Here is a 144,179-nt window from a genome sequence, read left to right on the forward strand (position 1 = left end):
AGACTATTTTTAGTTAAAGCAGCCAAACAAACAAAGAATCACGGTGTTTGTACAAGCAAAGGAATTTGCTTGTATTCTCTCATTTGTAAGTCGCTTTGAATGAAAGCATCTGCTAAATGAATAAATATAAATGTAAATGTAAATGAATCAACCTTGAAAATGTCGGTACTTAAACAAGTCACTGTCTCCACTTAGCGTTTAATTGAGGAAGTGCAGGGCCCTGTAACTGCAACTGCGAGACTACTGACTGCAGAGCCACTGGATCAGTGGGAGGGCGAGCTGGCATTTGACCTGGCACTTTTCAAACTACTGGGGTGGTGACCCAGCACTTCAGGTAATAACAGACAGGTCTGATTTGGTTAAAAAAACAATCAAAACTTCCAGTTCAGCTGTGGGGTGGGACATTCCTCCTAATGGGGATCTCTTATGAGTGATAAAGGCATGAATGCCAACATAGCAATTTTGTTTAGCGATGTTTAGCAACTCTTCAGACTACCCTGGCAAATTATTTCCCCCCCAAAAGCCCTTAGCAACAAATTTAGCTACTTTTGAACTGAACAACTTTTGAAAAGTGACTCAAACGCTAAAATGCACACATTTTCTCTTTAAATGAAGCAAAAACCATTTTCTCTGTCACACACTCGGTCACAACACACGGTCTGTCTGCCTGTCTGCAAAAGTGCATTAGTGACACCAGCAGTAGTAACATCTCAGCTAGCTCAATAGCCAGGCACAGAGGCAGCAGCAGCAATCATTGTTGCCTGACTGCCGCTGCAACAGCATGTGTTCAATGAGACAAACTTAATTTTTTTGGTCAAATCTTTTAAACACATTCAGTTCAGACTACAATTGTTTGGTTGGGAAGTCACAATAAATTTAGAATTTCATCCACAAAGTAGCATTAACATCCTGAAAAGGGCCAAAGCCTTCAGTAACATTACTACATGCTAGCACACTCACCTCAGATGAACATGATGCTAGTCTTGAAAAAGGTTTTCAACATTTCAAGAAAAATGTATTTCTCTGGTGTTTTGTTTGCTAAACTTACTTGATATGTTTAAATAGTTCAACAACCACAGTTAAAACTCAATGAATATAGTTGGTCATGAATGTTTGATCTTGAACAGAACTTACAACTTCAGTAAACACGTCTCAATCAAAAGTGTACAGTCAGAAGTATGGAAAAGAGTGGGAGTCTGTAGCTGAATTTAAATGCTGGCTGAAGCCAGTAATTGAGGATGAGTCAGGCATACTGTGCGTACTGCAAATCAGATATGCTTGCAAAAATGTATGACATCAACAAACTGTGCTTGTGCTACAGCAAAGCATATAAATAAATAAAAAATGTAGAACTCCGCAAGCCAGTCTACATTATCACAGTTGGGTAAAAAAGTGGATAACTGCAAAAGCACAGAAGTTACTATGGCGATGAGCACTGTTCACTACTCGGATAGAAACTTGGCTTGAGAGGCCATCTCTTCGACCTCGAACAGGAACTTGGCTTGAGAGGTCGCCTCTTCAACCTCGGACAGGAACTTGGCTTAAGAGGTTGTCTCGTCGACCTCAGACAGGAACTTGGCTTGAGAGGTCTTCTCTTCGACCTCAAACAGAAACATGGCTTGGGAGGACACCTCGTTGACCTCTAGCAGGAACCTGACTTTAGGCTGGAGCTCTGGGGATGAGACCACCTCATGGGTCTCACGTTGGAGCTCTGGGGAGGAGGTCACCATGTTGACCTCTGGTTGGAGATTGGCAGGTGAGACCGCTTCTCGGGTCTCATGCTGGAGCTCTGGGGATGAGACCGCCTTGTGGGTCACCCAGTTTACCTGCTCATAATAGGTGGTGAACGGCAAGGCAGGTGTTTCTGTGAGGCAGGCCTCCTCCAAAAGATCCTCCAGGGTGGCCCCGGATTCTGGACTGCCGAACACCATTTCGAATAGTCCCACAGTCTGAGTTACATTTTCAAGTCTCCTGGATTCCATGGCTACTAGATGCTGTGCCCACTGGCAGGCTGGGCCAAAAACCCGGGACAACATGAACCTTAGCCATTGCTTCTTGCCGGGCTTTGGGTCTGCTAGGCTTGAAAAATAGAGCTGAGAGTCAACAAGAAAATATACAGGGTAGGCAAAAATCCCATCATACAGATCTTGGAGATCTAGGAAAGCCCACTGAGGAAACTGGATCGAGTCCAAAGCTGAGATGGTTCGCTTGGTTTCCTTAGCTTGACGTCTCCTCCATCTTCCTACTGCATCCATGGTATGGTGAGGTAGGACTGATGCAAATACAGATAAGAGGTTATTTAGAGAGAGACAGGCAGACAAATCCAATACATGAGACAATAGCATGGTCAAGAAACAGGCAATGGGTCAGGCGATTGACAAACAGGCATAAACTGAGCAAGGTTAGAATGGAGAACGAGAAATGAGAAGCAAGATCAAAGAACATGAAATAAAACAAGGAACAGGATACAAACGTTTTGGACAGTGATAACACTCAATACTTCGTGAAGTGCAAAGAGACACGAGGGGTGTAAATGACAAACGTAATCATGGGTGAAACACAAGACAGCTGAGAACAAAGTGACACCTGACACCTATGGGAAACAACCAATGACAATACAGGGGCAGAGACAGGACATAAACCGTAACAAAAGCATGTGTCGAAAGTAAACAAAGTCAATGTCACTGAAGACCCAAAAGCGTGTGTTCGCTAAGAGCTTGCGCATCAGGCTCGTGCTTCGGGTTTCCGAGGAGAAATCGTGACAATACACAATAAGGATAAAGGTTCAATATTTCTTATTTTACAAATTTTACAAACTTATCTTTAAAATACAGTCTCCTAAAAAAAGGATGTTTCTTTTTTTTACTGAGTATATATTCATTAGTCCTCAGTGACCATTTTATCTTGGTCAGGGTCACAGTGGATCTGGAGCCTATCCCAGGAACACTGGATGTGATTCAGGAATATACCCTCGATGGGACGTCAGCCCAGTGCAGGGCAACATGCACACACATTCACACCTAAGGGCAATTTAATGTATCCAATCTACCCGCCAGAATGTTTTCGGGAGATGGGAGGAAACCAGAGGACCCCCCCCCCAAAAAAAAAAAAAAAAAAAAACCCCAGCAAAATTACAAAAACAACAAACCAATATGAACTTGAGGAGAACATGCAGTAACTCCACACAGACAGTAACCTGAGCTCAGGATCGAACAGGAGATGCTGGAGCTGTGAGGTGGCAACTGCTACCTTCTGCACCACTGTGCCACCCACTGACATGATTATTAATGCTAATTAATTTTATGCCTTAAATCTAAACCTAACTTAAATCTAACCTTAACCATAACCTTCACCTCAGTAACTAAATAGCTGTTTCATATAGTTCATGCAGACCACACACTGTGCACAGGGCAGCATATCTCTGCTGGGGCCTCAAAAATAATCAGTTCATTAATTAAAAAAATTAAATTATATATATATATATATATATATATATATATATATATATATATATATATACATACACACACACACACACACACACACACACACGCACACACACATATATATATATATATATAAATTTGTATGTTTAGTATGCATGTTTTCTTCATTTTTTTAAAACAATGTCCTCCATCAGTAATAAAAGAAAATGCCATTTAACTACCCCATTTTGTGACTAGCAGAAGCCCTGCCTCCTAGCTTCATAGGAGGTTCTGACATCATGTCCAGTGAACTTTTCTGATCTTTATGGAATGCATCAAACCGAAAACGTGAAGTAAATCTGACAGAATAGAAAAGTTTCTTGATTTAGGAAAGACCTCATTCTTTTAAAAGAGTTAGCTTGCTTATTCAATCAAACGAGATAAATAGCTTTCCAGAAAGGTCCACTGGATGTCTTGATGAGATCAATCATGAACCTGAGTGAAGTAGCAGAGGAACTGTACAAGTTCAGGAGTTGAATAAAGTTATATTCTGCAAATTGTTGGGTTCACATAAAAAGTTGCATCAGATCTACTTGCATCAGAACAGAAGTCTTTCTCTCTGTGGGTAAGAACACAGGAAGTGTAGTGGCTTTAACACAGACCACAGGTCGGTCAGTCCTTCATCAGTGTGACAGGATGGAGCTCCGTCCACTCTGTGTGATGATCTGTGAGTAAATGTTTTCTTTGTGTCTTCATTAGAGTGAGTGGTGGCTTAAAACAATATGTTCAGATGAAGTCTAATGTCCTGTGTGATGAGATTGATGTGTGATTAGGACATTGTTTATACTTTAGAAAGATCACTTAGTCGTATCTGTGTATATCCATATCAGTTATGTGAGTTAGTTTATATGAGTTGAGACCTTGTGAGAATTTTTTATTTTAAAAAGCTTTTATTTTGGTTACTGAGGTTGAGGTAAGGGTTAGATTTATGTGTAGAATATTATTAATTAGCTGTGGGACTTTGAGACAAACGCGTATGCGTGTGTGTGTGTGTGTGTGTGTGTGTGTGTGTGTGTGTGTGTGTGTGTGTGTAGAACTTACATGTACTGAATGGTACAGTCTGTGTCACTGTTTTTACGCTCTCTTAATATCTGGTCAGTGTGATGACTAATTATCCATACTTAAGTTTCATGCCAATTTGAATTCAGCTGTTTCCATGGCACAGACTAAAGGAGAATCGACATGTGATGGTATTAATTCTGCTGAATTCTGCAGGCATATAAGATTGTCTGAGTGTATAGACTGCTTTGTTTCTGCTAATGTTCTCACAGTGCTGCTGCTTAACAGATCCATGATGTGTCTCACAATAAAGGGGCTGCACCAATATATCCCATCCCTAGTCATTAACAATATGTGTTGTTAACTTTATAAGGTTTATTCAAATCTATTCATGTGATTTTTAACAATAAACACAATGCAAATAAATTGCTTTAAGCTTTTTGTTTATATTTGCTAGCCTTCACAGCAGCAGTTATTCATCTCATAATGATGAGTGAAAATAGACTGCTTCTGTCTGAGAGCTGCAGTTAGCTTTGTAAGGGTCCACTCACTGGTCCAACGACGCTATCCAGCGACGTGGTAGCAGGATTCCTGCGTGTTTCTGTCTTTTCGAGCGATGTGAATACATTTAGATGATTAAATTTCTATTTCCAAATCTGTTTGACTCTCTCTTAAATTAAATCTGACTCCAACTGTAAAAACCTCAATGTTGTATTTGTTTCCTAGTTATTTGTAGATCACAGATCTGTAAATACTTTCGATCTTTTACATTTAATTAATTCTAGTTTATTCTACACTCTAAATTGTGCTCATTCATTCGGATTCGATGTCGCTCAGTCTCGCGCTGGTCGTGTACGCGGGTGTCACGGTCACAAACTAGCCAGTCTTGGTCATTAGCCAGAGGTAATTGACTAATACTATTTACATGGCTGCCCATGCTTGCCCTTTTCTAAAAAGTATTTTGTTTAGTCCCCTTAGATAGTAACACTTAATTATAGTAACGTTATTTCTAGCCAGAGGTCATGACCACTAAAATTTACAGAGCTAGACCAATAATATCGGAGTTAAAATTAGCTTTATATAATTATGCCACAGTTTCCTATGTACACATTAACTAGAAAATATTACAATAATCAGAGGTTTAGACTTCACCCTATTTAGATTTGGTCGATCAACTTTACGTTGTCCTAAATGGAAATTTCCTATCGAGTCTGTACAATCTACGTACACTTAACTAAAGTCATTAGCCTGGACTCTAAAATCTCAGTTGGCGTGCCACAATGCTCCACCTACACCTGGATTTTAGCCTGTACTAACCTGGTCACAGATTTGTGGTAACACGGACTTAACATAATCTATTAGAGTAAATAATTTCAGAATATAATCAAGTCTATAATCAGCCTGATGTCGTTCGCCCCCGCATGCAGCACAACCGCTCCAATGCGCTCGTCCTTCTTCAGGATCCCGGATACCTGAGCAGCAACATCAAGGACACGAGCACCAGAAAAACAATGTGTGTGCACCTTACCCTTTGTTGAAGCGATGCAGACTTTTTGCACAGTGTAGTCCCCGATGAGCAGAGCGTTTGGTCTGGTCTGACGAGAGAGGCGAAGCAGTTCCTGGTTGGGATCTCGAACAACGGAGGTGGAGAGGTCCTCGCCCGGGTTAAGGCTCTCGCCTTTCGCAGCTGGTGCACCCAAGGTCCGTGGTGAATCGGCACCGGCGTGATGGAGACCTCGGCTGGAAAAGTCTTGGGTGCACGGTCCCTGCACAGAGAAACACATGGCGTAGAGGGGCTGGGAGTGGTAATACCACGCTGCGTGCTTACAAGATGTTTCCAGCGTGGTTCTTTGCTCCATCAGCTGGGCCTGCTTGTCGAGTAGACCGCGGATCTGTTTCTCCACATCCTCTAGTTCCAACAGCACCATGTGAAGCTCGAGCGAATCCTCATCTGCACTCAAAAGCGGAACGACAACAGACATATTTGCTTTTTAAACAAAACAGCGGTAAATGAGATAGATGTGAAATGTAAACACAGCTAGCGGTAAGGTGTGCTAGTGGGCTACAAGCTAGTCGCGGATGTTTGTAAGAACCGATAAAATTTTGCGACAGCGCAACGTTACGATTGTTTTATCTAAAGTAGTGTCAGTTATATTTGTGTAAAGTAATGTAAAAAAAACCCCAAAACAATATATATATATATATATATATATATATATATATATATATATATATATATATATATATATATATATAATTTTAAAGTATAGAAATTAGAAGAATAGCCTCAGCTCGAAGGACACTTCCTGCTTCCTGCAACATGACACTGAGCTGTGAGACAAGAAATATGTAGTGACGCCATTGCTTGACGAGGTAAAGGAACCAATGAACCGGTTCATTGAAACAAACCGTCCGAAAGAACCGGTTTGCGGAAATGAATCGGACTTTCTATCAGCCCCCGCGTGTAGGGTAGCGGCCCGCTTATAAAGCTGAAGCTCCGCCCATTCGGAATGAGCCATTATAAAGAATAAATATCAGGTAAGTATGAATACAACAACCTCACACATAAAGATATGTATACATCATCATAAACATATACATATAAACATATAATATGATCATAATGTGAACATACACACATATTAACCACCTTCCTCATGTTCATTTCAGTAAAAGTCCCCCTTTTCCCCCAGACACATAAACACTGGTGCAGAAATAGGACAGAAGTTTATCTCCTCCCTCTTGCTGTAGTCTCGGTGGACTGGACCCGGAAGACTTACATTAAAAATAGCCATTCATATCTAGTAATGAAGGTTGTGATTAATTGACATTATTACACAAAGAGTTTATTTGTTCTTCAGCAAATATGTGATTTTCAGTTTAAATGATTAACAGTTAAGATATGAAACATTATTGTGGTTTGGTTTCTATTCTAGTTGAGCTGTGTGAGAAATGAGGAAATGCTGTCATTCACATTCTCAGTAATGCCAAAATTAAAACAGCCACACATGCATGTTCTCACTCTAGTTTCTGTGGTAAACACTAACAGCACTCAGTGAGCTGAGCTAATAATAAAAGAAGAACATAATGTTAGATGTCACTGCAGCCTCTTATCTCATCTTATGACACATTACTTTGTGCTACCAATAAATGCATCTAAACACAAACATCGGCTACATCACTCTCCTCTCCTCTCCACCAATAGCTGGTGTGTACTGGGTGTTCTGGCGTATCCAAGTGCTACACACTGGTGGTGGTTGAGGAGATTTGCCCCCCCATAAAATGTAAAGTGCTTTGAGTGCCTAGAAAAGCCCTATATTGATCTAAGGAATTATTATTATTATTATTATTATTATTATTATTATTATTATTATTATTATTATTATTACTACTACTACTATCCAAAATAAAATGGATGAAAATACACACAGATTTATTGGAAAAATCTAAATCTTGGAATCCCTTTCACTAATCACATCTAGGTTGTACATTTAAGAACCCCATTTTGTGACTAGCAGAAGCCCTGCCTCCCAGCTTCATAGGAAGTTCTGACATCATGTCCAGTGAACTTTTCTGATCTTTATGGAATGCATCAAACCCAAAACGTGAAGTAAATCTGACAGAAAAGAAAAGTTTCTTGATTTAGAAAAGACCTCATTCTTTTAAAAGAGTTAGCTTGCCTACTCAATCAAACAAGATAGAAAGCTTTCCAGAAAGGTCCACTGGATGTCTTGTTGAGATCAATCATGAACCTGAGTGAAGTAGCAGAGGAACTGTACAAGTTCAGGAGTTGAATAAAGTTATGTTCTGCAAATTGTTCTTATAATTTCTGGGTTCACATGAAAAGAGCACATCAACTTTGGCCAGAAGGGAAGACTTTCTCTCTTTCTCTCTGTGTGTAAGAACACAGGAAGTGTAGTGGCTTTAACACAGACCACTGATCAGTCAGTCCTTCATCAGTGTGACAGGATGGAGCTCCGTCCAGTCCGTGTGATGATCTGTGAGTAAATGTTTTCTTTGTGTCTTCATTAGAGTGAGTGGCGGCTTAAAACAATATGTTCAGATGAAGTCTAATGTCCTGTGTGATGAGATTAATATGTGATTAGGACATTTTCGTATGATTCTCTGATATGATTGTTGGATCAGTGTACATCCATATCAGTTGTGTGCGTTAGTTCATTTGAGTTGAGCCCTTGTGAGAACTGTTTTATATTTGGTTACTGAGGATAAAGTAAGGGTTACATTTATATATTTATATTTTTATATCAGATAGTATTAATTAGTTGCATTAATAATTATATCAGTGGGAGGGTACAGTACAGTCCCCTCTGAAACTATTGGAACAGCAAGGCCTATTCATTTGTTTCTGCTGTACACCAAAGACATTTGGGTTTGCGATCAAAAGATGGATATGAGACAAGAGTTTAGGATTTCAGCTTTTATTTCCTAGTATCTACCAATTGGATAGTCTGAAAGATATGTACTATGTTCTACGTCGTTTAACACGTCTACATATAAATACCAGGAAACAGAAGCTGAAATTCTAACCTCTCTTCTCCTTTTCATCTTTTGATCTCAAACCCAAATGTCTTCAGTCTATAGCAATAACAATAACTTGGCCTGCTGTTCCAATGGTGTCGGAGGGGACTAAATATTTTTTGTTTTCAGCATAGTTTATGTGGATTGCTCTTCATTTGTGTGTCCTCACTGCAGCCTGTAGTGTAATGACATTAGATTAGATATACTACATATTGGATGTTCTAACATTAACACTAACCCCAACCCTAACCATAGATGGATAACAGTGACGTACTGTGTCTGCCGTTGGCGCATGCGTGTTACAACATGCAGTACCTAGTGGATAAAATCCAATGTGTCATTACACTACAGACTGCAGTGAGGACCTTTTGGTCCATTTTAGTGCATATGTGTAGAATCTAAAATCTACCATCTTCAGGATTTGTGTGTTATTTGGGGTTGTAGAGTGTCTGAGGTGACATGGAGTTTTTTCTGAGCATGAATCAGATTTTGGTTCATGATATTTTTGTGGGCTTTTATCATGGATGAACATTTTCGGTTTCTTATAAGGGATGAAAGGAAGAGTACATGATCATAGTGTTGTGTTGTTACTTTTAAATAAATAAATAAAAGATAGTGTTGATAATGTTGTTGTGTTCAAAAAGTTTATAATATGGTGGAATATTTAAGGCGATTATAGAGATATTTAGAAATGTAGTTGTTATGCTTGTAATTGTATGGGTTTGTATCAGCTATCTTTAACTTTATTTTCAGTATAGCTGTCAGCTTTGGTGGTGTAAGTGTGTTCTTTTACGCACACATATAATCCAATGTCCATGTGTTGTAGATGCATTTTGGGTTGTGTTCTCATTTATTGTCACAGTTGAAGTATTTTCAATATATACATGAATTAGAAGAGTTTACCTTAGCTATGTCTGTGAGCCTGTGCACGTGCGTGAGCGTGTGTGTGGTAAGAACTGTGGCTGTATCTGAAATGGCATACTGTGACAGGTCTACTGCATTAGATTCAGTACATACTGCATTAGACTCAGTACCTACTGCATTAGACTCAGTACCTACTGCATTAGATTCAGTACCTACTGCTTGGCCGTTGATACAGTAGAGTACTGATCAGTATAAGTGGTAAGCATTAATACAAACCGGACCTACTCCTCGGTGCCGGTTCTGAAAGCTCTTCCGTGCCAGTCCCGTTGCATTGTGGGATAGCACAGTGTCCAGTGGTATTATTTTTGGCGTACTACCATAGGCTGAATATCCCTACTACCCTACTACACAGTAGGAGAAAAGCAGTACACCAAAGTAGTAGCATGTCTGAATTCTCAGTATTCATAAAACAATAGGCGAGAAATACCTGGATGACCTTCTGATTCTGCAGTATGGATCCAGTGGACACTGTGGATACTGCACTATCCCATAATGTAACGGAATTGGCTACGTACTGTATCAACGAGCTGTAGGTACTGAATCTAATGCAGTACGTACTGTCATGGTATGAGAGAGGGCCGTTTCTAGGCAGAGGTGAAACGGTGGTCGCTTAGGGAGACACAAGCTTGGAGGTGCCGATGCGCGCCCCAACGCTCCCTTCCCCACCCGATTCAGCCACCCACGAGAAAGAGAGTACCTGGCCTGGGCATTCGGGGCTGTAGTCCAGAAGATTTTTTCTTTAGCCGCAAATAATTCAGTAGTGAATAATTCACCTAGTGAGCAGTTTGTCACTACGTGACTGAACATCAGTAGAAGACTGAAGTGTTGTAATTTTATCTTCAGTGAATGAAGTGTTGTATTTTATCTTCAGTGAATGGAGGTGAGACCAATCAGACAGGGTTTACAGGAAATACTTGTGTCTTATTGGCTGACAGCTCTCAACTCTGCCAAACGCCATCTCACACAGTCAATGTGAGGGAAAAATGGATATACACAGATTTTTATTTATTTATTTTTAAGCGGTAAAGAGGCTGAAACTGAAACACTAACATCCTCTGATGTGTAAATGTCTACATGAGTTCCAGTTTATGTGAACATGATATGAGCAGAGCACAAGGACATATAATGTACTCTGTATGGCTCTGTAGCAACTAAACCCATACAATGATAGCTTAGTTAGCTTAGCTTATTTAGTTTAGCTTGGCTAGCAACATCCAACTAGCCTAGTCTCATGTTAGATAGCCAAAAATTTTATTGATCTGGTAGTCCTGCAAACAGTGATAACACCGGAGGAAAGTTTTATGATAAATCCAACTTTTTATCTCATCATGTCATACATTGACAGGTAAATTACCACAGCACACAACCACAATCATGGGGAAGATGAAAGTAAAATTAGCATTTCATTTGGAAATCAAGGTCCCAGAGTCTGGAAGAGGAGTGGAGAGGCACAGAATCCAAGTTGCTTGAAGTCCAGTGTGAAGTTTCCACAGTCAGTGCTGACTTGGGGTGCCATGTCATCTACTGGTGTTGGTCCACTGTGTTTTCTCAAGTCGAGAGTCGATGCAGCGTCTACCAGCAGATTTTCGAGCACTTCATGCTTCCACCTGCTGACAAGCTTTATGGAGATGCTGATTTCCTTTTCCAGCAGGACTTGGCACCTGCCCACAGTGCCAAAACTACTCATACTCCTACTCATAATGGTGGTCACACTCTTGACCTCATATTAACATATGGGTTAAATATAGAAAATATTGTAATTTTTCCACAGTCTGAAGTTGTCTCAGACCATTATCTTATCTCGTTCATAATACGTATTGATCATAATATTTCCACCTCGCCTCGCTACTGCGTAAAACATACTTTCACATCAGCTACTGCACCGAGCTTCATAAATAACCTCGCAGAGACATCAGTTAGATTTGGATCACTGTCTGATCCAATAGAACTCGATCAGGCGACTGAATGCTTAGAGTCAACACCTCGCTACACGCTAGATAGAGTGGCTCCACTCAAAAGAAAAATAATTAGAGAGAAAAAACTACCACCCTGGTATAATGATCAAACGCGTACCTTAAAACAGACAACTCGACAATTAGAACGTGAATGGCGTCAAACCAAATTGGTAATATTTCAAACAGCATGGAAGGAGAGCCTCCTGAACTATAGAAAATCTCTTAGCGATGCTAGAAAAGTCTATCTCTCCACCCTAATAGGAGACAACAAAAACAATTCTAGATTTCTATTCAACACAGTAGCAAAATTAACTAGGAATAAAACCACTACAGAAAGAAGCACTCAATCATTACATAGCAGCAAAGATTTCATGAAATTTTTCATTGTTAAAGTTGAAAATATTAGATGTGAAATTCAGGCTGTTAAATTAAAATCAGACAGTATTATAACTAACCCTGTAGACGATAATATAGCAATATCAGATCAATGTTTAGAATGTTTTACTCCCCTTAGAGAGTCCGAACTAGCTTCAATAATCTCTTCAGCAAATTCATCAACTTGCATACTCGATCCTGTACCTACATGTTTCTTTAAACAGATTTGTCCTGGAGTAATTGCACCACTTTTAAATATAATCAATTCTTCCCTTAGCACTGGCTATGTACGTAAATCACTTAAATTATCAGTTATTAAACCCCTGACCCCTGTGTTGGACCAAACCTGTTCGCTGCTCTGGAACCACTGATCTACTGCTGGTGATTCCGTGGGGGTCGCATTCCAGGGGAACAGTGGGGGTTGGTAACCTAGTACGCACTGAAACGGTGTGAGGCCTGTGGCTGAGTGACGTAGTGAATTTTTGCATATTCGGCCCACGGGAGGAATATGCTCCAGTCCTCAGGGTTTGAGGCACAGAATGTCCTAAGGAACCGGCCTAAATCCTGGTTGACTCGTTCCACTTGGCCGTTAGCTTGTGGATGATAACCAGATGTGAGATTGACTATGATCCCCATTTTTTTCCCATAAAATTGGACCATACCCTGGATGTGAATTGAGGTCTCCGATCACTGACTATTTCCTCCGGGACGCCTAAGTACCTGAATATATGCTTAAATAGTAATTCGGTTGTCATGAATGCTGTGGGCAGGGCGTGTAGTGGAACTAGCCTTACTGACTTCGAAAATCGGTCCACCGTTACCAGAATGGTTGTGTTACCTTGGGACTCGGGTAGGTCTGTAACAAAGTCAATGAAGATAGGTGACCATGGACGTTCTGGTACGGGTAGAGGTTTGAGCTTGCCGGCTGGGAGTGTCCGTGGCACTTTACTCTGAGCACACGATGAACATGATGTCACTATTCTGTGTATCTCCCTCTCCATATTAGGCCACCAGTACTTTTCTCATAACAGATGGTAGGTGTGTTGTGCCCCTGAGTGAGCTGTGCCAACCGCCATATGGGCCCAGACGAAGAGTTCCTGTCGGTACCGTTCGGGCACAAATCGTGTTCCCGAAGGGCATTTTGCTGGAACCTGTGACTGGGGAATGTTCTCAAGTGTTTGATCCGGCTCCCACTCCAGGGCACTAATAATACATGAGGTTGGTAAGATGTAATCTTCGTTGTTCCTCACAACCTCAGTGTTGTCCAGACGAAACAGGGCGTCAGCCTTAGTGTTCTTGGATCCGGGTCAGTATGACAGGGTGAATGGAACCTGGTGAAAAATAGTGATCATCGGGCTTGACGGGGTGATAACCTCTTGGTGGTACGTAGATATTCTAGGTTCTTGTGATCGGTGAATATGACAAAAGGGTGTGTAGCCCCCTCCAGCCAGTGTCACCATTCTTCCAGGGCTAGCTTAATGGCCAAGAGTTCTCTATTGCCCAAATTGTAGTTTCGTTCTGCCGGAGACAGTTTTCGTGAAAAGAATGCCACAGGATGGAGTTTGGGCTTCTCTCCGAAACGCTGTGAGAGGACAGCTCCTACACCTGTCTCTGATGCATCGACCTCTACCACGAACGGTTTGAATGGGTCTGGGTGCTTAACAATGGGAGTGGTTGTGAAGGCCTTCTTGAGCTGATCTAGTGCTGTTTGGGCAGCTGGGTTCCATGGCAGGTGTTTGGGATTTCCTTTCAACAAGGACGTCAGTGGGTGTGCTATGAAGCTGAAATTTCGGATGAATCTTCTGTAGAAATTGGAGAAACCCAGGAATCTCTGTAGCTCCTTCACGGTTGCAGACGTGGGCCCTTCTACTACTGCTTTGACGTAAAGCTAGTGCTGGATTAATCTTTGCAGGACTTTACGGACATGGTGAACATTCTCCTCCTTCGAACTGGAATAGAACAATATATCATCGATGTACGTGATTACGTTACATCCCAGCATGTCACTTAGGACGTCGTTAATTAGGCACTGGAAAACTGAGGGCGGGCTGGGCTGAGATCTGACAAAAAAAAGGCTTGAAATATTTCACTTTATGTGTAATGAATCTAGGAAATATGAAAGTTCCACTTTTTGAATAAAATTTTGAAAAAAATGAACTTTTAGACAATATTAAAATTTTTTAGATGCACCTGTATCTACAATGGCTCCTACACACCGACCCCATAATTGTTGGTGTGCAACTACAATCCCTTAAATTACCAAAGGAGCCAGAATATGTATGTGTGTTTATACCTTCTTTAGAGACCAGTACTTAGTGTCTTCTAAAAACAGATTTTAAACACAGGTCTGTCCAGTAATCCTGTTTTAGTTTTGAGTTGTGCAGATCGTACTAGTCCTCATTTGTCAGGATATGTTTGAGTTATTTTGTCTAGTAGCCAAGAACCTCGTGGAGCTGCTGGATCCATGATGATCACAATATCACCAACAGCGAAGCTTCTGTGTGGTTTCATGCACTTCTGATATTCCTGGAGCAGTGGAAGGAATTCTCTGACCCACCTTTTCCAAAAAAAGATCAGACAAGTATTGGACTTGTCGCTGTTTACATCTGATGTACAGATCACCTTCTTTAAAAAGCCATGGTGGAAGAAGTGGTTTTGATCTCAGCTGTAAAATGTGATTGGGCGTAAGAGCTTCCAAGTTGTTTAAATCATCAGAAAGCTTTGTGATGGGGAGGTCATTAAGGATAGCTTCAGTTTCACAAAGGATGGTGTGAAAATTCTCATCATCCAACGATTGTTGTTGGAGAGTGGAGTACAGGACCTTCTTTACCAGATGAATGAGCCGCTCCCACATGCCACCGTGATGCGATGCAGCAGGGGGATTAAAGGTCCATTTGAGTCCCTCAGATAGAAACATGTATGCAGGATTTAGTCACGATCCAGTGTGTTCAAAGCTGTCTGGAGCTCTCTTTCTGCTCCAATGAAATTTGTGCCATTATCAAACTTTAATGCATGAGTCGTCAGCCATTGTTTGTTCTCCCATCTTGCCCTGTAGACGTTGACAGACAACGCATTCTGAAATTATTTTTGTACAGGCAGAGTTCATTTATAACACATTACCTTTTTCAAAGTGTTGACATGGTTTCGTCCAGCATGACCTAGTTTTTATGTGATAAGTGTTTTGGACACATGGTGTTCCTTTGACAAGATAACAGGACGTTTCATCTCTTCTGGCATTGCTGCTCTACTAAGTCCTCCACCAACTTTCAGCACACCATCTATCAACACTGGATGAAGGTTATGAATATCACTGCTCCTCTTTACTCCAGATCTTCCATTTCGCAAGGCAGCAATCTCTTCCTTGTACGTTTCTTACACTTGTTTCAGAACAAAGTGAAGACTGAATGAACCTTCTATGTTGTCTTAGCTTTAAGAGAACATCTTTGAACTTTAAAAGCCACGCAAGCTTTCAGTTTTACACTCGACAGTCATTCTCACAGACGTTTCTGTGAGAGACATTTTTCAAGACATTGCACAATCTTAGCCCGAATGTGTTCATTAACCTGTGTGTGTTCATTAGCCTATATGTGCTACTGAGATTGGGTTTTTCCTCATATATTACACATCGTTTAACACATTAGTCCTGTATGTGAGACACAGAGAAGGAAGTGTTATAATCCAGCTTCAGATTAGCAGATGTGGATCAGATTAAACATGAGACAGTAATGAGCAGCAGCGGACCTGAGTGAAAATAGCTTTTTCTAAACACCATTCATTATTGAAACAGGTCGATATATTGCATTTCTTATAGCTGAAGTAAAACTAAATATAGATTTTTTGCAATATATGACATTGTTCTCATGTGTCTTCTTAAAGAAAAGAATCAAGTCAGCGTTACATCATATTCTCTGTTCCTCTTCCCTTTTTAGTGCTTATTTCACTTATCCGAGTCGGACAAGCTCAAGGTGATCTATACATATTTTATTGCCTATGTTGTATACATGTTGAATTTGTATTAAGGTGGAAAAGATTGTTTTTACATTGACATTGTGTGTTTGCTTTTTGACTTTTCCATCAGTGTGTTACCACCTGTGCCACAGCCATAGACATAAATCATATGATTAAAGTGATAAAACTATTGTTTATGATGTAAAGAGGAAAACTTTAATATCATCATCATTTCATATCAACAGAAAAACCCAAACCGACTGTGAGAGTGAATCCTCAGAGCTCCGTCTACACTGGAGACAGAGTTACTCTGAGATGTAATCTGCTGTCTAATGGATGGACTTTTCTCTGGTACAAAGACCGAGTCCAAGTAGCTGAAGACACTGACACACTCCATGATACAGTCTCTAATGCAGGAGAAACAGTGTATCAGTGTAAAGCACGCAGAGGAAACTACGACTCAGAGCTCAGTGATCCAGTTACAGTTACAGTTAGAGGTACGTCATGGTTTCTACTCTTTCACTGCATGTTTTAAGTTATTTCTTGTTATATGTTAGATATTTATAAACGCATGCCATTAATGAGCAGTGAGAGCAAACGTTAAAGTAAAGTACCGCTGAGTGTGTGTTCATCAGGAAGAGAATCTCTGTTATAAGAGATACAGACTATCAGATATCAGTGTTATGTAGGGATAATAAATCTCATGGTAGGAGAAAGATGGAAATTATAATTACACAGCACTCATGTTAATCAGACTCATAATGGTGTTTATAACTGTAACTGAAACACAGACATTAGTGCTGAAACACTCACTACAAAATATTAAATTATGATCAATATAGAAAGAATGTACAGCGTGTGTCTGATACCAGAGGCCTTAAAGCTACACTGTAAATAAATCACCTGCTTTGTCTCTATAAGTGCTGACTAATCACTTTGGAAATCATACATAAGAGACCTGGAGCCCAGATCACATCAGGATCTCGAGTAATTGTAGGGATTTTTTTTCTTTTGCTTCACTCTGCTTCCTTACCAATGACCAAAACATGGAATTATACAGAATAAAATGTGATGGCAAATAAATGGATTAAAAAAACAACAACAATCATTTATATTAAAAATCTTAATCTCCTGTTCATTTTATTAAATAAATCTGAATAATACTTTACTATAAATACATCTAACACAATACCAAATGATTATAATCAGGATCTGTAGAAGACGCTGGATTTTTTGGTGCAAGTGGTTATAACTTGTCCAAAACATTTTTCAGAGTTCCATGTGTAATGTTACATTCTTCTCCAAAATCTTCTAAACTCTATACACTCATGAAAAACAATCAATCAAAAGCATACTAATTATTTCAGGACATATTTTATTATCTTTGTACAGCGCTCCCAAAACCTGTGGTGTCCATAAATCCTGATGAACAGGTGTACAGAGGAGAGACTGTCACTCTCAGATGTGACATACAGGATGAAGAGGACTCTGACTGGATCTACAGCTGGTATAAAGATGGTTCTGGTGTCAGTAGTGCACAGGAGTACAGAATCAGTAGTGCTGAAACATCTCATGCAGGCAAATACACCTGTAGAGGAAGAGAGAGAGGAGGCTCACACTCCTCACACACCAGTGATGCTGTTACACTGACTGTATCAGGTGAGTGTGATCATCTCTTCAGTACTCATTAACCTCAGGTTCACCTCAGCACTCAGTACTGGTGTAGATTAGAGCTGCACAATATGCATACAAAGTGTGATCTGCAGTAAAGATGTTGGACTTTGAGATGATGATGTGAAATGCAGTCGATGAAGACTAAAGATGTGATTTTTATTTATTTGCTGACTCAATGTGCTGCAAAATGCTGAACATGAAAATGTCCCAGGTTTATCCAATAATAAATAATATTAATGGCAATATGTCTCTTCTTTTGTTATTATTGCATTAAGTGTTAAATGAAATAATAAAATGCATTCTGCTGGTTCAAATATTTTCTGTTGAAGGATGTTTTAAATAACAGTCAAACATAATGCAGTACATTTTGTCTTTACACTTTTACTTGAATAAGAGAACAATGTACTTCACATTAAATCTACTTTTTACAGTAGAGTCTTTACAGTGTATCAGTAATAGTGTGTTTGTCTGTAGTAGTGATTAGTGTGTTAAACACTCTGAGAGCAGAACATGAACAGTTAACATCCTGAACTGTGTGTTTCATCTCCAACTGCAGAAAAACCTAAACCTGAACTCACACCAAGTCGTGAAGGAGCTGTACTGAAAGGAAACTACGTGACTCTGTCCTGTACACTGAAGCTGCAGTCTGCTGGATGGAAGTTTTACTGGATCAAACCCACACAGAGCACTGAGACTGAGACTGAAACACACCACTACATCTTCAGATCAGTTAGAGTCTCTGATGGGGGTCAGTACAGGTGCAGAGCTGGAAGAGGAAACCCAGTCTACTACACACACTACAGTGATGCACTCTGGGTAAATGTTACTGGTGAGTAAAACCAGGTTGCAAAACACTGCCTCTTCTTAACAGACTTTATATATTATTATATAAATATACACTGCATCATCACTAATCCCTTATGTATATAGCAGTTGTTGTATTAGAACTGTATATTATTGAAGTGTGTTTGCATTTGTGTTGTTAATAATAAAATTATGTTTCTGTAGAGAGTCCTAAAGCTGTGGTGACCATAAAGCCTGATAAACATGTGTTCAGAGGAGAGACTGTGACTCTCAGATGTGAAATACAGGGAGGAGGAGACACTGAGTGGAAATACAGCTGGTATAAGAATGATAAAACACTCTACCCCACAACACAGGAGTTCAGCTTCAGCTCAGTTATAAATGGTAACAGTGGTAAATACACCTGCATAGGGAGGAGAAGCAGTGACTCTCAGAGCTCAGAGATCAGTGATGCTGTTACACTCACTGTATCAGGTGAGTGTGTGTGTTTGTTTTATCCCGTTATTAATTATATGTTTAATTATATGTATATGGTTACTGATCAGAAGGTTAGGAGTACAAGCCCCAGCACTGCCAAGCTACCAATGTTGGGCCCTTTGGCAAGGCCCTTAAACCTCAATTGCTCAGTTGTATAAATGAGACAAATGTAAGTCGCTCTGGATAAGGGCATCTGCCAAATGCCATAAAATGTAAAAAAAAAAAAAAAAAAAAAAAAGATATATGTAAGAGGATTATCACTCTGTATGATTTTATTTTATTTTATTTTACATTTGTTGTCGATCAGATGCAGCAGAGGCAGTAGTGAGTGTGTCTCCACTGCGCTGGCTGACTGAAGGAGACTCAGTGACTCTAAGCTGTGAGGTTAAACACTCCTCTACAGGCTGGACGTTCAGCTGGTACACAGAGGTTCCCTCCAGAGACAGTCAGGGTTCCCTCAGGTACAGTACAGCGCTCCTCTCAGACAGCAGCAGAGGATCTGGAGGCTCCTACACTCTCAGTCCTGTTACTGTGAATCACACAGGAGTTTATATGTGCAGAGCAGAGAGAGGAGAACCAGTCTTTCACACACAGGACAGTAACCTACAGCCACTGTGCATCACTGGTGAGTAAATAAATCAACAACAATGTTGAGTTGGAGTGTAGCAAATGTAGGATGTCTGAATGAAAGATCAGATGGATAAATAATATTTATTAATTAGTATTTATTAATATTTATTAATATTAAGTGTTGTATATGTGCTAATGTGTTGTGTAATAACTGTTTAGATTTAAACTCCTTAGTGAGGAATGTGTAAAGCAGCTGAATAAGCACCTGATAGTAGATTTTTATTCGGATATCATTGTCTAAACAAAGCAAGTATTAATCCTGTGGCTATTTTTACACATGTTTACTAAACTTTATAGTGAAATTAACATCATGATAAAATCTAAATATATTTTAATTTTCAGAATAAGATCTGAATTATAATGTGTGTGTTTCAGGTAAATCATCTCCAGTGTCTCTGATCATCAATCCCAACAGACCTCAACACTTTACTGCTGACTCTCTCTCACTGAGCTGTGAGGACCAGAGTGACTCTACTGGATGGACAGTGAGAAGATACACACACAGTGAGACAGTGTCTGATTGTCCTTCAGTTTCAGGATCTACATGTAACATCAGCTCCCTCTCTACATCACACACTGGAGTTTACTGGTGTCAGTCTGAATCTGGAGGATGCAGTAATTCTGTCAACATCACAGTGCACAGTGAGTCTTCAATGTTCTCATCAGTAATGCATGTACAATATACAGGAATAAAGATAACACTTTAAGAATCTACTGAATTGTTGAAATTAAATTGATATATATATGTATATACATACAAATTGTGAAACAGAGGCATAGTCAAAAACAGGAAATGGATCAGGCGATCAGCAAACAGGCATATACTGGGCTAGGCAGGAATCCAAAACGAGGTCACAATAAACGAGGTCAAAACACAAAGCATGAAACGGGAACTGGGAAACGAGAGTAGGGAAACAAAAGCATGGAAACGAGAAAACTAAACATTGTTAAACTAAACTATCTAACTAACTATCAAGGTATCTTTGAATGTATCTAACTACGTAATACTCCGTGAAGTGTACTGTGAGGCGATGGGTATATATCCTGAACGTAATCAGCGTTAAGTGCTCAAACAACACCCTCGAACAACCAATGAGAAAACAGGGAGGAGACAGAACAGAAACAAAATAAACGCACGTGTCCATAGTAAACAATGTCAAAGTTATCAACATTCGAAAAGCATGCGCTCGCTGAGCACTCGCGCACTTGGCTTGTGTACGCGCTCGCCCTCCGGCACTCCAAGCATGCTACAGGCCGCAGTTCTGACTAAAGGGGAGATCGTGACATAACCCCCCCCCCCCCAAGGGTGCTCCTCCCGGGGCGCCAGAAAACACTCTTCTCCATTGGCGATCCTGGCCCCCTCGGCAAAATGTCCCCAGGTGAACCAGGAGACTGAGCGGCGTCCTCAGCGGAGCAAGAAAGCAAAGCCACATTCTTAGCGGAACAGGTAAGCATAGTGACGTCCTCAGCGGAACAGAAAAGCAGGGCGCCATCCTCAGTGGTACAAGAAAGCAGAGCGCCATCCTCAACGGAACAGAAAAGTAGAGTGCCGTCCTCAACGGAACAGGAAAAAAGAGCACCATCCTCTGTGGAACAGGAAAGCAGTGCGCTGTCCTCCGTGGAACAGGGAAGCAGAGCGCCGTCCTCAGTGGAGCAGAAAAGCAGGACTACGTCGTCAGCTGAGCAGGAAGGCGGAGCGTCGTCCTCCATCGACTTTGCAGGCTGAAATTGGTTGGCTGTGTTACAGACTTGGGTGTGAGCAGAGCTTGGTTGTCCGTGTCAACAGACTCGGTCGTGAGCAGAACTTGGTTGTCCATGTCAACAAACTCTGTCATGAGCAGAACTTGATCGTCCGTGTCAACAGACTCGCTCGAGAGCAGAACTTGCTCGTCCGTGTCAGCAGACTCGGACGTGAGTGGAACTTGGAGCCTGGTTGGTCATGACGTCAGCTTCGACCTGGGACAGGAACTTGATGTAAGCAGAGCTTGGCTTGGCCATCTCTTCGACCTGGGACAGTAACGTGTCTTGGGAGGCCGTCTCTTCGACCTGAGACAGGAACTTGGCATGAGCAGAGCTTGGGTTGGCCGTCTCTTCGACCTCAGGCATGAACATGACTTGGGAGGTCACCTCGTTGACCTCTAGCAGGAACTTGACTTTAAGCTTGAGCTCTGGAGCTGAGACCTCCTCATGGGTCCCAGGCTGAAACTCTGGGGCTAAGGTTGCCACGTTGACCTCTGGCTGGAGCTCAGCAGGTGAGACCTCCTCGTTGGTCACAAGATGGAGCTCTGAGGCTGTCACGTTGACCTCTGGCTGGAGCTCAGCACATGAGACCTCTGGCTGGAGCTCAGCAAGTGAGACCTCCTCGTAGGTCACAAGATGGAGCTCCGAGGTTGTCACGTTGACCTCTGGCTGGAGCTCAGCACATGAGACCTCTGGCTGGAGCTCAGCAGGTGAGACCTCCTCGTAGGTCACAAGCTGGAGCTTTGAGGTCGCCACATTGACCTCTGGCTGGAGCTCAGCAGGTGAGACCTCCTTGTGGGTCTCATGCTGGAGCTCTGAGGTCACCACGTTGACCTCTGGCTGGAGCTCAGCAGGTGAGACCTCCTTGTGGGTCTCATGCTGGAGCTCTGAGGTCACCACATTGACCTCTGGCTGGAATTCAGCAGGTGAGACCACCTCGTACTTGTCCAGCTGGAGCTCTGGGGTTGCCATGTGAGTCTGCTGATCATATGTCGTAAACAGCACGTCCGGTTCAACTCTGAGGCATGGCTCCCCCACAAGATCTTCAAAGATCGCCCAGGATTCTGGGCAGCCGTACACCCTCATGACCAGTCCCAGAAACAGATTGACACTTTCCAGTCCCCAGGATCCCATGGCTGCTAAATGCTGTGCCCACTGGTGTGCTGGACCACAAAACCGGGACAACAGGAACCATAGCCATTGCTTCTCACCGGGCTTGGGGTCCGTTAGGCTGAAAAAATATATCAGGCAGTCCCCAAGAAAATAATCAGGATTGCCTGACACACCATCAAACAGCTCCGGGAGATTGGTTCTAGTCCACTGTGGAAACGATCGAATTCACAGCTGGGATGGTTTGCTGAGTTTTCTTGGTGTGACGTCTCCTCCATGCTCCTGCTGCCTCCATTATGAAGCGGACTATCCTGTCACATCCCGAGACGTAAGGGAGTTGAGTACGGAGGCAAGTGCAGGTAAAGATGTTTTATTAAAGGAGGAAGGCATACAAATCCAAATCGTGCAACAGAGGCGTAGTCAAAAACAGGCAATGGGTCAGGCGATCAGCAAACAGGCATATAATGGGCTAGGCAGAAATCCAAAACAAGGTCACAATAAATGAGGTCAAAACACAAAGCATGAAACGGGAACTGGGAAACGAGAGGCGGGAAACAAAAGCATGGAAACGAGAAAACTAAACTTCCTTAAACTAAACTATCTAACTATCAAGGTATCTTTGAATGTATCTAACTACAAAATACTCCGCAAAGTGTACTGTGAGGCGAGGGGTATATATCCCGAACATAATCAGCATTAAGTGCTGACAGCTGAAAACAATGAAGAAACCCTCGAACAACAACCAATGAGAAAACAGGGAGGAAACAGAACAGAAACAAAACAAACACACCTGTCCATATTAAACAATGTCACAGTTATCAACATTTGAAGAGCGTGTGCTCGCTGAGCACTCGCGCACCTGGCTCGTACAACTGCGCGCCTTCCGACACTCCAAGCGCACTGCAGACTGCAGCTCTGAGTGAAGGGGAGATCGTGACAGGGTGACACAGATCTGATGTTTTTATTCAATCGACTTCAACAAAAGACCAACAGATGGAGTCAAAAAGAGAATATAAAGAGACTACATTTCCTGTCCTGCACTGCGGCCTACAAACATGGCCGCCATGGACTGCAATTCCCAGACACACTCACATTCATTCTAATCACACACCTCTATCATATTCACAGCACTCACAACCACAGTATAAAGAGACTGTTTGAACACGATGACTTTGCGAAGTATTGAGTGTTATCACCGTACCAAGAATTTGTAACTTGTTCCTCGGTTTGTTTTATGTTCTTTGTTCTTGTTTCTCGTTCTCGATTCTTGCCTAGATTATGCCTGTTTGCTGATCGCCTGACCCATTGCCTGTTTTTGAGCACACTATTGTCTCGTGATTTGGATTTGTCTGCCTGCCTCTCTTTATTAAAAACTCTTATCTGCACTTGCATCCATCCTAACTTTCATTACGTTAATGACGCGACAAAACAAGGCATATAGAACTTAGACTGCAGAAGGTAAAACTAAAAAAGCTTCTCACAATGTTTTAACAATAAGAATATAAACAGAAATAAGAATAACTCATGAAGACTAGTTTAGTTTCAGAATGTTAAGAATATTACGGTGAAAGCTGCTTTCACATCTGAATGTTACTGATAAAACTGGTGTGGCAATTCCAAGTGGAGGGAGACGTTTATCCTACCAACTACGCCAAAAATGCGGCATTCCCAAGCGGAGGGAAAACGTTCATCCCAAATTCAGTAAATCCAACTACGCCACCCTGGGGGAGAACCAGGGAATTACTCCCAAATAAAGGCACACAGAGTATCACCAATCCGGGCAAGGAACATGAGAATGAGACATGAGTATGAATATAGAAATTTATATTTTATTATGACAAGCATCATTTAAAACTTGACATGAAAATATAAAATCACTTTCACATGAAGCACAGTAATTATTTTAAAAACTAAGAACTTCTCCAGGCCCAGGCTTGGCAGGGACAAGGCAGGCCAGCTACAACTCGGGAGGTCATCCAAACCCACTGCAAGTCACACCAAAAAAATCACACACTACCTACACCATAAGGAAGTTGTTGTGTTGGCACACTGAGCACGCTGTGAAGCACACCACCGAATAAATGCAGCTAGCCTCCCCTGTCCCACCAAGACTCACTAGCTCCTGGAGAGAAAGAAGACACCAGTTAACCCAAAGTTACACAGACACTAAACGACAGGACACAGAAAGACAAATATTACAGACACTGTGATATGGTAGCTATAACACCCAGGCCCACTGACACCACCACAAGAAATGGAGGCAGTTGACAACACCCAAGCAGAGCCAGAATTATGGTAAACAGTACAAATAACAATTATGGCCACTATAGCATGGAGACAGTAAGGCTTAACATACACCCTCTCAGTAGTAAAGTGGTTAGATGGAACAACAAACCTGAAACAGGTCTGAGGCTAGGAAACACTAATTTTACCAATCTCAGACTACTCACTCTCTTACTATATGTGGTTATAATACAAACCAGACATACATCCAAAACTAAGGTAAACAAAATACATAAAACCATGAAGCAAAACAGTACATTAAGCAAAACAATTATTCGGGCAATAAAGCAAAACAGCAGCGGCGTCACATGTAGCGTCTTCAGCTAGGGGTTTGTCTTAGAGAAGACTTAGCTCAACTCCCCACTCTCACCTTAACACAAACATCAGAGTGTCATCCTAAATCTACCAAGTCCCAATGAGAAAAAGGGAGAGGTTCACTTACCATTAGATTGAACAAACACCAGACGTGAAGTTGTATGATTACTCACAGGTACCGCGGCTCGACATACATACACACACATATACACATACACATGTCACTCAGCCACTGGCTAAATGTTGCGATCACTTTATGCGATCTCCGGCGCCAATTTGCCTAAATGCATGCACCACCAGCACCGCTCTAAGACTATAAAAACAACAAATTAGGTATTCACCTCATTACGCCGTGACAAAGCCTGAACGAGCCTGAACATAACTGAACGGAAGCGGGAAGCGGGAATGCCAGGAGAGCGAGGGACTCGGAATCACCAAGACACCTATCTGCTTACCAAAATAAGGGTCCTTAAATAATCGGGTAGCTCTCATCCTATTGGTCTGCCGAACCTATATCCCAAGCAGAGCCAATAGGACAGCCAAATCACTTACCCTGCCACACTGGCATTTAAGCATATTTTCTCTTTCACACATGAAGACACTGTGAGCGCTGCACTGTGTACACTCTCTCTGATATCTACCACTGATTTACTGTAGCTCTCTGTGTTAAAATCATTACTGTATTTTACACACTTTCTGATTTCAGTGTCTTCTTTCTCTTTCCTACAGATGGTCATGTGATCCTGGTGAGTCCTGTCCATCCTGTGACTGAGGGACATCCTCTGATTTTACATTGTTTATCTCGCAACTCAAAGACCTCAGATTCTGGTGTTGATTTCTATAAAGATGGTTCAGTCCTGCAGAAGAAGACTACAGGAGAGATGACCATCAGTACTGTGTCAAAGTCAGATGAAGGTTTCTACCACTGTAAACACCCAGAGAGAGGAGAGTCACTGAAAACCTGGGTTTCAGTCAGAGGTGAGAAATCACTTTATTTAGTTTATTTAGTAAGTAAACCTGACAGGGTTATGGGAAAATAATCAATGATGAGGTGACGTGTTGCAGCCCAGTGTGAATCTGAGTTACTGTTACCACCCTGAAGTTGATTATTTTCCAGTAACAGCATTTTTTATTAATAATATTAGTTTTATCTTTAGACTATGTGGAGTGTTTAAGAATATTATCTTACACAATATTATAATGATTATTTTACTCCTTCTCAGGTCGGTCACATGCAGAAGCTCTAATGTCAGTGCTCAGACTGATCAGTAGTCTAGTGACGGTCTCTGTGTATCTGCAGCTGACCATCATTCTGGCAGTGAAGTGTTACAGAGCTCGAGGTAAGAACAATTTCAATCATGTTCATAATTCAGAAATAGTGCAGAAGGATATTGAATGATTTAGTAAACTCCATTACTCTGCCATGGAAATGTGTGTTATGTAATGAAGCTATTTTTGTATGATTTAGAAAGCAGGATGTTGATATGGCTTTAGGCAATCATTAAAAATGGGATGTTATAATTAAAAGAGAGTCATTGATCAACATTATTAATATAATTATTGTTTATTTTCAAACACAGCATTCTCTTAGTACATTCCTAAAAAATATTCATCCTCAGGAATTGTGCTTAGAATAATATCAAATGCCATTTGAGGACTTTTATTTCAGAAATACCTGTAATAAACTTTATATGAATTTTTTTATTTCTTTATTTGACAGTGCAGACTGAGGAAGACAACACACAGAACGCTGTTATAGAGGAGTGAACAATGGTCATCTATTAAAAACAAACATTTTGGGGTTGTGAAATAATATTGATTTGTCACTTTATTAATGATTTACTATACACTTTTGTTGTTCTGAAGTCTACACACCTCCTCATGTGTTCTAATAATATAAATATATATATATATATATATAGAGAGAGAGAGAGAGAGAGAGAGAGAGTACTGTGCAAAAGCCACATGCAAAGAAATGCTGCAGAGTAAATATGCCTTCAAAAAAATAATTAAATTAAATCTTTATCCATTTAAAAGAATACTATAAAGAGCAGTAAACAGTAATAAATTAAACAAAGGCAGTATTTGGTGTGACGGCCCTTTGCTTGAAAAAAAAAAAGTAGTCTCCGGTAGATTTAGTGTAGTTTTATAAGGAAATGAGCTGTAAGTTCTATTGAGCATCCAGCAGCCTTCAATGTGGTTATTTCTTCTGAAAAGTGGTGTCTTATGTAATATGCTGCTTTCTTTACTGACTTTCTATACTGACATTTTGCACAGTACTCTACCGGTCAAAAGTTTGGAGACACTTGACTGAAATGTTTCTCATGATCTTAAAAACCTTTTGATCTGAAGGTGTATGATTAAATGTTTGAAATCGGTGTTGTAGACAAAAATATAATCGTACCAACGAATTAATTTCTTTCATTAAAAAACTAACATTTTATTTACAAAAAAATGATTTTTAAACGGGCGACTTGGAGTGAAATATTCTGAAAAGCAGCCGATAAGAGTCCAGCGTAGGTGTGAACTCCTTTAATACTGTTTAAAAAGCTTCTCAGAGAAATTCCTCAAGAAATCAGGTGAGAAAATGCCCAGAATACATTTCTGGAAATTCTAGGCAAAAAGGACGTCTACTTTGAAGATGATAAAATATTTAATTATTTTGATTTATTTTGGATTTTTTTTTTTTATCACAACATAATTCCCATAGGTACATTTGTGTCACACCTGAGTTTTGATGACTTTATTATTATTCTAAAATGTGGGATAAAATAAATAAAAATAAATAAATTAGGGGTCTGTCTAAAATAATAAATGTGTCTAAACTTTTGACATATATATATATATATATATATATATATATATATATATATATATATATATATATATATACATATATATATATATATATATATATATATATATATATATATATATATATATATATATATTTGACATGTATAACCCATGATGAAAAATTACATTAAAATTTTTAAATGTAAAAATTAGAGATGAATTAGCTGCAATAATAATGTGAGTGGAAAGAAAAGAATAGTAAGCAAAGTAAGTAATTGTGGGCATGTGTCGTTGCTGTTTAAATGCTAATAATCATAATAATCATAATAATCATAGTAATAATAAATCTTTATTTATATAGCATCATATAAAAGTAGTTAAAAATGCTTTACAAAGTGACATTTATATAAAACAGTAAAAACAGATGTCAGTTAAAAGAAGAAATAAAAGCATTTAATAAAAGTAGAGTTTAAATAAAACATTAGCCAATTAATTAAAAAACTCAATCATACTCAATTTTCCTCTTTGACAAATAAGACACTTCTGAATGACATGTGAACTGTTTACAGAAGATACATTGGTGGCTCAGTGGCTAAGGTGTTGGACTACTGCTCAGAAGGTCATGAATTCAAACCAGATCACCAAATTACCACTGGTGGGCCCTTGAGCTAGGCCCTTATCCCTCAACTGCTCATATGAAAAAAATGTAAGCAGTTCTGGATAAGAATGTAAATGCTTCATTTGGTGCTGCTGAGAATTTCTAGCAGTAGAGCATCTCTTTGGCGAGTGTCCACTGTACACCATCAGTATCAGTGTCAGTTTAAAGGACACTGTCACCAAGCAAATAAATTATTTTATTGTGTCCATCTGTATCCACACAGATTTGTGTCTCCTACCATCAAATACAAATAATAAAATAGTATTTCAAATTTGTGTGAAAACATCCTGCCCATCTCTCTCTCTCCGCATGTCTCTTATGAGATAAATAAATGCTAGGACATGAGAATCTGTATTACGGCTTTATCCACCAAATGCCAAGTGCCCTGGAGCTAACCCATCTGTGGACGCAAAGCATGGTGGAAATGTTCATTTAGTCATTTCTTCAAGTTATTATTATTATTATTATTGTTATTGTTGTTGTTGTTGTTGTTGTTGTTTTAGGATAGGGTTTGTTTGGGTAGATGTTCATTGTACTGTGTGTTCTGTGTAGAATCTAAAATCTACTATCTTCCAGATCTGTGTGTTATTTGAAGTGACTGACTGTCTGAATAAAATTAAAAAATTATATTTCACTTTTTTAAAATATAGTATTTAATTAGGAGCTATGATTTCAAACTGATTTGTGATCTGTAATTATGATGATGTGTCTTGATGCCTCTGAGCATGGTTCAGATTTTGGTTTATTGTTCTTTTGTGGCCTTTAATCATTGATGAGTTTTCTCTGCTTCTTAGGAAGTTAAAGAACAAGATTATAAGATTTTATGTAAGTTTATATATATTTTTTAAATTTGTGTAGAGAAGTGTTACTGGTTCATATTTTTTAAATTAGATTATGTGGGTAGAATTGTACTAATGTTTTACAAGTGAATTCAAGTCCATATGTGTGAATGTGATCACGTGAAAATGAATGAATCCTGTGAGAAACAAAACCACATCCCCCACCTGTATAAAGTTTATCTTTGAAAATGAAAGATTGGGGGGGTGGGGGTGGCGTAAGAATAAACAGAAGAATAAGTGTTTAATGTAATTTATTGAATTCTTAGAGCAGGTACAGGCGTAGAATAAACCTCTATAATAAAAGTGTGTGTGTCCAGGATAATTCTCACACAGGTTCTGAAGATGAATGAATACGAATGAATATACTGCACCTCACGTTGCCTAGCTGTGTTATTAATGTATATAGCCAAAAGGTGTCGCTTCAAACGTGTCGATTCGTCTGGAAGATTCATTTCTGCCATTATCAGTTTTTAAGGGGTTTAAATTTAGGCTACTTTATGAGCTAAATGTTAAACTGCAACTCTGTGAAAATGTCACATAATTTTCTTACAAAGGAGTGATTAAAGAAAGCGGGCATTTTAATCGACCGCGGTAGAAACTGTAGTGTGAACATATACGGGGATTTACGGTAATCGCCAGGCTCCAAGTCAGAGCGCGTTGTTTATTTATTTTTTTATTCTTGCTTTTTTTTTTTCCTTCCAAAATTGTCACAGTAAACTGGTTTCATATTAAATAACAGTAAAGGACGGCTCTTACTCTTAATAAATCCTTTATTTAATCTAGTTATTATAAAATATAAAGCTAAGTTTAACGAATATTGTTTTGTATATTATATTTACATAAACAAAGATTGTTTTCGAGGAAAGGGGAAAAAATACAAAAGGAACATTCTATACTATGAAAAAGATGTAACGTAAAATAATTGATAAAGTGTGCATGTAAACTTTTGTCTAGATGTCAACAGACTCAAGACGAAGTGATGCTTTCGTGTTTACCATAAAACCCCGTATAGACTCGCAGTCAGGTTTCTACAGCCGTTAGAAGGCACAAATTAATTACTAACCTCAGTTTGTACACCGTGAAAAGAAAAAAAACATGCATGCAAATGACATACTAGTCTATTAATGTTTGCAAAAACGCTTTCATAGTGCTTTCATACTAATACGCATTTCAAAATAGTGCATATATCTATGTTGGAATACTATTTAGTAGTAAAATAGGATGCAACAACTTTGGCTTGTAGGAATGATTTGACAGCGCATGCGCACAGAGTTAGGGCGGTTCTGACAGCAGGGCTTCACGTTGGTTGTGTGGAAATCTCAGAGTCCGGATGGGACTATAAAACCTAAAACTCTTTATTACTAACGCTTTTGTTCAGGGAAGTGAAGCAGAAAGGCTTGGGTAAGTTTGGGTATCTATTTTTATTTTATTTTTGTTTAACTTCCTCAGTTGCTAGCTTTTCTTTTTCTTTTTTTCTTCTTCAATCCAGTGTTGACTCAAAAGTTAGAAACTATGGAGCCCGAGGAATGCCTTTATTTATTTGTTGCATGGACATCTTGCTGTTTTGACAATACGTCCTTTTAGTCAAGATAATAAGATGTCATTTTATCCACTTGTAGCAGCTGAGATGTTTTGCAGGACAGTCTGTCTAAAAAACAAACAAACAAACAACAACACATCTAGATTAGGTTTCTGTGCTCAGTTTGATGAACAGCCCCTTATTAGGTTTATCAGGGAATATTATTAAGGAAGTGGAAACATTTTGACCTGACACAAACCCTTAAAATAGCAGTCATATTTCTTATCTCTTCTGCACACTCCGCACTGCCTTTTAAGCAAGAACCCTCAGACATACCCGTGTTACACTAATGTGTCATTATTCACACAATCACCCTCAGTTACTGTGTTATAGTGTTACAATATGATCTTAGAGAACATCTAGTGATCATTTTGGACCACATTTCACTTGTTTGCTTCTCTCCACCTCAACAGGAAGTGTGGGCTTTTGTCAGGGTGTGTTGCTGCTTTTGGCACAGGCAGCTGCTCAGCTTTACTCTGTAGAGATGTAGATCAGTTATTAGAGCACACGTTAACAGTTTTTGGTACATTTCTCAGTATCAGCTGATGCCCAAGACTGAGCCCATACTGCTAAAGGATCCTGCAAGAGTTTGTTTTTAAGGCATGTGAAACATTACGGGCTTGATGCCAGCATCAGGGGCGTCCCCTTTAATGGCAGATTTATACACTGAGACCTTCACCCTGGAAAGTTTTTATTCTCTAGGACAGGGGTATTCAACTAAAATTTGTAAAGGTCCAGCTACATGAGATTTCTGGTTTACTAAGGTCTGAATAAACAACTAACATTGCTGAGTAGTGACACCATTGACAGTGTAATGCCTTAATGATTGTTGCTACACTGCAAAATAGTTTACAGTTTTTACAGCCCATGTTTTGTGTATTTATTGTTATGTAAACAATACACTCATCTCACACTGTTGTGTAGTGCACTTTATGTAGACTTGCGTACTGAGCTGTGTTGCACCGTGGTCCTGGAGAAATGAAAGTTTTTCTAACAAGATCTATACAAGTTATATAGAGGAATGACAATAAAAAACTACTTGACTTAATTTTAGATAGTTTTAAGGTAGTTATGTTTTGTTTTGCACTGGTGCTCTACGTTCCCACTTTTGACTAGAGCCATGGGCGCTGAACAGATGGGACACCTGAGACCCAAGATAAAAAAGAAATGTATACTTTTGTCCATTCGTCTTTACATGTTCAGTCAATATTTTTTTAATAAGTCATGTCATGAGTTTGCTGATTAAACAGAGAGGGCAAATAACAGAAAAATTCATTGGAAGTGTGCGTGCGTGTGTGTGTGTGAGATGACCTTTGGTCGACTGGCGTCCCATTCAGGGTGTATTCCCACCTCATTCCCAGTGTTCCTGGGATTCCTGATCCTCATAAGATTGATTGAAAGAATGAATATAATTGCTTATGATCCAACCTAAGACCTGGGATTGATGCCAATTCATAAACAGTTCACTCTTTTGTCTAAATAAAGAATCTGGTCTAGACTGTCAGCCACTATTACACTGGAAAAAAAACAGAAGTTCATTTGATCAGTGTGATTTCCTGGATTTTGTGTATGTTAGTATGAGAAGTGGTAAAGGTTTCGTCTTTTCATCTTTGGCTTACAAGTACACGCAAACCTGCTGCAACATAATCGCCTGAAGTCTCAGCTTCATAGAGTCCACACCCAGAAGTAAACTTTACTCACATATATGGAATCCAGGAAATACGATACGATCGTATTAATGCAGTGATCTGTACGTGTTGTGCATGTGAATTTGTTTTTATGTGGATGTGCACATGTGAATATGTGTAGTGTGGGTGTTTAATTTTGGATCACCAGTTGTTATAAGCTGAAAGCAGTTATGCAAGCCGAGACATGAGCTGGTGTACCGGTGTCTGTCTATTTTATAATTAGTCAGCATCTAATGTTGCATTGTTTATCATGTCTTATAATGCATGACTTTTTAAGTAGATTGTAAATTAAAGGCACAGCTGCCTGGATAGATCATAAACAAGCTATTATCAGGCCTATAGACTGCCTATTTTAGGGGATGACTGAATCATTTAGCCAGCTACACATGTTGCTTATTAGCCATGCATCTTTGATTAGTTCTTGCTTTTTCAGCTCTTGTATGAAAACCTGTACTGCTCTCCGTGTGTGTGCATGTTTGTTTGTTCGCGTTTGTGTGAATATATATCAGAGGTTGTGCAATGTGTATGAACTCGCTCTAATATGGGTGACTGCGGATTGAACGGGTTGCTCACTAATTGTAGGGTTGGTGGTTCGATTCCCAGCCCACATGACTCCACATGCCGAGGTGTCCTTGGGCAAGCCACTGAACCCCAAAGTTGATCCCAATGGCAAGCTAGTGCCTTGCTCTACTGTCTTTGGTGTGTGTGTGTGTGAGTGTGTGTGTGAGTGTGTGTGTGAGTGTGTGTGTGAGTGTGTGAATGGGTGAATGAGAAACAGTATAAAGGGCTTTGTAGAACCGCTAAGGTTAAAAAGCGCTATATAAGTGCAGACCATTTACCATAATAACTGTGCCATTACACAGTCCTCACAATATGGTGCAGAAAAAGCCTCTTAAGTTGTTGTTAATGCTTAGATTCTGGCCTGGGAGGATGATTGCATCTGTTTTTATAAGTGAAAATATCATACCTGAATGGATTATAGTGTAGAGTTGAGGTGCGAGGTGTCATTTGTGAACAAGTCAACACTTTTAAGTAAACTTTGATAGCCGACTTGCATATACGAGCCAACTGGGTTTTCCTGTTTTCCTGCAACGTAATGTTATTTTTTTTAATTCGAAGGCAAAGATTTCAAGTCACAATTTCAGCCACAGTTAACCAAACACGAACAGTCGCTAGTGAAAATATCACAAGCTTTGTCCAATATTGGAAAAAATAACTGATGAGCCATTTGGAAGTCAAAGGAGTTCTTAGTAGTGAGCTGAGTCAAATGATCTGACTCACTGAAGTCATTATAAAGGATTATAACATGTTGCTGTTTAGAGTGTTGCACGACAGCGATTGCTGCAATGAGAAGTTGTGGCTTGTGGTCTAAACCTGCTGTTCGTCTTTAGCCAATAAGAGTGAGTAACAAAGAAAAAATATCTGCAAGACCAGCTGAAAAAGAGAGAGAGAGAGTAGGAAAGTAAAGACTAAGGAGTACAAACATGCATGAATTGCATTCATGGAAAAAAGTACTCAGATCTCTGGTTGTTGGCACCTATTAGCTTCGGATGCAAATTCATTGTGCAAATACTCTTTGCAGTGTACTCCAAGCGCACACACACACACACACACACACACACACACACACACACACACACACACACACACACATGGCATCTATTCAGCTATCCATGTGAGAACACCACACCCTCCCAGCTGCTTTAGCTGCTTGGCATTGTCTATGAGAAGTCCCAGCTTAGCACAGCAGTTTGAACAGTGACTAATCAATCAGTATTTCAGGTCTTGGCAGTACAAACTGGGCCAAGGAATCAGGGAATGAATAACAAAAGAAAGAAAACAGGCTTTGCTTGAATTCCCAAAAAGCATTTTCCAAGACTGTTGAGTCCCTCCTTCAGCTCCCATGCAGAGCCTTTGTAAGACAACTGAACGGTATTGCCAACAACTTGACATTAAGAACTCGTTAACAATAACCTGTATTCACACACTTACTGCTGTGTTGTAGAACTGTATTTTTGCTTCTGGGTACAGTATGTGCATGTTGAGACAGGCTGTAGTGAAACTGCACAAAGTTTTGTTGCCTGAAACAGCTAGGAAAATGTGCTTTCCTTTAAACAAGCACTCAGATGGTCCTTGTATAAGCTAAGACAAATTGTATATATCGGCAGACATTATTATATATGACCTCAAGCAAGCTAAAACTCCGGTGTTCTGCCCGGTCTTTTTTTGTTCATCAGTTTTTCCATATCCAATGGAAGTCTTGCTGCTTTGGTTAAAAAAGGAAAAAGTTGATCTGTTATCTGTGAAAGCTAATTGCAAAGTAAAAAATTATTCAAATAGTAAAAATAGTGCAGACCAAAGGATCAGAACACATCATTGATGGTTTTGTGTAGTACTGGAACTTGTTGCATATAAAAATATACTGTAAATATTAAGTAAAAATAGTTTCTGAAAGTCAGTAGGGAGTTTTTTTCACTCACTGGTCAGTGGATGGGATTAAAAAGGCTGTGAAGTAAAGCATAATGGTGGTAGCATTGTGTTGAGATTTACTCTTGTCCTCTTGGTTGCTTCTCTGGCCAGTCCTCTATTAAACTGGTGTATGACTTTTGGACACAAAAATTGATGCAGTGCTGATCTGCAGGTGTTCAGAATTTGGGAAATTACAGTAACCATTCCTTGACTGATACCTTTCCAGGATTTATTTTGATTGCTCCTTCGAGATTTTGATGCTGTTTGGTTAGGTATGTTCTCTAACAAACTCTTGGGCTTTCTAGGAACTGGAGTCTTTCTATTTATGTGACCTAGATGTGATAGTTTAATTGCCGAAGGTGGACTCCAGTTCAACTAATCATGTGACTGGTTGACAACTGGTTGGACCAGATTGCCAGATGGCCTATTTTATGTAGATTCATGACCTATAAATCCTGTATTTCAGTTCCAGGTTTTAACACTATCACATGTGGAAAAGGTCAAGTGGGGTGAATACTTATGCAAGCCACTGTATTTATTAATACTAAAAATATCTAGCCACCACTCAATTTCTAAAAAAAATTTAAAAAATAAAATAATAATAGCCCAGACAAATCGTGTAATTTTCACGGGCAAGCCAAGCTAATGATCTAACATGTGAGGGTTTGAGGTGGCTCATATAGCAACAGTGACTAGCAGAGAGTTGGACCTGTTGGACCCTTAAGCAAGACTCTTGCCAGCTGTTCAGCTCTTGACTGTATTGTCTCACTGCTAAGTTTGTTTTGGATAAAAATGTCTTTTAACTTAATATATGTAAATGATATGCATGTAAATGACTGTACTAAGGCATTACACTTCAGTCTAGCGACCGAGTTTGAAAAATAGGTACACTAGTATTTTTGCAGTAATTTGAGGAACAGCAACACTCTCTTGTCTGATTATTTTGCATGGTGAAGGTGATTTTGTATCCAGTGTATAAGAAAACAAATCTATACAGATTGCACATGCTGTGTATATTTGTTCTCAGACCCTTTGGTTGACACTGAAGTGGCATTTGATTATTTAATTGGGTTTGGCTTAAACAGAGCTGAAGTTGAGGTCACTGACTAATCAGAAGCTTTTTTTTTTTCTCTTTTAAAACTTGGAATACATTTCAAATGTAATTTAGCATTTTCAGCCATATTGACATGCCGTTATTAAAATTTGATCATTTGACTATGTTGCAAGTCAAATCAGTGTTCAAGGAAATGTCACATTGATCAGATTTGACACCCTATCTAAACTTGGTTTCATGTTTTCTTGTCTGTTTTAGGACTTTCAGGACCAGCCTTCACCTTTTTCACCACATGAGCCAGCTTCCACCCTTTCCTTCACTCTTCAATCCCTAAAACAGTGACTGGGCCATCCGGATCCTCATTGGCTTAACCTTGCCCAGCCTACTGTGTTGTCAACTGTTAACTTAAATTTTTTGGACATCTCGGATCTGCGGCAGTCATGGAGCCCATTTACGCTACGGGAGTGGCGGCCAAGCTGCGCAGTCAGTGGGACCGAAATGAAGGCTTGGGCCAGAACTATAATGCTGTCAAGTTTTTGGGGCAGGACTACGAGATGCTTAGGGCGCAGTGCCTCCAGAGCAGGACCTTGTTTGAGGACTCGTACTTCCCTGCCACCGCCTCCTCGCTGGGCTTTAATGAGCTCGGACCCCGCTCCTCCAAAACGAGTGGTGTGCGCTGGATGAGGCCACCGGTAAGGGACTATATACTCATTCTGCTTAAACAAATTGAGTGAAAATAAAGATGCTAGCCAAACTCTTATATTGTTTTTATATACATTGTGAGAATAAAGCACCATAGCATATAGCCGAAAGGACTTGCTAACTTTTTTTTTGTTAAGGCAGCAGATGTGCTACATTAGAATTTTTTTTTAAAGAGAGAATAAAGACTATAGCTCTTCAGAGTCCTCCTTTCCTGAGGAATTCATATTGCCATTTCTTTCTTTTCGTCAGCACATTGGTGCTTCCACGTGCATAAATGAATGATTTCTTCACCCTGTAAGGGATTTCATTTCTTTATTCAACCGGTATTTGCCAGCATTTTTTTTTTCAAAACAAGAAGCCATCTTTGATTGCCCTGTATACTGTATATATTACACACATTTCCACCAATGTTATGGAACTGTTTAAGGAATTAACTGGTTCACAAACACTCTGGTGAAACGCACAAGTTTCAGATGATCTCTGCAATCATTTAAATACAGCAACACATCGAACATGGAAGCGGTTGAGATTGGAGTCATGTTCTGTTTTGTTTTGCTGCACAAATATGATGTTAACTCACCATCTGTGTAAAAACAGAAATATTCTTGTTAGCTAAACACAGTATCTCCAAATCACGTGTAAGAAAGTGAGTTTTTCTGTGATGCTTGGGTTTGGAAAACTTTGATTGTAAGCTCTACCGCTGTAGTTCCTGGTTTGCAGGAAAGTACATACACTGGAGCAGGAAGATAAAAGGTTCCTGGTACTGTGGTCCAAGACTGAAAAACAGTCCTGGTTTCTCTTAATTGGAGGAGCTTAAAATTTTTCAAAGTTACAGCAGATTTTGGCCAATCATCTAACATCTTCACAACGCATATTCAGCCAAAGCCCTCTTCGATTCATATGTGTTAAAAAAATGTAAAAAATGTCTCATTTACCAACAAACATTACTGTGATAGACAATTCAGTTTAGTTGCAATTTCGCTAATTCAAGTAGTTTCCTGCAAAAAAGCACAAATCACACAGGCCGCAGCAAAATGAAGCACTTTTGGCCACAACAATCAGCAAAATCCCGTATGGACTGATTTCTTAAGTCCTTGACAAAGAACTTTACAGCACCTTACTGCATGACAGCTGCCTCAGTTAGCAATCAGACCTGCCTTATTGTTATGGATGAGTGTGGGAAAGAAAGAAGGCAGAGTATGGGTGTAGGTTATGGTCCATGTCAAGCTCTAAGTGATTTGTGGGAAAGCAAAAGGAATCGGTGCTGCTCTGGTACTGATTTAGCTAAATGACTTGTGGGCTCATTCTGAGAGCAGAGCTGCCGCAGCAGGACTAAGAGTTGGCCAAGTGCCAATAATAGAGCCATTCAGAGTAGGTTTTGATTTTGCAGTACAATTCCAAGGAAATGTGTAAGGGGTATGTGAGGAAAGGCTGGCGAATGCTTCCAAACCTATAAGGAAGTCATAAAAGTACTTGGTGAGGTGAAGGTTTACTTACGCCACTCCTCAAAACAGAAATATGCTGACTCTCTCCCCCAGTAGTGATGTATGAAAGAGGTGGTGGGAAATGATTTGATTCTGAAGCTCCGATGAGATCAGGAGTGTATCCGAATTTGGAATGAACAGATATTGTGTTCAAAACAGATACAGACAAGACATGCACTATTGTTTTTTTTTTTTGAAGCTTTACAGTAAGTTTACATCTGGTTGAAAGTAGAGGTGAGCATCATGACTGGGATCCCATGGGGCACAAAAAACTGTGCAAGCGGGAGGTTTTTTACTTTCATGAAGTTATATGCGAGCGGTCAGGTATGAAGCTTGCAGGACTAAATAAAAACGTGTGCGCAGCATTTCCGCTTTCATTCATTCAGCTTTGGTTGTGGTGGTGTAAATAAGACCAATATATAACGCCAATGTAGATGAGGTTGATGAACTATAAGAGTAAATATAGAGAAAGAAAGAAGGGAAAACCTTCTGGGTTAGCTAACACCCCTTTGGGTTTAAAGCCAGATACAGATCGTGGCATTGCATTACACACCTAGATAACATGAACAATTTTGAGGAAATTATTTCAGCACTTTGGGTGTTTCTCATGAGCACCTCTTACGAAGCGTAAACCAACATTGATTATCTGTGTTTTTGCTGTGCTAGTGTTGGTGTTGCTCGACAATATGGCTGACCACAATGACTTTCTTTTCTTTTGTGTGCTCATTTGTTTCCTTTTGTGTCCCTCATTTGTTTCCTCTTGTGTCCTCATTTGTTAACATATAGAATTGTGTGTGTGTGTGTTTGTGTTTTACAGGAGATCTGCTCTCGTCCCCAGTTCATCACGCATGGAGCCACTCGCACAGATATCTGTCAGGGAGCACTGGGTGAGTCTTTTACAGTAGAGCAGCCAGACAGAATTATGTAAATCCTGTCAGGTGAATTTAAAAGAAATTAAGTGTCTTAGTAAGATTTTGGGCCACCACAATCCCAAACAGTTTCAATGCAACTTGGCACAGATTCAGCAAGTCTCTGGAACTGTACTGGAGCAATGACGAACTTTGTTCTTCCCAAAGATATTCCTTCACTTGGTGTTTTGATGATGGTGGTGAAAAACGTTATCTAACTCATCGCTCCAAAATCCCTTGTAGGTGTTCAGTGGGGTTGAAAGCTGATGCTTGTGAAGGCCGTAGCTTATAGCTTGCGTCACTTTCATCCTCATCATTAAAGGAACATTAACGGCACTCCTCGTACCTTGTTAAAAGGGACGGAAGGAGGATATGTTGATCAGTTCGAAGAACTTTGTATTGATTTGCTGTGACGCTTCCCTCTAAGGGAACAAGTGGACACAGACCATCAAAAATAAATAAATGCCCTCTACAACATAACTGAGCAAACATATTTTCCCTTAATTTGTCATCCTTGGAAAGAAGGCTGCCTTTTTTCCACAGTTTCCTTTATTATGTTGTGGAGCTACACTAAAGTGCCTACATCTACAGCAGTTTCATTACCGAAGAGGTTGGGTGTAATTAATGTTTCTGCATCTGGAGACCTGCCTCATCTTGTTTATAATCCTGGCACTTAATGTATTAACTGCAAGCCAAATCACCACCTCTGTTTCTTGGGTTACATCCCAGATTCTTGCTGGCTGAGCCCTTTTGATGAGCCTTGATATAATTACTGTCATATTTTGGTGGTGAATATTGATTGATAAATTTACACAGGACATCCTATTTTTGCACAGTCCAAAATGTCCAGTTGTTCTCTCTATATTTGGAAGCGTAGTAGTTCATCCCTTGTTAAGCGTAGTAGTTCATCCCTTGTTAAAGTGCTCAGACAGCATGGTATGTAAACAATAAAGGCAGAAGACACTTGGAAAAGTGAATTCATTAATTAGTAGATGGACAGGCACACTGTTGATCTGTTTCCGTGGACTACACCTGAATGATTATTCATATGAACTAAATACATTACATGCAGTGTAGACTTGCACCATCTGTAACAAAATCCTTAAAGTAAACATGAGTAAGTAATTTTCATTGTCTTGTGTTTACAAGTGCTCTTTTGGATCATGTTGGTCTGAAACAGCATAAAAAAGCATGACGGATCTTGTTAAACAGTGCACCTGGCCATAATTATAATAACTCTTCCAAGTAAGCACTTTGGTATCCCATTCTAGCTCTCTTCTGATAGAGCAGATTCAAAAATTAGGTGCATTGGAGTAGTGGGTATACAAAACCGGACGAGTACACACTCTTCCATTTTACCAACTCTGACTGAATTAATGTGTGTGTGTGTGTGTGTGTGTGTGTGTGTGTGTGTGTGTGTGTGTGTGTGGTGCAGGTGATTGTTGGCTGCTGGCTGCTATTGCATCTCTCACTCTTAATGATAATCTGCTGCACCGTGTGGTTCCACATGGACAGAGTTTCAGCGAGGGCTATGCTGGTATCTTTCACTTCCAGGTACACACACACACACACACACACACACACACACACAGATAGACTAAACTTTACTTAAGAGATGTTAAAGCCAATGATGTGGGTAGAATGGAACAGAATAAAATGAATCAGAAATGAATGGGATAAATTAGAATGTATTTGATAGGGGAGAATAAAATGGAATATAAATAGAAAGGAATTGAACCGAAACTGGCAGAATTAAATGGAATGGATAGAAATGAATGGACTAGAATAGATAATATGGAATGGAAGGGAATAGAAATATGGAATGGAAGGGAGCATAGAATGAGTGGAATGGGAGTGTATAAACAGGAGAACAGAAAAGAATGGAATACAGTGGAATTAAATGGAACGGAATGCATAGTGGAATAGAATAGGAAAGAATGGAACTTAATAAAAGTGAAATAGAATGCAAAGAAATAGAACTGAATAGACAACAGTGGAATTAAATGGAATGGATAGAAAGGAAGGGGGCAGAATAGAAAATATGGAATGGAATAGAAATGAATGGACTGGAAAATAGAATGGCTTGGGTTAGGAGAGAATAAAAAGGACTTTTAGAGGATAAATAGAGTAGATTAGAATGGAATGGAATTAAATTGAATAGAATGGAAAGTATTGGAATAGAACAGGGAAGAACAAAGCTAACTGGACTAGAATAGAATTGAACGAAATAGAATGGAATTGAGCAGAAACCAGGGGAATTAAATGGAATGGATAGAAAGGAATAGAATAGAGAATAGAACAGATGAAACATTGTGAAACGAGAGTAGAATAGAAAAGAATGGAGTGGAATGAAAATGAAATGGAATAGAATATAAACGATTGGAAATGGAATGAAAAGGAACAGAATAGAATACAAATGAAATAGAATGGAGTTGCAGGAAGTAGAATGGAGAGCAGAGAACACGATGCAATATAGTAAAATAGAAAAGAACGGTTAGAAAGTGGAATAGAATGGAATAGAATTATTCATTAGGTTAACAGGTTGGGAGTTTAAACCGCGCACTCGCACTGGACTGTGTGTCACTTGTAGCTGATTTTGGACAGAAGTATCAGAGTTTTGTGGCAGAAGAGCAGGTTTAACACGTGCACTGATGTGAGAATAATCATGTAAAATGTAATTAAAGTTATTCATCAATATGAACAAGTGTATAGACTTCACTCAGTACATATAGCACACAGCTCGAGCTTCACTCTTAACCCATTCAGTGCACTTCATGCAAACCAAGACGTTCTCAGAATGTATGTATTCTAGGGCATGGCTGTGTATTCGCTTATTTTGTGACGTCACAGAACATCATGTCCGATATGCCGGTTATTAGAAAATAATGTGAAGTTAGTTCCTTTTCGTTAAAGCTAAATAGTTGTTCTCAATTTTTTTTCTGTCTTGAAGTTAAATAAGATTTTAAGCTTGAGAAACTGCAAAGTTCACTGTCCTGAAGACCAAGCTACAGCTTTACCCTGACTGTTACACAGCACTGACACTGGAGACTCCTTCCAACAATGACAAGTAATCATCTCCTCACAGAAAACTTCACCATATCAACAATTACACATTTGTATTTGTATATAGAAACTGTAATGTATTAGATCGAGCACATTAATATAAGCCTTGCAGCTGCAACTAGTGTCAAAGCCTCTATTATAGAAAATTTATCAACACCTTCTGACCAATCACATTAGAGAATTCAGCATCACTGTGGTATAATGGTAAACAATTTACTGAGAGTATGGCGATGTTATTATCTCCTAGTGTGTGTATCGAGACTAAAAACACACAGAAGAAAATAGTTTCCTGCCCCTAATCCCTAATCCAGCCTGCCACCAAGCCACTTACAGCATTAGTATCTGCTCAGTGCAGTCTGACCTCCTCCAGTGTGCTGTTGGTTCATACTGGGTGTGACACCATCTTGTATTTCATAAGCCTGGTGCTGCTTTAGGAGGACAATGAATGACACAGCTTTGTTACGGTGAGATCTTAAAGTTGACAAGTAATAGGGTGGAGTGCTGCAGAATATATTTTTTTTCCTTCAGTGTCCGTATTAAATAACTTTATTTTTGTGGATGTTAATAAAAGTATAATTATTTGACACTGTATAATAAGCCATCATCAGAGGGCTCTCATAATTGGATACATTTTTCAATATTTATTTCAATATTAAGAAAAAAAGTTTAAACACTATCTGATATACGTTAACATTTATTCATTTTTTGTAATTTAAAGAAGTTGATATAATTTGAGTATTCTGGTAAAATGTACTTGTTGCCATATGGCAACAGCATGCGATAATGGAACTGTGGTATGTCATGAATTGAAACAGGCCTACAAAAAAGAAAAACTAGTCTAGGCTAATTTATATCCAGATAAGGAGGACATATCGATTTACCCCAAGTTGACGAGTTGAAATTGCAAGTTGCAACTTCGCCTCGAAGTGCAAATATTGTGAGGAACAAAGTGTCCGAGGTAAAGGTGTCATTTTAGACTTTCTGGCACCGAGAAAGACTTCAGGGTGGATCACTTCAGGACTGTTTGCGCTTTGCAGTTTCTCTGTAATGAGACCACAGTGCTTTTGTTTGGTTTTTTGTTGTTTTTTTGGGTTTTTTTTTTCTTTTCTTTTTTCTGTATTATTAACTTAAAGAGAGAAGCAAGTAGTGGACCGACTATGTGTAGCTGCCATATAACACAAGTCATAATAGGATCAAACTTGTTTCACGGACATTCCCCAAGATTAAATGTAATTACAAAATTTTAAAAAGTCATACCTATCGCACATCAATCAATAAATAAACAATTGTAATCTCTGACAAATTGCTGTAATCGCTGGTGAAAGCATGTCAATACATGCTTCGAGTGGAACAGCTCTGCTTCACATTGGGCGTCGTCACACTAGAACATCACGCCCTCGAGTGTTTTGTTCCTTACACACCACACACCTTTGTTAGTATCCAACATGGAGATTTTGTCATGGATTATGTTTCATGTAGCGCTAAAGTTATATACGTTTTAAACAGTGAAATTCTCTCCTCACTTCTGCTGCCTTCATCCATCCTGGTTTGCTTCCATGCTCTTGTGCTTTTCTCAAACTTCTGATGTCAAGAAACATTGCATATCAGATGATTGGGGAGGGGGCAAATTGACACACTCGCATACAAAAGTCTAATTTATTTGATTAGTAAATCATTTACGTTTATGGCATTTGGCAGATGGCCTTATCCAGAGGGATTTACAGAAGCGCTTTAAAGTCTCACTAGGCTCACTAGGTGTACTAGAGTACTATCAGTATAAAAACCCTGTTCGGAGGTAATATAGTATGAAAAACACACATGATGATAACAAAATTTATTGTTGTACACCAAAGGTCAGAGTTTAGACGCCGTTATAAACTCCCAGTGTAACATCATGGAATAAAACGACTATGCAATGCTTAGTAACATGCACTGGAGCAGAAAGGATTTAATGACTTGGCATGTGAGTGGGAAGAGTACAGCGAGGCGTGAGAGTCAGAATGAAGCTTTCCAGAGACACAGTGTAACTCTACACAGATGTCCTGCTGAGAGAGATCAGTACAGCTGCTCAGAGACGACATGATCGTAGGATTTCATTATGAGATCAGTATCGGATTATTTGTGTCTCCTGCTTCTCTTGCTGACAGTGAGATGCAGTCATTGTCTCAGAGCAAGCGAAATGTCCCTCACACACTTCACATAGTCCGCTAGCTTGAGCGTGCTCTAATGCCGGTTTAAATTCTGCTCTGAATTGTCTCCTGTTTGAGTGATCTGCCCCTCGGTGATGGTACTTGAAAAGTTAATTGACATTCCTAAGAGTGCTGGTTTGGTCAGAATGCAAATGTGGGTGTGTGTGTGTGTGTGTGTGTGTGTGTGTGTGTGTGTGTGTGTGTGCTTGCGCATGCAACTTCACAAATGACTGACATTCTGCCACCTGGTGGTGGTTGTCTCCTTATTTCTCTGTTTTGTCTCTCTCATACACTCTGTCTCTCTCTTTTCGTAGTTCTGGCAGTTTGGTGAGTGGGTTGATGTGGTGATTGACGACAGGCTGCCATTTAAAGACGGGAAGCTGCTGTTCGTGCACTCGGCGGAGGGCGGCGAGTTCTGGAGCGCTCTGGTGGAAAAGGCCTACGCCAAGTACGACAAGGAGCACACACACCAAAAAAAAAAAATAAATCGTAGACAGAGATACCAAACGTTTCCTAGACATACACTCCGAAACTGGCTAAGTGTGTTGACATTTACAGATTTTCAGGTTGAGTTGGGAATCATGTCCTGGAACATCAAAAAAAAAAAAGTAACCACGTTGTGAGTTTAGGCAATTGTGCAGCAGGTTTCTGTGGGACATGACGTTTTTATTCTCATGCATGTGGGAGCAGTTAGACACGATTATTACAGGACAACCAGGTTGAACATAAAGCCATTGTGACGGCTACTTACTAATGACCAGTTTCTTCTTCTTTTTCTTTTTTTTTTTTAAAGAAAAAAACTACATTGGCTTGTTCTTACAAGTTTTATTCATTCCTTATCCATAACAGGGTTTAAATGACTTGTTTTCATTGTTTTTTTGAAACCTGGGCCAAGTTCACGAGCAGAAAGCGGGAATTTAAAAACAGGCCCCCACACTGCTCTGGTTCAGGCAATGGGATCAGTTTAAAAACTCTGGAAAGAGTAGATTTAGGTCAGTTGAAAAAATTTGTGACTCTTTGTTTTATTGGAAGCAATCTGGGTCTAAATGGAAATGGATTGCTCGGTCTAAGTAGGTACTTGAAGCACATAGCATTTATAAACAGAGATTTACAGTGATACTATCACTTTCTTTTAGTTTTTATCTATAAGTTTAACTGTTTTCCCTCACACTGAGGTTAATAAAACGGAGCTGAAAGGTTTGCACTTCCTCAAAAACACTTTACACCCAAGACTCTCTCTTATACCTGTATAATAGGTTCCCGTTTTGAGTCTGGTTCCTCTTAAGTGTACTTTCAGGTATTCTTTCATCGTGGTCACCTCTGGTTTGCTCAGTGTAGCTTAAAGCTGCTTTGTGACCGTGTATCTTGTTAAAAGAGCTATACAAAGAAAATTGTTCCTTATTTAATTGTCATGCTTAGTATTGTATTTTGTCTGTGGCGCTAATAGTGATTAAGTGGTCTATATGGTGTGTGTGTGTGTGTGTATGTCAGGCTGAACGGCTGCTACGAGGCCTTGTCAGGCGGCAGTACGTCAGAAGGCTTTGAGGACTTCACGGGTGGTGTGACGGAGATGTACGAGCTGAGCAAACCTCCCGCTGATCTTTACACCATCATAAAGAGGGCCGTGGAGAGAGGATCTCTGCTGGGCTGCTCCATAGATGTCAGCATCACATACTTGCACACATTCTCCACCCATTTATATTTTAAAAAATATATATTTTCAGAACAGGACTGACAACTTAGGTCCTGGACGTGCAACACTCTGCACACTTCGGGGTTTTTTCTTTAATCTCCCATCAGACGTGATTCATTTTAAAAGAAACATGGGTCTTTTACCGGACCAAAATCATATAGATTTAAAGTCCAATACACATAAGAAGTACTGAATTGTCATTACTTTAAAATATATTTATCTTCCCTGATTTGATGAGTAGGTTCCTGTATTCAGTGACTAGTAACAAATCTCAGAACTCTGTAATCAGCTATTTCTGTCTTGTTTTATTTGTTGCCTGTAGATCAGCAATACTCGTGACATGGAGGCCGTCACCTTCAAGAAACTGGTTAAAGGCCACGCCTACTCTGTGACAGGAGTGGAAGAGGTGAGTTAGTGACAGCTGGTTGTGACATTAGACGTGAGGACTGAAATATTATCTATAAATAACTATGTTTGGGTTGCGCAATGCATTAACTCACAAGGTTTCGTCAATGGTATGATAAGAATGATAAAAAGACAGCTGCTTTTGGAAGTATTTCAAGTCTGTAACGCTCTACTGGGTTCATGCTGTCTTTTCTCGCAATTCCAACAGAAAGCTTTAACCCCATCGTTCAAACCAAAAAAAACCACTAAACTTAGAATGGTCATTTGTGCTTTTGTGTAATTCGATTAGATAATGTGTGTTAGTCTGTCTACATTTTGTTTCTCTTTCAAAGGCATTTTGGGGAAAAAAACGCAAACAGTTTGAGCCCATTGGATTTTAGCTGCATTGGCAGTGTTCAAACACTCACACACACTCAAACATGTCTGCCCGTACACTGTGCTAAACTAGTATAGATATATGACGTTAGTGCTGTTGGTCTGTATTTCTATACTGCTGTATACACAATAAAATGTGTGTGTTAGGTGAATTTCAGAGGAACCCCCACCAAGCTGGTTCGCATCAGAAACCCCTGGGGAGAGGTGGAGTGGACTGGAGCTTGGAGCGATAAGTAAGAAGGAGAAGTCTTTAAGCAGAACATAATTCAGAACACTGATGATGTGACGCTGCTCATACTGCTGTGCTGTTTTCAGTGCTAGAGAGTGGGACAGTGTGGACCCGTCCACCAGGAGCAAACTGAATAACCGCAGCGAGGACGGAGAGTTCTGGTAAGTGTGTGTGTGTTTGTGATGATTTATGAAGTTTTGCTTTATTACTAATTTCAGTGCATCATTACTGACCTCTGAGTTTCCCTCACTTTTCTCCTTCTCTCTCTCTGTTTCTGTTTTGTCTCTCACTTTCTCTCTATTTCTCTTTTCTGTCTGTCTGTCTATCTATCTGTCTATCTTCTCACTTTCCCTCTCCCTATTTCTGTCTTCATTTCTATTTCATGTCTCTCTCTTCTCTCACTCACCCTCTTTCTACTTCCTCTTCTCTCTCTATCCTCTTTCTCCATCTCTATGTTCTCTCTCTCTGTGTTTCTCTCTCTCTCTTTCTCTCTCTCTCTCTCTCTCTCTCTCTCTCTCTCTCTCTCGCTCTCTCTTTCTCAGGATGTCGTTCCAGGACTTCCTGCGAGAGTACAGTAGGTTGGAGATCTGTAACCTGACAGCGGATGCTCTGGAAGCCAGTCAGATAAAGAAGTGGAGCACATCACTCTACCAGGGCGAGTGGAGGAGAGGCAGCACGGCTGGAGGCTGCAGGAACTACCCAGGTGTGTGTTCGTGCTTGCGCGCGTGTTCGCTGCACAATAAGATAAAGTCACCACTGTCAAGTTTCTTGTCCGAGTCTTAATCCTTCTCCTTCGATTTACCCACAATCCTCAGCTACATTTTGGATCAACCCTCAGTTCAAGATCAACCTGAAGATCCCGGATTCGGCAGGAAAGAACGACTGCACCTTCCTGGTGGCTCTGATGCAGAAAGACCGCAGGAAACAGCGCAAAGAGGGCAAAGACATGGAGACCATCGGCTTCGCAGTGTACGAGGTGCGCGCTGTTTGAAAACCGTTCCATCAAATGAACCTGTTTAATATCACTTCAGTTTATTGTCTCTTACTATCTCATGTCCCTCTCTTTCAGGTTCCCAGTGAGGTATGATGGTGGCTGCTGAGGTTTTCTCATTTTTGACTTGAGTGTTAGCTTCTATATGAAAAGTTCCAACTATACTCTATGAAATAACTACACAAATAACTGTGTGTCTGGGTGAACATCAGGTATGTAAACACATTTACAGTTGTCAAGACAAAGGTTCATAGATATGTCCTCTATTTCTGGTAGTTTGTAGGTCAGCCAGCAGTTCACCTGAAGCGAGATTATTTCATCACACACGGCTCCAGCGCTCGCTCTGAGACCTTCATCAACCTGCGTGAGGTCAGCTCACGCCTCCGCCTTCCTGTTGGAGAGTACATCATTGTCCCGTCCACGTTTGAGCCACAGAAAGAAGCCAACTTTGTGCTGCGTGTCTTCTCTGAAAAACCCGCTGACTCTGTGTGAGTGATGGGGAAGAGGGAAGGAACGATAGAATTCGGATAGTGTTTAGGACCAATACATAATACAGTAGACTTTTAATGATCTTCACTGCTGTATTTTATTGTATTGTACTATTGTAAGAGTCAGTGCTTATTACTTCCAGCTGTAAAGTGTGCTTTTACTCAGGACAAATCAGTTAATGGTAGGAATTTAACAAAAATAAAAAGAATTCAATTCATTTGTTCATGTATAGAATCTAGTAGGCTAGAGGGTTAGAAAACAAGTCCTATCAAGTGAATCATCCAGATTATTATACAAATTTAAACCGTGAGCTGATGCACAGAGACAGCTTTTATTGTCCATGCACAGTAAAAGAATTTAAGTCAGTCATTGCCGTTTTTGTCATGTATATATGCGTTTAGAGTGATTACTGACCCCAACTTATTTCCTCCTGTTTTAGGGAATTGGATGACGAAGTCAAAGCTGATCTTCCCAAAGTGGTGAGTTGGGAAACATGCAGATGCCTAAATGTCAAACTTTCTTAACTCACATAAAGGATAATGTACAAACTGTATACTAATCTCTGCTTCTAAACAAAATTTCCTATTCCTAAAATACTCCATAAGTGGTACTCTTGTGTCCTCAAATCTGTTCTCAAGAATCTTACCAGGCATTAAAAAAAGTTTTTAAAAAAAGTTAAGAATTTTGTTGCTAACTAGCACTGTTTGTCTATGTACATCTTTCTTCTTTCTGTCAGAATTATTTGGATGAGAGCCAAATTGATGCTGGATTCAAGGGTCTGTTCAGACAGCTGGCAGGAGCGGTAAGAACCAGCACGTTGTGTGATAGGCAGGGGTTCTCAAATGTTTTGCAGCTCTTTATTCCATGGATTCCCTCAGTATAGATTTATTTTATGAACCTAATTCAACTATACAGAAATTATGCTCATTATATAAATGTGTACATCAATACTTTTGTTTAATATGGTATGTTAGCTACTGGAATCAATGCTAGTCCAACCTGGCATTAGCAAAACAGGCTAACTTAGTTAAAAATAGCCAGTTAATGTTAGTAAATTAGGAAAACTAACCACAATATGCTTTCTCAGAGGGAGTATATTCTTTCTAGAGAGGAAACTTGTAGTTCATACAAGTGTTTCCTTAATCCAGCATACAGTGGGGGGAAATAAGTATTGTAACGCGTCAACATTTTTTTCAGTGAATATATTTCCAATGTGGCTATTCACATGAAATTTTCACCAATTTTTCACAAGAAATCCAAACATTACAGTCCATAAATGAAGTTATGTGTAATAAAGAAGAATGTTGAGGTAGGGCCAGGAGCGCTTATCCATATTCAAATGTTCACGCATTGCTATCACACTACATTTGGAAAAAAAAAAAATAAAGATAAAAAGTATCATGAGTTCACATGCTTATTTCACTATATTTATTGTGTGTGTTCCGTAGGACATGGAGATCAGTGTTACAGAGCTCCAGACCATTCTGAACAGAATCATCAGCAAGCGTGAGTCTTTAAAACATGATCAGCGAATCTTTCTTTAAAACAGAATTCATTTCATACATATGTAAAACATTTAGGCTGAATATCTGATACTAATAAAGTTACTGTGTGTTGTGCATAAATGTAAACTCTCCTTCTTTCTCATAGATAAGGATCTGAAGACAGACGGCTTTACCCAGGAGGCGTGCCGCAGTATGATCAACCTCATGGACGTATCCTTACCTCAGCGCTTCTCACACGGAGCATTAATTCTTTCTTCCGTTTGTTTATTGTCATTTTTTTTCCATTTTCTTTTTGTTTATTCTGTCATTATTTCCATTTGTTTTGTTTTTCTTTCTTTCCTTCCTTCTTCCTTCTTTCTGTCTACATGCTATATAAATGTAAAATTTTGTTTGTTTGAGCCCATGATTTTTTATTAGTTGTTGGTGGTGGTGGTGATAGTAGTAGTATTAGTAGTAGTGACAGTAGTATTAGTAGTAGTAGTTGTTGTAGTAGTATTAGTAGTAGTGATGGTTGTAATAGTATTGACAGTAGTGTTAGTAGTAGTGACAGTAGTATTAGTAGTAGTGATGGTTGTAATGGTATTGACAGTAGTGTTAGTAGTAGTAGTAGTGACAGTAGTATTAGTAGTAGTGATGGTTGTAGTAGTAGTGACAGTAGTATTAGTAGTAGTGATGGTTGTAATAGTATTGACAGTAGTGTTAGTAGTAGTGACAGTAGTATTAGTAGTAGTGATGGTTGTAATGGTATTGACAGTAGTGTTAGTAGTAGTAGTAGTGACAGTAGTATTAGTAGTAGTGATGGTTGTAGTAGTAGTGACAGTAGTATTAGTAGTAGTGATGGTTGTAATAGTATTGACAGTAGTGTTAGTAGTAGTAGTATTAGTGACAGTAGTATTAGTAGTAGTGATGGTTGTAGTAGTAGTGACAGTAGTATTAGTAGTAGTGACAGTAGTATTAGTAGTAGTGATGGTTGTAATAGTATTGACAGTAGTGTTAGTAGTAGTAGTAGTAGTGACAGTAGTATTAGTAGTAGTGATGGTTGTAATGGTATTGACAGTAGTGTTAGTAGTAGTGACAGTAGTATTAGTAGTAGTGATGGTTGTAATAGTATTGACAGTAGTGTTAGTAGTAGTAGTATTAGTGACAGTAGTATTAGTAGTAGTGATGGTTGTAATAGTATTGACAGTAGTGTTAGTAGTAGTGACAGTAGTATTAGTAGTAGTGATGGTTGTAATGGTATTGACAGTAGTGTTAGTAGTAGTAGTGACAGTAGTATTAGTAGTAGTGATGGTTGTAGTAGTAGTGACAGTAGTAGTAGTAGTAGTATTAGTAGTAGTGATTGTGGTAGTATTAGTAGTAGTGACAGTAGTATTAGTAGTAGTAGTGACAGTAGTATTAGTAGTAGTGATGGTTGTAGTAGTAGTGACAGTAGTATTAGTAGTAGTGATGGTTGTAATAGTATTGACAGTAGTGTTAGTAGTAGTGACAGTAGTATTAGTAGTAGTGATGGTTGTAATAGTATTGACAGTAGTGTTAGTAGTAGTGACAGTAGTATTAGTAGTAGTGATGGTTGTAATGGTATTGACAGTAGTGTTAGTAGTAGTAGTAGTGACAGTAGTATTAGTAGTAGTGATGGTTGTAGTAGTAGTGACAGTAGTATTAGTAGTAGTGATGGTTGTAATAGTATTGACAGTAGTGTTAGTAGTAGTAGTATTAGTGACAGTAGTATTAGTAGTAGTGATGGTTGTAGTAGTAGTGACAGTAGTATTAGTAGTAGTGACAGTAGTATTAGTAGTAGTGATGGTTGTAATAGTATTGACAGTAGTGTTAGTAGTAGTAGTAGTAGTGACAGTAGTATTAGTAGTAGTGATGGTTGTAATGGTATTGACAGTAGTGTTAGTAGTAGTGACAGTAGTATTAGTAGTAGTGATGGTTGTAATAGTATTGACAGTAGTGTTAGTAGTAGTAGTATTAGTGACAGTAGTATTAGTAGTAGTGATGGTTGTAATAGTATTGACAGTAGTGTTAGTAGTAGTGACAGTAGTATTAGTAGTAGTGATGGTTGTAATAGTATTGACAGTAGTGTTAGTAGTAGTAGTGACAGTAGTATTAGTAGTAGTGATGGTTGTAGTAGTAGTGACAGTAGTGTTAGTAGTAGTGATGGTTGTAGTAGTAGTGACAGTAGTATTAGTAGTAGTGATGGTGGTAGTAGTAGTAGTGACAGTAGTATTAATAGTAGTGATGGTTGTAGTAGTAGTGACAGTAGTATTAGTAGTAGTGATGGTTGTAATAGTATTGACAGTAGTGTTAGTAGTAGTAGTATTAGTGACAGTAGTATTAGTAGTAGTGATGGTGGTAGTAGTAGTAGTGACAGTAGTATTAGTAGTAGTGATAGTTGTAATGGTATTGACAGTAGTGTTAGTAGTAGTAGTAGTGACAGTAGTATTAGTAGTAGTGATAGTTGTAATGGTATTGACAGTAGTGTTAGTAGTAGTAGTAGTGACAGTAGTATTAGTAGTAGTGATAGTTGTAATGGTATTGACAGTAGTGTTAGTAGTAGTAGTAGTGACAGTAGTATTAGTAGTAGTGATGGTTGTAATAGTATTGACAGTAGTGTTAGTATTAGTAGTAGTAGTAGTAGTAGTGACAGTAGTATTAGTAGTAGTGATGGTTGTAATAGTAGTGACAGTAGTATTAGTAGTAGTGATGGTTGTATTAGTATTGACAGTAGTGTTCGTAGTAGTAGTAGTGACAGTAGTATTAGTAGTAGTGATAGTAGTATTAGTAGTAGTGATGGTTGTATTAGTAGTGACAGTAGTATTAGTAGTAGTGATGGTTGTAAAAGTATTGACAGTAGTGTTATTAGTGGTAGTGATAGTAGTATTAGTAGTAGTAGTGATGATTGTAATAGTATTGACAGTAGTATTAGTAGTAGTGACAGTAGTATTAGTAGTAGTGATGGTTGTAATAGTATTGACAGTAGTGTTAGTATTAGTAGTAGTGACAGTAGTAGTGATAGTAGCATTAGTAGTAGTGATGGTTGTAATACTATTGACAGTAGTGTTAATATTTGTAGTAGTAGTAGTAGTGACAGTAGTATTTGTAGTAGTGATGGTTGTAATAGTAGTGACAGTAGTAGTAGTAGTAGTATTAGTAGTAGTGATTGTGGTAGTATTAGTAGTAGTGACAGTAGTATTAGTAGTAGTAGTGATAGTAGTATTAGTAGTAGTGATGGTTGTAATAGTAGTGACAGAAGTATTAGTAGTAGTAGTAGTAGTGATAGTAGTAGTAGTGATAGTGGTAGTAGTGACAGTAGTATTAGTAATAGTAGTGATAGTGGTAGTAGTGACAGTAGTAGTATTAGTAGTAGTGATTGTGGTAGTATTAGTAGTAGTGACAGTAGTATTAGTAGTAGTAGTAGTGATAGTAGTATTAGTAGTAGTGATGGTTGTAATAGTAGTGACAGAAGTATTAGTAGTAGTAGTAGTAGTAGTAGTGATAGTAGTAGTAGTGATAGTGGTAGTAGTGACAGTAGTATTAGTAATAGTAGTGATAGTGGTAGTAGTGACAGTAGTAGTATTAGTAGTAGTGATTGTGGTAGTATTAGTAGTAGTGACAGTAGTATTAGTAGTAGTAGTAGTGATAGTAGTATTAGTAGTAGTGATGGTTGTAATAGTAGTGACAGAAGTATTAGTAGTAGTAGTAGTAGTGATAGTAGTAGTAGTGATAGTGGTAGTAGTGACAGTAGTATTAGTAATAGTAGTGATAGTGGTAGTAGTGACAGTAGTAGTGGTAGTAGTAGTGATAGTAGTAGTGGTAGTAGTAGTAGTAGGCGGCAGCAGCTGCTGCTCAGTGGTTAAAACGTTGGCCTACTGCTCATAAGATAAGTGAGTTCATATCCCTGTACCGCCAAGCTGCCACTGCTGGGCCCCTGAGCAAGGCCCTTAACCCTCAACTGCTCAGTTGTATAAATGAGATAAAGTGTAAGTCTCTATGGATAAGGGTGTCTGCCAAATGCCATAAATGAAATGTAGCTGTAGTAGTAGCATTTGCTTATTTGAGTCTGTCCATTTATTGTCCATCCTCTCTTGAATGCCTCTCAGTCTGGATTCTGTTTCTTCACCGTCTGTCTGCACGGCATGTCCGTGTCTCCCTCCCCACATGTTATTCTCTGTAACAGACATGTTCAGGTAGATGGCAGTGGTAAGCTGGGTCTCACAGAGTTCCACGTGCTGTGGGAGAAAATCAAACACTATCTGGTGAGTCTGCTTAAATTCATCACCTACTTAAATATTTCTACAAAAGAGACAATTAAAATGTAATATGTTAGAACATGTAACATGCATGTTGCTAGTTAGCTCATTTGATCAATATAACATCTTCCAGAAATCTATTGATGCAAATAACAGTAAATAAATGTTATTTGGGCTACATGACAAACACTTTACTTCTTGTCCAGGCATTTGACTTGTGATTGGAATACAGGGGTTATTGAATTATACATTTAAGAATTGGTTTATCTCTTCTCCTTGCTCAGGAAGTGTTCAGGAAGTTTGATGTGGACAAGTCTGGCACAATGAGCTCATATGAGTTGCGTATGGCCCTCGAATCAGCAGGTGAGTCCATTCATTTATCAGGACATCTACCTGTACAGCAGTCCATCCAGGGCTGAGGCTAGGAATTGTGGCTCTCTAGAGAAAAGCACATGTTCCAGGACCTTGAATCAATGCAACACATAATACTTACTGTTTATTCGTACCTCTCTGTGGTCAGTTTCCTCTAGTGTGCATGTGTATCCAGGTTTACATTTTAAATATTGTTTCCCTTTTTTCTCACCAGGCATCAAGCTGAACAATCATATATTCCAGCTGATTATTCTGCGCTACGCAGAGCAGGACCTGACCGTCGACTTCGACAACTTCGTCTGCTGTCTAGTGCGTCTGGAGACCATGTTCAGTGAGTGATCAGTGCACACTCTCAAATGACACTCGATTCGATTTGATCCTTAAAACTCTGTATTCAGTGTGATTAGACTCTAGGATTGCAAAACCTAACATCACTGTAACTTTCTTATTCCGCTGTTTTGTTTCTGCAGAGACATTTTACACTTTAGACACCGATACTGATGGAATCATCTCCCTAGACTTCAACCAGGTTTGATCCTCAACTTTCTCCTAATCAGGAGATTAATACATTTCTCCTGACTGTAGTGTATTACGTAATGAATAAAACATAATGGATTTCCTATCACAGCACATCCTGAAGTGTTTAATTTCTCTTATACCGCAGCAATTTGTCAACATTAATTAAAGAAAAACATCATAATTTGTCTTTTACTACTTTTACGAAAATCTGATGTTGTTTTAAGTCATATTTATGCAGAAGTATAGAAAATTCAAGCACCACTGTATATGACTAATCAGTTTTCCCTTTTCTCTTTTTAGTGGCTATCACTGACTATGTTTGTGTAAACAGACGGACATCTGGATGCCTGGATGCTTGCACTGTGACCCACATGTCTCTGGTCCAGAAGTGCCTTCTACATATTGTTTATGATTATTGCTCAAGGTGATGGTATTCAATCAGTATTTTACTCCTGTCTCTCTCTTTTTAAAGGTGTACTGGTTTAAGGAGTGTTTAAAGGGTTTACGCTGTATTGAGTCATATAAAAAGCCACATCCTGTTCTTTGTGACATTTGCCCATATGCCAAAAACAACAGTAAGCCACAGTCTGAGAAGAACACAGTATATGTAAAGTCATCAGTCTCGGCCTGTGAAAATGCCTGACAGATAGTGTTTACATCCTCTCTGACCAGCCATGTGTCGGCAATCATACTTTTCGTGCGAACAGATGGGACTCTGAACCTTTCTGTGTTGTCAAATATGGCTGTTTTTACTTCCTGTGCCAAATGGATCACTTCTTCTCAATCCTAATCTATCAATCAATTCCAGTTCAGACTGCATCACGATGTATATGAGGAATCTTCAAGGATTTTACTGATGCTTGACTTTAAGGTTTCTGTAATTGACATTATTTAACATGAACAAACCAGGAACCTCAGCATTAATACACCATAAATAACTTCTGTTAACTAATAATCATACTATCACTGAGTAAAATGAATTCCACAGTGACCAACATAAACAGCACCTTAATGAACAAGTTTTGAGAACTGTGGCTGAAAAGCAAGGTCCAATATTTACACCTGGAGACCAGCTTTCAGGACATTTTCAACATTACATTTAGCTAATTTATCTGGATTTATTTTTAATTGGGGTCTGAATAAACATTACTCAATGCAAGTGTACTCAGTTAAGTTATTTTTTTAACATTACTTATGGTTTATTATTACTGATGTTAATGGTTGGTTCATGTTAACTAATGCAGTAAGTAAAGTAACTTAAGGGAGCGTTAATATCAAGTGATAATGTTTTTTATTGTCTGTGTGTGTATGTGCATGCTGTTGAAAACAGTCTGAATATATAACATTTGATTTATATAAATAAAATAATAGATGTCTGTGTAGTTTTAGGCTATGTAACGCAAAACCTGCATGAACTGTGATTCTTGGGAATCTGGACTATATGGGAACCTGGGTGCCATTAAGTCTTTTTTTGTTTGTTTGTTTGTTGTTTTGTTTTTGGCCAGGAATGTGTTTAAAAAAAAAAAAAAGAAAGAAAGAAAAAAAGACAAATCAGTAATCAATCCCATACCTGAAAACTGCTGAATAAAAATGCACTTGCTGGAGAAGCAAATACATTGCAATAGGCTGAAAGTGTATGTTATTGCAGTGTGTATGGTATGATTTCTGCAGGGAACAACAAACTAAGTACTTTTGATAAGAATGGCAGTTATTCCAGACAGTTCCAGCTGTCACTGATCGAATGTTCATGCAACACGCGTGTCTGTGAAAAGGTGAAATGACTGCATGCTTAAATGTGGATGCAGACATAAACATAAAGAAAATAAATGGATGAATGCATATTTCATTGCCAAAATTCATGATCTTATAAAAGCCATGCAGATATGCTGTTAATTCTGTTTTGTTAAAGCTGGTGCCTGTATTGTGTTGTCTGTGCTCTTGTCAAAAGGCAAAACCTGAATTTTATGTATTCAGAAATGTCTTTTTTCAATAAATACATTTTTAAAATACAATTGTTGTGTTGGTTTATGGTTAGCATGGAAATACAAGAGTTATGGATGGATGGATTGCTTGGATGGATGGGTTGGATTTGATGAATGATTGGAATGGTTGTTTAAGGAAAACCATCCTCTGATCCAACGACGGTATCCAACGGCATGGCAGAAGGCTTCTTACGTGTTACTGTCTTTCCTTTATGTGATCTATCAACATCTGAATTAACAAAATTACTAGAAACAATCATTTCAGGGTAGATCATAATAAATTCAAATGTAACAATTTATTAACCAGGTAATTCCAACAATAATTCTTAATCTAATTCAAAAGATAATAAGCAGTGATCAATAACATAAAAACATCAAATAAAACACAAACGAGAATTAGAAAGGTTTACCTGGCAATGAAACTACACACAACAATTGTGCAGAAGATCTGTCTACAGATTCCCTGAATCTTTGGCCAGATCTAAATACCCAGATACTCTGTAGGTCCACCAAATAGTGTTGTTTGTTATTATAATTGGAATCTGGGCCCACTACTCAGGGGGTCAGTTGGCATTTGTGATTGAATGGATCTTCGAAGTCTCTGGAGGGATGTACTTATTTACATACAGGCGGTGATTTATGTGAGGGACCTGGGGAAGGTATGCCTTCAACGGCATGCGCTATATATAATATTTTTTTTTACATTTCTAGATCTTAATTGTGGTTTGGACTGCTGCTGAGAGAATGAGACCATTTTTCCAGACACACTGAGAATGATAGTCAACTCCTTATTCACATTAAACATACTATCTAATGTATATAGACATTGGGTGAGTTCAAGGTGATCTCGACACAGAGAGAGAAGGTTGGGGTGGGGGAGAGAAGGAAGCAATGTAGAAGAACAGTAATGAGGCGTGATCCTCCAGTCTCCACTCAGTGTGATTTTATCTCGGATAAATAAGATACTAATTCTGGGGAAGAGAGTTCAAATGTTAATTTTTGTAAGAGTCCTTTGTCCTCAGAGAGCAGGTTTCTCCAGGTTCAGACATCTTGGCACCAACCTTACAGTTGTATGGATTTGATAGATGGATAGTTTGGATTTGACAGATGGATTGAATGGGTAAATAGTTTGGATTTGCTGTATTGGGATGAATGAATGGATGGATTGGATTTGATTGATGGATTTTATGGGTGAATAGTTTGGATTTGATGGATAGATTGATTTGATGGATTGAATTTTGTGGATGATCGGATTGGATGTATGTAAGTATGAATGGGGTGGACTGGATTTGGTGGATGGGTGGATCAGGATGGATAGATTCAATTTGATGGATGGCTGTATTGGAATAGATTGGAATGGATGGATTTGATGGATAGATAGATAGATGGATGGATAGATTAGATTTGATGGATGGACTAAGATGGATAGATTGGATTTGATGGATGGTTTAGGATAGATAGATTGTATTTGATGGATGGATTAGGATAGATGGATTGGATTTGATGGATGGATTAGGATAGATAGATTGTATTTGATGGATGGATTAGGATAGATAGATTGTACTTGATGGATGGATTAAAATGGATAGATTGGATTTGATGGATGGATTAGGATGGATAGATTGGATTTGATGGATGGATGGAAAGGCTTCATACTTGAGTGTGTGTGTGTGTGTGTGTGTGTGTGTGTGTGTGGCATCACTTATAGATATGTCAACAAGAGTAAATAAATAAAATACTAAACGAGTATGACTCTTATGACTCAGTGGCAACACCTGTACTCTCTACAAGTTTATTCATCATATGTAGCCCACCTCAGTATACTTACTTCAGTCTCTAGATGGCCTTTACTGATGACTGAATGGAAATGTACATGCTGGCAAATAATACATGTCGAGTGTATTTACATCCCTAATAAGCAAGTCAGAGGAAAAGGTGGTGAGGAAAACATTCTTGAGAAGACTTGAGGAAAAAACCTTGAGAGGAGCCAGATTCAAAAAGGAAACCAGTCCTCTTCCGGGTTACACCAGATACTAGGATTATAAATTACTCTTCTACAAGTAAATACTATGTATATCATTATGTTTACAGCAGACGTTTTTAGGTCTATTGAGTGATAGAATATGCAACTTAATGCTTATTAGATCACCATACCCATACAATTACTAAGGTGTTTTTTTAATTGTAGGTCTTTTATTTTGACATGTAACCTAATTTTTTGTCTCGCTTCTGTGCTCATGAGTTCAGCAGCAGATTGATGGAGTGAAAACAAGGCTACGGTAAAGCAGTGGGTAATATTGCCATAGTAACAGCATCGTCTCCGATTGGTGGATCTCCAATACTAAAAATACTGTAACTAGTTACAGAGGAAATAAGGTCGTCTTCCCCTTAAACGCACTCTTATTAGTGTGCTTGGGTTTACATCCGGGAATCTGTGTATTAGAAGAACAGAACATCCGATAAACTCGCGTTTAAATAATAATAATAATTCTTTTAAAAGGCAGCTCGTGGTCGTGAATATAAAAAAGCAACGTTATTTATTACAGCATGCAATCCCTCTCGCACGAGCTGCAGAATTTCTCTAGAGCGCGCCTCAAAAAACAGAACACGCGAATCACTACGGCTACCGGGAAGGTCCTTGTGGAAACGCGAAGCGGCGATGATGGTTATGTAGTAGAAGCAGCAGAGGAGAGCGCCACCTGCGGGTTTGTCCAAGATCTGAGTTTGGACCTTCAAGTGGGCGTCATTACACCCTTTCTCCTGCTCTGTGAGAGAGATACTGTTATTCAAACCACAGAAAACTTACTAATGGCTATATAACCTGAATTAAATGTAATGGTTTTGTTTATTGTTTAGTAAATGGGGTTACTGGTTTTCTTCACAGCCTCACAGGACGCCGCCAGTGACACTGAGACTTTGAGAAAATTCAAGGTTGTTACATATTTTATTTTATTGTATTTTATTTAGTCACTACAGGCATGAGAAACAATCCACCAAATGTGGAGCTGCGACAAGCTTTAGTCTCTATACACCTACAGAGAGCTGTGGGGATTAGTGACGCTTTAGACAAAAACATCCCCCAAATGTATTAATGTAAATGGGTTTTTTAAAAAACTCAGTAATTTCTGGAATAGAACAAAAATGACATGAAAATGGAACGTTGTAAATTAGATATTGTGCATTAATGTCCATCAATGGAGGATTCTTATTTACCTGAATTAGTTACTTTATTTCACGAATTCTGGTTGCAGGTAACTCATGTATTAAACGTTGCCTGTGGAGTGGAGAACGCCTTCCCTGAGCACTTTATCTATAAAACCGTTCCTATGATGGATCTGCCAGAGACAGAGCTCACCTCCTACCTCCCACAGTGCTTTGAGTTCATTGACGAGGCCAAAAAACAGGTGTGTGACTGGATTATTGTACTTCTCCTCGTGTTGTTTCAGTGGTATTTTTAATAATTTGTAAACATAAAAGAACTGAACACTTAGCTATAGGGATCAATCAATGAATATATTCGAGGTAACTCTCATCTTAACTATGGGGATTAGTGAATATTAAACATCCGAACACTTAAGTATGGGGATTAGTACATATAAAACAGCTAAACACAACTCTTAAGAATGGGGATTGATAAATATATAAAAAAGCTAAACACTTAGCCATTGGGATTATTAAATATTTTTAAAAAGCTAAACACTTAGCCATTGGGATTATTAAATATTTTTAAAAAGTTCAACACTTGGCCATTTGGAGTATTAAATATAAAAAAAGCTAAACATGTAACTATTGGGATTAATAAATATCCATCCGTTTATCTGCTGCTTATCCTGCAAGGGTTGCACGAAGCCTGGAGGGGACTCAGGTCACACCCTGGATGGGGTGCCAAACCATTGCAGGACACAATCACACAAACTATAGCCAATTTGGAAATGCCAATCAGCCTGCAACACATGTTTTGGGCCTGGGAGGAGGAAACCAAAGTACCTGGAGGAAACTCCCCTAAGCACAGGGTGGGAATTGAAAACCCAACCTCAGAGGTGTAAGGCAAACGTGCTAACCACTAAGCCACCGTGCCCCCTGATTAGTAAATATAAAAAAGCTAAACACTAAACTATTGGGATTAGTAAATATAAAAAAGGTAAACACGAAACTATTGGGATTAGTAACTATTAAAAAACTTAAATGCTTATTTTAGATAGTGATATTAGTAAATATTAAAAAAAGCTAAATTCTTATTTTAGCTATTGGGATTAATAAATCCAGAAGAGCTCATTGTTTGCCTCACTTATTGGGATTAGTATATACTAAAGATCTAAGCATGTATTAGCTGTGAGGATTGGTAAATATAGAAGATCAAAACATATTAACTATGAGGATTAATACATATAAAAGAGCAAAATGCTTTTTTGTGGGGATTAGTACATACAAATGAGCCAAATACTTGTCTAGGCTATGGGGATTAGTGCATATAAAGATCTAAACACATTAGCTGTAGGGATGAATATATATAACAGAGCTGAGCACTTACATTAGCTGTGGAGATTAGTACATATAAATGAGCAAAATACTTATCTTAGCCATGGAGATTAGTGAATATAAAATAGCTAAACACTTATCCGGAGAGTAGAGTTAGCTATGGGGATTGGCTATTGCTAAGGTTAGGATTTGTCTATGTTATAGCAGATGAGTGTTTCAGAGATTTAATAAAGTTCTGCAAGGCATAACCACATGTACTGTCTACACACACACACACACGGAGGATGATTTCTTTCTTCTCTCTGTTTCAGGATGGAGTTGTGTTGCTCCACTGTAATGCGGGCGTGTCCCGCTCTGCCTCTATTGCCATTGCTTATCTAATGGCGAAGGAGAAGATTCCGTTTGAGGACGCGTTTAACCGAGTCAGATCAGCTCGTCCTTCAATACGGCCAAATGCTGGCTTCCTCGTTCAGCTCACGGAGTATCACCCATGATTCATCACCAACACTTAGTACTGCAGCTCATCATGCACTGTGGACATTTCAAATTCAGCACTCCTATTTAAATGTCTGTAAACTGCAGCAAGCTGAAACTACATAGTAAAGACAACTGTGGATCTGCTTGTTTTTGATGTTACAATTTCAGATACAGATTTGACGTAAAATAACTCAACAACTTAATGCAAAGATTTACATTTTAGTCACTTTTGAAACCACATTAGTTGTAGAAGGCTTTATGTTCCAGCGTTCTTTACTTAACAAGGACACAAGACAACATTTACTGTGATGTGGGGAAAAATAAAACTGAGCTTTGCAAAAAAAAGAAGTGCTCACAATGATGGACACTGAGCTTTGAGCAAATTTGTGAACGAATTGGTTTTGAAACAAGGAAATGATGTGGACCTGATTGAAAAACCATAGACATTTTGAGAATGATAAAGTATTACATTAAACATTTAACACACTATGCTGAGGTTACTAAATTAAGAAAATCTTTACTTTTTAGGGGACTTTGTCTACTTTGTAGAACACGAGTAAATGTTTAAAAAGAAGTTTTCGCAGACAGTTGGAAGAAAAGGGGGGGATCCTTCTGCGAGATTGAAAGACTTCAGTCACAAAATACAACTTTCTACAAAAGATTCATGCAAGATAGAGCATTATGGGTAAGTGAAAGTGGTCACACATTGGAGAAAGGCCAAAAAAAAGTTACTTCTGCAATAAGGTGTCTATCTTTATTATAGAAATGCGGTCCTACCTGCTGCAACCAAGTAAATAGTGGTTTTAATGACTTATCCAGCCTGACCGTTAAAGGCTAGTTACATAAACCACATTTACATTGTTTCATGCCAGTTCTGTTTAATGCAAAAACACAATAAACATGACTGAAGCATATAATAATAAATATACAATGTTAGAAAAAGGGACACATGAACAATCTATACATCTACTGTACAGCATAGGGCTTTCATAAAGCAATCAACAGTGTACTTAAAATTTTAATAATTAGGACATATACATAATCATTAATGGTTTAAGATACATTTCTACATAGCTACAATGACAGGTTGTGTTTTCTAATCTAAAGGAATGTACATGACTAAAGGTGTTCACTAATAAATATGAATGATAACCGTGCACTTCGGGAGAATTAAGAAAGAAGAAAAAGGAAAACAGGAAATGCACCGAACATTGCACCTACAGTATAGAAACACACAAACATGCAGCACAGCACTAAACATAAGTATGATGGCTCAGTTTGGATGCGTTGAATGTATCACAGTGCTGAAAATGATTGTCTTCAAGCTCAGCTTTGCTTTTCAGTGGTCTCGGATTCAAGTTTTGTTTAGGAATAGTTATTGTGCCCAATGCGCGTGACCATGGTGGACACCATCCTCTCCAGCTGCTCTGCCCTCTGTTTGCCCGTCTCAAGAACTTCCTCATGGTTGGCTTTCTCCTCGCTGTCGTAATCCATCACAGCCCGATTGGTTATCAGAGACAGAGCGAAGACGCGCATTCCACAGTGACGTGCCACGATCACTTCGTGAACCGTGCTCATTCCTGAGAGGGGAGAAAGGAAGTTCATATATTGCAGGGTGGTCACTTCTGTACACCCCATTAATCTAGGATTTCTAAAGCAGGGCTAATTATAACATTTTATAACCTCTAACATTTATAACTAAAGAGCAGAGAAAGAAGTATTGGATTATAATCAAATCCTTTTGGGGAAGTTAATGTGAGTGTCCGGACTGATCAAAATATCAATATTCTCTCTTACAAGATGATATGGTAAGCTGAGAAATACGAGTTAATAACAAATGTGACACCCAAATGTTATTACATCGTAAAAATATAAGAGCCAATCATGTTACGATATGCAAACAGACACTAGTTTACCAGGGAGACTTGGTCTAGATCTTTCTAATTGGCATATTCCTAGGATCTGGATTTCCTAAAGGCTCAAAAGTAGGTGTTTCTGTGCTCTTTTCTGGAACAGTCTAGTCAAACACGAGATCATTTAAGGTTGAAACATGGCCTTCCACACAAATCTTAAGAGGCTTTGGATTAGGTCTTTATAGGATTTAAACTCTAATGTGTGTTTGATTCAACACAACTTGAAGTGGGAAAAGCTTCCAATGGTACTTCATCAGTTCTAGCAGGATACTCACCAACAGCATCAGCTCCCAGTTTGTGCAGCATGCGACACTCAGCGATGGTCTCGAACGAGGGTCCCCCGAGCACACAGTAGACCCCCTCCCTGAGGAAATCACCGTAACCCAACTCAATGCCCACGTCCATGGCCAGCTGCTGCAGCTCGCGGTCATACGCGTCAGACATGCAGGGAAAACGCACACCGAACCTGGAGAACACACACTCTCGTTATTACTAAACACCTTCCTTACATATCTACTTTAGAAATAAACTATGATCCCAAAGCCCAGTGTTGCCTGTGATCAGAAATATGCAAAGCCTCATAATGCATTTTTTCTTGTTTTGCTATTTATTTTATTAACACATGTTTTTTTTTCCTCCAATAAAAGTATAATGTTGTTGTTTAAAGGAGAAGCACAGGGCGGGCATATGAAAACTTTATGAAATATCTATACAAAAAAAAAAATTTAAAAAAGGGGAAAAAAAGATACAATTTACTCACATTGTAGCTGTTAATAATTTAATAATGAAATAAACTTTGCTGAAATGCTTCATTTTCAAGCACACACACCTTTCGTCATTAGGTCCCATCAGTGGGTTGTTGCCGGCGAATCCAGGCATGTTCAGATGGTCTTTGATGATCATGATGTCTCCCACCTTGAAGTCCTGATTGAGGCCTCCTGCAGCATTGGTCAGGATCACCGTCTCTACACCGAGCAGCTTAAATATCCGCATGGGCAGAGTGATCTAGTACGGCAAAACCTGCCAATTATTACACTGTGTAGACAGGAAGACTTCATACACACTGCTGTAGCCACGACTCAGAACAGTACCACAGCACAAACACATCTACACCTCAGAGTAAACTCTAAACTGTGGACAGGTCAAGTACTACTGAATTACACTCAAGAACTCCTTGAACAACCATAATGCACATTTAATTTGGCTTTGAGTAAACAATTAGTGTTTTCCATGATCTTCCGAAACAACTATTTGTCTGAAGGCACTACAATGGATTTCTTAAATCAAATGATTCTTCTATAGTGGTCATGAGAAGGTCAATAAATTTTAAATAAAACAAATGCTTTAACGTCACCCTGAACCTTATCTATTTTTATGATTAAATCCATTTTGGGCAGTTCTTTCAAGTTAGGAGATTGATCAGTATGTAATGCAACTGGGCATTTCCAATTTGTGTATTCATAAAATCTCAATTTTTTTTTCCCAATGACAATAAAAGTTTAGGGACTTGCATGTCATTTTCTGTTATCTAGAGCCATTTATGTGGTACAGCAATTGAGAAATGTAACAAAAAGCTTTGCATGCCATTACAGTGCTACTGTCCAAAGCAATTTACAAAAGAAATTCAACCGGTAGAAGTTAAGTGATATAAACATCCTTGAAGGCCTTACAGCGGTCATAGCCTGGAAGACAAAAGCCCTTGTTTGGTCAACTAAATGCAAATAAAAATAATTAAAATAAATAACAAAACACAAGTCAATTGGTGTTCTGCATAAAATTCCCATACAGTGTAGCCACACAGCCTGAGAAGATGGGATCTGATTAATTCTATTATGTGACTGACCTTTTATGGCTTAAAAAAAAAAAAAAAAAAAATTGGTATTATGGGATGTTTGTACCTTTTGGATGGGGTATCCCTCATAGAGATGGAAGCGGCCTTGCATGCAGACACATGGCCTCCCTTTCAGAGTCCCAAACACAAGCCGTCCAGCGTGTCCATGCACTGGTTAAAACAAGATAAGCGTCAGCACCGATGAATGATGTAGTCATGATTAAGGTGCGATTCAATCCTACAGGTTCAAAAACACACCATTTGTTCAAGAATGTCTTCTTTACATGAGGTCACTTATTAGAAGGCTTGCTTTTGTCAAATAATCTGCCAGGACACAAACACACACAACTTTCATACATCCCATAAACCAAGCACAATACAAACAACAGGAAGTTAGTTTGTATTTTCCCATGAGACAAGGCCATAAAAGCTGCATAAACAGCTGTTCAAGTGTAAAGTGTTAAGCAGAGTGCAGAACATCCGAGTGTGTAAACATGCACTCAAACTAACCTGTACTCTGGGGGAAGTTGGGAATGTCTCTGTAGTTGAAGACCACCTGATCTTTCAGCATGTCCGCCAATCCACCCAGACCTGAGCCACAAACGATGCCCACCAGTGGGCGCACGGCAGTCTGAGCCAGCAGCCAGTCAGCTGTAGCCCTGCAATCCTCATAGCTGTACCTGAACACACAACACATATGTGACTTAGTGTGACCAGAATGACTCAGAGTGCATGTGCACACAAACAAGTCTTTCTCTGCCACACACACACACCTCTCTCGCATTCCATGATTCACAACAGTCATGCATCCCAAGGACCAGAAAGATCATACAGAAACCTGACCACCGACATGCACTCTCACAGAAAATCTTAAATGCTAAAAGAGGATCACAGTCACATGCAGCCATTCTGACACCTGTTCCAAACTTTCTCAGTTATTCAGGGCGAGGATCTCCCCTTGCTGACCGACTAAAATAACTCCACTGTGGCCTTAATAGACATGAGGCAGAAGTACAGTAGCCTTTTTAAAGGGGTGATATAATACCCCCTGACATCTGGACTCTTTGCAGCTATCAGCTACTATGGACAGCAATCATATGAAGCAGCTTGTCAGTGATTTAAACGCATTAAAGCGTGTCAACCAGTCAAAAAGTGCAATCAAAGGTTTGAGTGTGTGCATGTGTGTGAGATTGTAATAAGTAACATGAGCTTGTGTCCACTGTGACTCTAATGATGCAAATGGAATAGGAAAGGAAACTGTAAGTACTGAGTTAAGGTGTGCATACATGTATGAATGTGTGTATTTGATACCCTTTGATGTACGGGTATCCCATCCAGAGCGTGCCCCAGCCTCTTACCCAGTGTTACCGGGATAGGCTCTGGATCCAGAATAACCCTGACCAGGATAATGCAGATACTGAAGATAATGATGAGGATTATTTGAGCACCATCATCTACCATCAAAGCTTGTTAGTAATGTATTGTTGTTACAAGCCTAACTAACTGATCATTTGAATTCTATAGATTTAATCTAGCTCAAAAACAAGCAGAAAAATAAACTTGGATCGAACATGCAAAATATATATAACGCAAAATATCTACATAAATTATAAAGTGGACATATGGCAAGCATGGGTGACACGTGGGCACGCGCGTGCGCGCACATCCCGTGGTTATAAGAACACAGACTGGATTACAGTGTGTATCCTCAGTAAATTAAAAATAATAAATATACATATAAAACATCAACGTGTCTCTGAACTGGTACAGGAGAATCCGAGAGTGGTTTCTTACCCGGTGTGACTCTCAGGAAACATGTCTGTAATTTGCGCCCTTTAAAAAAAAAACGGTGAAAGTAGAGGATTTGTAAAATAGGACAGTGACTCCGACTCCAAATGTAAACAAAACAGCCTTATATATAAATAACAAGACTACAAACTCAAAGCAAAATGTTAAACAGAAGTTCAAACACGAAATCAAACTTATAGTCAGCGTTTATCATTCTAATCAGGACACGTTTGCCGTTGGTTTATTTATAGAGACATCACAGACACCCCGCCCACACTATGACGACATTCACGCGCGACTGCCACACCTTCTGACGTCATTTAAATCCTGTGGCCTTACAGTATGTTTGTCACTACAAATGTTCAACTCATCCCAAGTCATAAACCCCACCTCGTTAAAAGACTAACTGTAACCTTTTCTGAAGACTTTCCTCGTGTACCCCACAAGCACACACAGCATTTTTATCTAAATGTAGTCATATAGGCCTACTACTGTATCAACAAATTCCAGCGGAGGGAAATAACAAAGCACACACACTTCACAAACACGTCATGTTTTTGTATTAAGTCTAGTGTGAAGTCTACTTCACTTGGGTGTTTCTTTCACCTAATACTCATAAATAATTTTACTCTCATTTCTACTCACTACATTTTCAAACATTACCACATTTCTCTTTAATTGTATATTCCGCGTAAGGTGATGTTTTAGCATCAGACAGATTAATGTTAACAAATGTGGCATAAAGAATTAGACCTCATACCTTTTACTGTAATCTATCTACTGCTATAGCTTGTATAGTCATGATCAGCTACCACTGGAGAGATTATTCAGGGATCAAACTGATGTTGGCCCAAGGTATATTTTGGGTGGCTAGGTAGGTCCTCCCTATAAAACTTTGTGCCAAAGTATGCCAGCATTGTCAATGGTGGACTTTCATGCCAAACTTCGCAACAATGGGCTAACATTCAAATATTTAAAGGATGCTGAAAGTCTGTTGGCCGTGGTCGCACAGTGTTAGGTCACTGTTGGCACCCAGTGATGACCCAACTCTGGTCCAGTGTCAGCCTGCTACATGGGTAGTAACAAAGCTGTTGTTATTTAGCCTACTTTTTTTTTTTTGTATGTTCCTTGGTGAAAGAGGCATTAATTTACCATCAGCAACTAAAATCAGTCTGTGATTTGAGGCAGGAGTACTTTTACTTTCATACTTTAAGTAAATGTAAGAGTTTATACATTTTTTCTATGTTAACTTGAATGAAGAAATCAAAGCTATACTTTAACTTTTACCAGAAGATTTATTTGAGTAAATTCAATACTTTTACAACATCTATTTTACCACATCGGTCACCTCAGTTTTCCAGAGCAATTTTTGTTCTCTTGGCTCTCTTACTTAGAATGATCCACCCCTTCCCCACCTTTACTGAACCCCTGTTAATATGATAAGAGAGCAGCTTTACTCTTCTGGTGTATTTTTGGTAAGTAAAAGCACAACAGATTTATTTAACTTGATTTGATTTGATTTGATTTGACTGTGGCCTCTTAATGGGATTTATGGCATGTGGAGGTCACACCAGGACCAAAAGTTGAAGCATGCGACTTGTGAGTGGGTTACAATTACTGATAGATACATAAGAAAAGCACACAGGACAAACTTATTTACTGTACAGTTCTATCAAACTCGGATATAAATGAGTCACTTCTATAACCTTTCAGTTTGAAAGCGTGTTTGTGGTTGCCTCATTTCAGGAGCGTTTTGAAAATGATACAAATGATTTACGTACTCACTGAACAACCAGGATATTTTGGCTCAGGGTTTGGCTTGTAGACACCACTGATGCTCTGGGGTGAAAGGGGTGATACTTTTCACCTTTGTAGAACTATTGCACAACATTTTTAAAAACAGACGTTGTCACAAAGCAACTTTACAGAAATGTGGAAACGAAACCCTCCCTGAGACAACACGAGGAAGAAAACTTGAGAGGAAGCAAACTGCTCTTGGATAACTGTATGGTCATATAATCTACATCCCATAATATTCTGTCAATCTTAAACCACATTTTAAAAGAGGACTTCCTCTTTCATGATTCCTCCATCCAAGCTGGCTGAATTGTGTTTTGTAGTGTGAAGAAACTGTTTATTAACAGCAATCACTGACATGATATATCAGTAACCCTGAATTACCGGTAACCATGTTATCAGTAATGGGATGTAATGTTTACTCACACATTGTATACAACTCACCTCTACTCACTTCCTCTAGTCATCATTTATGGGAAAGTTGTGTACCATTATTACAGGCATTCAGTGGGAATTACTCATCCTAATATTGCATGGTGCCTTGTTTACAAAGCATAAGCACTTCTTTTACCTACACATTCACCATGTTTCACATACGCCACACCGTTATCGTTAGTTTGCAAGGCCTACTGAACTTATCATGTGATATTTACAAGCACACTTGTAGTGGCACTCCTCACTGCGGGCTTTGTATATCAGCAGGTGATTTTGTGCCAAGGTTGGGGCTGTTTATTTAGTCATTGTGGAATGTTTTGCACCATTCAAGGCTGAGTGATGGAAAAGGGGTCATCATACAGTCCTAGTAAAGCTGACCAACACGCCTACAGCTTGACCAATGGTACAGCTGTGATGTCGCTGCTGGAGCAAGCTTGTTGTTTTTCTTTACAGTTTAAGGTCCAATACAACAATACAAAATGTTCCCAGAATGACAAAGCTCTATCTGCACCACACCTTCTCTCTGTCTGTCTGGGAATTAAAAGTAATACAAAATGGTATATACAGATAAAGTGTAGTGCATAGTACAGTAAATAAATCCAGATTTACCCTAAATCTATAACATACAGGGTAACAAATACACAAAGGACATAATACAGTAGTTTGCATTAAATGTAGGTCCTCTGTATGTAGATGTCCAGTACACTGCAGCATTACTTGCGCTGAATCTCACACACAAACATCACACACAGCACAAGGGGCTGAATTTGTTAAAGCATTAACAAAACCTCATATACAGTTGGAGATCAAGCTCTCAGAAAAGTAAAACCATCTGATAAGATCACATGCTCAGTCACGAGTGTTAAAGCTAAGCCTCTCAAGCAATAATAAAAAAAAAACCAACAACCTGAAAATATGTACAGTAACAGTCCAGTCTGAGTTCTGTACAGCAGATCTGAGTTTTTCAGCAGTACATAAGATTTACTAATAGACCTTAATGTACAGCACTCAGAAAAGATCCTTGCTGTGACTAAACACAAATGCTGAATAAATGTGTAAGCAAATTCAATGGAAAATTGTAAATAGATAACACGAGATACTGTGGTGGTGGAGGGTGCTGCAGATTTCCCACCCTCGCTTACCCTCATGTGATCACTCACTGAAGAATTATCATACAAATCGTTTTATTAACTATGTGTGACAAGGCAGGACTGAGGGGATGGAATTATAAGACACGTGCAACTACTTTATGTTTTACATTTGTCTCACACTTCCAGGGTTGGAGGTTCGAATCCTGCCTCTGCCCTGTGTGCACGGGGTTTGCATGTTCACCCCATGCTTCGGTGTTTTCGTCTCCCAGTCCAAAGACATGCATTGTGGGCTGATTGGCATTTCCAAATTGTCTGTAGTGTGTGAATAAGGGTGTGTGTGATTGTGCCCTGCAATGTCCAAGGTGTCCCAAGTTCCCTGGGATAGGCTCCATGCTCCCCTGCAACCCTGAGGTCCTCATAAATGCAGATTGAGTCAACGCTGAAATAATGATTACCTATATACACCTTTTACTTTTTTGATATCATGCAGCAGCAAAGCGACACTGAAAACAAAGTAAACACAGCTTCTAGTTGGAGCAAGTCCTCCATGTGGATCAAAATATGGTGTTTTATTTCAATTAGCTAATTTTGAAGGAAGTGGAACAAGGAGCAATTGACAGTAGAAAAATGTCAAGCAAGATAGTGATATTGCAATAACACCAAAGAAGAAATAAAGACCAGCAAAGTGTTTTAAAACACAGTGAGTACAATGATGCAATATTTGGAGAGCAAACAGTTTAATGTAATTAGACCCCCCTGTAACTTCCACTGCTGGTTTGATCTTGAGCTTAGTTTACTGTCTGTCTGGAGTGTCCCATGTTCTCCCCGTGTTCAAGTGTTTTCCGTTGGGTTTTCCGGTTTCCTCCCCCTTCCCAAAAACACACTGATAGATGGATTGGCTAATCTAAATTTCCCTTTGAATTAGTGTGTGCATAGCACCCTGTGATGGACTGACATGCCATCCAGAGTGTATTTTTGCCCTATTCCCAGGGCATAGACTCCAGATCCACAGTGACCCTGACGAAGGATAAAGATAAGTGATTTGGCAGGGAAGTCAAAATGTCCCAGTGCTTCATCATGTTTGTCAAACAAGTCACACACACATCTGGACAAATGGTTCCACGCTCTGTTATCCTGGACACAAAAGGTGAAATCCAGTGTTATGATAAATTACATTTGTCCAGGTGTGCAACCTATTGCCACGGTGCAATAAGTCACTGATGTTGGTGGATTTAAATAACATTATGTCTGGGGAACTTATGAGTACATAAAATCTAAAATCTATAAAGAATATATAAATACAAAATACATTTATGTATGTGGTATTTTTTATGACCTTATGTATATGAATATTTGATATATGTTTTTTTGGTCAAACAGTTAATAAGCTTAATCAAATAAAGACAATGTTTCAGTAAGGAAAAAGAATACTAAGCACTATCATTTTGTTAGATAAAATAAAAAATAAAAACCAATATTTAAATAATTTCAGCACACACATTGGCTACCCATGGGATCCCTGTTTAGCAAACACAATAACCTTGTTCATTTAATTGTAATTGTTCTATGTGGGCTTATGTAAGCATTTTAGTTAAAGAATAAAGCATGAGGCTGCATTTACAGTAGGTTGACAGAGGATTCATTTTTGCGCGACTCTCAATGCAAGCAGAGGATGCGACAGTGGTGTAAATTGTCTGATGTGTCTATTATTAAACACAGCTTTGGGAATGTATCCATCTGTGTGTGAGAGACACAGAGAAAATGAAGCTCTGTTTGAGTGTGTACATGTGTAAATGTTTGAGGTGAAAGGGATACTGATAGCCTGACATTCTCTGGTCATATTTATTCAGAGAGAAACAACAACAGTTTAGAGCAGAGAGATAATGACAAAGGTGCTGCAGATTTACATTCTTTTTAGTGTTAAATACAGCTGGTGAATATAGGGTAAATTAATGAATACAATTAAAAATAAAATGGGTAATCTCTAATGGTTAATTTCTCATAAATATTCAAATTTTCTCAAGCAGTGTTTTGTTAATTAAATTAAATTACAATTAAGCACACCTCCTTCTACTGTCAGGTGATTTTGTGTGTTGTATTATTATTTCAAACATTGACAGGTTCTCTTATTATTATGCATTCATTTAGATTTATTTGATATTTGTTTATAGATTTAGAGAAATAATTGTTTTTTGTTTACAAAAGCCTGATGACCATGTATTTTGAGTTCCCCCATATTTTCACCCCTGTTTTTGGGTGAAACCCATTTGCCCAAATATCACACGACAGCTATCGACTGGAGAGGATGAAGACTAACATATGCTTCCACCAAGACATGTGGAGCCAGCCAACTGCAACTTTTCAAATGACTGCAATATGCTGTGTCACAGGACAGTGTAACACACTCAAAGGAAATAGCTATCTACTCTCTTCTGCGTACTTACATTCACAGACACCCATGTGATTGCCTAGCCTTGCTGTGATTGACAGGGGAGAGAGAGAGAGAGAGCATGCCATCACTCCCACCCAGAGAGCACAGATCATTGTGCTCTCTTAACGCCATGTATGGCTGTGGCATTGTCCGCTCCAAATCCCAGACTTCCATTTCAATAATTTGGCAGATGCTTTAATTTAAATCGATCTACAAGTGAAACTGAATCAAATGCAATCACATAGCTACGAGAGTCACAACCTTCTAGTCTACACAGAAATTCTGAAATTACGCAGAAAAAAATTTCAGTCAATATTTAATTTCTTATTCTTTCATGATAATATGTCTCTGTGTATAATGTCTCATGTATAATATGCCTCCTCGCTCTGGCCTCTTTATAAAGGTTATGTAACTCCAGCAGAGTCAGCACCAGGCTGGCCAAGAGTTGGTAAACATTTACAATAGAGCGCAACTACATGCTGTCAGACAAGCACAGGCCTCTGACCACTATTAACCAACAAGTCCATGTTGACTCTTCTGTGTGACTTTACCCCATACATGCGGAAGTCTGGAGTGCCAAACTCTATTTGAATGGTGAAACCTTCCTGAGTTACCCTTTCATAATCAGCCTTCCTTACATAATCATCCCTCTGGGCAGCTGAAAGAAGAATGGAGAAATATTGCCTCAGCACGTTGCTCATGCCAACACACTCCGTTTATCAGTGTTAACTCCATGTGTACTGAGACGATTTTACAATCTGGACTGTGTAATGCAAACGAATGTAATAATGTACAGTGTGAGTTTTCACACTGTTAGAGCCTGTGGTTGAGAATCAGAGCGGTCCTTTCCTAAATACAGTAGCAAGTGCTGCTGAGTGGAATATCAATAAACATAATATTCAGAAAACACTTTCAGTGAACAACTATGTAAATATGGGTAACGTCTATCAAATGAAAATTGCAGTATGTATTGTATTTAGCCAGGGACACTGCAATTTTAAAATTTGGTTACAGTGGTGGAAAACTTTCGATAGATGAGTTAGAGTTTCAAAGGGAATTTGTACAAGCATTTTGAGGTTTTTTTCCACCCACAAGTATGGTTTCCCTTGTATAATGAAATATTTTCTATTAAACCCTCCTGACAGACCCTCACCATTGAGTGACCCGTGATTTTAGCAAAATGGGTTATTTTCTTTTAGCTAAAAATAGATGTGATTTGTAGCAGGAAAAATTTGAAAAAGGTAGTCTGTTTGCCTTATTCAGACATAGGCTATGAGATGGTGTGTTAAAATATGAAATCCAAGCCAGGAGCAGTAACAGGAAATAGAGAAGGGTACAATAAAAAAGGGAGGTGATTGGAATGACACTGTTTATTTACGATCGGAGGGAGTTGAACTGGGAAACACAGTTTATGGCATTTTATATTTCATATAATCTTCTAGAAAACACTTTAAGACCTTTCCTACCCTTTCACCCATCAGCGTTAACGGATAACTAAATCACCCTCTGATGTTATGCAACCTACAATTTCTGCAAGTCATTGTATGCCATAGAGAGGGTATTGACCCAGACAAGTTCTGAAAAAAACCCAAACAAATAAACAAACAATGCACTGTCTTAATTTATTCATGGTACTGCTTTTATAATAGTTGGCACTGGATAACTATTCTGTTTAACAACTTCATAACAGATTTACCCTAACTGTAAATATCTACATGATAATCATACATCAAGGTGGAATTAATAACAGTGATTTACCAGTGGTGTGACAATTAGGTCATTATGTTCTTTATAGCCAATGCATACACACACACACACACACACACACATTCATGGACATGTAAATTAAAGGCTGTGTTTGAACATGTGTGAGAGAGATTAAAATGAAACAGAGAGAGAGAGAGAGAGGTGAATGTGTAATATCGTGTAGCTGCAAGGCAAATCACAAGTTTATGTATTTTAATGTGCTTGTTCGAATAGCTTACCATTTCTAGAGTAACAGCTCATTCACAGGGACTCATAGAGAGAATGATCCACATAATCTAAGTCTAATAATAAATGGATTTTAAACAATGGACAAAAATCCATGTCTTCCACAGTAACACTATTGAGTCTCTGCTGCCATCATGTGGAGACTTTTCTATCAAAACCATTGGGGTTTTTTTCCCCCCTTCATTCAAAAGTTCACCTCTATACCATGTCTGACAAACATACAGCTATTTTATTTGATCATATTATCACACATTCATCTTCAGTAACCACTTGAATAAATGAACTGCTACAGTTCAATTTAATTATATTCCCTTCTATTTATTTTATTTTTTATTTTGTACAATTGGCATGGATAAAAATATTAACAATATTAAAAACAATTGCAGGCCCCTTTAAATTTTTATTTACTTATTTTTCCCCTTCAGTTTATTACAGATTTGTGTTGTATGTATTTGTATGTATCTTATGTATTTGATATATACTATGTAAAGCGAACTTGAGCTCTGGAAAGGCACTATATAAATAAATTTATTCTTCTTCTTCTATTGCAGAATGGATATTTTATTAGTTGCACAGATGCCCTTGCACACGCAATTATAACTACACAGATGGCTTGCTACTGTAAATGCTCGAAGTGATACCTGATTAACAAATCAAATTAAGTTATGGCAGCTATCATGTATATAAGGAGAGTTTAGCGACAAAAACCCCAGTTTTAAAGTTTTGTTTTTAAATACTCTTTTGCCAGATTGCAGTGTCTTCTCAGAAGGTTCTGCTCCCGAAGTATGCATTCACGTTGACTTTATCCCTCAGGCCTCCAAGGGTTCATCCAATAAATGCCACTTTAGCTGATACGGTACTGAAACTGTCAAGCAGTCAAGAGGATTCTCCAAAAGGAGGTTTATAGAACTAGGCATGCGGCAGACTTAATATGATGTGATATATGTGTATAAACATATACACCTGCTATACAGGTGTTGCAAAAATGGAAAGCCAAGCTGATCAAGACAGGAAATAAAGAGCAGACACGATGTAAACACACAGTGTTAGCAGGGAAGCAGGTGTCGTCCCTCCGTAAATCAACGTGAAGACGCCGCAGCAAAGGGTTTAGCAGTGACTGATTTAAATGCAGGAAGGATAAGCCTTCTGTGAGTGTGTGGTGTATGATAGATTGAAAAGAGAGTACACAGATTCAACATCACTGGACTGTAAGCCTCAGAATAAAGAATGTACTGATTACACCAATAAGACCAGAGTTGTCTTGGAGACCCATTGAATCAGAACTGCATGAAACTTGGGTGAGGTGCTCCCTGAGACAGAGAGCGGCCTCTGCCAACTGGATCACACACACACACACACACACACACACACACACACACACACACACCATCTGTTTAGAGACCATTTATCTTCTTTGGTCAACAGAAAACAAAATGTCCTCAGTGTCTTTAAGCTTTTCATTCATAGACATGGTCTAAAAAAATCTTGAATGAAAGTTCCCCTTCTGTGCTGTGCTGTGCTGTGTGTGTGTGTGTGAGATGCAGTACAAAAGTCTGGCACCTCAGTTTGAAGTGCACCTTGTGTTTTGCTGAGTGTGCATGAATGAGTGTGTGTGAGATGTACTTGTCCTTTTTTAAAGAGCCTGGGAAGTGTGTGTGTGTGTGTGTGTGTGTGTGTGTGTGTGTGTGTGTGTGTGTGTGTAGACAAACTTCAGAGAAAGGGGTTGCTAAAACAGCAAAACCGATCCAGAATATCAACAGCTCGATGCAGGGGATGCCTGAGAGAGAGAGGGGTCCATGTGCCGGATAAACCAATGATATACAAAGGCAGAGAAAAGGGTAAACAAAGAAAGGGAAGGAGAGAGAGGGAAGGCCTCTTCCGACCGAGCTGTGTCAAGCCAAGAACTGCTCTGACCTCTATATTTTCTTCCTCCATGGTCTCTCCCCATCCTTTCTTCTCCTGTGTGTGCCAGAGTTACATCCCCTCCTTTGTAACTCCAGCATCCTCTGATGACCCAGTCACGCTAAAGTTCACCACCCATTAGCTGTTTCGTCCATCTCTAACACATCTAACAGAACTAGCTAACGGTTTTATTTAGGTTACTTTCTAACCTGGCCGTGTTGGATGTGGAGCCAGTTTAACACACCGAGCGCTAAAGAAAAAAAGAGTCAGTAGGCCTAAAGATATCTAAAACCATGCTCGCTAAGTGTGATTTCCTCAGACAAGTTTGTGGATAGTTACATGCCATAGCGAAATTGGACATAAGCCTGATCAATTCAATTTGTAATCAGATATCAGCTGTCAAAAAGTCTGCGATGCTCCTCCACCATCCCATCATCATCAAAACAGAAATGAGTGCCTACATACATTGTACAGATGACAGCAGACATTTTATTTCAGGTTTAAATGATCTAATAATACAACATTTATTCAACAGACCAGAACTGATTAAATGAATTAAGGATTATTTCCCCACCGATGTTAACATGGACAGAGAACAGCTGAGTGAAGAGACAACTATGAGGCTTGTGTTTAAATGTCATGAGTGACTTTTACCTCAGCAGAAGGAACCTGATGTGGATGAACTCCTTTCCCATAGAATCCTTTAACATTTGGCAGTACTGTTGTTTGGATGTTGAATTTTGGGGGTTTCCTTGTGGGTGAGGTATATGCAACGGAAAAGCATATTTCACTTCATTTTTCATTTCCTTCAAATGTCTAAGACGGCTTATTTCATACAGACCTCCCTGTATTATTTTAACCTTTAGCCACCAAAAATGATCCTGAATACTAGTAGGTATACAAGAACGCCATTTCAAACACTGCCAAAGGATGAAGCAGGTGGGCGGGGCCTGGAGATGAATAAACGGGTCTGGCACATGGGCGGGGCCTGGACAGGAACGCGCGGATCTGACAGGTGGGCGGGGCCTGGGTGCACCACGCAGATGGTGTTGTTTTACATATTTAAAAATTAAAATATGAGCTTCTGTCCCAGTCTGAAGCTTGCTTCAACACCTCTCCCTGCAAAGAATTTTAAACGCCCCGTTTAAGTTTTATTTTAATGATTGTCTTTTCTGTAAGGCAATTAAATGTGTATTATTATTATTATTATTATTATTATTATTATTATTGTTGTTGTTGTTGTTGTTGTTGTTGTTGTTGTTAATATAATTATTAGTTGTATTTGAAACATCACACAGTTTTAGAGCATCCACTTATATTTGCATTATTATATAATTTATTATATTTTAAGCAATTTATCTATCTATATATCTATATATAATTCAATTCAGGATAATCAAATTTATGAGCATCATGATCCATCAGTAAGAGACACAGATACAAATAGGCTAAAATACAATCAAATTTATGATTCACTATATAAGAAAAAAAGAAAATTAAACTATGAATGTAGGCTACTTGGGTCCGGTAGATAAAATAAAATAAAATAAAATAAAATAAACAATAATAATAATTTATTAATAATAAATTTTATATATATAATTTTATTTTCTTTTATTTATTCAGAAAATAAACGTGTATCTCTTTCGATTGGGATTAAATACCAACAAACTCCTCATAAATACATGAATGAACATGGTGAACTTAATTACCTTAAATGCATACACTTTATACAATTCTTCCGCTCTTTCTTCTTTTATAGATATGAACTTTGTTTTCCGAAAAAGACAGACAGACAGAAAGAAAGAAAGAAAGAAAGAAAGAAAATCTGAGTGGAAGTGATTCAGCATCACTATTCACTATTACTACAGTGTCCGCACACATCATGCTGATTTACAGAGTCGCATTTCAGCTTATGTAAATTTACATGAAAAGTATACGGAGGCTGAATATTCAAGGACCTTCAACAAGTACAACAGCTCCATTCAGAGTGACCAGTGGGAGAGAGAGAGAGAGAGAGGGAGAGAGAGAGAGAGAGAGAGAGAGAGAGAGAATTAATGAGTAGAAAAGGTGCTGAGACGGAGAAAACAGGACGGATTTCCATCTCCAATTTGAAACAGTTTAGAGCCGGAAACAAACTTCCCGAGAAGTTCAGAGAGAGAGAGAGAGAGACAGAGAGAGAGAGAGAGAGAGAGAGAGACAGAGAGAGAGAGAGAGAGAGAGAGAGAGACTCGGTGCATAATAAATCCGTATCATCCTCCAACCAGCAGCGGCAGCGACTGACACTCGGCTCTGACTCCATCCACTTACCAAACTTCTGAAAAAGTTTTTCTACATGAGTTTTTCTAAACGAGTTTTCTAATTTACGATGGTTGATAACAGAAGATGAAGAAGAAGCGTTAATGTTGTCCTAAAGTGGCTTTTGTTTTGCAGCCTGTGTGGACATGTTGTCTCTGTCAGCACTGCTCGGCCTCAAACTGTGCACAGATGTCTCTTCACCCTGACAAGCTGGAGTAGAAACAAACAAACAAACAAACAAACAAACAACAAAACAGTTTACGCCTTCACAAAACTGCGATCAAGTCTTAAATTGTAAGGTAAGGGGAAAAAAAACCCTCCAGATATCTGATCAATATGGATGTTGCACCTGCTGTATAAATGATGGTCAGTGTATTGTAATAGATTTTTTTGATATTGATGGATTGAGGGTAAGTAGTTTTAATGATAAATGAAAACGTACAAAATAATAATGACTGCAAACCTATGAGGAAATGGTTCAAGCCGGAGTTTGGGTTACAGTCTGTGTGGCGGTCCACATGCTCTCCTTGTGCTCTTGTGGGTTTCCTCTGGGTTCTCTGGTCTCCTTCCGCTGTCCAAAAACATGCAGATTCATGGATTGGTTACAATAAATTGTCCCTATAGGTATGAATGAGTGTGTGAATGTCTGTGCGCATGGAGTCCTCCGATGTGTCCAGTGTCGTCGAGATAGGCTCTGGACCCTGACCAGGATAAAGTGGTTACTGAAGATGAATGAATGAATGATACAATGGTGATTGTGATATAAATTGATTCAAGAACAAATCACCAAAGCTCTATCACTGGGGTTTAAACTTTCATGTAGCTAAGGATCTCTTTAACTGAAAAATAAATTCCACTGATCTCTTTAGTACAGATTTATTTAATGTTTATTTTATTAATTGTGTACAGTATAATACAGTATAAGCCATAGCGCTTTCTATTACTGAACCTTTCACCAGCAGAAGACATAAGTGTCCATGCTTTTGATTTATTGAAGTTTGGATCAGACCTATTTAATTCAAATGATTGGTCAAAATGACTAATAATGATAACGGCTCAATAACAAATATAACAACTTTGATGATGGTGGGTTGTGATTTAGAGCACTGTAACTAAATAATAATAATAAAAAAAAACGCAGGTCCCTGGACCCCACTTTGGGAACCACTGCTCTAAAACATGACTTAAATTTGCAAAGTCATATGTAAGTACGTATGTCACATTTAACAGGAATTATTTTTTATAATATTATAATAACAGTGGTATTAGTGCATCACCACTCTTCAGAGAAAAATTAAAATATACTCTTAGCTTAAAGAGTACTCTTAGTTTAAAGTGAATTTGTGCTTTGGCTGATTAATCAGGCAGTGTATTAGGCAGGGTTTAGTATTATGCAAATTGCACTCATTTTGACATGCAGTTTCTGTAATGCTAACAGTTGGCCACAAACCTCCACCACTTGTTAGCGAGGTTAGCCTTGTAACTCCAGTACAGCTTTGGTTATCTAAGGATAATTTCTTTACAAAGGGTCTCTATGTTAAAATAGCTAGAAAAAAGAACATAATACACAATCGTCAACACTTAACGAGATGCACTGACAAGTTTTCAGTGTTGGAGCTCTTGCTGTTTTCTGTAAAATAAAATAGAAATCCACTAACATAAAAAAAGAAATACAATAAACAGCAACAACATCCAAATGCTTTTTAGTGGCTTTTTCTCCACTGGCATTTATTTTTTTAAATTTATTATTATTATTATTATTATTATTATTATTATTATTATTATTATTATCATTTTTTTACAAATCTCTCTCTGTCTCTCTCTCTCTCTCTCTCTCTCTCTCTCTCTCTCACACACACACACACGCACACACACACACACACACAAGGAGATTAGATGTAGATGTATTATTTTGTCACTTAATGTCCCAGGAACCAAAAGGTGCCAAAAGGTGCAGACATTTATTCCTCTCTACATATCATTTCATGTAGTTACAGAATAATGATCAGGATTGGGATGTATGTTGACATGACATTTATTAATTACACTGTATTACAAATACTAATATGAGTCAGTGGCAATACGTTTATGTGTGTAAGCACTATTAAGAAATTTAAGTAGTGTTTTCATTTCAAATTTGCCTCTTCGTCTGATTTGCTCCATGTGGCTATTTATCTGGAATGGGCAAAATCTATGAGTTTGGACTTGTTCTTTTTTATTTGTCCAATCAGAATTCTGTTATTGTCTGCACTCGTAAACATTGATCGTTGAGATGCCATTGACCAATGCTATAAGGTCTTTGCAAAATGAGTTGTCCATTTAGAGAGAGCAATGGAGGAACTGTCCAAACTGCAGACACTACCAACAAATCTAAACTCGGACCTTGAAATTGTTCAAGGTTCATTGAGTGGTGAGTTGACTTTAAATGGAAAGTGCTTCATAAATTTTGAAAGGGATGCACCTCAACAGTGACAGCTGGTCATGATATTGAATGGATAGGATACAAACAATTCTACTACCTATCAGTAACTCTCATTGCTATGAAACCTCTGGTTGAGCTAAACACCTGAAAGATGGATAAGTAACACCATGAGTTACTTTTATTTTTCCTTTAAATTCAAGTGATGCCTTAGCCAACGCTTTCATTCCAATCATAGAAAACTTAGGGTTCTGTCATCCCATTGTGTAAGTTGTAAGTTGTGGGACAGGGTTTGCTTAGTCTTTTTTCCTTCTGTTTCTCAGAAGGCATTTCATTAATCAAAGGCTAAGAAAGTAATCCACCTTATTCATGTTTATTACACATGTTGTTCTATTTCATATGTACTCTTCCATATTTCATATGCACTCTTTTATTTCATATGCGCTCTTATGACAATGTTATGGATCTGTCAGCAAAGTGCATTTAAATAAATTAGCCCTAATGCATACAACATCCAGCGGATGTTTCACCAAATGTATTTACCTGACTGACTGATAAGCTGCATGAATCTACAGTCTGGGCTAGAAAAAAAATCAGCCCCAGCTTCTACTAAATACCTTTCTGTGTAATTTTACATTTGGCCTTTAGTGGTGCTGTTGTTAAAGATATAATTCACTTATTAACAGTAAAGAATATGGTGTAGATGTCAAACATTGAGCTATATACTGTATTTATGTATTTTTTCCTTGAACGAGAGGGAGAGCTTAGCCCTTTATACAAGCTGATCCTGATGAGATTCAAGATTTTATTTGTCACATACACAATTATATGTAGTAATGAAAACCTGGCCTACTCCTCTTTAGACTGTGTATTAAATACTAAGTAATAAATAATAAAAAAAAACCCAGAAATGACTAAGAAATAATAAGAAATAAGATAAGTGAACTGTAGAGTCCTTGTGGAGTCCTAAGGGATCTGTATAGAGGACACGTCCGTGTTGAGGAGTCTGATGGCCTGAGGGAAGATGCTGCTACTGAGCCTCTCAGTTTTAGCCATCAGACATCGGAAGAGTTTACCTGATTGCAGCAAGCTGAACAGACAGTTACCAGGGTGGGTGGAGTCTCTGTGATGGTAGCAATTGGCAAAAAATACCTTAAAAAAAATATAAAATCTCATAAAGTCTATCCCTGACTCTAAAGTTAGAAAAAATGCTATGGCCACTGAATATTTTAAGTAGAACAAAGCCTTGATGTACTTAACTTGTGTCAGGGTCCCTGTGTGAGGTTTGTGTAAGAAAGATGAAGGGAAGACAAGGTCATGAAAAGACAGCGTGGAGGTTGAATGGAAGTTGTGACGAGGTTGTGTGGAGGTTGATGGAGGTTTGTGTTGGGAACAGAGAAGGAAGAGTGCTGGAATGTACAACCGCGGAATACTAATGAGTGTGTTTGATCAATTCATCACTCTATATCCTTTCCACTTTTTTTCATTGCCTTCTCTAGCAAACTGCACAAATTCTAATATATCCTCTGTCTCTCTTTCATTCTTTCTTTCTCTCTCTCTCTCTCTCTCTCTCTCTCTCCACACACACACACACACACACACACACACACACACACACACACACACACAGTGTTGTATTTTTCAATAGTGGCTTTTGTCCCTTTCATCTCCTCTCCAAACAAAGGATTTTTGTGCATACAGGACAGAAAGCGAGGGATGGTGCACGGCTTTAATAGAGGAGAGAAAATGAGACAAAGAGTGAGAAATGAAATGAGAGAGTTTTAGCGTGTTTAAATTTAAAACAGATGCTGCAAAGTCATTCGGCACGCCACCCATAACTTGTTGCTTTTGACACTCCACCATGGCTGTATCTGACTGCATGTGGCTAAGTCTGTGTGTGCCTGAGTGCACACTGTGTGTACGAGTTTGAGTACAGTAACTGTGTGTGGTGTGTACTCGCTGGAGTTCAGAGGTCAACTATGTGTACATTCAGCCTATCACGCATGGCTTTCTGAGAGCCGGCCCCCTCCTTGTTCACCCAGTGTTAGTATTCAGAGCAGAGAGGGCAGACAGATACCTATTCATATCCCCAGTGTGAGTGCAGCACTGAGAGAGAGAGAGAGAGAGAGAGAGAGAGAGAGATGGAGGGAGAGAGAGAGAGAGAGAGAGAGAGAGAGAGAGAGAGAGGGTGAGAGAGGGTGAGAGAGGGTGAGCGAGAGAGAGCGAGAGAGAGAAGCAGCATTATAGTGCCTGTGAGTGTAATGAAACTGGGAAAAGAGAAACAGAGTGAGTGAGAGAGATTGAAAGAGAGAGAGATATGCAGTGATAGTGCTCGGGATCAGAGTGTAATGAAACTGAACTGAGAGGAAGGATGGTGGGCGAAGGGGAATGAATGAGAGAAACTGAGAGAAAAGGGAAGCCTGGAGGAAAAAAGAGAGATGCTTGTTGGGATTATAATAAAAATGATAATATTATTTATTTAAATAGCACTGAAGAAAAAGCCAAATTTATGAATGAATAAGCAATAAACAGATCTCAGGAAAAGCACTTCACCTACTCAAAATCAATACTAAACAAATTCATTTTAAGATGTTTACAGATATACTGATTTCCTCTTCTTTTTTTTGGTACATTAATGATATCAGAGCTGAGTTTGAAGCTTAAGGGGTTAAGACAAAGTGTGTCCAATGTCCTACATGCAGACCTGAGTTGTTTCAGTAACATCACAAAGCATAAAATAGAATTGGATTGGAAACTGTGTCAAATCCTATTAAATACATTATTAAAAAAACCCCAAACAAACAAAAGCCAAACAAAAAGCAGCGGAATCTGCAAGATCGTAGTGTTTCCCTATTTGTATCGCTAAGTAGAACCTATTTAAGAAGATTAATTATCAAAAGATTTGTAAAGATTTTTTCCCCATGTATCAGTGTGTAGCAGCCAGTATTTTAGGCTTATAAATGTACAGTGACTCTATGGTCACAAGGTAGTTTTTAATCTACAGTATCCTGGTGAGATTATCCACTGATGGGGTATCCATGTGGGACCATCAACAGCAGCAGAAGGAGCTTTATTTTATGGATACAGAAAGCAAAACTGCTTATTGAGTGAGGCCTCGTTCAGCTTGGACTGGGGAGCTCCCTCTACATCCGGCCTAAGTATGTCCTGATTAAACTTTTCTTATAATAAATATGATTCTATGAAGGATTTAGATTGTTGTTGGTATAAAATGGTATAGATTACAGAACTAGTCAGTATTCCGTTCTGGTAGAAACAGTAACAGCTGGTCAAAGCAGGTAGAAGCAGAAAGTGTAGTGTGTTTTTTAATGATAAAATAAAAAATAGTGGGACAGCTTGGGATGTGGAATGCAGAACATAACATGTATGGAAAATAGCATAAAGATTCTTAAAGAACACGAACGGAACAATGTTCTGATTTTCATCACAGATCCCCTTGTCTAAAAATGTCTTCTTTAACTCTGTCTCTTTTTTAACGTTATCTTTCTCTCTTTCTTTGCATGCTCGTACACTGAATAAGTCAGCCTTGTCTCCTCTCCCTCTGAGCATTTGATCGAGCCTGTGGTATAAAGGAGCAGGAAAGGCAAGAGGCCAGCCGAGAGAGGCTCGTCTCAATGAGGCCTGCTTCATGTGCCAGAGCAGCTGGCTTTTTGTATGGAACAGCAGCACCCCTGGGTCCAAGTGTACCCACGTTTCCCTACTATACAGAAGAGGAAAAACTACCCCTCTTTGTCCTAGATAGCATCAGCACTACATTCTCCAGACAGCCTATTATGACACTGGTTGAGGACCACTAAGAGTTCTACTAAAAGTACTAAAAGTGTAGCTCTTTAGTGGCGAGGGACTGACTAACTTTTCAAGGTCACGTTGTGGGCGCCACATTGTCCCAGATGCTATCATGTTGGCTCTGCTGGTTGTAATGCTGCTGAGGTGATGTTCATAGTTCACAGTGTTGACAGTAGAGTCCTGGTCACATAACATTTCTGTTTTGTTTGTTTCTTTCTTTGGTTTTTTTTTTTTTTTGTTGGTTTTTTTTGTTTTTTTTGCATTTTTGATAGCAAGTTCTAACAAGGAGAAAAGAGAAGAAGAGAATTTAAGGCAACTTATTTGTTTAGAAATGCTGTTAGAAATGCTGTGTACATGTCAGCGATGAGCAAGTGCAATTCTGCTGCTGGTCACAAGAAGGCTGGACGGTCAATGTTTGGATACCATTCACTTGTTAATGTGAACTGAGATGTCATGAAAACTGGAGAGATACTTATGTCCTTGACAAAAAACATGACAGCTTGCTAAAACCTCCATGAGCTGCAGTGTAGACACTCAGTTGCTGGTTTATTATGTTTACGTACCTTGTACATACAGTACGTAGGCTATTTTACAAGATATTGGGCAAATACAATAATCATAGTTCAAAGTGTGAGTCAAAGTGCAAACAAGCAACTTCAAACATGGATAATCCATGATCATAAGAAAGGCAAATAGGCCTCAAAGAGTCAAAACCAAGAAACAAAGAACACACAAACTAAGACTTTGACTTAAAGACACAAATGCATGGCAAGACTTTGCAAAGATATCTAAGCACAACAATGTAGAAATAGACAAATAATCAATAACTAACTCCAAACAGGTGAACACAATCAAATAACAAGCCAGTGATAGGACATGGACAAAGACAGGACTAGAACAAATACCAAAACCAACATGAGCAAATTATAGTGAACTGTGACCAGGAATCATGATGTGAAGGTAAAATCAATGACATATTATGATTACTGACTGTAGTTTCTCTTTTGCTCTGCACAGTTTGTCAGCCCCACTCTACATTTTCCACCATAGGTCCACTGCTGAGCAGATATTTTTGGGAGGTAGACCATTCTGATGGCACAGCACAGCAGGAACATTACAGGGCAGTGGCCATGGTCATGTGTGTTATGCTGGAGCAAGTGTATAAGGTACATTTTAAACACCTGAGAGTCGAATTGGTTGAGAAGTAGTTCACCAACCAAAAATGTCCAGCCATCAGGTGGCCTGTGATCAAAAACTGACACTGATAAATGAAACTCAGTAACATTTGATCCACCTACTACCATGTAAGTGTCACTTCTGTTCTGAGAATAGTTCACATTTCAAGTAATGGAGAGAGCAGATAGATGCTGATGCACTGTGCAAAGCAACAGATGTTAGAATCAGTAAGTGTAAACCTATAAAACCTATTTGGTTGGTGGACCTGATAAACTGGCCAATGAATGTTGGTCTAAGATGGATATGCCTAAAAACTGTTTACTTAGTTTACTGTAAACCTTTCCCTTTCCATTTATTCATATCTAGCTGGTGAGACAGCATGAAGCAATCAGTTGATTCAGTTCATCATTGAAGTTCAGTAACCCTTTTATCTTGGTCCTGGTAACGGTGCATCTGAAGGCTACCTTGAGAACACTGGGCATGAGGTGGGGATACAGGCAATGTAGTGTTTCCAGTACACCTAATGTCATGTTTGTTTTTGGCAGGTTGGAGGAAACTGGAAAACCTGGAGGAAACCCATTTGGACTTGGGGAGAACATTTAAATAGCAATATTAATAGCTCAGGATTAAACCAGAGACCCTGGGGCTGTGCCATTGTGACGCCCGATTATCGAATTATGATACTTAATAATAAACACTAATGACAATAAGCAGTCCAAGGAGACAAATTGGTAATCATCCATTACCCCAAGTATGCTTGATGGTAATAACAAGGAAGTGACCTTGATTTTGATGATGTATTGAGGTGAGGTCTTCATCCAAGTTGCGATGTCTGTAAGGAATGCTATAAATGGGTGCTTAGACTATGGCATTTCCTGGATGGAAGGGCAGGTAGAGCTGAGTGTAATCAGGTCCACTTGTTTGTTATGTAATCAGATAATATAGTCATTATGTACTCACTAGGATCTCATAATTGATCATTTGTATGAACTGATAAAATGGTTAAGACCTGTGCAGGTTTTGCTACTGTAGCATGCAATTATTTGGCACAAAATCCTATAAAACTGCACTCATTTAAATGATATGATTTTTTTCCTGGTGTAATGTAAATTATGCAAAGCTCCACTGTCTCCCACTCTCTTCAGCCATGACTTCGTCCACTCCTCCCTCCTCTCGTAGTCCTTCCCCTCAGAAGGTTTGCCATTCCCAGACTCAGACAGATGTCCTGAAGCCGTTGCTGGGCGGAGGTGGTGGAGGTGTGGCAGGAGGCGGAGCTGCAGCATTGAGGAGGCGTCGGCGTGTCTTGTCTAAGGATGGCCGAAGCAATGTGCGCATTGAGCATGTCAGTGGCCGTGGAGCTCTCTACCTTCGTGACCTGTGGACGACATTTCTGGACATGCAGTGGCGCTACAAGCTTTTCCTATTCTCAGCCACCTTTGCTGGGACCTGGTTTGCTTTCGGAGTGCTGTGGTACCTCGTGGCACTGGTGCACGGAGACCTGCTGGGTGAGAAGAGAGGAGGTCTTTAGAGATTAATCTGAACAAGATATTTATGGAGATTTTGCCACATGTCTAAAAGTATGTGTCTTGTACATATTTAGTGGACAATGTGCCACATACTGGCCATAAAGGGTGCAGATGTTATTTGGGGCTGTGGTGGCTCCATGGTTAAGGCTCTGAGTTACTGATCAGATGGTGGGTTCAAGCCCCAGGACCACCAAGCTGCCACTGTTGGGCCCTTGAACAAGGCCCTTAACCCTCTCTGCTCCAAGGGTGCCATATCATGGCTAACCCTGTGCTCTGACCCAACAAGCTGGGATATGCAAAGAAAAAGAATTTCACTGTGCTGTTATGTATATGTGACAAATAAAGGTTTTTTTTCTTCTTTAAAAATGGTAGTTTTTAAAAATAGCCTTTGCATCTCTTTGCAGAGTTTGACCCGCCATCCAACCATACCCCCTGCGTGATGCAGGTTCAGACGCTGACAGCTGCCTTCCTCTTCTCTCTGGAATCACAGACGACGATTGGCTATGGCTTCCGGTGCATAACAGAGGAATGTCCAGTTGCCATCATCCTTCTCATAATGCAGCTAGTTATCACAATGGTGATGGAGATCTTTATCACGGGGACCTTTCTTGCCAAGGTAAACCAAAAGCAATCGTAGTTATAATAGCTAAGCCCATAAGAGTCTTCACTGTGCTGCAGTGTAGTTAGTATGTCTACTATTCAAAAATTTGTACATCCCTTGTTTACAGAATGGTTTTGTTGATTTGTAATATTTTATGCTATTTTAGAATAATGAGGATAACATTAACACTATGACATAACACATAAAGAATTATACATTGACCAAGAAAAGTGTTAAAAAAAATAAAAATCCATAAAACCATTCCTAATTAAGCTTTACACACTCTTAGCATCTTCCTAATCAGCTTCCTGAATGAGCTTCACATAGGATGCTTTCTTTAAATTCTCAAATAGGCTGTGCTCCTAACTCCTTCTCTTATGCTATAAAGAATAAACAAATTTTTTTTTTTTTGGTGGTGGTGGTAGAGGGTGGGGGGGGGTAGTAAGTAAGATTGCTTGGAGCAAAAACTACTTATTAAAAATATATACATTCAAAACTAAATGTATTTATGGACATTAACCTCACTATTAACATTCATCTTCAAATGTTTTTAAGACAATTGAAAATATGTATGCAGTCCTGTGTGTCCAAATGTTTGACTAGTAGTATATGTGGTCTGTGCTGTGTATATAGCTGCTGATGCATGCATAGTATCTATAGTATGCATTAGTGTTGTATTATGTATGTATAGAGTTGTAGGTGTAAGATATAGTAAATGTGTTGTTCTCTGTGTAGGTGGCTCGGCCAAAAAAGCGTGGTGAAACAATAAAGTTCAGTCAGCATGCGGTCGTGGCCAACCACGATGGCCAACCATGCCTTATGATCCGTGTAGCTAACATGCGTAAGAGCCTACTGCTGGGGTGTCAGGTAAGTGAATATGTGGTCAAAAGAAGGTTAAAAAAATATTTCTTTTTTTTTTTTTTTGCTGATTCATTTCATTTAAATAATAGGAAATACACTGATCACTCATTTCCAGTGGTGGAGAAGAAAAGCAGAGAAAACTGTATTTTTACAGACTGGTTTAATAAACTTCATTATCATGAGAGATTTTGAAAAAATGTTGTTTTCCCAACAAGATTTTTAATTATTTAAAAATTTAATTATTGCACTTCCATTGCAGTTTCCTATCCAATTTAATATTATCTTTTTGAAAATGCTCTAAGCTGTTCTAAGCCGTTACCTAAGCAATTATAATACACCTAAAACATGATATTGGGTGGGTGACACAGTGGTGGAGCGGGTAGCACCACTGCTGCCTCACAGCTCCAAAGCTTCTATGCTGAAGTTGAGGTACTGTCTGTGTGAAGTTCCTCATGTTCTTCCCACGTCAATGTGGGTTTTGTTGTGTTCTCTGGTTTCCTGCCACTTCCCAAAAAATATGCAGTAGTACTACATAGTATAATGTAGTTTCATACAAATATGTTACTATATATACTCATTTCTTTTTAGTGGCTGTGTTAGATCATTTCTAATAGAAATTTGTTAAATTCCTCAAACAAAATTATAGAGTTATGAAGTGCTTTGATGTGTATTAAGTGTTTGCATGTGGAAGAGTGATCTTTATATGTATATTCAGTGTATTCTTTATATCCAGGTAACTGGGAAGCTGCTGCAGACGTCACTGACTAAAGAGGGTGAGACAGTTCGGCTGGACCAGAGAAATGTGGCCTTCCAGGTGGACACGTCTAGTGACAGCCCCTTCCTCATCCTCCCTCTCACCTTCTACCATGTTATTGATGACAGCAGCCCGCTCCGCCCCTGGGCTGCCAAGGGTAAGAGCAGACCTCATTGATGTTTTGTAGACAGTTCTACAAGAACCTTCTAAAAAAAATAGAAGAGAGTTCAATAAGAGGTTAAGAAAAGAACATTAGAAGAGGTTTAGAAGACATATCCAGGCCAGGAAGTTTTTGGTGAGCACTTCATGTCTCTAAGCAAATATTTGTCAGGAGGTTATAGGAGAAATTTTGCATTTGAAAGAAGTTCGAGAACTTCTAGAACTGAATTATTATCTTTCTGAGAGTTCCAGTGTAGTTAGGAAAGTAGACCTAGAACAGATTTGGATTTGAAAACAGAATAGGGATTTAGAAGAGTTTCAAAATGTAGTGTATGTAGTTCTAGAAGAGATTTGTATGAATGTAGTTCTAGAAGAGATTTGTATTCTAGAACAGAATGGGGATCCGAATGAGCATTCCAAAAGATGTTAAGAAAGAAGTTCCAGGAGAGATTTTGACTCTAGTACTAAATTGGGACTTTGCTGAGAGTTCCAATATAGTTAGGAAAATAGTTATAGAAGAGATTTGGACTCTACATCAGAATTAGGGTCTAGATGAGAGCTCCAAAAGAAGTTAGGAAAGTAGTTCCAGAAGAAATTTTAATTCTATAAGAGAATCGGGACCAGGAAAAGTGTTCCAAAGCAGTTAAAAAGTAGTTCTAGAAGAGAATTGGGATCTGGATAAGAGTCCAAAAAGAGTTAAGAAAGTAGTTTATAAAAGTTTTGAATTGTAGAAGAAAATTAGGATCTGTACACATTCCAAAAGGGTTGTATGATGCAGTTCTAGAAGAGATTTGGATTGTAGGACAGATGTGGGATCTGTATGAGGGCTCCAGTATAGTTATGAAAGTAGTTGTAGAAGACCTTTGGATCCAAGAGGATAATTGGGACCTGGAAAAGGGTTCTAAAAACAATTTACAGAGTACTTCAAGAGTAGATTTGTATTCTCAAACAGAATTGGGATTTTGGTGAGAGTTCCAAAAGAATATTTGAATGTAGTTCTGGAAGACAGTTGAATTCCAGAACAAAATTGGGATCTGGATGAGTGCTCCAAAACAAGTAAAGAAAGCAGTTCCAGAAGAGATTTGAATTCAGTAGAAGAATTGGGACCAGGAAAATAGTTCCGAAACCAGTTTACAAAGTATAAGAGCTTTGGAGTGTAGAAGAGGATTGGGATCATGAAAAGTGTTACAAATTGGTTAAGAAAGTAACTTTAGAAGAGATTTGGATTCCAACCAAAATTGAGACCAGGAAAGGAGTTACAAAACAAGTTGAGAAAGTAGTTTTTGCACAAATTTGGATTCCAGAAAAAAAAGTGATATATAATGAGAGTTCTGATAAAAATTTGATAAAGTAGTTCCTGTAGAGATTTAGATTTTAGAACAGAATTGGGACCAGGAAAAATGTTCCTAAGGAGATAACAAAGTAGTTGTAGAAAAACAGAATTGGGATCTGGATGAGAGTTCCAAAAGAAGTTAAGAAATAGGTTTTAGAAGGGAAAAGGATTCTAGAACAAAACTGTGATCTGGAAGAGAGTTCCCAATAGTTAAAAGTTCTAGAAGAACTTTGGATTTTAGAACAGAATTGGGATGTGGAGAAGTGCTACGAAAGGAGTTAAAAAGTAGTTTGAGAATAGATTTAGATTTTTTAAAGAGAATTTGGTTCTGAATTAGAGTTTGAAAAGAAGTGAAGAAAGTAGTTTCAGTAGACATTTGGATTCTAGAAGAGAATTAAAATGGTCAAGATCCCAAAAGTAGTTGTAGAAGATATTTGTGGGATTGTGAGATTGAGAGAAAAATAAAATGGCTTTTTCTGAGACTGCCATGATAATACTTTAACACCCGTTCCAGAGTGTCTGATAGGGATCTACCTGTGGAGCCTGGTGGTAAAGAACACTTGAGAACACAGCGAATGTGGTTGGATAGAAGCCGTGTATGGAGTTGCTTTGAGGACAGAGGGGTGTGTGATTGGGGGAAACGTGAACTGCAGCATGGAGAGAGGGGTCAGAGGATTGAGAAGAGCTCTGTTATGCCGTCTGGCTAGAGGAGTGGAGAGAGAAGTCTGTTTGGCAATACAGTAAATGGATTCCTCAATTTCCACATTTTATGAATCAGGGTTGGCTGAATTGCAGCTGATTGATCTGGCTCAGATTATATTTCTCTATAGCTTTATGAATGAAAGAAATTAGTGAATTTAAACTTAAAAGAGAATTAATAAAAATACAGAATATGTGCATATGATCATGATTTCTGTTTTTTTTCCAGATGAAAAATGCCTTATGCAATGGCTCTAAAAAGCCTAAAAAAAAAAAAGGCAGGTTTTTGGGATTAAAAAAACCCCAAGATTAATCATGTCAGAACTTTTTACATCCTCAATGTGAGATTACAATGTATACAAATTAAGTGAAAAACAATCAGAAACATCTTAGGGAAAAAACAACTTACAGTAACCTAGTTGCGTAAGTGTGCACTTCACTAAACTAATACGTTGCTGAAGTACCTTTTGATTTTATTACATCACTCAGTCTTTTTGTGTAAGAGTCTATCAGTGTGGCACGTCTTGCCTTTGCAATATTTCTCCGCTCTTTCTTGCAAAAACATTATATTAAATTGTAAAAGCATCTCCTGTGTACAGCCCACTTCAGGTCACACCACAGATTTTTATTTTGATTCAGGTCTGGGCTCTGGCTAGGTCATTCAAAAACACTGATCTTCTTTTGGTTAAGCCATTCCTTTGTTGATCTGGATGCATGATTTGGGTCATTGCCATGCTGAAAGGTGAAACTCCTTTTCATTTTCAGCTTACTAGCACCTGAAGGATTTGCACTAAAATCTCCTGGTATTTGTAGCTATTCATGATTCCCTCTGCCTTGATAAATGCCCAAGTTCTGGCTGAAGAAAAGAAGCCCTAAAGCATGATGCAGCCATCACCATGCTTCACTTTGGGTATGGTGTTGTTTTGTTGATGTGCATTTTTTGCACCAAGCATACCTTTTGGAATTGGTCTCATCAGACCTGATCTGACTAGTCTCATCAGACACACATTTTCCAACAAGGTTCGGGGTGATTTACTTGAGCTTGGATGTTTTTTTTTAAAAAAGGGCTTCTGTCCAGCCACCCTACCCCGTAGCCCAGACATTTGAAGAATATGATAGATTGTTGTCACATGCAGAGAGAGATCAGTATTTGTCAGATAATCCTGCAGCTCCTTAAATGTTGCTGTAGGTCTCTTGGCAGCCTCCCTGGTAAGTATTTGTCTTATCCTTTTGTAAATTTTGGAGGGACATCCTGTTCTTGGTGATGTCACTGTGGTGTCCCATTTTCTCCACCAGTTGATGATTCATGGAATTCCATGGTACATCTAATGTTTTGGGAATTCTTTTATACTCCTCTCCTGATTGATTCCTTTTGACAGTGAGACCCTGTACAGGCTTTGTAAGTTCTTTGTGGACTTCAGCAATCAGATGAAACCAAGAATATGTCAAGAAAATTCTACAGACACCTGCTGGTCTTTATTTGGGGTTAATCAGAATAACTTAATTGATGACAGCTGTATGATAATGACTTTTAAACATGAGACTGAATGTGATAACGTTTTATTTTCCCTAATTTTCCATAAAATGTTTCTGATTGTTTTTTTTTTAATTAATTTTTATACGTTGTAATTTCACATTGAGGGTGGAAAAAGTTCTGACATGATTTTATCTTTTCTTTTAATTTTTTTAAAATCACAAAACAGGGGTGTGTACACTTTTTATATCCACTGTAGATATAAAATAATAAATATGGCAGTGCAAATTTATTGTATCGGACTAAGATTTGAGCATTAGCCTGTGGATCTTGTACAATATGATACTACGTCAGCTACCGTAAAGTCTGCAATGTCTAACAAAATGGGCAGTGTTTGTTGTAACATGATAAGTCTGAAGCTTATTGGATGAGATGAAGATGGGGGCCTAGCTTGGCATCTGTGCTGCGGAAAAGACTGAAAATCATGCCAGCACTGTAATGTACCAGCACACTAATGCCCAGAGCTTCATTTCAGGGCTTTTGGCTGGACTTGTGTAGAGCAAAACTGAAATCCTAGCAGTAGAGGGATGCCTGCTGGAAGATGTACCAAATACACCTGCACTTTAGGAGTTGCGCTTAGAGCATCATACAAGATTTGTATGGGAAGTACATTTACTACTGAAGATGATTAAAAATCCAATTAGAAAAAAAGAGTAATAATTTGATGATAGTTGCCTTTTCAGATCATTTCACATTAGTACAGAGGCCAAATGCTTTGATACTGATAACTCAATTAATATTATATGAAATTGCAAGTTACTATGCAGAAATATTAGTAATATCTAAGTAATACCTAAGTATTTAAGTACAATCAAAATAAAATCCAAAGTAATATCTTAAGTAGGATTTAAGAAATATCTAAGTTAGATTAGATATAGCCTAAACATTTAAGTAATAAGTGACAGGATTTGACAGAATGTGTTGAAAAGTAACAAATTCTATAATGCTATTAATTTTTGGGGAATGTAGGGTCGAGACCATTAAAACATGCACACATTCAGCCTGGCCTGAACTTGTTTCTAAAATGTGAATGTGAATTATTTAAGGACAAATCATGACTGTGAAACCTAATATGTGAAGCAATATTTCGTTTCAAATTTAGAGGCTAAAGGTCTTGGTTGGGGTTGTCCAGAAAAGAGAAAGAGCTTTGTGTGTAAGGTTCAGGTTGTGACCATCCTGAAATGACCTTGTTAATTTGATTTGAAGAGGTTTTGGTCTGCTCTGTTTAGTGTTCACGTGAGTATGGAGTTTCTATAATGGGGAGAGAATTTCTGAGCTGGCATGCAATCTTGTCTCATTCTTTCTTGTGCTCTGTCCCTTTTGCCTATCACACTCTTGTTCTCTCATTTGCCACTCTCCATCTCTCTGTATTTTCTCTCTTTGGTTGGAATGTGAGTGTGAGCAAGAGTGTCTCATTAGGGGCACAAAGCAGCTCAGTCTGTGGTGCTGACATGCAGGTACCGGATCCGGTTACTGGAGCACAGATTCAGCGACAGAGCGGGGCCGTTATAGTCCCTCTTCCTACTGTAGACCCTCTCTCTCTCTTTCTCTCTCTGTGCTCATCATTTCCGTTCATTCCAGTTCAGTTCAACCCAGTGTTGCTTTGTTGACGTGACTATCTTAGGAGCCATATTGGTGAAACACAGAATCTGTATTAACAAATCAGGAGAGGTTGAATGATTAAAATGGAGGAATATGCTGCTTCTTTTGACTACAAATGTCCACCAGGGTGTGCTAAAAAGACTTGGTTTATCAGATATTTCATGTGAATTTTTGGCTCTCAGTAGTAGAGATAATGCTAACAGTTAAATTAGCAATGATAAGTTACTAGTGAAGTTACTAGTTTAGTAGTGAAATATGTTCAGGAAATGATGTAATGGATAATCAAGGCAGGAATTGAGGGGAAATACTGTACAATGCTTAATCAACATGAACATGCAAACTTAAAGGTGCAAGTGCTGCAACCCAAATGCATTGTTGCTGTGAGAACAGATCCCTATTCACTTGATCTTAGAAGAAATTGGCTTCTTTTCCAGATATTTAGTTCAGTTTGATTTTTTTTTATTGAACTTCCGTTCATCTACACATGCAGTAAACAGCACGTTCTTAGAAGTTCTTAGACTTCCCTTTCTGGTAGGTAAACACTTTGCTGTAAAACCCTTAAAAGGGTTTTCCTAAAGAAACACCCACCATTTGACCATTCAGTGGGAAAAATTATTGAGATTCCTGAACCATTATGCAAGAAAGAAGAGAATAAAAGCAAAGACTGGCAAAGAAATATTTTAAAAGTCTTTGTTATTTAATACAAAATAAAGTATCAAAAATAAGGTATCAAAATAATATATAAAGTTTTGCAACTGATAAATGTATCAAATTAAATGTCTCGCACATACAGACAATTGAACTACACTACCCAGGATTCTCAGCCAACCTCTATGTCAGCTGATAAGTCAAGATCATCCAATCCCTACAGTCACCAGATTGATTACACTCACCTACTCACACGCCTTTAAATAACCCAGACTCTCATGTCGTCTTGCTTTTGCGTCTTCATCAGTGGCATTACTGTGCTTGTGCATTTACTGTGTATGTCTTGGTTAGTCTTTTGTCCTTTTATTTTTGCCCAGTTTGTGCACAATTGTAGATCTCCTGACTTCTTAACACATTTCTGTTGTTTGAGTATTGCCTAGCCCTCTTGGTTTGTTTGCTTAATAGCCTAATCTCTGCATACATCCTTCCCTCTGCTGGATGTGACAAATACAGCATTTTATAATATTAACAATTCAAAAATACATTTGTGCCACTTAAGGTTGTCATGGTATTAAATATTTAATTGCAATTACTGTGTACATAATACTGGGAAAACAAAAACAGAAACAATTCTCATTGTTAGTGCTATAATCCACCATTGCTTGTTAACTGAAACAAATTATTAGCTAAATAATTGACATAGTTTCGTTTAATATGTTGTGAAATTGTTTGTTAGAGACTCTGGATGCCGAAGTTTCTGTTGTCTAAGGATTGATGTCAAATTTCTGCTGAAAAAATGCACAAAAATTTATAGTTTAGATGCATTAACGTTATAGCCCAATATTGTATGACCTCAATCTGCCCCGTTATAAAGCTAAGCATAGCATCTCTCAAGTGGTGAAGGCACGAGGAGCAGAGGGAGTCACTATAAAAGGTTTAACTGTCTATCTTGCTGAATCCAAGTCCCCTTTTCCCAAAATTTGTGGACCGTTCTTTATTGGCACAGTTGTTGCTGGAGCCACAGTGCATATCTTGCCCATCCAAGTCAAATTATTACAGTTTATTGGCAAAATACAAATAATCTTCGGCTCATCTCACAATAATCTGATCACAATAGTCACTCACAAGGGCCTATACAGGTACCATCGGCTACAGCATTGGGTAACGTCGGTCCCATCTCTTTTCCAGCGGGCAATGGATCAGATATTGTGTGGCCTGTTAGGAGTCCAGCGTTATTTGGATGACAGTCTTATCAGTGGAAAGACAAAGGAGGAGCGCTTGAGAATTCTGGATGCCACACTACAACAATTCAAGGAATTTGGATTCGGAGTCCATACATCCATGTGTGAGTTCTTCCAGGATTGACTCCACAGCACTTCAGAACAGTAGCCAATTCCATACTTATTTAGGACTGCTGAATTATTACAGAAGATTCTTTCCAAATCTCACACCTCTTCTACACCCGCTGTACCAGCTGCACCAGCCTGGAAATGGACAGATCAGTGTGCCAAAGGATTTGCTCAAACAAAGACAGCATTGCTGAAGTCCGAAGCCCTGACACATTTTGATCCTTCCCTACCATTGCAGCTATCATGTGACACTTCTCCTTGTGCTGTGAAGGCTGTTGTTTCACATATCTTGCCCAACGTTGAAAAGAACCCAATTGTGTTTGTGTCATGCAGGCTCAACAAAGCAGAGATCCACTATGCCCAAATAGTGTGAGAAGCCCTTAGTATTGTATTTTGTGTTTCCACCAGTACCTGCTTGGAAGGATATTCACTCTCCTAACCAATCACAGGTGTCTTACAACAATTTCCAGGCATGGGCATTCTGCCATTAGCTGCCAGTTGAATGTAAAGGTGGGTTTAGTTGTTGTCTGCTCATGCATATGACATAAAATACGGGAAGTCTGAGTTCCATGCAAATGCTGACAGTTTCTCTACTGTAGGTCAGCATTATCCATGAACCATGCTGAGCAAAAGCAGGCAGACATCTACTTTCAGCAGGTGGAAGAAACACCTGTCATTTCAGCACAAGTGTGCCGGCACACAAGAAATGACCAAGCGCTGTTTAAGCTGATGGATGTTGTGGTTAGTTGAAGAAATGCAGAGGTAACTGAAATCACATGTCTCAAAGCAAAGTGACCTCCCTGATCAAGCAGGATGTCTTCTATAAGGACAGAGAGTAATGATTGTGCCACCACTGAGGAAAAGCATGTTTCAGCAGCTACACTCAGGCCATTGTGGAATGGTCTGCAAGAAAGAACCCACCAGAAGCTACTTCTGGTGGCCAGAACCTTGATGGGCAGTTTGAAAATACATCAAAGTCATTCTCTTCATGTCAGAAGGGCCATAATGTGACTCAGCTGGCTCCACTTCATCCACGGGACTGGTCAGAGGAGGCATGGCAACAATTTTGCCGGCCCATTCGAGAAGAGAATGTTTCTTGTGGATGCAGTCAGTAGGTGGTCAGAGTTGGCCATAATGAAATCCACTGCAACTGAGCAAACCATTGAGAAGCTAGGTGAAATGTTCAGTCGATTTGGCTTTCCTGAACAGCTTGTAAGCAATAATGGTCCTCAGTTTATTTCTCAAGATTTTGAGAAGTTTCTTGAAGTAAATGAAATACAGCACATTCGAGCTGCATTAGTGGATCATCCCGGCATGTTGATTCTGTGCTTTTAAATAACTGCTTACGTTTAGAATGTGCCTTTTTGTCAATTTTTACGGACAGAAAGTGACAAGTTTTTGTTGCTACCGAGAACGGTTCGTACAGGTTACATGTCATTTTTACAAAATAGTACAAAGGTGAGTCAAAGGAAAACTTTAAAAGTACATCGTAAATTAGAATTTATTCAAATTCAGACACTCATTAAGTACTGAAACAATTGAATTGAACAAAATGAAGATTATGTTTCAACAAAATTTCACATTTCATTCATTTTCATTTCATTTCATATGTAGTTTAAGTCACTTACAAAAGTATGAATTTCACTGTGTTAGAAAATTTGTCGAATCACGTGGCTTTTATTTTAAAGCTCCAACAAGGACGCGTTTCAGTTCAGTTTCAATAATAGTTGTAGTGGAAGTTTCCTCTAAGTTTCAACCAACAAACATTTTCAGTTCATCAACAATAGGTCATTTTCAGTTCATCAACAATAGGTCAGAGACAATCTGATCATTTCTTATCCATGGCACCCCATAGATGATCTACAGGGTTTCGGTGAGGCATCTGGGAAGTTTTCTTTCAAAAGGGCAGGTGGCATGCTCTGGAACATTATCCTGCTGAAAAGTCCACAACAATTTCTTTGTAAATTTCTGCAAGTATGAATCCAAAATGCCTCTGGGATAGTTCATGGGATAAGTTTTGCTTGAAAGGTGACTTTGTGGTATCGTTCTTTAAAATAAATGCCACATCATTGAACAGAAGCTCACAAAGACCATTTTAGGAAAACAGCCCCTGCCACCTCTGTGCTTTATAGTACCCTTTGAGTATAGTACCCTTTGAATTTGATTTGAGTTCTTCTTCTGGCTTTCTCCACACAAACACTCTTCCACCAGATCCCGCCAAGTTAAATATGTAGTCATATTTAGACTCTGTCTATACAACATTTACCTGAAATGCTTCCTGAATACAATACCTGTGTACATGTTATTGTTGTGTTTTGGAATAGCAAGCATTGGGATCAGGTATAATCAGAGGAATTAGCAGCACTTATAGAGATTATGTGACCATATACAGTATGTTTACTGACCTTTATCTGACCTGAGTTCACTGACTTCTGTCTCATACCATTCTCTCTTTCCTTGTTCTCACACATTTTCCCAAAGTGACATTTTGTTCTAATTTTTCTTTCTCAAAAGTTGTTTTTCTGTTTACTTGCTACTGTACAGTAGGTGTTAATTTGCACATGAATGGGAATCAAGAAAGGAACTGCCAATGCTGCTGTGTGTATTTGTATAAACATGTGAGCGTGTGTGTGAGTGTGTGTGAGTGTGTGTGTGTGTGTGTGTGTGTGTGTGTTGCTCAATCGATGTGTAATAGTAGAAAATGCTCCAGTTCTTCCTCTGTTGAATGCGACATTGTGCTTGTGTAAGCGAGTGTGGAGCACAGATTTAGTTCTATCATTGGGCCTCATTTATCAAACTGGAGATGAAAGAATTTATTTGTAAATTGTTCACAGGGGGCATTCACACAAGAAATGTGGTATTCATCAAATTCCAGTTAGTTATGAAAACGTTCGCATCCTACAAGAGCTCGTGAGATGGTGTAAATTTACGTATAAAGAGACCAACTAATATAAACTTTGTTTGTCTTCAAATCATATAATCGTCACAAGTTACTGTAATTTTATACACAGCCATGTTTAAATTCTGCACACTTATTTAGCATGTTTGCCTCACACCTCCGCGGTTGGAGGTTCGAATCCCATCTCCGCCATCTCTGCGCAGAGTTTGCATGTTCTCCCTGTGCTTCAGGGGTTGCCTCTGTGTATAGTTTCCTCCCCCAGTCCAAAGTCATGCGTTGTACGCTGATCCGCATTTCAAAATCGTCTGAAGTGTGTGGATGTGTGTGCGGTTGTGCCCTGCGTTGGGTTGACACCCTGTCCAGGGTGTCCCCTGCCTTTACCCCGAATCCCCTGGAATAGGCTGCAGGCTCCCCGCGACCCTCTGTAGGATAAGTGGTACAGAAAGTGGATGGAGGGATATTACGTATTTTGCGTATTCAAGATTTAAAGGAAACAATCAAAACAGATCCACAAATTAAGACAAATAATCCTTTACTTGTTCTCCACAGGGCTGTGTCCTCTCTCCCTTGCTGTACATTCTAGATACCAGTGACTGCAGTGTGAATTTTAGTCCGGGCTGGCCGACAAACATATGTGCACACAACTTTATATAAAAACTGATAACTGAGGCACATGAAACCAATAGAACTCAAAATTCTCAAATCACTTCACAGAATCCACAATGAAACGTACTGTAGAAATAATCTGCCCCTGTGTGTTTGTGTCTGTAAATACATTATTTAATATGTTAAAGATTATTAGACTGAATAATGGGCTGGTGTATGTGTTTGGGGGTGAGAAGAGGAGAGAGAGACTGAGAGTGTGAGAGAAATAGAGAAAGAGGAAGTGATATTTACAGTATGTAAATAGTTTCTATTTTTAACTGTTATGAAATTATTGTGTTTCCAATACAGAAATGAGTCTGAATGACAGGAAGGACCATCAAGCTACAATCTCGCTCTGAGTATGTGGTTGTCAGAATGATGTGTGAATAACTGTGTAAGAGAGGGTATTCTGGTGTTTCTATTTCCCGGTTGGTGCAGTTTGATTGCCTATGACTGCCAGTTACGTGGGTTGGGATTACCCTAGAGTGTTTTCTGGTGGTGACGTATAGCTTCCCCACACCAAGAACAGAGTAACAGAACGTCTCTATCGGCCTGTGAAAGCAGTGGGTTTGTGTGTGTGTGTGTGTGTGTGTGGGTGTTTTACTGTGCTTTCAACCTACTGTTGTGGAATAATTTGTGTATGGAGACTTATGTAGGAGGACTTTGTTGTTTCTTCAACACACCTGACTCATGTCAGTAAGGACTTGCTAATTATCAGAGTCAGGTATGAGCTGGGAAACCCCACTGTGTCACATTGCTATCAAAAACTACTGACCCAGGACTAAAGAGAAAATATCGGAATGGGGATTTACAGAGACTTCTCAGCTCACTGTGATGACCAATCAAGTTGAAAAATAACCAGAATTAATCTTTTTCCCTGTACTGTCCCCAGGTGGAGGCTGGGCAGACCCGGAAATGGCAGATTTTGAACTGCTGGTAATAATGAGTGCCACAGTGGAGCCCACATCAGCCACTTGCCAGGTACGAACCTCCTACTTACCCGATGAAATCCTGTGGGGCTACGAATTCCCCCCTGTCGTCTCGCTGTCCCCATCAGGGAAATACGTGGCTGACTTCACCTTCTTCGACAAGGTGGCTAAGACCAAGACCCCACCGTGCTTTAAGCAGACCTCTCCTTCTCGCCCAAGCTCAGACAGTTCGCGAGGTGGAGGAGGAAAGGATCCGGAGAAGAAGAGGTTGGAGGAGAGCTACAGGGAGGAGAAGGGATCTGATAGAGGGAGAATCCGAGATAGCAGCCCACTTAGCGTTCGCATTAGTAATGTTTAGAGAGCGAGCGAGAGAGAGAGAGAGACAGACAGACAGACAGACAGACATGTTCAGAGAAAGAGAATCAGACTAACCGTAAGCGACTAGAAGCAGAGAATTCACAATAGCACCCTCCTCTTAGAATTCCTCTTCAGAAGACACATTTTTCACAAACAAAGACACATACGCACATGTATACTGAGACTGCTAAACATGAACAGTGGTATCACCACCATGTGGCTAAAATGAATAGTCTTACCTTGTTTAAAAAATGTTTGTTTTTCTTTATTGTACTTTCATTTTTCTGTCTCGGACTATGACAAGATTATAAAAAAGATTAAAAAAGCCAAAATATGTAAAGACTAATGAAGCACTGTACTGATGGATCAGGGGTACTAAGTCATGGGACTTGTCTTTGTATTCCATATTGATGGACTGAACTGGAATGATGATATTATGTTACATGCGTATATATTTGTACCTAACAGTGCCAGTTTGAGTACTCATTTGAGTATAGATCTAGTTTTTTATGTTGAGTTTTTTTTAGTCACTGGAGCAAACATATTGATGCAGTATGTTAACAATACTAAAAGCACTTTAACTCTGTGAGAAGTTTTCTCTAGTTTCTGTTTTGAAAGCACTAACTAGTGTATATGGGGTGGTGAATAGTTGTGCTGACACTGCACACATGTGTGGGTGTTTCTGTGAATCTGTATCATATCTGCTTTGTTGGTGGTAAGGTGTGGGAAAATGGAGGGCGTATTCTGAGCAAAATATTTTTAGAAATGTACACAATTTATAGACTTCATATATTATTATTATTATTATTATAATTATTATTATATGTGAGACATGGGTGTGTTTTTGCGGTACTAAAAACAAATGAAAGTGGTCTGTGGTCTGTCCTTGTGGGAAGATATTTTTATTCTAATATATGTGATAGAGCTCAGTTTTAAAAACTGGGACATTATCACTTTAATGTCTAATGCCTTTAAATGACCGTTTTTAATAAATGATATGTTCAGAAGCAGTTGCAGGCTCTGACTGCTATGTATGTCTAAAATGTTTTATGAAAACATTTTTTTAAGAAATGTTTTATTTGGTAGCCAAAATGTTAATGAAAATGGATAATGGAAAAAAAATAACCCGATTTGCAAACTCTTAAATTCGTAACAAATCGCATGCCTCAATTTGCTTTAGCTATGCATGTTTAACGTAGAGTTAATGTCAGGATTAATGCAGTTTTTATATGAAACCGAACGACCCACATTGCAGTTACTCAATTGCATTTGCACGCACTGTGTATAAGATCACATAGACCACAATGCACCAAAAAAAAACTTCCTCTCTGGAGCAAAAATGAGAAGTAACCAATAACAGGATCTTTATTGTTATATATACAATATAATAGGACTGAATTTCCGTAGTCATTGCACATTTAATCCAGTGATTGTTTGCACATTTGGTGTTTTCCTTGCTCTGGCACAGTGAGAACCTTGTTATTTTTATGTTTTTTCCTGCTATAACATGGACTTTTTCATTAATTAGAGGACAGTAAATACTGGGAAATGGCCAAAAACACATGACTACAATACTGTACTTCCAAAGAGTACAGTACTGAAAGGATTACCCTGGGCTGGAAATGCAATCTTTGGAATTTCTTGGAAGACAAATTTAGCCGGAATCCCTCGAACATGTACATGGAATATTGCAATTAATTTTTTATTATTTTTTCCCTCAATCAGTGTCTACATCATCATCATTGCGGTTTTCAAAGTGTCAATGAAGCATATCCGGGGGTCTGTGGTTTTTTTGGTCGTCCCCCCGGTTACAGTGATTTTACAGTGATTTGTCTGTTTGACTGGTCACTTGAATTCGGATTTGTTTAATCCAACCTTAACTAACTTAACAAACAAATAGGCTTATAAATAATATAAACTTGGACTTGTGTGTTCTGTCAATAGAACATTCAATAAACAACACTATTACTGTACACAGTTATATAATGATTCTAAAATTTGAATAAATGGATTATGTTCATAAAATACATTTGCACCGAGTGGGTCCTTAGAAAGAATATAATTAATTGATTAGTTGGTTGGTTCATTTATCAGTTTTGCAGTATTTTTTTTTACAGTTAAATATATCCCAGAAAGCAAAACATTTGACAACCCTTAATCTAGCCAATGAGATGTTTTTATATTTAATATACTGTCAGTCAATAGTAAAGTAATTCTGTTTTTCTGTCTTAGAAACTATCTCTGCAGTTATATTTAGAAAAAACGTCAGTAAGTATAAAAATGTACAGTACTGCGTAACATTCTACAGACACAGATGCTAAGGCAAGAGGGTTTTAATTTGATATGCAAACACAAAGCAAATAAGCAACGGACAAATATGATCAAAATTGACTTGCAACGCAACAGAAAGCTTGACTAGCATGCTGAAAGAGATGTACATGGTAGGAGCATGGTGCTAAAGATCAGTGACACATATGTTAAAATATGAGTAATCTGTTGCTTGTATTCTTTCCAACGCATAGGAGTGGAATCTGTCTTTAATGTTTTCTCTGCAGGTGGGTTGGTATAATGCAACCTTGCCTGTGCTACAAAGAAATGTGAAAGGAAATCCTGAGCTCACTTCTTACACATCCTGTATGCATTCAGGTCTAATTTAAGGTAAGCTTCCATACTTAGATTTCTTTACTATTGCATATTGCATGGCATGATTGCTTTTACTTGTTCTCTATATCTGCATCAATAGGAAGGATACTAATAGTAATAATGCGATATGTATCATGTTCTTTTTGAGAAATCTTGGGGCTATTCTGTAGAGTGACCTCTGAATGACAGAAGATCAATTCTGAGGAAAATGGAGGGAAGATTTTGGTCTTAGTTTTACTCATGTACAACACATGCAAAGTATGACTCAGAATAGGGGACTTAAACAAATTGTAGTTTCTGTATGGCCTCAGTTTCTAAAGCTTAGAGGGTTTTTTTGTACCTTGCAGAAAATGATATTAAGTGAAACATCTCGGATCTAATATTATTCAGTATTTCTTATTATGAGATGATAAAACATATAGAAAAAGTTTTAAGCCTACTTTTCTTTTTTCAAGCCTGAAATTGCCTTGTTCTATTGGGAGAAAATGTAGCTTTAAAAAAACTAACAAACAAAAAAAACTAATAATAAATTAAATATTCATTATTTAACTTGAGAATTTCTATTATTCATTTATTATATATGTCTAGATGTCTGGAAATAGGCTTAACCTTATATTAATATTTGTTTAATCTCATAATGACAATGATTGGTATCACTGAAACAATGTGATGTGTAATAACTGTAGTTAGACAGTGGGTTAATGGGTTAATCAGTCTGTCATGTATATATGTAACCCTTAAGTACATATCATTTTACAATCATGTGATTACTTCTCATCCTGGAAAGCTTAAAAAGTCCCCTCATGTTAATACCTACAGGGAAATGTCTCCACTCTCGCGCGAGAGAAACTCTATTGCACAATAGAATGTTTTTTCCTCTGTTCTCACCCACAAAACTATTTAGTAGTGCAGGTGTTTGATCACTTAAACCCACTTTCCTGTCACGATGAGGAGCTATCTACACATCATCACATTCATCATCCTGAATTTCACAGCAGGTCAGTAGTGTATTGCTAACTGAATTCATGTTAATGATTGTGCTATCATTGCTCCATAGATAACAGTCAGAGAACCTAAACTGTTTTTCAAAGCATTAATAATGTCTAAGGTTCATACTTTAAAAAAAAAAAATTATGTTCACATGTTTATAATTGTACTTTGAAAATGTGATCTAAAACATTCTGGTGTAATTCAGTTCAAGAATAAGGCAGTTCATGCTGATTTCTTTTCCAGCCTCAGAATGTGGAGCTCAGATCCATGTGGTTTACAAGTCAATAGGAGAAAAAGCACATCTCACATTGAAAGAAAAGTGGAATATAACAACTCAAGTCAAATGGAGGAAGGATCATACACTCATTACAACTGTAGTAGGCCAAATGTCAGTTGCAAAATATCCAGAAAAATTTCATATACATGATTCTGACAACTCCTTGTTTATCAAAAATTTGACGGTGAACGACTCTGGACGATATCACGCTCAAACTGGACAATGGGAAGAAGAAATAATACAATACAATCTGATAGTACAGGGTAAGTTCTATATGATATATATGATAGACCAGGAATCAAACATGACAGAGTGTGTTGTTTTACACTGAAATATGGCTTGACACAAAGTGTAATCACTGATTATTTTCCAATAACAGCACATTCTATAGAGTTTTATTTCTCATATACCACAGCAATTTGCCAACAACTTGTAATTTATTGATGAATGACACACTTTTAAGTTGTACTAAAGTAAGTTACATTTAAAGCTGTGAAACATACACGAACTATGTTAAGTCCTGTGATTACCTACGTTACACTAGCTATACTTGTTTCTTTAGTTGTTTCTTTACCAGTCTCATTTAAAAAAGATGTTACTTGAAGGTCATTAAAAAAAACAAACAAACACTTAGCTTACTGAGAAACTGCAAAGTGCAAACTGCTTTGTCCTGAAGACTTTCTTGTGGTAGAAAACTTACTGAAAGCGTCTTATAGAAAGTCTCACCATAATGTTTTTTCTTTTGTTTGTTTGTTTTTTGTTTGTTAAATAACAATATGGTTTTTAATCTGTTTATTATTAGACTTCAATTATGTGGTGCATCCACCATACAAGCCCTGTGCATGAGTTGTTTCTATAGAAAAAATAACGTATTAGAATGTGTGCATTACTATAAACCTGTAATTTAAATGACAGTCAGCTCTACTGTCAGAGGTGTTGTGTTAGAAAATTACTCAACACCTCATCGGTGCTGTGGTATAATACGTACACAATATGGCCGAAAGTATGTGGACATCTGACTAATCACACCATAAATGCTTTATGAACATCCCATTATACATTTAGTCTCTCTTTGCTGTAATTATAATAATAATAATAACCTCCACTCTTCTGGGAAGGCTTTCCACTAGATTTTGGAGCATGGCTGTGGGGATTTGTGTTCATTCAACCACAAGAGCGTTAGTGAGGTCAGGCAGTGATGTTGGGTGAGAAGGCTTGGGGTGCAGTCAGCATTTCAATTAATCCCAAAGTTGTTCAGTGGGGTTGAGGTCAGACCACACCTTGGCAAACCATGTTATCATGGAGCTCACTTTGTGCACAGGGGCATTGTCATGCTGGAACATGTTCGGGCCTCTTAGCTCCAATGAAGGGAAATCTTAATGTTACAGCATACAAAATCATTCTAGACAGTTGTGTGCTTCCAACTTTGTGGCAAAAGTTTGGGGAAGACCCACATATGGGTGTGATGGTCAGGTGTCCACATATTGTGTATTTATAAGTTGATTATGACTGGTACTACAGCAGGGAAGCGTAGATCATGCACAGTTTGGTGATTTTCTAAAGCTGGTCATTAACTCATGGATTGAATCCGTTATGTTCTGAGCTGTAAAAGTCACCAAACTGTGCAGGAGACTGAACATACAGTGCAAGAGTTGTACATTCCTGGACTAGAGAAATACTGTAGATTTTAACATGTTGTCTTTTTGGTGTCGTCGCAGAGGCCGTCTCAAATCCAGTAATCGAGCAGATTCTTTATCACCAGTCGAACTCCTCGTCTGTTTGCCACATCTTGATAAAATGTTCTGCTGATGGCGACTCAGTGATGTATGACTGTGATCACCAGCACTGCAGTCTGACAAATGCCACATTAACTAGGGTGAACATTACTCTCAACTATACAGATAATGGGGTGTTGGAATGCACAGCCAAGAACCGTGTGAGCACAAAACGGACATCAATAACCCTGAAAAACAAATGTAAGTGATTAATTCAAATAATCAGACATTCATTGTTCATAAAAATAGACACAAAACTATGATATGTGCTTAATGTACATGCTTATTTAACAAATGTGTATCGTTTCTCTGGCTCACAGGTTCAGAAAAAGAAACATTACCTGCCAAATCCAGCAACTACATTTTGGTTTTAATAATCATAATAAGTTGCACTGTGGTGTTCGGTGTCCTGATGATCTGCATTATCAAACTTTTGCACAATACCACAAAGAAAGAACAGGTACAGTAAATACATCAAAGCTAGCACGTGTGCAAACCAATCTACACCAACATACATATATACACTATGACCTTTTTCCGTTGTTCATCAAATCTATTTCCTTATTATTTCTCTGTGGTTAGAATGAAGGAACATATCAAGGAGATAAAGGTGTAAACACGATCTACAGTGTGGTGCGCAAGCAACCAAGAACTGAGACTCCACCACACAGCAGCACTGCAGAAACTGCAACAGTTTATGACGTTCCCTCGAAATGTGTAAGATGCAATCATTTTTCCTTTTTCAAAAACGATATTTTATTTAGTACAGTATTTAAAAAAAATATTTATACTACTCTGCTGGCCTTCTTAGTACAAAATTTATATACAGTATATATATATATATATATATATATATATATATATATACACACACACTACATATTAGTGCCGAATAAAGCATAAACAAGTTAACCAATCACAACTTGTCTAAATATATTCCTTTCACATGATTATTGCATAGTGAAACCATTTTTTTTTTTATACCGGTACCCCGATGTTTTCCTCTTCTGTTTTCTGCTACTGTTAGACCACATCCATGCTGCTAAAATTTAGACTATAGTCTACATTGAGTTTTTATTTTATTAGCTTTCCCAGTTACTGTTTAACTTTATCAGTTAAGTCCTAAACTGGATTACAGTCATAAACTTTCCAGTGATGAATCATGACCATCCACACAAACATTTGTTAAGAGGAAATAAAAATTTCCAAATAAATAAAATAGTGTTTCAAGAAATCTAAAAGTATCTAAAACTCTTCTTCTTGTCTTTTTTTTGTGTTTGTTTTTAGGCCAGGGCACCCCAAAGTGACAGTGGTGACAGTGTGCAAAAGGATGACACACATACAGTTTACTGGAAGTTGGGGCAGACACAAGACCCATGAAGCAATCTGCATATATATATATATATATATATGTATATATATATATTGATATATATATATATATTGATATATTGTACATACAGAACATAGCATTATGTAGCCTTAAAAATATGATGAAATATTATTTGTTATTTATATATAGATTTTATTTTTTTATTAGAAAGAAGAAAGCTTTCATACTGTGCATATATCTTTTTCTACATTAAATTATAATTGTATAAATTGTGTGTACTGTTATTAATTGTCTGGTTATATTCATATATTCATTTATTAGAATGTTTTGCATGTCCACAAATCATGGCTTTGCCTTCTACTTCCGAGACGTGTTTTTATTTATTGTTCCAGTCTAGTGTTAATTACGCAGGTAATCAAACATGCCCTAGTATTCGTGTGTGCCTATTTGGTTGTTCGAGATTATTGAGTAGGTTATTCAGTGTCCTCTTGTGTGTTATAGGTGGATAAAGTTTTGTGTAAAATTTAGTCCCCTAAACCAGCCCTGATGTCATCTTCATGTACAGGCAGTCTATTAGTTATGTACTCGAACAGAATAACAGCCTGGCAATTACAGAAAATTTCCCATTGAAAAACTTACCCAGAATCATTCTTACGTTACAGCATTCTTCATTTGCATATCTGGAAAACATTCCAGTAGAGTGTGACATGCACTTCCTCTCTTTTTAAAAACACTGTTAAAACACCAGTACACCAGAGCCAGGTCATTAAAAATTGAACAGTGGTTGTCAAGGCAGGGTCTGGGGATCCTAGGAGTCCTTGAGATTTATTTTATTACATTGGTGAACATCACGATCCACACAAGTATACGCAAATTCACACTGTTACAGTTAAGTACATACACATTTGGCCACTGACAAAGTCATTGTTGTTTTTGCGGTCTACCACAGAATATTGAAGTTGAAGTTAATTAATGAATATTAACTCAAATTCTAACTCAAAGTGCAGACTTTCCGCTTTAATCTGAGTGTATTTATATCAAATTCTGATGAACTGTGTAGGAATTACTGTGTAGGAAGCACTTTTAATATGTGGTCCCCCGTTTTGACAGTTGTCTGCTCAGCTGTTCCATGGCCAGCTGTGTGTTATTCCCCTCATTCACTTCACTTACAAGTAAGCAGATAAAAGGTCTAGAATGTATTACAAGTGCATTTGGAATCTTAATATGAAGTCCAAGGGCTGTCACTGCCAGTGAGGTGAGCCATCATTAGGCTGAAAAATCCAAACAAACCCATTAGAGAGATATACAGAAACATTCGGTGTGGCCAAATCAACTATATAGTACATTCTTAAAAAGAAAGAATGCACTGGTGAGCTCAGGAACACCAGAAATCCTGGAAGAGCACAGAAAACTGTGGTGGATGACAGAAAAATTCTTTCTCTGGTGAAGAAAAACCCTGTCCAGCATGTAAGTGTATTTGTGTCACAGTCAGGACTTTAGCAGGGTAAACATATGGGGTTTACCACAGGATGTAAACTATTGAGCCTCAAAAGCAGGAAGATCAGATCAGATCAGATCAGAATTTGGTAAAACATTTTAAAATGCCCACACATTTCTGGAACAACAGCATATAGAGAGATGAGACAAAGATCAACTTGGGAATGTTGGGAAGAGAAAAATATGGAGAAGGAAAGGAACGGCTCATGATCTGAAGCATATATCATCTTATGGCGTGGATGTGTATGGCTGCCAGTGGAACTGCTTCCCTTGTATTTATTGACGATGTGACTGCTGACAAAAGCACCAGGATGAAGTCTGTGGCCAAGTCACCTGACCTGAAACTAATTTAGCATGCATTTCAGTTTATGAAGGCAAAACACCATTAGAACAGGCAGGACGTGAAGACAGCTGCAGTTAAGACCTGGTAGAGCATCACAAGGGAAGAAACCCTGCATCTGGTTATGCCTATGGTTTCCAGACTTCAGACAGTCATAGACTGCAAAGGTTTTGCAACTAAGTATGATAATTTAACTTATGACTGTTAGTTTGTCCAAATACTTTTGGCCACTTAAAATTAGGGGGACTGCATATACAAGTTAATTCAGTGTGGATGTAAATACCCTCAAATTAAAGCTGAAAGTCTGTACTTTGAGCTCTTTTATTTAACCATCCATCCATCCATCTTCTATACCACTTATCCTTTTCAGGGTCACTGAGGGAGGAAACCCCCACAGCACAGGGAGAACATGCAAACTCTGCACACACAGGGCCACGGTGGGAATTGAACCCCTGACCCTGGAGGTGTGAGGCAAACATGTTAACCACTAAGCCTACACTAAGTGTAGTCATTAGCATGTTTGACTGGACACCTGATTCGATTTAAACAAAGCTCAATAACAATATATAACAATATATAAGTTGATGTTGTCTGTAGTGTGTTTCAATGTAACAGCTCCTTCTGCTGGTGAGAGACTGAACTGCAGCTGAGCTCCACTCACAGTCATATTCTTAATAAGAAACAACTCAAGAATCATAATTTGCCTGCCTGCTTTTTAAATATTTTTTTTGTGAAATGTTCATTAAAATGTGTTGTTCTCAGATCACTAGTGCATCCCAAAGTACAGCTGCTGTTGCAATGTGAGAAATTAAAAGACCTTACACAGAAAAGAGCCAGCTCCTCTAACCCCTACTCCAATTTCAGATGATTCAGATAACACTGACAACTGACTTGCTTGAACACACAGAGCAGTGATGAGCAAGGAAGAGAGTGGTAGTGTTTTAATCTCCTGTTAATGAATCTCAATGAATCTGTTAATGAATCTTTAATTCAAGCTGACCTATTGTGAATACAATTCACAATACCACAAGGCGGGGTACATCCTGGACAGGGTGCCAGTCCATCAGAGGGCGCAATCACACACACGCCAATCAGCCTACCATGCACGTCTTTGGACTGGGGGAGGAAATCCACGCAGCACGCAGAACATGCAAACTCCGCACACACACAGCCACGGGAATCAAACCCCGACCCTGGCGGTGTGAGGCGAATGTGCTAACCACTAAGCCCTATGGTGGGGAAGCCGCTCAGACCTGAGACCCTAACAGACAGCAGCGCTGCACAAAATGCAATGTTCCTTCAATGTGTAAAGGCCCTTTCACACTGAGCACTGCTCGATAAAACAAAGTGAATCACAGATGAACTGTGCTTTCACACCAAATGAGAAACGACTGATCGCCTTCGGCTAATTCACGCCTGCACACTAGGTGGCGCAACCTACTATTCAGCTGATCCCCTACCGTCTTTGACCACTGAGAAAAAGCATCACTTAAATGTTGGCGAATAGCACCATAAGGCACACAAACTGTTAAGAAGCACAGAAAAGATGTTTTTGTAGTTGATGTGACTTTTTATCAAAAAGTTCTCTGTTCTCAGACACCAATGATAACAAGAACTCAACATCCATTTTCTTCTCTCTTCTGTAATACTTGTATTCGGTGTTTAGACTGGTTTTCAAAACAGCTTTCTGTGCTATAGTGCCACCAGTCTTGCCCTTTTCTGCAACAGCTGAGGCTCCAGGCATGTGATCTAAAGCTCAAATCTAATTGGTTGGCCCGTTTCATTCCGGGGCAACGGGGGAAAAAATGGTGGAAATGGCCGAAATACACTGGGGGGACTCTAGTTGGGGAGTTATTTCATTTATTTCATGTCTCCTGCAAACAATGTTTTAATTGAATGCACCGTTACTCTGCCCTGTGATGCAGCATGAGCTGCAGTTTGAAAATATGCGGTCGGCTGGCCTGATGCGTCTCGAAGGATGTTAGCTCACACCATCCCTGTTTGGTAGCTGTTGTATTAAGGGGAGATAGGGGGCAGGGGAGAGCTGGCTGGTCTGTGGGAATTGGCAGGTGACTTGTGGAGAAAAAAAGGGAAAAATCTCCCCCCATCCCCATACAAACTAAATTGGACGATGCATTTATTAAACGTCTTGCCGCCTATGCTCTCTGTATGTGGGGTTTGTATATTTTCCCTGTGCTTGGGGGGTTTCCTCCGAGTACTCCAGTTTCCTCCCCTAGTCCAAAGACATGCATTGTAGGCTGATTGGCGTTTCCAAATTGTCTGTAGTGTGTGAATGTGTGTGCGATGATGCCCTGTGATATTCTGGCACCCCATTCAGGGTGTCTCCTGGCTCGTGCCCCGAGCTGCCTGGAATAGGCTCCAGGCTCCCTACGACGCTGAGTAGGATAAGCAGGACAGAAAATAGCTGGATGGATGTTTAAAAACTCGAATCTCCTTAAAACTGATCTCTGCAGCTTTCATTATGGATTTGTGCTGTGTAAAGTGTTCACACATTTGAATTTAGTTTGAAAGCTGTTCTCTTTTCATCTAGCAGGGTTTTTTTTTTATTCACCGGTAAACCACTGACTTCCTCTTCTGCTTGCTGCTACTGATAGACCACAAACATGCTAGAATGCAATCTTTCACTTTAGACTGCAATTTACACTGAGCGGTTATTAAATTAGCTTTTGCAATCAAGTAACACTGGCATCTCAGTAAATTATAAATAGCAAGATTTGATTTTCAATTATTTTAGCCAACTGTAAACAGTGTAAAACACTGTTTCTCAATCCTGGTCCCCACTGTTTAGCCTATTTTTATATTTTCCCAGATCTCAAATCTCCTGATTCATGCTGCGTTCATTGTGCAATCTAAGTGTTAATTTGAAGTCTAATAATTTAACAATAATTGTAAAACTTTAAAATAATTTGAATAAGGTCATTTCCTACCTCGGCACATTCAACGTTTGAAGTCGAACGGACGCTTTCCTGCTCAAAAGCATAACCTTTTTTTTTATTTAGCTCATTCAGAGCATGTAAAGCTCAAAAAAATATACTTTAACAACACTTTTACATTTGCATTCATGCACCATTTTGGACTGAAACTGCACTACAGCAACAAAGCAGGTAGCAATGGCGAGTAGCTTAGAGACCGGCTAGCCAGCTAATGTTAGTGATAACTAATGTTGATGATTGCCTTCTTAAAACAGCGATTAGTATGGCCAGTGTTATAGATTTAACCAAGTACTGTGTCTGTATATTAACTGATCTAAAGCCAATACTAAACCAATTAAAATGTAGAGAAGGGGAACGTTACACTGTTCACAGTGTGAGCGGCCATGGAAAAGAACTGGTAGTTGAGAAGACTACCCCAAGTTGATGAGTTGAACTTTCAAGTTGAGGGGGCATTTTTTTTTTTTTTTTTTTTTTTTTTTTTAAACCAGATGCAGGCAGGATGCGAATTACAAGTTGCAACATTGACTTGAATGCAACATAATCAACAAGCATGTCTGAGAAACACTGTGGTGAGTCAGTAGCAGTGTCGCAAACTCTTGCAAGACAAATAAGCAACTGCAGTTTCAAAACCTGCTCAAAACAAACCCAATTATAATAACAGCCTATTGCGATCTCAGCAACATATTAAACTGAAACCACTTGGAGTTTACATTAGAACCGTATGTACTATAAGTATGAGTGTACTATAAATGAGTCTTTTATAACATAATACTAGTTATAAAACTAGATTAATAAATTATATATAATTATAATCATATATTTTAAAAATGCTTATTATGTTTACTTCACAAAATTTCATCCCTCTCCTCCACTACACCATAAACTAAGTTGTTTATCCTTTTCCCAGTCTTTGTTGTATGTTTTGCCATACTTAGACCATATGTCTATCTATGTCTGCTATACTAACTATCATTGCTTGGAATTATTACGTGATTTTTATCCCATGAAGGGGAGAACGGGACGGGATAAGTCCGTGTGGGGATTTGTTCGAGGGTCAAGTACACTACAAATATTATTGTGAGGCTGAGAGCAGACAGTGTCAATGCATTGGGGAAATAGCGACCATAAATATAAAAAAAGAAAAAAAACAAGTTGTTTGTCAGATTTTTCCCCTAACAAGCAACCATGTTTTTTAAAACAACCCCAAAAAAAGCAATCCGTGAACCGTAATATTTTCGTGATATTTTCTTTTATTTACTGGTATTTATATGTAGATGCATTAACATAGTACATTTTGTTTCAGACAATTTGTAGGCGAGCAAAAATATTGGAACATGTTACTGACGTGTTCCTTATTACCCAGATGTGTCCTGTTAGATTGATTATTCAAACAACAAATAGTGCTGAGCATCTACTATTGGCTTTAGTCTTCAGTTTCACATGTGAAGGCTGCATTTGTTGTTAAAAAGGATAGGCCAACATGAAGATCGGAGAGAGCTGTCTATGGGAGAAAAGTAAGCCATTTTGATGGAGAAAAGAGGGAAAAAATCAACCCAAGGCATTGCACAAACACTGGGCATAGCCAATACAACAATTACAACTTCCTGAAAAAGAAAGAAACCACTAGTGTACTGACCAAAAGACACTGAATTGGTTGGCCAATGAAAACAACAACAGCTGATCACAGAAACATTGTGAGAGCCGTGAAGAAAAACCAAAAACATCAACAACCTCCACAGGGCAAGGATGAAGGCATCACAATCCAGTGTTCCAAGAAGACTTCAAGAGCGTGCATATATTATATATTATATATATATATATATATATATATATATATATATATATATATATATATATATATATATATATATATATATATATATATATATATAAAAATAGATAAAGAGAGAGAGAGAGAGAGAGAGAGAGAGAGAGAGAACCACAAGATGCAAACCACTCTTCAGCAGCAAGAATTGGAAAGCCAGATTGGAATTCGCAAACAAATGGTGATGAACCACAAAACGTCTAGAATCAAGATTAACCTCTACCAAAGTAATGGAAAGTTCAAAATGTGGAGAATGAAAGGATCTGTTCATGATCCAAAACATACAAGCTCATCTGTGAAACATGGTGGAGGTAGTGTCATGGCTTGGCTTGCATGGCTGCTTCTATAACAGGCTCACTAATCTTTACTGATGATGTAACTCATGATGGTAGCAGCAGAATGAATTGAAAAGCATTTTGTCTAACAATTTACAAAGAAATGCATCCAATCTAACAGAGAGGAACTTTATCATGCAGAAAGACAATGATCCGAATCACATTGCCAACACAACAAAGGACTTCATCAGGTGGAAAAGTGGAAGGTTTTAGACTGGCCAAATCAATCATCAGACCTTAACCCAGCTGAGCACCATTTCACCTCCTGAAGAGGAGACCGTAGGGAGAAACCCACTGAAACAATTTGGTGGTCAATGAGATTGATGCAGTTATTACAAGCAAGGGATATGCAACCAAATATTAAGTGTTACTTACTTTACTTTCATTTACTTCAAGACTTATCTGTTCCTATACCTCACTTAAAAATTGGATGGTCTGATACAAAAAGTTCTATGTTTTATGTTGTTTAAGACTTCTAGATGTAAATAAAAGCTGAAATTCTAAAAGCTCATCTCATATCCATCTTTTGATCTCAAACCCAAATGTCTTTGGTGTATAGCACAAACAAATGAATTAGCCTTCCTGTTCCAATAGTTTCGGCACGGACTCTAAATAAACTTTCTAAATCGCTTGTGATTATGAATTAATGCGAGTTGGTTCACAGGATATCATCAGTAGTCAGGATAAGGGAGAAAAATAAGAGTAACCCCCCTAAAAAAGAAACAAATCGAAAAAGTGTTAAAACACAGCAGGAATAATTAGCAGAAAGATTTGTGTATTTATGCAAATGACTTAATCGTAACAGGCGAAAAATTGTCCTTGTCAAAGTTTATTTGAGGAACAGATCCAAGAACAGTTTTGAGGATGCATAGATTTTAAGGAAAATATAAAAATGAATGAATAATAGAAAAAAAACAGATACACATAGGCTATAGTATCCACAAAACACAACAAATTTAAAACATAAATTTCAAAATGTACATTTTCAAACACATAGATTTTTATAACATGAATTCTAGCCAGAAGATAGCACTGTTGTAAGATGAGTATAAAAGTAATAAAATGGCCCCATTTATACAGAAAATACATGAAAGCATTTTGTTTGTTTTTGAATGTGTACTTGAATCTTACAGTAGACTTTGTTGCCAGTCTGTGTGATCCAGGATTGATTAAATATTTCCTGATGAAATTTTTCATGCTCTCCGTTTAGCCTCGGCCACATTTTTAACAAATATACCTCTGTTTGTAATCGGTTTGCTGCAGATGTACAGTATTGCTAGACTTAAAAATATTAATGAGAAACAGAGTTGATTATTTATACCGCAATACTTGTAGTTATTATTCTTGTATAGTACAACAGTAATGATGCATAAGAATGAATTATTGAATGGGCTTGTTACAGTGCAATAAAATTTGCTTTACAATGATAGTTTCTGGAAGACGTGTGACATTACCGCCACATTTGGTGCATTTGGTGGAGTTTAGGCCTTCTTGCTATTAAGCAACCAAAGACATACATGTTTGGCATTTGTTTGTTATGTGGAAGTAATTTTGGATACCTTAAATCTAACCATCTCTGTACTTTTCACAATCTGTGTTGATTAAGCAGAAAACATCAGCAAGCTCACATTTCTGCACTACAAGCTTGCTTAAAAAAAGGAACAATTTAATGTTTAGATTGTTTTTCTTTTGCTTTGCAATGTAGAATTTGGCAGTTAAATGCATAAATGTTCCATCTACAGGAAATGTTATGATATTCATCTTGCTGTGGTTTGTGATATCTGCATGCATTTATTTAAAGTATTGATTAATAAAATGAAACCATGAAGTGATCTGTTATGATGAAATGATACATGATGTTTTTAACAATAGTCTGGAGATTGTGGTTGTACCGTGTGGTGGAAAATACATCAGTGTATCTCTGTATGTGATCTTAACGGCTTTCAGTTCTGTAGGTGTGAACTGCACGCAGATGACATGATGAAGCCCCTCACATGAGTGAAAAAACATTTTCAAGAATAAAAGTTCAGTCACATTGACTTAATACTCTTAATATTACTACTAAATCCTTTTGCTTTACAACCAGTCCTAATAGCGGAGCAAGTAATCAATAAAATACACCCTGCTAATACACACATTCTTAACCCCCCCACCACACACACAAACACACATTTTAAGCCAAAAAAGTGCAAAGAACCTGTACAAGCCAATCTCATGCCGATTTTACTGTCAATGCACACATGATGAACTTCTCTCTTTCTTCTCTCTCAGCTTTGTACTCACTCCTCCAACAACTGTAAATGAACATTTAGAGCTGTTTTAGATTTTACTTTCTGAAATGGTTAAACTTTGGTGTTTTAAGCCAACAGCAAATAAGTTAGGAGCATTTAAAAGGCAATGCACATTTATATTTCACTATATACAGTAATTCTACAACATAAAACACTAAATAGTGATGAATTATATGAGGATTAACTGTCATGTGTAAAATTACACTGCAGTACTTGCACTTCTTATAGTGGAATTTCTGCTAACTGCACTGACACTATAGGACCGAGGAAGAAATTTCATGAAAATGTGATTTTAAACAACTTTATCTCTTATTTTGAACATTTCTCAGTTTAAACAACTGTTTACATTGTTAAACAACAAATGTTACTGGCATATTTTCTAAAATAAATAAATAATTTTTAAAAAAGTGGATTGGCATTACAGTTAACAACTTCCATGTCATCTTGAGCAAGAGACAGACTTGTTTAACTGACACACTGTAAGCAATTATATGCTCCTCTTTTTCACAGTAGCTACTGATACATCAGCAAAAACTAGTCTTTGTAAATGTATAGTTATAGGGCCAGGTAGTGGTGGGAGATATATACATATACTACAAATAAAAAGTGTATTAAATCCAGTTTCTACTGTGAAAAACTGAAGGCAGCTGATTTATTTCTCATATGTATTATACATTCAGCTGTGGGTTCTGGTTGCCTTAGGGTTGTTTATTTTTCTCTTATAGACTGAGGTTTATTTGTTTTCCTAAATTTGTTGAGGGTGTGAACACAGTGAGCGTCACAAGTAAAGATCCACCCCAGGAATTTAAAGTACTAGAGGACTCTCACTTTGTTTACTGAGTGTTTGAGCTGTGAGAGGAACCAGAATGCACATCTCTATTTTCTACTGCTAAGAGCTATAGAGCATTTCTACAGTTGACTCCCTTCCGCTGTGATTACATCATGATACCCAGCAGCTGTTAAGGCTTGCAGCAACAGGAAGAGAGGACGCTGGAGCTGCTTTTTGAAGTAAAGCCTATTTATACATTTACACACTGCAAAGAAGGAATTTGAAGAAAGTAGAAAAAAGCCTTGTTTCTGGGAAATTAGTCTTATTTTTTGTGTAAAAAGAAAAAAATAATCTTGTCAAGAATGTTTTGCATTAGAAAAGTAATGTCATTTTAAGAAAATAAAAATATCTAACTGTGTTAATAAGATATGCCAGCTAATACGGAGCAAGATTTAACCAGTAACAAGCTACAACAATGGTTTGCATAAAATACCAGCAGAGGAACAACATTATTTTCCTTATTTTAAGACTGTCTTTTCAATGAAGCAGCTATGTGTCCTGGGCTGCGTCTGAAATGGCGTACCCTGCTACATAGTAGGTGAAAAGCAGTACATCAGAGGGATAGTACGTCTGAATTCTCAGTAGATGAGAAACAGTAGGCAGGAAATACCCGAATGGCGTACTGCTTCCGGTGAGTTTTTGCAGTATGCAACCGGTGGACACTACACTAGTCAAAAATCCCACAATGCAATGGGACTGGTGCGCACAAGCTCAGAAAAAAAAAGAAAAAAAGAAAAAAAGAAAAAAAAAAAAAAAAAAAAGACAGCACATGGGCTCTTTAAGTATTAAACCTTGGTTAAACAGGACTTGTTTAATAATACCTCAATAAATTGTTAACTTGTTGAAGGTTTAAACAAGAAAACTGTTTTCTCAGCGTTTTAAAGCTTTTTTGTGATCTCCATCATGCGTTAGCTGGCCAAGATAACTAATGAATTTACCTCAGCCTGTTAACCCCGCCCACATTACACTACAAATTCAGTTAACATTCCTGATGTATATTTTGCCGTTAGTGCGGTTGCTTTAATCTGGTGGTTTAATCTGGTGATTTTTGTGTTTATGATGATATCGAAGGTCACATGACAACGCCAACATGGCGGATGTAGTATGTCCAGGATTGTATTCATACTACACACATATACTGATTAGTATGTACTGTTTCAATGGTTATGCAGCAAGTACTGTCACAATAAGATTTCGGACACAGCCCTGGTTATAATAACCTAATTAGCACCCCTATACAAGTTATAGTTTTTCAGCACCTAACTGCCAATCTTTTGTTGTTGTCGTCGTGTTCATGTGTTATCATGTGTCCTACAGCTGCTCTCATAGTCCGCATGTTTTTGCCTTGTCCATTGTTACGTTTATGGTTCTTGTTTACACAGATTTGGTTGTTTGTTTTGCACTTTATTCAATAAAACTCTGCGCTTGCAGCCGCTGCCTTCTACAATCCCTGACACTATGTTGCAGAGTTTTTCCCTGTTTCAATAAAAATGATAAAAATAACAATGCTTCTGGTGGCTTAATTTAAGACAAAGTCAATTATTTTATTATGCTGTTTGAAAAAATTGTGTCTTATTATAAGCTTTTTTTGTGCTAATTATTAATCTTAGATTAAGGGATAAATTCTTAGTCAGCTCAAGCAAGAGACCAAAATACTAATTTTAAGTAAGTCCATCTTGAATAACTAGTTTTCATTACTTGCGATAAGCACAACTTGCTTAAATTTGGCATTTTTGTCTAGATTTAATATTCAATAGCATTTTTAGTGACTAGATATTTATGCTATTTTCAGGAATTTTTACCAAGTCAGTTTTGTTTACCCCACTGGCAGATTTTAGTACACTTTAACTAGATTTAAGTGCGTCTTTCTTGTTTCAAGAAAGGCATTTTTTGCATACTGCGAGTGACCTCTTACTGAAATTTGATGCAGCGTACAATTTGCTTTTAAAATTGCTTCAGGTGTAGTACCATTTGATTACACAACACTATTTATCAGACACAACTCCTATTTAACTCCTTGAACAAAACTTGAACTAGGGTTTCTATACAAGATCTCTCTAAGTATTTCTAACTCAATGAGAGAACAAATTGTGTCTTACCTATGTGTTTTGCTTCAGCTGTGAGTAAACAGTTTCATACTCTACACTGGCCTTCACTAGATGTAAACAAGAAATGCTGAATTAATGTCCACAATCAACTGCAGCCCATCTCAACTGTTAAATAGACATGAACTAAATGAATTGGTTAAATCAGAAAACATTCAAAGTTGATGTACCTGCATATAATATAATATAATATAATATAATATAATATAAACAAAGATAATTTTACCTTGATTTCTCTTTGGTTTTTTCTGTGGCTTGAGTTCAAGCTCAGTGTAAATCACGTCACTGGGTCCAGCATCATCATCTGCAGTGACAGTAAACAGAACAAAAACACAGCTACAGCTTTAACCTGAATCTAGCTTTGCTTAAAAAGAATCAGTGTGGGGAATTACTAGTATATGATGGGATGTAGCTCAACACAAGACGCATTTTACATGTGGAGCTTATTGTGACTTCTACATGTTATGGTTTTGAAATACATGTGTTCTCTTTGCATGTTTTTTTGTTGAAAACTTGCAAACTTTATATGCACATTAACTAAAGCTTGATATATATATATAACATTAAAACCACTGACAAGCGAAGGGAGCATTGATTATCTCATCACAATGGCACTTGTCCTAATGGCACCTATCACAAGGGGTGGGATATATTAGGCAGCAAGTGAACAATTAGTTCTTGAAGTTTGTAGCGTGGTACCTTACTTATGGGGTTTGGGCGCCAGACAGTTCAAATTAACCGTCACTTATAATTTAGAATGTGGACATCACTCGGAACAAAAAACATCAGTAGGCTACTCAATTCTTACAAAATAGGACTATTATTATTTACGCAATAAATGTAAGAAAATACAGATCGTTTCAGTCATAGAAACTGAAATAATGAAAACCAAAACTTCCCATACGTGGGATTAATAGACGAACCCATAAGGAAACAAGCCTCTACTCATACAAGAAAATTTTCACACACAAAAAGCAGAAAAAAAAAACACATTTAACCCCAAAATAATTCTTAACCAAAACAAACAAGTTGTTCACTTTAAAAGCGGCACTTCAGTGGCGGTGATTTAGGCATACGGGAGTTCGTGAATTTGAAAGCATGGGAACCCGGCCGTCAGATTCCGCTTAACACTCGGAGTTATTTACAGACAGTAACATCCAACGATTTAAGCATACTGGTTCTCCACAAAAGTATTAAAGAAAGGATCTCAAACCCGTGATGTGCCTCCGAACCCTCAAAGCTCCGCTCGCTCGTTGATTCCCCTTGGCAGGATATTCCCGAAGTGTTCGCCAGCCTCCAGAATCAATATCCACAAGATTATAAACCACAGTAAAGCATTAGCGTGGTCCCTGGCAAACGCACACCCTCAGTTCCGCCATTCCCACCTGGCTCTCAGTTCCGCGTCCCGCTCATTTCCGCCTCCTGCTCATCTCCCCCTCCTTTAGTCACCTGTTCTTTTTATTGCTTCCGAAGACCACACCCTTCTCTTCATCTCTCTCTTTTTTTTCTTCCGTTAATTAAAACACGGAATGGAACGGACTCTGCGTCACTGTGCAGCTATCCGTTACAAGTTGATGTGTTGGAAGCAGGAAAAATGAGTAAGTGTAAGTGACTATGACAAGGGGAAAATTGTGATGGCTAGATGACTGGGTCAGAATGACAGGTCTTGTGGGGTGTTCCCAGAATGGAGTGGTTAGTACCTACCAAAAGTGCTCCAAGGAAGGACAAGAGATGGCACCGGGATGCACTATGGGAAGAAGGCAAGCCAGCGGTTTGATGCTTTGGCCAATGTTCTGCTGTGAAACCTTGGGTTCAAGTGGATGTTTCTTTGACATATACCACAAACCGAAACATTGTTGCAGACCAAGTACACCCCTTCATGGCAACGGTATTCTATAATGGCAGTGGCCTCTTTCAGCAGAATTATGCCCGCTGCCATACTGCATAAATTGTTGCTGATCGATATATATACAGTGCCACCCACTAGTATTGCTTTACTGACCACAAAATCAAGGTCCTGCCATGGCCATCCCAGTCCCCTGACTTTAACCCCATAGAAAACCTGTGTGGTGAACTGAAGAGGAGAGTCCACCAGCGTGGACCTCGAAATGTGAAGGATCTGGAGAGATTCTGTATGGAGGAATGGTCTCGGATATCTTGCCATGTATTCTCCAACCTCATCAGGCGTTATAGGAGAAGATTCAGAGCTGTAACCTTGGCAAAGGGAGGTATCGCAAAGTATTGCCAATAATTGTTACACACCTATATTTAACAAAGATTTTTTTTGATAAACCTGTGTTTTGTTTGCAATTGTTTGATATTGTTATTTTGAAGGCATCTTTGCTCGACAGCATTTCTTTGTATTTGAATAAATATGTAAGTGTTTTTATATATAAAATGTGAAGTTGCAGTATAAAAATACTCCACTTTTATTGTTGTGTGGCTCCTTTTTCTTCATGACCTTTGTGTAAATGTCCCCACTGAGTTCAGCTGCAGCGTCACCTAATCACAGTGCAATGCGACAGTCACTACAGGAGATGTATTTACTGTATGGTGTTAATGTGAGATTTATTCCTTCTAGTGTAAGTGGAAATATTTGACATGAAATAAAGAAATCTCTCTCACTTTTACTTGCGTTCTCCACAGTGGCATAAATGTGTACATTTCCTACAGAAAAGAGTGCAAATAAAGAACAAACAAGATAAATTTTCAGACAATTTTGAAAGCATTTAAGAAATGAACATTGTTTACATTAGCTTGTTAGTAAGAACACAATCTTATATTGAATTACTGTATACATAAGGAAAGTATTCATTATGTGACACATTGTCTGACCGGTCTGAAGTGGTGTGTATGCTGACTGAGAATCCTCAGCTCCTGACTGACTCGGGTTCTGGCCTGGTGTCTGATTGCTGTTCTGCTGTACGTCTCTGTCCTTTCCTGTATGAGAAGACAGAAATTCTTCATTTGCGCCATTTATAAATCATACAAACTTTATTTTAGAGAGCGCTTATACATTAGTGTATGGCAAAAATGTACCAGTAAATAAAGAGCAATTACAAGCTATTAAATGTGTAAGCAACAATGTGTCTGATTTATCAAGCTGGATATGAACAAATTTATTTGAAAATCAATCAAAGGAGCCTTTACATACATAATGTGTTATTTATTAAAAACCCAGTTAGTTTAAAAAAGTCTATCCTACAATATATCTTGAGTGTGGGCTAATTTATTTATAAGGAGAATCACTAATGTGAACCAATAAGGAGAAAAATAATGGTGGAAAATATAAAAGGAGGAAAAGTTACTGTGTCTATAGCTGAGCTGTATTATCAGAAAATTTAGCTTGTTTTTCACCGTTTAGTCGTCATCATGTCGTTTTTGTCTCTTAATAAGTTTTGTGGCTGTCACTAAATGTAAATCTGCTGTGTCATAAATGCACTTGATTCAATTTACAGCTGATTGGAATTTATTATCATACACACGAGTATGAAGAAAATCAGCAATGCTAAAACGTGTAAATCTGGTTGGAATTTATTTTAGTATAGTTTGGCCTATGAAAACATTTAGATACCACTTGAATTTGATAAAGATTATTAAATAAGGACCAAATTGTGTACTTGCAAGTACAATGTGTAGTAATTAGTTTTATTTTTCTATTTTTAAGCATTGTACATTATTTTAATGATAATTAAAGATGTGTAAAATTATGTGTAATGAGAGTAATTATTGAAAAGTGTCAGATACCAGTCATAGACCATTTTGTTAACATGTTTAAGTTATGTCCATGTTTGTGTAACGTATACTATTTCATGTTTTATAGACTAAGCTTTGTAGAAGTACTGATTATATTATAAGAAATTTAGTGAAAACTAGTTATCAGACCTTTGTAGGATTTGTGCCACCAAAGCAGGATCAGTAAAAGGATGATGAACAGCAAGGCCAAACTCAGTCCCACAGCCACAAATACTATATCAATACTGGATCCAGGCCCTGAGTCTGAGGAAAGAAAAAGACACAAATGAAAATACCTGCTGTCACTACAGTTCTGTTAAACCGTCTACAAACGTTCACAATCTAGATAGAATTTTTGACAACACACTTTCATTTGAACTCTGCATTAGGTCACTCACAACAATCGCTTGTTTATATTTGATCAGATATGACCCTTACTTAGGTTGAAAGATGCTGAAATTAATGATTTCATCATGTTACAGTAATATTCCTGTAATTTCCTCTTCATTCTCATTTCTGGTAAAGCACGTAATAGACTTAAACATGTTTAAAAATACGTTTGCTGTAGTCCTTACTCATACCAAGCACACATTAGATTTGTACTCTATCATTAACACTATTTACCCATCTCACAGAGAATCAAACAAACACACTCTTAATTCTCACACAGTACATGACCTCGCCGTAACTCTCTACACCCTGGAGTCTTAGATCCACCAGTACTGATCTACTAGTGGCTCCTAACGACCAGACTGACAAGAATGAGCAAAATATTAAGTGCCGAACCACCCTTAGGCCTTTACCTGCACCTCCTTAATCCTAAAACATACATTTTGTACCAACACAAAATTTTCCTCTTTTTCTTCCCGCTAGTCTTTTTCCTAATTTATTTATTTATTTATTTCACAGCCAGTTTGAGTGTTAGGTGCTACTTGCTACAGAATTCAAATGTATTATTATTATTATTATTATTATTACTATTATTATTATTATTACTATTATTATTATTATTATTAGTAGTAGTAGTAGTAGTAATCACTGCACATTTTAAATGTTATTGTTACAAAGGGAATCAAATACTTTGAAAGCTGACTGAAAACACTGTGCATATAAACTTTGTTAATAAAAAGAGAATCAAATAAAAAGAAATTCTCTCAAGGTTTCTCACCTCTGACTGAAACCCAGCTTTTCGGTGACTCTCCTCTCTCTGGGTGTTTACAGTGGTAGAAACCTTCATCTGACTTTGAGACAGTACTGATGGTCATCTCTCCTGTAGTCTTGTTCTGCAGGACGGAACCATCTTTATAGAAATCAACACCAGAAGCTGAAGTCTTTGAGTTGCGAGATAAACAATGTAAAGTCAGAGGATGTCCCTCAGTCACAGGATGGACAGGACTGTCCAGGATCACATGACCATCTGTAGGAAAGAGAAAGAAGACAATGAAATCAGAAAGTGTGTAAAATACAGTAATGATTTTAACACAGAGAGCTACAGTAAATCAGTGGTAGATATCAGAGAGAGTGTACACAGTGCAGCGCTCACAGAGTCTTCATGTGTGAAAGAGAAAATATGCATAAATGTCAGTTTTATCAGTAACATTCAGATGTGAAAGCAGCTTTCACTGTAATATTCTTAACATCCTGAATCTAAACTAGTCTTCATGAGTTATTCTTATTTCTTATTTTTGTTTATATTTTTATTGTTAAAACATTGAGAGAAGCTTTTTTAGGTTTACCTTCTGCAGTCTAATTTCTATATGGGGATAATAGTTTTATTTATGTAAGTCTAAAGTATTTATGCCTCTTCTCTCTCTCTCTCTCTCTCTCTCGCCTGCTTTGTGTGTGTGTGTGTGTGTGTGTGTGTGTGTGTGTGTGTGTCTTGCTCAATTCTGTCTACCTTGTTCTTTATGTTAGTAATAAAGGTGATACTGGCATCCAAAAGGTCTCATCTCTCTGTATTCTTTTTTTCCTCTTTTTTATTCTGAGTCTGATCTTTGTGTGCAGATGTGTGTATAAACCTCTGTGTCTCAGATCTCTGCAGCCCTGAACACAGCGCTATCTGTTGGTCTTTTGTTAGAATCGACTGAATAAAAACATCAAATCTGTGTCACCCTAGAAACTGCACTCAGTTTCTTTATAACAATATTATAATTTATTTTCACCAATTCAGTAGATTTTAAAAGTGTTATCTTTATTCCTGTATATTGTACATCTATTACTGATGAGAACATTGAAGACTCACTGTGCACTGTGATGTTGACAGGATTACTGCGTCCTCCAGATTCAGACTGACACCAGTAAACTCCAGTGTGTGATGTGGAGAGGAAGCTGATGTTACATGTAGATCCTGAAACTGATGAACAATCAGACACTGTCTCACTGTGTGTGTATCCTCTCACTGTCCATCCAGTAGAGTCACTCTGGTCCTCACAGCTCAGTGAGAGAGAGTCAGCAGTAAAGTGCTGAGTTCTGCTGGGATTGATGATCAGAGACACTGGAGGAGATTCACCTGAAACACACATTATAATTCAGATCTTATTCTGAAAATTAACATGTATTTTATCATGATGTTAATTTCAGTGTACAGTTTAGTAAACATGTGTAACATTAAAATTACCACAGGACTAATACTTGCTCTGATTAGACAATGATATCTGAATAAAAATCTACTATCAGGTGCTTATTCAGCTGCTTTACACATTCCTCACTAAGGAGTTTAAATATAAACAGTTATTACACAACACATTAGCACATATACAACACTTAATATTAATAAATGTACATCTGCTACACTCCAACTCAACACTATTGTTGATTTATTTCCTCACCAGTGATCCACAGTGGCTGTAGGTTGCTGAACTGTGTGTGAAAGACTGATTCTCCTCTCTCTGCTCTGCACATATAAACTCCTGTGTGATTCACAGTAACAGGACTGAGAGTGTAGGAGCCTCCAGATCCTCTGCTGCTGTCTGAGAGGAGCTCTGAACCATACAATACATTGCCACGACGGCCTGTTACTTTAATTAAGCCGTTTCTGTAGGGAACAGCAGTGTACCAGCTGAATGTCCAGCCTGTAGAGGAGTGTTTAACCTCACAGCTTAGAGTCACTGAGTCTCCTTCAGTCAGCCAGCGCAGTGGAGACACACTCACTACTGTCTCTGCTGCATCTGATGGACAACAGATGTGAAATAAATAAAATTAAATTAAATCATAAAGAGTGGTAATCTTCTTACATATAATTAATGACAAGATAAAACAAACTCACAAACTCACCTGATACAATGAGTGTAACAGCATCACTGATCTCTGAGCTCTGAGAGTCACTGCTTCTCCTCCCTATGCAGGTGTATTTACCACTGTTATCATTTCTAACTGAGCTGGAGCTGAACTCCTGTGTTGTGCGGTATGGGTAGAGTGTTTTATCATTCTTATACCAGCTGTATTTCCACTCAGTGTCTCCTCCTCCCTGTATTTCACATCTGAGAGTCACAGTCTCTCCTTTGAACACATGTTTATCAGGCTTTATGGTCACCACAGCTTTAGGACTCTCTGCAGAAACATAATTTTATTATTAATTTTATTATTTTATTTTTGTTTTATTATTAACCCAAATACAAACACACTTCAATAATATAGAGTTGAATTTGACAACTGTTGTATACATAAGTACTTAGTGATGATGCAGTGTATACGTATGTAATAATATATAAAGTCTGTTAAGAAGTGGCAGTGTTTTGCAACCTGTTTTTACTCACCAGTAACATTTACCCAGAGTGCATCACTGTAGTGTGTGTAGTAGACTGGGTTTCCTCTTCCAGCTCTGCACCTGTACTGACCCCCATCAGAGACACTAACTGATCTGATGAAGCAGTGGTGTGTTTCAGTCGCAGTCTCAGTGCTCTGTGTGGGTTTGATCCAGTAAAACTTCCATCCAGCAGACTGCAGCTTCAGTGTACAGGACAGAATCACTGGGTTTCCTTTCAGTACAGCTCCTTCACGACTTGGTGTGAGTTCAGGTTTAGGTTTTTCTGCAGCTGGAGATGAAACACACAGTTCAGGATGTTAACTGTTCATGTTCTGCTCTCAGACTGTTTAACACACTAATCACTACTACAGACAAACACACTATTACTGATACTGTTACGAAGCGCTGTCGGAGACAAGCGTGGGCGAGCGGAGAGATGGCGTGTGGCTGAACACAGGACGAGAATCGACCTGAATCGAAAAGACTCCTGTCATGGCGAAATTATTTATGAATATCTATCAAACTATTCTGTGGTATTCATCAAAGTAATTTAGTTTTTGTGAGAGTAGATTTAATGTGAAGTACATTGTTCTCTTATTCAAGAAAAAGTGTAAAGACAAAATGTACTGCATTATGTTTGACTGTTATTTAAAACATCCTTCAATAGAAAATATTTGAACCAGCAGAATGCATTTTATTATTTCATTTAACACTTAATGCAATAATAATAAAAGAACAGACATATTGCCATTAATATTATTTATTATTGGATAAACCTGGGACATTTTCATGTTCAGCATTTTGCAGCACATTGAGTCAGCAAATAAATAAAAATCACATCTTTAGTCTTCATCGACTGCATTTCACATCATCATCTCAAAGTCCAACATCTTTACTGCATATCACACTTTGTATGCATATTGTGCAGCTCTAATCTACACCAGTACTGAGTGCTGAGGTGAACCTGAGGTTAATGAGTACTGAAGAGATGATCACACTCACCTGATACAGTCAGTGTAACAGCATCACTGGTGTGTGAGGAGTGTGAGCCTCCTCTCTCTCTTCCTCTACAGGTGTATTTGCCTGCATGAGATGTTTCAGCACTACTGATTCTGTACTCCTGTGCACTACTGACACCAGAACCATCTTTATACCAGCTGTAGATCCAGTCAGAGTCCTCTTCATCCTGTATGTCACATCTGAGAGTGACAGTCTCTCCTCTGTACACCTGTTCATCAGGATTTATGGACACCACAGGTTTTGGGAGCGCTGTACAAAGATAATAAAATATGTCCTGAAATAATTAGTATACTTTTGATTGATTGGTTTTCATGAGTGTAGAGAGTTTAGAAGATTTTGGAAAAGAATGTAACATTACACATGTAACTCTGAAAAATGTTTTGGACAAGTTATAACCACTTGCACCAAAAAGTCCAACGTCTTCTACAGATCCTGATTATAATCATTTGGTATTGTGTTAGATGTATTTATAGTAAAGTATTATTCAGATTTATTTAATAAAATGAACAGGAGATTAAGATTTTTAATATAAATGATTGTTGTTTTTTTAATCCATTTATTTGCCATCACATTTGATTCTGTATAATTCCATGTTTTGGTCATTGGTAAGGAAGCAGGGTGGAGCAAAAGAAAAAAAAAATCCTACAATTACTCGAGATCCTGATGTGATCTGGGCTCCAGGTCTCTTATGTTTGATTTCCAACGTGATTAGTCAGCACTTATAGAGACAAAGCAGGTGATTTATTTACAGTGTAGCTTTAAGGCCTCTGGTATCAGACACACGCTGTACAATCTTTCTATATTGATCATAATTTAATATTTTGTAGTGAGTGTTTCAGCACTAATGTCTGTGTTTCAGTTACAGTTATAAACACCATTATGAGTCTGATTAACATGAGTGCTGTGTAACTATAATTTCCATCTTTCTCCTACCATGAGATTTATTATCCCTACATAACACTGATATCTGATAGTCTGTATCTCTCATAACAGAGATTCTCTTCCTGATGAACACACACTCAGCGGTACTTTAACTTTTGCTCTACTGTTCATGAATGACAGGCTTTATAAATATCTAAAATATAATAAGAAATAACTTAAAACATGCAGTGAAAGAGTAGAAACCATGACGTACCTCTAACTGTAACTGTAACTGGATCACTGAGCTCTGAGTCGTAGTTTCCTCTGCGTGCGTTACACTGATACACTGTTTCTCCTGCATTAGAGACTGTATCATGGAGTGTGTTGGTGTCTTCAGCTACTTGGACTCGATCTTTGTACCAGAGAAAAGTCCATCCATTAGACAGCAGATTACAGTTCAGAGTAACTCTGTCTCCAGTGTAGACGGAGCTCTGAGGATTCACTCTCACAGTCGGTTTGGGTTTTTCTGTTGATATGAAATGATGATGATATTAAAGTTTTCCTCTTTACAACATAAACAATAGTTTTATCATCTTAATCATATGATTTGTGTCTAATAATGCATTTATATTCAGCATTTGTTAAACAGTTACAGTTGTGTGACTTTATTACATGGACAACATGGTCTTATAATATCCATCCATCCATCCATCCATCTTCTTTTCAGGGTCATGGGGAACCTGGAGCCACTCCCAGGCACAAGGCAGGGTACACCCTGGAGAGGGTGCCAGTCCATCGCAGGGCACAATCACATACACATTTACACACCCATTCATACACTACGGACACTTTGGACATGCCAATCAGCCTACCATGCATGTCTTTGGACTGGGGAAGGAAACCGGAGTACCCGGAGGACGGGGAGAACATGCAAACTCCACACACACAAGGCCACGGTGGGAATCGAACCCCGGACCCTGGAGGTGTGAGGCGAACGTGCTATATATATAACCTGTCTTATAATATCATTATACTGAAGTTCAAAATGTTTTTCATTTTTTTTCAAAGTGTACTTTATGAGTGGTGCATAAATACACACACTTAATGAATTCATCTTCATAAGTGTGTTCACTATTATGAATGTTGAACACAGTGAATGTACAACTACACCATTAATCATTACTAGACACAGGATAAGTAACGAAATGTTTTTTTTTCCGGATCTGTGACATTTTAAAGAAATCTTGTGAACTTAATCCACACTGCATGTAGTGATGTGATGCTGAAGTTATATATATTGGTGTGAGGAAGAGATTAACACACACACACACACACACACACACACACACCTGACACAGTGAGTGTAACAGTGTTGCTGGTCTCTGAGGTCTGAGAGTCGCTTCTTCTTCGTCCACTGCAGGTATATTTAGCACTGAGAGACTCTACAGGAGTGAATGAATATTTACTGTTCTCAGTGTAGGAGAAAATTTTAACACCATCTTTATTCCAGTTGTACATCCACTCCGTGTCTGCATGTCCTCGTATTTCACATGTGAAAGTGACTTCCTGTCCACTGAATATCTGTCCATCAGGCTGCAGAGTCAGAACGGCTTTTGGTCTCTCTGTACAGTTACAACAAATACATCAAATCAGTCAAACACACCCTTCTCTGACCATCTGATATTTAATCAGTGTGTTTTGTAATGATTATGTGTATCAATGCATGTTACAGGAGTGTAAGATCAGACATGTACCTATCACTGAGAGAGTCACTTCATTACTCAGTGGCGTTGACCGTCCATCAATAGACCCGTAACATCTGTATTTGTGACTCTGATCTACTTTTATAGTGTAGTAATTTCCAGCAGAACTGTGAACATTATCATCATTTTTGTACCAGTAGTACCATCTATTTCCTCCTGAAATCCTACATGTGAGTGTAACCGTCTCTCCTCTGAATATTTGTGGTGAATTCGGCAGTACAGACAGAACTGGTTTAAACGCTGCTGGAAAAGTCAAAAAGCAAACACACACTGTCAATGTAAATAACTTAAATTCTGCATGACAATGTACAAACAATCTTCTCCACCTTAATACAAATCCAACATGTACACAACATAGGCAATAAAATATGTATAAATCACCTTGAGCTTGAGCTAACCCTAACCCTAACCCACACACACACACACACACACACACACACACACACACACACACACGCACCTGACACAGTGAGTGTAACAGTGTTGCTGGTCTCTGAGGTCTGAGAGTCGCTTCTTCTCCGTCCACTGCAGGTGTATTTAGCGCTGAGAGACTCTACAGCAGTGAATGAATATTTGCTGTTCTCAGTGTAGACGGATATTTGGACACCATCTTTATACCAGCTGTACATCCACTCAGTGTCTGCATGTCCTCGTATTTCACATGTGAAAGTGACTTCCTGTCCACTGAATATCTGTCCATCAGGCTGCAGAGTCAGAACGGCTTTTGGTCTCTCTGTACAGTTACAACAAATACATCAAATCAGTCAAACACACCCTTCTCTGACCATCTGATATTTAATCAGTGTGTTTTGTAATGATTATGTGTATCAGTGCATGTTACAGGAGTGTAAGATCAGACATGTACCTATCACTGAGAGAGTCACTTCATTACTCAGTGGCGTTGACCGTCCATCAATAGACCCGAAACATCTGTATTTGTGACTCTGATCTACATTTATAGTGTAGTTATTTTCAGCAGAACTGTGAACATTATCATCATCTTTGCTCCAGTAGTACCATCTATTTCCTCCTGAAATCCTACATGTGAGTGTAACCGTCTCTCCTCTGAATATTTGTGGTAAATTCGGCTCCACAGACAGAACTGGTTTAATCTCTGGTGAAAAAGTCAAAAAGCAAACACACACTGTCAATGTAAATGACTTAAATTCTGCATGACAATGTACAAACAATCTTCTCCACCTTAATACAAATCCAACATGTACACAACATAGGCAATAAAATATGTATAAATCACCTTGAGCTTGTCCGACTCGGATAAGTGAAATAAGCACTAAAAAGGGAAGAGGAACAGAGAATATGATGTAACGCTGACTTGTTTCTTTTCTTTAAGAAGACAAATGAGAACAATGTCATATACTGCAATATATATATATATATTCAGTTTCACTTCAGCTATAAGAAATGCAATATATCGACCTGTTTCAATAATGACTGGAGTTTAGAAAAAGCTATTTTCACTCAGGTCACTATGCTGCTCATTACTGTCTCATGTTTAATCTGATCCACATCTGCTAATCTGAAGCTGGATTACACACTTCCTTCTCTGTGTATCACATGAGAAAGGCGCTCCTGTGCACTAAAGCTATGGTGTAATACATAAAGCCTGCAGGATGATGTCATATATGAGGAAAAACCTGAGCTCAGTAGCACACACAGGTTAATGAACACACACATTTTAGGATGATCAGTGTAAATTGTTATTTTGTCTTCTGGGAAACTTGTAAGTATCTTATTTAGCGTCTGAAGGGCAGTACTAAATGGGAAAAATAAGATCTTTAAACAAATAAACAATTTAAACTGATCACCATGTTCAAAAGTTTACACCCCCCTGAATCTTAATGTATCGTGTCACCTTCTTGAGCATCAGTGAATGTTTTGCACCTTATGTAATAGTCGTGTACGAGTCCCTCAGTTGTCCTCAGTGTGAAAAGACAGATCTGAACATCATATAGCCTGTGTTGGAAAGGGCTAAAATATACAGAAGATGCTGGAAAAGCAAAGAATGTGCAGGACCTGGAGGATTTTTCTGAAGAACAGGGGGCAGTTTAACTGCTCAAGAGAAACAAGGGACTCGTGAACAACTCTCACAAAACATAAACACACTCGTGGATCATCCAGGTAACGACACAGTATTAAGAATCAAGGGTGTGTAAACTTTTGAACGAGGTAATTTTCATAAACTCAGCTAATGTCTTGTGGGCTATATGTAAACATCTGTTATGTGAAATAGCTTATTCAGGACAGGACTAAATAAACAACAACATGGGATTTTTATGATCAATTTTATTTTGTTAAAAGTATTAAGATTTTGCAGATTCAGCAAGGGGTATGTAAACTTCCGACCGCAACTGTATGTTCTCTATATGTCTTTTCTTTACAAAATGTAAATATATTTGTTTAACTTATTTTGTTATTTGTTAATAAATATTCATATTACATTCATATTGTATGAATTCATATTGTTCATATTGTATTTTTAATTGTTTATAAAAGTCCTTGATGTTTTTAAGTGGTTGAATTTTTGTGTGCGTGTGTTGGTAGCTGTGTGTGTGTGTGTGTGTGTGTGTGTGAGAGAGAGAGAGAATTTTTTTTGCCTTTAAATATACTGTAAATATATTTACTTGTTATTTTGTTGTTTTTAAAAGTGTGTTGTTAATAAATGTTCATATTGTAGTGTATTTGTTAATGTTTAATAAAAGCCCTTAATCTTATTAAATGGTTGAATTTGAGTTTCCCTACTAAAATGAAGTACATTTAGCAGTTTCTGGGCCACATTCCGGGCCAAATAAAACAATATAATTCACTTTACAGTGTGTGGGCCGGATCTGGGCCGGAGGAAATTGTGTGTGTCGGTTTGCAGTGTGTGGGCCAGTTTTGGGCCGGGGACCCAGGCGTATACTGGGCTAGAACTAAAGTAAGTATGTGGCCCACAAGTGGGCCAGACAAATTTTGCTATCTGGGTGAGAGACGGAGATTTAACAATGTCATGGATAAGGAGAGGCGCCCTTCGTCCCTATTCGTCCCAATGTGAATGTTTTTAGAATGTAAGACGAATTTAATGCAAGATGTTTTACATGTAAAATAGTCCACGTTATTACAGCCTAGTTCTCTGTTCAAAGTAGTTATAGTGTTCAGAAACATTTCATATCATTCATGTTCAATACCTGTCCATTATATACTTTTATAAAAGTCATAAAAGTTATTTTTTAAAATCATGAAAGTTATGAAAAGTAATAAAAAAGTACAAAAACACAAAAGCAAAAAAAAATATCTATCTATCAAAAACAGATTATAGATTATGTATATATATATAAAATAGATCATCATTATACCTGGTCACCTCTAATATGGAGGGGGGATGGGGGGCATGCCAAATGATAGGGGAGGCTTGGGGGGGCTTTAGTTACAAAAGGTTGAGAACCTCTGCCATAATGCAACGGGACTGGTGCGGAAGACCTGTCAGAATCGGTGCCGAGTAGTACGTCTGGTTTGTATTCATGTTTACCACTTATACTGATCAGCACTGTACTGTATCAACGACCAAGCAGTAGGTACTGAATCTAATGCAATAGGTACTGAATCAAATGCAATAGGTACTGAATCTAATGTAGCAGGTACTGAATCTAATGCAGTAGACCTGTCACAGTACGCCTTTTCGGATGCAGCCACAGTTCATACCACACACACACGCTCACGCACAACTTATCAACACTATCTTTTATTTATTTATTTAAAAGTAACAACATAACACTCTGATCATGTACTCTTCCTTTCATACCTTATAAGAAACAGAAAATGTTCATCCATGATAAAAGCCCACGAAAATATCACAAACCAAAATCTGATTCACGCTCAGAAAAAACTCCATGTCACCTCAGACACTCTACAACCCCAAATAACACACAAATACTGAAGATGGTAGATTTTAGATTCCATACATATGCACTAAAATGAACCAAAAGGTGCTCACTGCAGTCTGTAGCGTAATGACACATTGGATTTTATCCACTAGGTACTGCATGTTGTAACACGCATGCGCCAACGGCAGACACAGTACGTCACTGTTATCCATCTATGGTTAGGGTTGGGGTTAGTGTTAAAGTTAGAACATCCAGTACATAGTATATCTAATCTAATGTCATTACACTACAGGATGCAGTGAGGACACACCCAATTAACAGCAATCCACATAAACTATGCTGAAAATAAAAAATATTTAGTCCCCTCTGACACCATTGGAACAGCAGGCCAAGTTATTGTTATTGCTGCAGACTGAAGACATTTGGGTTTGAGATCAAAAGATGAAAAGGAGAAGAGAGGTTAGAATTTCAGCTTCTGTTTCCTGGTATTTATATGTAGACGTGTTAAACAACATAGAACATACCACATTTCTTTCAGACCACCCAATTGGTAGATACTAGGAAATAAAAGCTGAAATCCTAAACTCTTGTCTCATATCCATCTTTTGATCACAAACCCAAATGTCTTTGGTGTACAGCAGAAACAAATGAATAGGCCTTGCCGTTCCAATAGTTTCAGAGGGGACTGTACTGTACGCTCCCACTGATATCATTATTAATGCATCTAATTAATACTATTCTCTATATAAATGTAACCCTTACCTTAACCTCAGTAACCAAATAATATAAAAATTCTCACATGGGCTCAACTCAAATGAACTAACTCAGACAACTGATATGGATGTACACTGATCCAACAATCATATCAGAGACTCTTACGAAAATGTTCTAATCACATATTAACCTCATCACACAGGACATTAGACTTCATCTGAACGTATTGTTTTAAACCACCACTCACTCTAATGAAGACACAAAGAAAACATTTACTCACAGATCATCACACGGAGTGGACGGAGCTCCATCCTGTCACACTGATGAAGGACTGACTGATCAGTGGTCTGTGTTAAAGCCACTACACTTCCTGTGTTCTTACACACAGAGAGAAAGAGAGAAAGACTTCCGTTCTGGTCAAAGTTGATGTGCTCTTTTCATGTGAACCCAGAAATTATAACAACAATTTGCAGAACATAACTTTTTTCAACTCCTGAACTTGTACAGTTCCTCTGCTTCTTCACTCAGGTTCATGATTGATCTCAACAAGACTACCATCTTCTCAACCACCACCAGTGTGTATGATGCGACAGAACACCCACTACACACCAGCTATTGGTGAGAGGAGAGGAGAGTGATGTAGCCAATTCAGAGATGGAGATTATTAGGGGGCCATGATAGATAAGGGCCAATGAAGGAATTTCACCGGAACACCAGGGTTACACCCCTACTCTTTACAAGAAGTGTCCTGGGATTTTTAATGACCATAGTGAACCAGGACCTTGAGCGCACTGAGTGCTGTTAGTGTTTGCCACAGAAACTAGAGTGAGAACATGCATGTGTGGCTGTTTTAATTTTGGCATTACTGAGAACGTGAATGACAGCATTTCCTCATTTCTCACACCGCTCAGCTAGAACAGAAACCAAACCACAATAATGTTTCATGTCTTAACTGCAAATCATTTAAAATGTGTAATCATTAAAATCATTTAAAATCACATATCTTGTTTATCACATATCATGGATAAACAATTGCAGACAAAACACAGGTTTATATAAAAATATCTTTGTTAAATATAGGTGTGCACCAATTATTGGCACCCTTTAAGTTGATACTTTGTGCTACCTCCTTTGACAAGATAACAGACAAGAGTCTTCTCTTATAATGCCTGATGAGGTTGGCGAATACATGGCAAGGGATCTGAGACCGTTCCTCCATACAGAATCACACCAGATCCTTCAAACGCTGGTGGACTCTCCTCTTCAGTTCACCCCACAGGTTTTTATTTTTTTTTTTATGTATGTTTTGGATCATTGTCTTGCTGTAAGATCCAAACACAGCCCATTTGAAGCTTTCTGGCAGAGGCAGTCAGGTTTTCATTCAATATTTCTTGATATTTGATAGAGTCCATGATGCCATATATCCTAACTAAATGTCCAGGTTCTCTGACAGAAAAACAGCCCCAAAACATTAAAGAGCTACCACCATATTTAACCGTGGGCATGAGGTACTTTTCCATAAGTCTACCTCTCTGTGTGCCAAAACCACCTCTGGTGTTTATTACCAAAAAGCTCTATTTTGGTTTCATCTGACCATAGAACCCGATCCCATTTGAAGTTCCAGTAGTGTCTGGCAAACTGAATACACTTGAGTTTGTTTTTGGATGAGAGTAGAGGCTTTTTTCTTGAAACCCTTCCAAACAACTTGTGGTGATGTAGGTGACTTCAGACTGTAGTTTTGGAGACTTTCTGACCCCAAGACACAACTAACTTCTGCAACTCTCCAGCTGTGATCCTTGGAGATTTTTTGGCCACTCGAACCGTCCTCTTCACAGTGCATTGAGACGATATAGACACACGTCCTCTTCCAGGTCGATTCATAACATTTCCAGTTGACTGGAACTTCCTAATTATTGCTCAGATGGTGGAAATGGGCATTTTCAATGCTTGTGCTATTTTCTTATAGACACTTCCCATTTTGTGAAGCTCCACAACCTTTTGCCGCACATCCCAGCTATGTTGCTTGGTCTTACCAATTGTTAAGAATGACTAATTGAATTTGGCCTATGTGTTACCTCATATTTACCTTGGTTGAACAATTTCCTGTTCGTAGTCACCCAGGTGTACTAAAAATGTAAAATACCAATGGGAATATACTTCACATATAATTTTCTTACATGAATTCATAAGGGTGGCAATAATTGTTGCACACCTATATTTAACACTGATATATTTTGGATAAACCTGTGCTCTGTTTGCAATTGTTTGATATCCATGAGAGCAGAGTATTTTCGTGATTTTATTTTTTTTAACAAAAGATCAAAAGGTTGAAAAATAAAGACAATTGTTCACAGCCTTCTTTGTTCATATTTACCAAGGATGCCAATATTAATGGGCACTGTAACTGCAATGAATGTGGCTTTACTGAGGTACTGAGCTTCACATATGAACCGAGAGTTATCATTATGTTTTTTATTAAAAATACTATATACTCATGAAGTCATGGTAAATGTGTATGATGTCTAATAATCTAACCCAGGGGTGCCCACACTTTTTTGACTTGCGAGCTACTTTTAACATGACCAGTCAAAGAGATCTACCTACGCTAAAAATGCAAAACATATATTTACTCATATATATACTGAGTATACTTCAAATATGTATACACACACAATATATGTTCATGTACCTTGCATAACTGCATGAGCCCTTATGGCACACTACAATGCAGTACATTTTTGGTCATTACCTTACTCTGATGACTTGCACTGAATAGAATCAGCCAGGGTTGCATAGTTCGGACAGTAGCTGCTGGTAGCCAGCCTCCAGCAGGCCTCCAAATGATGATCAGTCACTGTGGAACGGTATTTGGACTTAATAATCTTCATGTGGGAAAAGGCTGACTCTCATAAATAAGTAGAGCCAAATAATGCAGTCAAGGAGACTGCACATTTCCTCATGTTTGGGTACTTTTCCCCTGTGAGTAAGTTCCAAAACTGTCCATGAGCCCTGGACTTCAGCTGATTGTCAGTCTGTAGTTTCAAAATCTCATCCTCCACTTCAAACGAGTTCAGGTGAAACAGCGTTGCAATTTTCGATGCGAGTGAATCAACCTCAACATTGTCCCTGAATGGGTAGCACATGAATGTAGCGACTGGCTCCAGTAAAGCAAAGTCTTGAAAGCGTCTGTCAAACTCTGACCGACAGCTGTCAATCTGCTCCGTGCAGCGTGCAATGTTCAACTGCGCACAAGCCGCAATTCCGCTGCGTCTCCAGATCTGACGCGAGGTTTCGGAAGTTCCCAGAATCATGGCGCTGCAGCTTTGAGGACAGAAGTTGCATTTTCCGTTTAAAGGCATTAACTGAGCTGATCATATTGACCACGGTTTTGTCTTTTCCTTGCAGCTCCAAATTAAGCTCATTTAACATGTTGGTCAGATCGGTTAAAAATGCTGGACTTGGGTCCAGCAGCCACTGATCATCATTGAGTTGGGTGCATTCTGCATGTTTAACAGCAAAAAGAAACTCGCTTATCTCCGGACAGAGCTCTCGAAATCTCTGCAGGAATTTACCCCTACTAAGCCGTCTCACGTCAGAGTGTAGCAGGAGCTCAGAGTGGTCGCAGTCTACCTTCTCCAGATGCGCACGAACAGCTGTCTTTGAAGTGATCTAGCACGTATAGAACAGGCGATCTTTGTTGCCACATCCACGATCTCTTTCATGTTCAGCATTTTTGCTAAATAATCCACTCTTAACCCGATTAAGACCATACTTTGATTAAGAAACTACCATGTAAACAGCAATTTTTACTTACCTTAATCTAATTAAGGTCATACTCGAATTAAGCTCTAATCGAATTAAGACAGGTGGAGTACTGCTGTCTTATTCGCATTACGGACGTGTAAACACCTTAATGACATTATGAACGTCGTGTGAGAGTTTTCACCGCATTTTGCGACAGGACACGATCACACACGGCAGTTTTACGTTTTACGGCGAACAAAAGAGTTCGGTCGCGTCCCAAACCGCACACTTTCCTACTATAGGCCTGTAGTGGGGAAAAATACATGTATCTCGGCTACTATATAGACGGTAAGTACGCGGTTTGAGACGCACCCACGGCTTCAAGCAGTTGTCTATTAGCACGTATAGCATTACAAATAATTAACTGCACTTAAAGCGTTCGTAAAAAAAATAAATAAAAACACCCAAAACTGTATACGGTACCATAACGAAGACGAACTGTATGTTGACACGTGAAATTCTGGAGGGACGTCGGACGGCGTGGCGCGGTGACGCAATGACGCGGGCTGTTAATCTAATTATGTTCTCTAACATGTAAAACGGGAACATGACAGGAGTATTCTAAAAGCGACTCATGTAAACACCTTAATCACATTATTATCTTACTCAGAGTAAGGTCGATAATTAGATTACTGCTGTCCATGTAAAAGTAGTCAGTATCGTAGTTTTTATGAACAGTCCTGAAGTGCCGCTCCACATTTCCCTTTTTCGGAATAGCAATGGTAGCTTGGCAGATCAGACAAACGCACTTCGAATATGACATCGTGAAAAAAAAAAAAACATCCTCCCATTCCGCATGGAAGTGATAAGTCTTCGGTTTCTTGCTTGATCCCGCTACCTCACTCATTTTGTACCCTTTCTTCAGTAGGAATAAATTGGAAAGTTAACTCAGTGATTTCGCTCGATAACCTTTAGCGCTGGCGCATTTGATCGCACACGCATGGTGAGAGAAAAGACGAGATCTCAGACTGGCTGCCCTCTACATCATCGCTAACATCTATTTTTTTTTGTTTGAATGGCGATCTACCAGCACTTCCTTTGCGATCGACCGGACGTATTGGGCACCCCTGATCTAACCCTTTTATTTATTACAGTATTTGGTGAAATGAACTTGACTAGTTTATATCTGTGTGAAGCTGCTTCATTCACAATAATATTATATTCTCTTTTTCTTATTTCATTATTCATTACAAGTCATCTGGACCTCCCATAGAAGTTTGTGTGACAGAAGACAAGACAGCACTCACACTCCGCCCACCTAGTTAACTTCACATCATCTCCCCACACACGCAATAGTGTAGACATTGTCTAGACTGCACACGTGGGTCTGCGCTACAGCTCCATTTCACACACACACACACACACACACACACACACACACAGGTTTTTTATCACATATTACTTCTCCCTGCTGATCCACATCCCCAATAAACACACTACACACACCAGATAAGTTTAAAACAGAACATCTTTATTTACGTATCTGTATATTTGTATAGTCTGTCTTTGTTTGTGCTGTAGATTGTCCGCGTCCGTCTTCCGGGTCCAGTCCGCCGAGACTACAGCAAGAGGGAGGAGATAAACTCCTGTCCTATTTCTGCACCAGTGTTTATGTGTCTGGGGGAAAAGGGGGACTTTTATTGAAATGTACATGAGGAAGGTGGTTAATATGTGTGTATGTTCACATTATGATCATATTATATGTTTATATGTACATGTTTATGATGATGTATACTTATCTTTATGTGTGAGGTTGTTGTGTTCATACTTACCTGATATTTATTCTTTATAACGGTTCATGCCGAATGGGCGGGGCTTCAGCTTTATAAGCGGGCCGCTACCCTACACGCGGGGGCTGATGGAAAGTCCGATTCATTTCCGCGAACCGGTTCTTTCCGACGGTTTGTGTCAATGAACCGGTTCATCGGTTCCTTTAACGTCATCAAGCAATGGCGTAGTGCATGTGTCAGTGTCATGTTGTATCAATGAAACCTTCAAATAAAGACATTTGTGTGAACGCATATTGCTGATTATTGCCTTTTATTCACTTAAGTTAATGGTGTTTGTGGTCACAGTTTAATTTGCTGATCCTTCATGTCGGATTCGACAGACCAGTATTGAGTAGGCCACATCTTGGACAAGTTTCCTCCATTAAAGTTTTGCACCTACAGCATACATAACATACACTAATGTACAAACACAGATATGTTCTACGTGTCTAAAGTATAAGGAA

General features: G+C 38.5%; 6 protein-coding genes across 11 annotated transcripts; 4 read left to right on the forward strand and 2 right to left on the reverse strand.

Moving 5' to 3' along the window:
* Window positions 1–13,163: 13,163 nt before the first annotated feature.
* Window positions 13,164–26,873, forward strand: LOC128610717 (sialoadhesin-like). The gene is made up of 10 exons (XM_053630134.1): window positions 13,164–13,175; window positions 13,284–13,380; window positions 16,471–16,722; window positions 17,618–17,803; window positions 18,456–18,728; window positions 18,908–19,177; window positions 19,488–19,805; window positions 20,186–20,452; window positions 25,988–26,236; window positions 26,482–26,873. The coding sequence occupies exons 1-10, from the start codon at window positions 13,164–13,166 to the stop codon at window positions 26,655–26,657; spliced, it is 2,100 nt and encodes a 699-aa protein (XP_053486109.1). The 3' UTR covers window positions 26,658–26,873.
* A 3,942-nt stretch (window positions 26,874–30,815) lies between these two features.
* On the forward strand, window positions 30,816–57,069 carry capn1 (calpain 1). The gene is made up of 22 exons (XM_053629596.1): window positions 30,816–30,952; window positions 36,600–37,033; window positions 39,345–39,414; window positions 40,871–40,989; window positions 45,002–45,135; window positions 46,179–46,347; window positions 46,703–46,786; window positions 47,308–47,393; window positions 47,476–47,550; window positions 47,932–48,092; window positions 48,205–48,365; window positions 48,459–48,470; window positions 48,657–48,868; window positions 49,309–49,348; window positions 49,606–49,671; window positions 50,318–50,375; window positions 50,520–50,584; window positions 54,565–54,633; window positions 54,912–54,990; window positions 55,214–55,330; window positions 55,470–55,528; window positions 55,819–57,069. The coding sequence occupies exons 2-22, from the start codon at window positions 36,782–36,784 to the stop codon at window positions 55,843–55,845; spliced, it is 2,115 nt and encodes a 704-aa protein (XP_053485571.1). The 5' UTR covers window positions 30,816–30,952; window positions 36,600–36,781; the 3' UTR covers window positions 55,846–57,069.
* Window positions 57,070–59,768: 2,699 nt separating this feature from the next.
* Window positions 59,769–63,247, forward strand: dusp19b (dual specificity phosphatase 19b). Its single transcript, XM_053629617.1, has 5 exons — window positions 59,769–59,779; window positions 60,047–60,267; window positions 60,385–60,431; window positions 60,752–60,904; window positions 62,291–63,247. Exons 2-5 carry the CDS (start codon window positions 60,048–60,050, stop codon window positions 62,471–62,473), a joined length of 603 nt encoding a protein of 200 aa, XP_053485592.1. The 5' UTR covers window positions 59,769–59,779; window position 60,047; the 3' UTR covers window positions 62,474–63,247.
* pnp5a (purine nucleoside phosphorylase 5a) lies at window positions 63,197–68,200 on the reverse strand. The gene is made up of 6 exons (XM_053629605.1): window positions 67,995–68,200; window positions 66,711–66,880; window positions 66,268–66,371; window positions 65,199–65,374; window positions 64,645–64,835; window positions 63,197–64,036 (listed from the first exon to the last, which is right to left on the reverse strand). The coding sequence occupies exons 1-6, from the start codon at window positions 68,015–68,017 to the stop codon at window positions 63,822–63,824; spliced, it is 879 nt and encodes a 292-aa protein (XP_053485580.1). The 5' UTR covers window positions 68,018–68,200; the 3' UTR covers window positions 63,197–63,821.
* Window positions 68,201–79,512: 11,312 nt separating this feature from the next.
* On the forward strand, window positions 79,513–110,304 carry kcnj10a (potassium inwardly rectifying channel subfamily J member 10a). Of its 6 annotated transcripts, none has more exons than XR_008386338.1 (13): window positions 79,514–80,233; window positions 88,479–88,838; window positions 89,264–89,475; window positions 90,196–90,327; window positions 91,055–91,232; window positions 102,836–102,924; window positions 105,785–105,887; window positions 106,777–106,870; window positions 107,106–107,402; window positions 108,858–109,115; window positions 109,235–109,374; window positions 109,497–109,631; window positions 110,202–110,304. XR_008386338.1 is itself a non-coding variant. In XM_053629602.1 (7 exons), the coding sequence occupies exons 2-7, from the start codon at window positions 88,481–88,483 to the stop codon at window positions 105,884–105,886; spliced, it is 1,071 nt and encodes a 356-aa protein (XP_053485577.1). In that variant the 5' UTR covers window positions 79,513–80,233; window positions 88,479–88,480; the 3' UTR covers window positions 105,887–106,521. The 6 variants fall into 6 exon arrangements, 4 of the variants coding, with proteins under 4 accessions (XP_053485577.1, XP_053485574.1, XP_053485575.1 ...); XR_008386339.1 differs by having other exon boundaries at window positions 109,041–109,115; XM_053629602.1 differs by lacking the exons at window positions 106,777–106,870; window positions 107,106–107,402; window positions 108,858–109,115; ... (1 more) ...; window positions 109,497–109,631; window positions 110,202–110,304 and having other exon boundaries at window positions 79,513–80,233; window positions 105,785–106,521.
* Window positions 110,305–116,978: 6,674 nt separating this feature from the next.
* Window positions 116,979–134,395, reverse strand: LOC128610359 (carcinoembryonic antigen-related cell adhesion molecule 5). The gene is made up of 17 exons (XM_053629621.1): window positions 134,008–134,395; window positions 133,539–133,790; window positions 133,134–133,406; window positions 132,059–132,310; window positions 130,987–131,172; window positions 129,914–130,186; window positions 129,432–129,707; window positions 128,987–129,325; window positions 128,401–128,667; window positions 127,327–127,575; window positions 126,309–126,422; window positions 125,259–125,363; window positions 125,049–125,090; window positions 124,851–124,925; window positions 122,650–122,727; window positions 122,418–122,473; window positions 116,979–119,492 (listed from the first exon to the last, which is right to left on the reverse strand). Exons 1-16 carry the CDS (start codon window positions 134,174–134,176, stop codon window positions 122,418–122,420), a joined length of 3,006 nt encoding a protein of 1,001 aa, XP_053485596.1. The 5' UTR covers window positions 134,177–134,395; the 3' UTR covers window positions 116,979–119,492.
* Window positions 134,396–144,179: the final 9,784 nt, after the last annotated feature.

This window comes from Ictalurus furcatus, chromosome 7, assembly GCF_023375685.1.
Source record: "Ictalurus furcatus strain D&B chromosome 7, Billie_1.0, whole genome shotgun sequence".
In the NCBI taxonomy this organism is placed as follows: domain Eukaryota; kingdom Metazoa; phylum Chordata; class Actinopteri; order Siluriformes; family Ictaluridae; genus Ictalurus; species Ictalurus furcatus.

Bases quoted from the DNA above. Each gene is read 5' to 3' on its own strand.
- LOC128610717 (XM_053630134.1), top strand. The intron at 13,381-16,470 runs GTACCGTTCGGG...TCATATCAACAG, and splicing joins CAGACGAAGAGTTCCTGTCG to AAAAACCCAAACCGACTGTG. The intron at 19,178-19,487 runs GTGAGTGTGTGT...GTTGTCGATCAG, and splicing joins TGTTACACTCACTGTATCAG to ATGCAGCAGAGGCAGTAGTG.
- capn1 (XM_053629596.1), top strand. From the start codon at position 36,782: ATGGAGCCCATTTACGCTACGGGAGTGGCGGCCAAGCTGCGCAGTCAG. The intron at 37,034-39,344 runs GTAAGGGACTAT...TGTGTTTTACAG, and splicing joins TGCGCTGGATGAGGCCACCG to GAGATCTGCTCTCGTCCCCA. The intron at 49,349-49,605 runs GTGAGTTGGGAA...TCTTTCTGTCAG, and splicing joins AAGCTGATCTTCCCAAAGTG to AATTATTTGGATGAGAGCCA.
- dusp19b (XM_053629617.1), top strand. From the start codon at position 60,048: ATGCAATCCCTCTCGCACGAGCTGCAGAATTTCTCTAGAGCGCGCCTC. The intron at 60,268-60,384 runs GTGAGAGAGATA...TTTTCTTCACAG, and splicing joins TACACCCTTTCTCCTGCTCT to CCTCACAGGACGCCGCCAGT. The intron at 60,432-60,751 runs GTTGTTACATAT...TTCTGGTTGCAG, and splicing joins AGACTTTGAGAAAATTCAAG to GTAACTCATGTATTAAACGT.
- pnp5a (XM_053629605.1), bottom strand. From the start codon at position 68,017: ATGTTTCCTGAGAGTCACACCGG. The intron at 64,836-65,198 runs GTGTGTGTGCTT...TGTGTTCTCCAG, and splicing joins ATGGGACCTAATGACGAAAG to GTTCGGTGTGCGTTTTCCCT. The intron at 64,037-64,644 runs GTGAGTATCCTG...CTCCCCTCTCAG, and splicing joins ACTGGGAGCTGATGCTGTTG to GAATGAGCACGGTTCACGAA.
- kcnj10a (XM_053629599.1), top strand. From the start codon at position 88,481: ATGACTTCGTCCACTCCTCCCTCCTCTCGTAGTCCTTCCCCTCAGAAG. The intron at 90,328-91,054 runs GTAAGTGAATAT...CTTTATATCCAG, and splicing joins GCCTACTGCTGGGGTGTCAG to GTAACTGGGAAGCTGCTGCA. The intron at 91,233-102,835 runs GTAAGAGCAGAC...TACTGTCCCCAG, and splicing joins CCGCCCCTGGGCTGCCAAGG to GTGGAGGCTGGGCAGACCCG.
- LOC128610359 (XM_053629621.1), bottom strand. From the start codon at position 134,176: ATGTACAGCTGGTATAAAGATGGTGTCCAAATATCCGTCTACACTGAG. The intron at 125,091-125,258 runs GTCAGACAATGT...TCTTTTCTGTAG, and splicing joins ATACACACCACTTCAGACCG to GAAATGTACACATTTATGCC. The intron at 122,728-124,850 runs GTGGAGTATTTT...CTGTCACTGCAG, and splicing joins GGAGCCACACAACAATAAAA to ATGATGATGCTGGACCCAGT.